This window comes from Salvelinus alpinus, chromosome 3 (genome assembly GCF_045679555.1).
Source record: "Salvelinus alpinus chromosome 3, SLU_Salpinus.1, whole genome shotgun sequence".
Lineage (NCBI taxonomy): Eukaryota > Metazoa > Chordata > Actinopteri > Salmoniformes > Salmonidae > Salvelinus > Salvelinus alpinus.
Window position 1 is genome coordinate 28481151 of NC_092088.1, and position 119975 is coordinate 28601125.

The 119975-nt window shown below is 42.2% G+C and overlaps 1 protein-coding gene across 1 annotated transcript; it reads left to right on the forward strand.

Moving 5' to 3' along the window:
- The first annotated feature begins 35090 nt into the window (after nucleotides 1-35090).
- gucy2g (guanylate cyclase 2g) lies at nucleotides 35091-119629 on the forward strand. The gene is made up of 22 exons (XM_071392434.1): nucleotides 35091-35391; nucleotides 60286-60634; nucleotides 75018-75142; nucleotides 78180-78362; nucleotides 81633-81777; nucleotides 82695-82830; nucleotides 82988-83091; nucleotides 84880-85046; nucleotides 85202-85345; nucleotides 85684-85767; nucleotides 88995-89099; nucleotides 90208-90279; nucleotides 90374-90542; nucleotides 91028-91183; nucleotides 91438-91615; nucleotides 98750-98890; nucleotides 99108-99300; nucleotides 104308-104482; nucleotides 109383-109481; nucleotides 109817-109908; nucleotides 113620-113727; nucleotides 118841-119629. Exons 1-22 carry the CDS (start codon nucleotides 35119-35121, stop codon nucleotides 118916-118918), a joined length of 3276 nt encoding a protein of 1091 aa, XP_071248535.1. The 5' UTR covers nucleotides 35091-35118; the 3' UTR covers nucleotides 118919-119629.
- Nucleotides 119630-119975: the final 346 nt, after the last annotated feature.

Here is a 119975-nt window from a genome sequence, read left to right on the forward strand (position 1 = left end):
GAATCTGAAAATGTCCCAGTTCTTCCATGGCCTGCATACTCACCAGATATGCCACCCATTGAGCATGTTTGGGATGCTCTGGATTGACGTGTACAACAGCGTGTTCCAGTTCCTGCCAATATCCAGTAACTTCGCACAGCCTTTGAAGAGGAGTGGGACAACATTAAACTGGCCACAATCAACAGCCTGATGAACTCTATGTGAAGGAGATATGTCGCGCTGCATGAGGCAAATGGTGGTCACACCAGATACTGACTGGTTTTCTGATACACACCTCTACCTTTTATTTTACATATCTGTGTGACCAACAGATGCACATCTGTATTCCAGGTCATGTGAAATCCATAGATTAGGGCCTAATGAATGTATTTATATTGACTGATTTCCTTATATGAATTGTAACTCAGTAAAATCTTTGAAATTGTTGCATGTTGTGTTCATATGTTTGTTCAGTATACATCATAACTGTACAGTGATGAATAAATAATTGTCCATTGGGTTGGAGGCTGAGTAAAGACTGTTCAGGGCAGAGCAAAGGCCAGCCCGGGGCCGTATGCGGCCTGCTACCTGATTCAATACGGCCCGCGGAATCATGCTCAGATCACATAAAGTATTTGTGATAATAAAGTTTAGAAAAACGTATTTGTTATTCAAATTAAAAGCCCAATGAATTCTCGCCTTTGTGTAATGATTTAACTCCCACCGCTTGTGCGACATTTATTTTGAAGGCACGTATAAATAAGAACTGCACGAGGACAGACAGTGACTGACAGGCTGACACACACGTCACAGTTACGAAAAGTAGCTAGCTCGAAATTGCGCAAAAATTAGTTTTCAAAGATTTCAAAGAAAAGGAAAATAGACAATGAAATGTAGGGTGTTCCAGCAAGAGTGGACATCAAAATATTTCTTTATTGAGGTATCAGGGAAAGCTGTGTGCTTAGTGTGCAAAGAGAACATCGCCGTCTTGAAAGACTACAACTTGTCCCGACACTTACAGATGAAGCATGTAGAGAAATATAGGAATATGTATTCTGAGCAGAGGGCAAGTGCATCGAAAGAGTTGCTTTCTCAGTTGCAAAAGCAGCAAGGACTTCTCACAAAACTGCATTCAGCAAACGACGGAATTGCGAGAGCTAGCTATGTACTGTCCCACATAATTGCTAAACATAGCAAGCCATTCGCTGAGGGAGAATTCATTAAATAATGTTTAATTGACTATGCAGCAATACTTTGCCCCGACAAGAAAGAGCTGTTTGAAAATGTTTCCCTGTCAAGACGAACAGTGACACGGCGTATTGAGGACATCGCAGAGAATATGGAACAACAGTTGAAAGACAAGGTAAAGGATTTCACCTATTTCTCCTTGGCCCTGGATGAGATTAGTGATGCACGTGACATGGCGCAGTTGATATTCTTACGAGACATAACCCCAGATTTTGAAATTACAGAGGAGCTTGAAGAGCACAACCACCGATTTATTGGAGGAGGTTACAGCGAAGCTGGGATTGAGTTTTGAAAGATTATCCAGTATACCCACTGATGGGTGCCCAAACTTGACAGGAAAACACATTGGTCTTTTGAAAAGGATACAAGATCAAGTAGCTGAGCTGAACCCAGATCAGAAAAGTATTTTCCTGCATTGCATTATGCATCAGGAGGTGCTCTGTAAATGTGTTCTGAAAATGAGCCATGTTGTGGATACAGTCACTAAAGTGGTAAACTTCATAAGAGCAAAATCTTTAAACCACAGGCAGTTTGTCTCACTGTTGGAAGAGACAGAGTGCAGATCTCCCCTACCACACAAACGTGAGATGTCTGAGTTTGGGGAAGGTGCTTAAAAGGGTGTGGGACCTGAAGTCGAAGAAGCTATGTTTTTGCAAATGAAAGGAAAATATGTGGATTTCCCTCAACTGCAAGATAAAGAATGGTTGGCTGATTTTGCCTTCACCGTGGACACCATGGTCCTCATGAATGAACTGAATTCCAAACTACAAGGGAAGGGCCTTTTTTCACATCAGATGTACAGCCTTGTCAAAGCCTTCAAGGGAAAATTACTCCTCCTGACCCGCCAAGTAGAAGGCAACAATCTCACCCACCTTCCCGCCACTACTAGTCTGTTCCCTATAAGATGACCAGCAGGAGAAGTATACATCGCTGCTGCGTGCTTTGAACTGTGAGGATTTCAAAGTGTTGGAAAATTACATGCTGTTGGTTTCCTCTCCTTTCACCTTCAATGTGGATTACAATCCCACTGACCTGCAACTTGAGTTTATCTATCTTCAGTCTGATGCAGTGATTGGAGAACTATTCAAAACAATGTCACTGACAAGGTTCTATGCATCTCTCGATGAACAAAACTTTCCAAAGTTTAGGAGTCATGCTCAGAAGGTGTTTGCACTGTTTGGGTCAACCTATGTATGTGAACAGACATTTTCAGTGATGAAATATAACAAGTCAAGGCACAGATCATCTCTTACTGACTCTCACCTCTCAGCAATCCTGCACATAGTTTCAGAAACTATACCTGACTTCACTGCTCTAGTCAATGCCCATCAGAGACTTCACTCCTCACACTGATTGAGTAGTTTAAATGTAATGTTGAGCTCTCTCTCTTTCTTGTGTTTTTGTGCGTACTCGTTAACAAGAGTGCCGAAAGGAGGACGGCCTTATACCTGTGTCAATATGCTTGTAGCAGTGATCGAGAGTAGAATTTCCTGGAGTTAGACAGTCGATGTGTTGGTAATAATTTGGGAGCACGGTTCTCAAATTACTTTTCTTAAAGTCCCCCGCAACAATGAATGCTGCCTCCAGGAATGCGGTCTCCAGTTTTTTCAGGATCCAATGGAGATCGTTGAGAGATTTTTGGTGTCGGCTTGGGGCGGGATGTGCACAACCATGGCGATAATCCCTGAGAACTCTCTCAGAAAATAAAATGGGTGACATTTAATGACCAAGTATTCCAAGTCGGGACAGAAGAAGCTCGCAAGTTCCTGTACGTTTCCTCTGTGTTGTAGGTCATAAAGCAGAGTCTACTACCTTTGCTCTTGCCAGAAAGAGCCCGCCTCCTATCCGCTCGAAAAACTGTAAAACCTGATGGTTGTATATAATCTGTTTGGATATTGGAGGAAAGCCAAGTCTCAGGAAAACTAAATATGTTGCAGAATCTGATGTCCCTCTGGAAGGAGATCCTCGCTCTGAGTTCGTTGACTTTGTTAATTAATGATTGAACATTGGCGAGTAGTATGCTCGGTAATGGAGGACGGGTCGCCAGCGTCTTAATCTCACTAAGACCCTGCCACGTCTGCCTCTGTCGGCGTCTTCGCTTCCTACTCTCTGGCAGGACTCCCAAGTAGATCGGCGCCTCACTGAAGAAACTATGTAGCAATGCACGGATGAAGAACATTTTAGAAAAACACTAGAAAACATGCTGAAAATTGTAGAATCCTGCAATGTTTTATCGGAGTGTGAGGCGCCCTCTGTCGGCGCCATCTTAACCATTTTACAATGTTCTGCATGATGTTACTTTGCGCACACACACATTTATTTTTACTTAGCTGCTGCTCCCCCTCCACCTCCCTTCACATTTATCACTTTATACTCACCCTCTTCCCACACCTTCCTATCAACGACATATGATCGTCATGACGTACCTCTATACGTCATATTTTTTAACAGCTGAAATAAAAACGGGGGTACCGTCCGACGATATAGAAGAAGCTCGCAAGTTCCTGTACGTTTCCTCTGTGTTGTTGTGTGTGTTGTTGTTAAAGTCACCAAAAATGTGAATATTATCTGCCATGACTACAAGGTCCGATAGGTATTCGGGGAACTGAATACGGCCCAGGAGGCATGTAAACAGTAGCTCTAAAAAGTGATTGAAGCTCAAAAGACGTGATTGAAGCTCAAAAGACAAAAACGCATTCATTTATTTTTTTGTAAATTGAAATTTGCTATCGTAAATGTTAGCAACACCTCCGCCTTTGCGGGATGCGCGGGGATATGGTCACTAGTGTAACCAGGAGGTGAGTCCTCATTTAACACACTAAATTCATCAGGCTTAAGCCATGTTCCAGTCAGGCCAATCACATCAAGATTATGATCAGTGATTCGTTCATTGACTATAATATAACTGCCTTGGAAGTGAGGGATCTAACATTAAGTAGCCCTAATTTGAGATGTGAGATATCACAATCTCTTTCAATAATGACAGGAATGGAGGTTGTCTTTATTCCAGTGAGATTGCTAAAGCGAACACGTCCATGTTTAGTTTAGCCCAACCTAGATTGAGGCACAGACACGGTCTCAATGGGGATTGAAGGGGGTTCACCTAGGGGTCATGATAGGGGCTGTAATGTTTGATGTATTATAATAATTGATTATGCTTATGTTTTATTAATAGAAAGGGAGGGGTTATAAGACCCCTCCCTCCTTACATGTATAGAGTCCTAGACTACAGATTAACAATATATATATACATTATGAGGTTTAATATTGTTTCACTGTACTTTTCTAGGCTCTCTGCCTCTTATGAAGAAACTGTCTGAGAAATGTGTGACTGAAGACAGAACTCTGCAGGGGAGTGTAAGAGATAAGAGATTAGTCAGACATTCCACTATAAATCAACTTGGACATTTACTGCTAAGCTTTTAGATAGCTATTTAAACAAGAGTTTTAGTGTTGAGTAGGCATGGTTTTGGTCTCAGGAGTAGAAGATAATGGCGTAGGCAGTGACATCACTAGGGCTGGACTTCGGGTTTAATAAAATAACTTGGGACCTTTTCTTTGATGCAGAATGTACTCGGAAACATGCGTGCTATGTTCCTGGTGTCAACTTCTGTCTGCAATTGCATTAATAAAGGTTTTTGAATGATTTAATTAAAGATATTGTCATAATGCTTATCCAGAGCGACTTACAGTAGAGTGCATACATTTTATTACATTTTTACATACTGAGACAAGGATAAATTTAGCAGACGCCATAAGAGCGTCTGCTAAATGACTAAAATGTAAATGTAAAATGTATATTACAAGTACAGCGACTGCAATTAGAAGGCATAATGTTAATGTTACTACTTAGCTTCGGCTGGTGGAGGTCCTGACGAACCATGTCCAGATAAAGCGTCCGAGGTGAAAAAGTTGAATTTAAAAAGTTGAGCGAGGAAAAAAATATAAATATTAAACAGCAATTTAAAAGTAAAACACGTAAAGTTGACAGGTAGCAAAGTAACGTTAGCAACAAACCGCACAGCAGCACGTAAACAAGTCCACAAGTTGTGACCGGATTACTTGGGCTGTAAACCATCAAACCCTGACGTTGGTGTGTTGTCGGTATGTTTTTTTTGTATTATTATATTATATATTTAACTTATTTTTTCATTAATAATGTAAAATTGACAGCCGTACAGAACTACTCATGTGAAGGCAAAATTACAGAGGAGGAACTTCTTGATGCAATTAAAGCCTTTAAGTTCAGGAAAACTCAAGGGCTGGATGTCATACCAGTGGAGGTATACTAAACCTTTTTTAATACAGTATATTCAGAGGACCGTTATTAACATGTTTAAAACCTTTTCTCAATAGGGGGTGCTGTTTACACTTTGAAGATTTTTCGTTCCCAGATTAAACTACCTCGTACTCAATTCTTGCTCGTACAATATGCATATTATTATTACTATTGGATAGAAAACACTCTCTAGTTTCTAAAACCGTTTGAATTATTTCTCTGAGTGAAACAGAACTCATTCTGCAGCTCACTTCCTGTCAAGAAGTGAAAAAAAAATTGAGGTCTCTGTTCCAGGGTCGGTTTATAAATTCCCTTATAAGCTATGGGGCTACATGCACTGCATACGCCTTCCCCTAGATGTCAGTAAGCGGTGAGACTTTGAATGGAGCGGATAGCACCATCTGGGGGAGTATAAAACCTCTTGGAACGGAAGTACCGACCTTTTCGACGAGGCGCCTGACGCAGGAGGGAAACCGGCATGGCGTCTTCAAAAGCTTTCGGTTTAGCAGTTCTTTATCTCCGGCTCTGATTTAATTTGTTTTTTGTCTTAAAAACTTCATAAGGTAGTTAATTTAAACCGACTTATAGCAGTTTATAGCAGTTTATTGCGATTTTCTGGAGTTTCTTTGTCAGGCGTTATCACGAGTTGGGCACCTCTCCGGTACATCGGCGTTAGCAGCTAATTTCTACAGGAGTAGAGGACATCTTTCAACCAAAAGACGATTGTTCTGGACAAAGGACCACTTGCCCAAGATTCTGATGGAAGATCATCCAAAAGTAAGAGCTATTTATGATGTTAATTCGTATATCTGTGGAAAGATGTAAAATTATTAGTTCGCCATTGATTTAGGCATGGTCTCGCTGTAACGCACGCTGAATGTCGAGTAACGTTAATTTTAAAAATCGAACACAGCGGTTGCATTAAGAACTAATGTGTCTTTCATTTGCTGTCCAACCTGTATTTTTTAGTCAAGTTTACGATTAGTTATCGATTAGATTAGGTGCCTCTCCAAGATGGCGCCGGCCAGATTGCCTGAAATGTTGCTACTAATCACATTGTATAACCACGATTTGTGCTGCTAAATATGCACATTTTCGAACAAAACCTATATGCATTGTGTAATATGATGTTACAGGACTGTCATCTGATGAAGTATATCAAGGTTAGTCAAAAATTATATATCTTTTGCTGGATTGTTACGATCGCTAACCTTTGCTACTGGTAAACGGCTGGTGTTTCCGGCTATTGTGGTAAGCTAATATAATGCTAAATTGTGTTTTCGCTTAAAAAATCTGAAATATTGGCTGGATTCACAAGTCTTTCATTTGCTGTACGCTGTGTATTTTTCAGAAATGTTTTATGATGAGTATTTCGGTATTTGACGTTGGTCTCTGTAATTATTCTGGCTGCTTCGGCACTATTTCAGATTGCAGCTGCAATGTAGAACTGTGATTTATACCTGAAATATGCACATTTTTCTAAAAAAACATATGCTATACAATAAATGACTGTCATCTGACGAAGTTGTTTCTTGGTTAGTGGCTATATATATCTTTATTTGGTCGAAATTGTGATAGCTACCTATGCAGGAAAAAAATGGTGGGGAAAAAAAGTTGTGTCTTTTGCTATCGTGGTTAGCTAATAGATTTACATATTCTGTCTTCCCTGTAAAACATTTAAAAAATCAGAAATGATGGCTGGATTCACAAGATGTGTATCTTTCATCTGGTGTCTTGGACTTGTGATTTAATGATATTTAGATGCTAGTATTTACTTGTGACGCTATGCTAGGCTATGCTAGTCAGCTTTTTTACTGTGGGGGGTGCTCCCGGATCCGGGATTGGGACCAATTAGAAGTTAACCTTTCTGGCGCAGGCGTTCCGCTAGCGACCCACCTCGACAACATCCGGGGAAATTGCAGAGCGCCAAATTCAAAATACAGAAATAGTCATAATGAACATTCATAAAAATACAAGTGTTATACATCGTCTTAAAGATTAACTTCTTGTTAATCCAGCTGCTTTGTCCGATTTCAAAAAGGCTTTACGGCGAAAGCATACCATGCGATTATCTGAGGACAGCGCCCCGCTTACAAAAGCATACAAACATTTTCCAACCAAGTAGAGGAGTCACGTAAGTCAGAAATAGCAATAAAATGTATCACTTACCTTTGAAGATCTTCATCTAGTTGCAGTCACAAGAGTCCCAGCTACACAATAAATGTTTGCTTTGTTCGATAAAGTCCCTCTTTATATCCCAAAAACTCTGTTTTGTTGGGTAATCCACTGGCTCAAAGGCGGTCAAAACATGCAGACAAATACATCCTAATAGTACCGGTAAAGTTCGTCGAAACATGTCAAACGTTGTTTATAATTAATCCTCAGGTTGTCAATTGCCTAAATAATCGATAATATTTCAACCGGACAATAGCGTATTCAATAGATAGGAAAAACAACAAAGGGCGCGCACTCGGTCATGCGCGCAAACCAGCACTGCATGATTCTACAGTCCACTGACAAAGTTCTAATTTTTCTAAATTGTTCAGAAAACAAGCCTGAAACAATGTCTAAAGACTGTTGACATCTAATGGAAGCCATAGGAACTGCAATCTGGGTCCTAACCCATTAGATACTCTATAAGCATTAAATTGAAAACTACCCATATAAAAAAATGACACTTCCTGGATGGATTTTCTACAGGTTTTCACCTGCCATATCAGTTATGTTATATCCACAGACATTATCTTAACAGTTTTGGAAACTTTAGTGTTTTCTCTCCAAATCTACCAATTATATGCATATCATAGCTTCTGGGCCTGAGCAACAGGCAGTTTACTTTGGGCACGCTTCTCATCCAGATGTCGAAATACTGCCCCCAAGCCATAAAAAGTTTTAAACCACTCCTATGTTTTTTATTTTATTTATTTAACCTTTATTTAACCAGGTAGGCAAATTGAGAACACGTTCTCATTTACAATTGCGACCTGGCCAAGATAAAGCAAAGCAGTTCGACACATACAACAACACATAGTTACACATGGAGTAAAACAAACATATAGTCAATAATACAGTGAAAAAAATAAGTCTATATACAATGTGAGCAAGTGAGGTGAGATAAGGGAGGTGAAGGCAAACAAATATATGTATAAATAAATAAAATATAAAAAGGCCATGGAGGCGAAGTGAGTACAACACAGCAAGTAAAATAAAAACTAAAAAACACTGGAATGGTTGGTTTGCAGTGGAAGAAAGTGCAAAGTAGAGACAGAAATAATGGGGTGCAAAGGAGCAAAATAAATTAATAAATAAATACAGTAGGTAAAGAGGTAGTTGTTTGGGCTAAATTGTAGATGGGTTATGTACAGGTGCAGTAATCTATGAGCTGCTCTGACAGCTGGTGCTTAAAGCTAGTGAGGGAGATAGGTGTTTCCAGTTTCAGAGATTTTTGTAGTTCGTTCCAGTCATTGGCAGCAGAGAACTGGAAGGAGAGGCGTCCAAAGGAAGAATTGGTTTTGGGGGTGACTAGAGAGATATACCTGCTGGAGCGCGTGCTACAGGTAGGTGCTGCTATGGTGACCAGCGAGCTGAGATAAGGGGGGACTTTACCTAGCAGGGTCTTGTAGATGACCTGGAACCAGTGGGTTTGGCGACGAGTATGAAGCGAGGGCCAGCCAACGAGAGTGTACAGGTCGCAGTGGTGGGTAGTATATGGGGCTTTGGTGACAAAACGGATGGCACTGTGATAGACTGCATCCAATTTATTGAGTAGGGTTTTGGAGGCTATTTTGTAAATGACATCACCGAAGTCGAGGATTGGTAGGATGGTCAGTTTTACAAGGGTATGTTTGGCAGCATGAGTAAAGGATGCTTTGTTGCGGAATAGGAAGCCAATTCTAGATTTGACTTTGGATTGGAGATGTTTGATGTGGGTCTGGAAGGAGAGTTTACAGTCTAACCAGACACCTAGGTATTTGTAGTTGTCCACATATTCTAAGTCAGAGCCGTCCAAAGTAGTGATGTTGGACAGGCGGGCAGGAGCAGGCAGCGATCGGTTGAAGAGCATGCATTTGGTTTTACTTGTATTTAAGAGCAGTTGGAGGCCACGGAAGGAGAGTTGTATGGCATTGAAGCTCGCCTGGAGGGTTGTTAACACAGTGTCAAAAGAAGGGCCAGAAGTATACAGAATAGTGTCGTCTGCGTAGAGGTGGATCAGAGAATCACCAGCAGCAAGAGCGACATCATTGATGTAAACAGAGAAGAGAGTCGGTCCAAGAATTGAACCCTGTGGCACCCCCATAGAGACTGCCAGAGGCCCGGACAACAGACCCTCCGATTTGACACACTGAACTCGATCAGAGAAGTAGTTGGTGAACCAGGCGAGGCAATCATTAGAGAAACCAAGGCTGTCGAGTCTGCCAATGAGGATGTGGTGATTGACAGAGTCAAAAGCCTTGGCCAGGTCAATGAATACGGCTGCACAGTATTGTTTCCTATCGATGGCGGTTACGATATCGTTTATGACCTTGAGCGTGGCTGAGGTGCACCCATGACCAGCTCTGAAACCAGATTGCATAGCGGAGATGTAAATGGTCACTCAACAAGGTCTGATTTCCTTATTACTGAAACAGGATACAAGTGGGAAATATAAAAGATCCAGTCCATTTAAAAAATTGGAGGCCGCTTACAATTCAGTGGTGTGATGCAAAAATTCTAGCAAAATGTATAGCGCAAAGAATTAAAAAGGTATTGTCGGGCATTTTTCAATCTAATCAGACAGGTTTTTTACATGGACGATACATTGGAGATAATATGTAACCGACTGGCTCAAATCGTGCAAAATGTGTGTTTTTTACATTGGATAAAAGTAGAGACTCAGAGCTACAAAACAGTATATCATACACTACAGTTGAGGAACAATGTGAAAGTAATTTTGCTTTGAAAGTTGACAAACTTGTAAACTCACTTTTGAGAAAATGGCCTTTGAATGTTTTGGTATTACTACTGGAGAGCTCTTCTACGTCTACACCCATTCAGCATCAATCACACCCTCTTAAGCCTTAGCCAGCTCTGCTAGGGCGAGTAATGTTCAGTGAGCTTTTCTCTCATTTGTGTTTGGAAGTAGCTAGCAAGTTTGCTTGGGTGCTTGACTGCTGTTGTTAGTATAGAATGCTCATTCTATACTAACAACAGCAGTCAAGCACCCAAGCAAACTTGCTAGCTACTTCCAAACACAAATGAGAGAAAAGCTCACTGAACATTACTCGCCCTAGCAGAGCTGGTTATCCAGATACGAATAATAAGATCGTACACGTAACGTTAGCTAGCGAGCCAACCAGCTAACTAGCTAACAGTAAACTTTAACTTGAAATTATAAGCTTTTTTTTTCTCTCCCCAATTTCATGGTATCCAATTGTTAGTAGTTACTGTCTTGTCTCATCGCTACAACTCCCGCACGGACTCGGGAGAGGCAAAGGTCGAGAGCCATGCATCCTCCGAAACACAACCCAACCAAGCCACACTGAATATTAACACAGCGCACATCCAACCCGGAAGCCAGCCGCACCAATGTGTCGGAGGAAACACTGTACACCTAGCAACCTGGTCAGCATGCACTGCACCCGGCCCGCCACAGGAGTCGCTAGTGCACGATGAGACAATGTCCCTGCCGGCCAATCCCTCCCTAACCCGGACGACGCTAGGCCAATTGTGCGCCGCCCCATGGGTCTCCCGGTCACGGCCGGCTGCGACAGAGCCTGGGCTCGAACCCAGAGTCTCTGATGGCACAGCTAGCACTGCGATGCAGTGCCTTAGACCACTGCGCCACCCGGGAGGCCATGATATTATAAGACTATGTCAAAATTAGAAACATGTAATATCTGAAAATGTAGTTAGCTAGACTATCTTACCCATGGTCTGAAATGGGAGTAGATATCCAGAGAGAATTTATCAGCTAGTAGGTCTATCAACAGTTGTTGCAGTGACATTCTATTGAAATGGATACTTGTATAGTGGAGTCTTTTGTTAAAACGTGTAGCTAGCTAAACATTACCACATTACCATAATCCCAACTCATGACGTTACTACCCAAATCAAATCAAATTTTATTTGTCACATACACATGGTTAGCAGATGTTAATGCGAGTGTAGCGAAATGCTTGTGCTTCTAGTTCCGACAATGCAGTAATAACCAACAAGTAATCTAACCTAACAATTCCACAACTACTACTGTAACGGCAGCCTTCCTCCTCTTCGTCTGAAGAGGAGGTGTAGCAGGGATCGGACCAAGACGCAGCGTATTCCGTGTTCAACATATTTAATGACAGACGAAAAGTGAACACTTACAAAACGACAAAATAACAAATGTGGCAAAACTGATACAGTCCTTTCTGGTGCAGGCAAAACACAGAGACAGGAACACAAAACAAGCCACCTATATATGATTCTCAATCAGGGACAACGATTGACAGCTGCCTCTGATTGAGAACCATATTAGGCCGAACACAGAAACAGACAAACTAGACACACAACATAGAATGCCCACCCAGCTCACGTCCTGACCAACACTAAAACAAGCAACACACATAAGAACTATGGTCAGGACGTGACAACTACCTTATACACACAAGTGTAAAGGGATAAAGAATATGTACATAAAGATATATGAATGAGTGATGGTACAGAACGGCATAGGCAAGATGCAGTAGATGGTATAGAGTACAGTATATACATATGAGATGAGTAATGTATGGTATATAAACATAAAGTGGCATAGTTTAAAGTGGCTAGTGATACATGTATTACATAAAGATGGCAAGATGCAGTAGATGATATAGAGTACAGTATATACATATACATATGAGATGAGTAATGTAGGGTATGTAAACATTATATTAAGTGGTATGTTTAAAGTGGCTAGTGATACATTTTTACATAATTTCCATCAATTCCCATTATTAAAGTGGCTGGAGTTGAGTCAGTATGTTGGCAGCGGCCACTAAATGTTAGTGGTGGCTGTTTAACAGTCTGATGGCCTTGAGATAGAAGCTGTTTTTCAGTCTCTCGGTCCCTGCTTTGATGCACCTGTACTGACCTCGCCTTCTGGATGATAGCGGGGTGAAAAGGCAGTGGCTCGGGTGGTTGTTGTCCTTGATGATCTTTATGGCCTTCCTGTGACATCGGGTGGTGTAGGTGTCCTGGAGGGCAGGTAGTTTGCCCCCCGTGATGCGTTGTGCAGACCTCACTACCCTCTGGAGAGCCTTACGGTTGTGGGCAGAGCAGTTGCCGTACCAGGCGGTGATACAGCCCGACAGGATGCTCTCGATTGTGCATCTGTAGAAGTTTGTGAGTGCTTTTGGTGACAAGCCGAATTTCTTCAGCCTCCTGAGGTTGAAGAGGCGCTGCTGCGCCTTCTTCACAACGCTGTTTGTGTGGGTGGACCAATTCAGTTTGTCCGTGATGTGTACACCGAGGAACTTAAAACTTTCCACCTTCTCCACTACTGTCCCGTCGATGTGGATAGGGGGGTGCTCCCTCTGCTGTTTCCTGAAGTCCACAATCATCTCCTTTGTTTTGTTGACGTTGAGTGTGAGGTTATTTTCCTGACACCACACTCTGAGGGCCCTCACCTCCTCCCTGTAGGCCGTCTCGTTGTTGTTGGTAATCAATTCTACCACTGTAGTGTCGTCCGCAAACTTGATGATTGAGTTGGAGGCGTGCATGGCCACGCAGTCGTGGGTGAACAGGGAGTACAGGAGAGGGCTCAGAACGCACCCTTGTGGGGCCCCAGTGTTGAGGATCAGCGGGGTGGAGATGTTGTTACCTACCCTCACCACCTGGGGGCGGCCCGTCAGGAAGTCCAGGACCCAGTTGCACAGGGCGGGGTCGAGACCCAGGGTCTCGAGCTTGATGACGAGTTTGGAGGGTACTATGGTGTTAAATGCTGAGCTGTAGTCGATGAACAGCATTCTCACATAGGTATTCCTCTTGTCCAGATGGGTTAGAGCAGTGTGCAGTGTGGTTGCATCGTCTGTGGACCTATTGGGTCGGTAAGCAAATTGGAGTGGGTCTAGGGTGTCAGGTAGGGTGGAGGTGATATGGTCCTTGACTAGTCTCTCAAAGCACTTCATGATGACGGAAGTGAGTGCTACGGGGCGGTAGTCGTTTAGCTCAGTTACCTTAGCTTTCTTGGGAACAGGAACAATGGTGGCCCTCTTGAAGCATGTGGGAACAGCAGACTGGGATAAGGATTGATTGAATATGTCCTTAAACACACCAGCCAGCTGGGCTGCGCATGCTCTGTGGACGTGGCTGGGAATGCTGTCTTGGCCTCCAGCCTTGCGAGGGTTAACACGTTTAAATGTTTTACTCACCTCGGCTGCAGTGAAGGAGAGCCCGCAGGTTTTGGTAGCGGGCCGTGTCAGTGGCACTGTATTGTCCTCAAAGCGAGCAAAAAAGTGATTTAGTCTGTCTGGGAGCAAGACATCCTGGTCCGCGACGGGGCTGGTTTTCTTTTTGTAATCCGTGATTGACTGTAAACCCTGCCACATACCTCTTGTGTCTGAGCTGTTGATTTGCGACTCTACTTTGTCTCTATACTGGCACTTAGCTTGTTTGATTGCCTTGCGGAGGGAATAGCTACACTGTTTGTATTCGGTCATGTTTCCGGTCACCTTGCCCTGGTTAAAAGCAGTGGTTCGCGCTTTCAGTTTCACGCGAATGCTGCCATCAATCCACGGTTTCTGGTTTGGGAATGTTTTAATCGTTGCTGTGGGTACCCTGCATGAATTTGCAGGTAGCTAACCAACCGGGTTCAATGTTAGCTAGCTAACATTAGGCTATAACTAGTCAAGTAAATGGCTCTGAGATACAAATAATAAGATCATACACATTACATTAGCTAGCGAGCCAGCCAGCAACGTTAGCTAGCTAACAGTACACTTTAACTTGACATTAGGATTACGCAGTTTTACTACGTGATACATTTAAAAAAAGCTGCTTTAGACAGGATTACCTAGACATACTGACCACCTCAAATAAACAGAAGAGTGCTATATGGCAGACCAATCCAAACTCATCTCTCGGCATGCCCAGCCCACTCATTATCTAAGCCAATCATGGCTAGCGGGAAGGTTGCCCCCACTTTTTCTGTGGCTAAACCAACTAGGCTCGTAATTGAACAATTTTATTAGTATTTACAGATGGCATACACGTTTGTTATTAAGCCATATTAAAGTTCACATGTTCGACCAAAAAACAGTGACCCGCGACATATGCCTAGTTTCCTGAAATGGGTCACAAATAAGGCAAGTACTGGAAACAATGGAACACAATGAAAAATCTGGGAAACCAGGCCTGCTATTCATAACTTACTTTGAAAAGGCTTTTGATGAAGTACGACTGGAGTTTATATATAAATGTTTGGAACATTTCAATTTTGGAGAATCTCTTATAAAATGGGTTAAAATCATGTATAGTAACCCTAGATGTAAAATAGTAAATAATGGCTACTTCTCAGAAAGATTTCAACTGTCAAGGGGAGTAAAACAAGGTTGTCCACTATCGGCATATTTTTTTATTATTTTTTATTTCACCTTTATTTAACCAGGTAGGCTAGTTGAGAACAAGTTCTCATTTGCAACTGCGACCTGGCCAAGATAAAGCAAATCAGTGTGACACAGACAACAACACAGAGTTACACATGGAGTAAACAATAAACAAGCCTATAACACAATAAACAAGTCAATGACACAGTAGAAAAAAAAAAGTCTATATACAGTGTGTGTCACGGTTTTCTAAAGTAGAACCCAGAAGCAGACCAGGACAAGGAGAGTAGGACGAAGGTGAGTATTTATTTACAAGTTTAAACGTAGAGGTAGAAAGATCCAGGTGGCGGAGCGGGCAGCGGAGGTGAGTTGATGGGAGTGAATAGGCAGATCCAAGGGAGTAACAGAAGCCACCGACGACCAGGCAGGGATGGGGTGAGTGTTCCGGGTGAATGACTGTAGACAGAACAAACGGAGGTAAGTTCAAGGCAAGCAAGACGTACAAAACAACAAAACAAACTCTATCAAACTGGAGGCTGATACGCTGGCACAACATACTGTTCATGGCTAACGATCCGGCAGGGAATGGATGGCAGGTCAGAGCTTATGAAGAGCTTATGAATTGGAGGGGTGATGATCAGGACCAGGTGTGCAAATAGCTGATGGGATACAGGTGCGGGTAATCAGAGATCTCCCAACTAGCTACGTTGCCCGGCAACCAGACAGGGTACGTTCCAGGACACCGGAAAAACACTCCAGGACAGAACACAGGCAAAAACAGACTCAGGAAACGGGATTCGTGACAGTGTGTGCAAAAGGCATGAGGAGGTAGGCAATAAATAGGCCATAGGAGCGAATAATTACAATTTAGCAGATTAACACTGGAGTGATAAATGAGCAGATGATGATGTGAAAGTAGAGATACTGGTGTGCAAAAGAGCAGAAAAGTAAATAAAATAAAAACAGTATGGGGGTGAGGTAGGTAGATTGGGTCTGCTATTTACAGATGGATTATGTACAGCTGCAGCGATCGGTTAGCTGCGCAGATAGATTTTTGCAATTCGTTCCAGTCACTGGCAGCAGAGAACTGGAAGGAAAGGCGGCCAAATTAGGTGTTGGCTTTGGGGATGATCAGTGAGATATACCTGCTGGAACGTGTGCTACGGGTGGGTGTTGTTATCGTGACCAGTGAACTGAGATAAGGCGGAGCTTTACCTAGCATAGACTTATAGATGACCTGGAGCCAGTGAGTCTGGCAATGAATATGTTGCGAGGGCCAGCCGATTTGGTAACAAAACGGATGGCACTGTGATAGACTGCATCCAGTTTGCTGAGTAGAGTATTGGAAGCTATTTTGTAGATGACATCGCCAAAGTCGAAGATCGGTAGGATAGTCAGTTTTACTAGGGTAAGTTTGGCGGCGTGAGTGAAGGAGGCTTTGTTGCGAAATAGAAAGCCGATTCTAGATTTGATTTTGGATTGGAGATGGTTAATATGAGTCTGGAAGGAGAGTTTACAGTCAGCCAGACACCTAGGTATTTATAGTTGTCCACATATTCTAGGTCGGAACCGTCCAGGGTGGTGATGCTAGTCAGGCGGGCGGGTGCAGGCAGCGAACGGTTGAAAAGCATGCATTTGGTTTTACTAGCGTTTAAGAGCAGTTGGAGGCCACGGAAGGAGTGTTGTATGGCATTGAAGCTCATTTGGAGGTTAGTTAGCACAGTGTCCAAGGACAGAATGGTGTCGTCTGCGTAGAGGTGGATCAGGGAATCGCCCACAGCAAGAGCGACATCATCATTGATATATACAGAGAAGAGAGTCGGCCCGAGAATTGAACCCTGTGGTACCCCCATAGAGACTGCCAGAGGTCCGGACAACATGCCCTCCGATTTGACACACTGAACTCTGTCTGCAAAGTAGTTGGTGAACCAGGCGAGGCAGTCATTAGAAAAACCAAGGCTATTGAGTCTGCCGATAAAAATTTGGTGATTGACAGAGTCGAAAGCCTTGGCCAGGTCGATGAAGACGGCTGCACAGTACTGTCTATTATCGATGGCGGTTATGATATCGTTTAGTACCTTGAGCGTGGCTGAGGTACACCCGTGACCGGTTCGGAAACCGGATTGCACAGCGGAGAAGTTACGGTGGGATTCGAAATGGTCAGTGATTTGTTTATTAACTTGGCTTTCAAAGACTTTAGATAGGCAGGGCAGGATGGATATAGGTCTGTAACAGTTTGGGTCTAGGGTGTCACCCTCTTTGAAGAGGGGGATGACCGCGGCAGATTTCCAATCTTTAGTGATCTTGGACGATACGAGAGGTTGAACAGGCTGGTAATAGGGGTTGCAACAATGGCGGCGGATAGTTTTAGAAAGAGAGGGTTCAGATTGTCTAGCCCAGCTGATTTGTACGGGTCCAGGTTTTGCAGCTCTTTCAGAACATCTGCTGTCTGGAATTGGGTGAAGGAGAAGCTGGGGAGGCTTGGGCGAGTAGCTGCGGGGGTGGGGGGGGGGGCGGAGCTGTTAGCCAGGGTTGGAGTAGCCATGAGGAAGGCATGGCCAGCCGTTGAGAAATGCTTATTGAAATGTTCGATTATCATGGATTTATCAGTGGTGACCGTGTTACATTTACATTTACATTTAAGTCATTTAGCAGACGCTCTTATCCAGAGCGACTTACAAATTGGTGCATTCACCTTATGATATCCAGTGGAACAACCACTTTACAATAGTGCATCTAACTCTTTTAAGGGGGGGGGGGTTAGAAGGATTACTTTATCCTATCCTAGGTATTCCTTAAAGAGGTGGGGTTTCAGGTGTCTCCGGAAGGTGGTGATTGACTCCGCTGACCTGGCGTCGTGAGGGAGTTTGTTCCACCATTGGGGTGCCAGAGCAGCGAACAGTTTTGACTGGGCTGAGCGGGAACTGTACTTCCTCAGAGGTAGGGAGGCGAGCAGGCCAGAGGTGGATGAACGCAGTGCCCTTGTTTGGGTGTAGGGCCTGATCAGAGCCTGAAGGTACGGAGGTGCCGTTCCCCTCACAGCTCCGTAGGCAAGCACCATGGTCTTGTAGCGGATGCGAGCTTCAACTGGAAGCCAGTGGAGAGAGCGGAGGAGCGGGGTGACGTGAGAGAACTTGGGAAAGTTGAACACCAGACGGGCTGCGGCGTTCTGGATGAGTTGTAGGGGTTTAATGGCACAGGCAGGGAGCCCAGCCAACAGCGAGTTGCAGTAATCCAGACGGGAGATGACAAGTGCCTGGATTAGGACCTGCGCCGCTTCCTGCGTGAGGCAGGGTCGTACTCTGCGAATGTTGTAGAGCATGAACCTACAGGAACGGGTCACCGCCTTGATGTTAGTTGAGAACGACAGGGTGTTGTCCAGAATCACGCCAAGGTTCTTAGCACTCTGGGAGGAGGACACAATGGAGTTGTCAACCGTGATGGCGAGATCATGGAACGGGCAGTCCTTCCCCGGGAGGAAGAGCAGCTCCGTCTTGCCGAGGTTCAGCTTGAGGTGCTGATCCGTCATCCACACTGATATGTTTGCCAGACATGCAGAGATGCGATTCACCACCTGGTTATCAGAGGGGGGAAAGGAGAAGATTAATTGTGTGTCGTCTGCATAGCAATGATAGGAGAGACCATGTGAGGATATGACAGAGCCAAGTGACTTGGTGTATAGCGAGAATAGGAGAGGGCCTAGAACAGAGCCCTGGGGGACACCAGTGGTGAGAGCACGTGGTGCGGAGACAGATTCTCGCCACGCCACCTGGTAGGAGCGACCTGTCAGGTAGGACGCAATCCAAGCGTGGGCCGCGCCGGAGATGCCCAGCTCGGAGAGGGTGGAGAGGAGGATCTGATGGTTCACAGTATCAAAGGCAGCCGATAGGTCTAGAAGGATGAGAGCAGAGGAGAGAGAGTTAGCTTTAGCAGTGCGGAGCGCCTCCGTGACACAGAGAAGAGCAGTCTCAGTTGAATGACTAGTCTTGAAACCTGACTGATTTGGATCAAGAAGGTCATTCTGAGAGAGATAGCAGGAGAGCTGGCCAAGGACGGCACGTTCAAGAGTTTTGGAGAGAAAAGAAAGAAGGGATACTGGTCTGTAGTTGTTGACATCGGAGGGATCGAGTGTAGGTTTTTTCAGAAGGGGTGCAACTCTCGCTCTCTTGAAGACGGAAGGGACGTAGCCAGCGGTCAAGGATGAGTTGATGAGCGAGGTGAGGTAAGGGAGAAGGTCTCCGGAAATGGTCTGGAGAAGAGAGGAGGGGATAGGGTCAAGCGGGCAGGTTGTTGGGCGGCCGGCCGTCACAAGACGCGAGATTTCATCTGGAGAGAGAGGGGAGAAAGAGGTCAAAGCACAGGGTAGGGCAGTGTGAGCAGAACCAGCGGTGTCGTTTGACTTAGCAAACGAGGATCGGATGTCGTCGACCTTCTTTTCAAAATGGTTGACGAAGTCATCAGCAGAGAGGGAGGAGGGGGGAGGAGGGGGAGGAGGATTCAGGAGGGAGGAGAAGGTGGCAAAGAGCTTCCTAGGGTTAGAGGCAGATGCTTGGAATTTAGAGTGGTAGAAATTGGCTTTAGCAGCAGAGACAGAAGAGGAGAATGTAGAGAGGAGGGAGTGAAAGGATGCCAGGTCCGCAGGGAGGCGAGTTTTCCTCCATTTCCGCTCGGCTGCCCGGAGCCCTGTTCTGTGAGCTCGCAATGAGTCGTCGAGCCACGGAGCAGGAGGGGAGGACCGAGCCGGCCTGGAGGATAGGGGACATAGGTTATAACATAGGTTACCTAGCCTCAGTGCAGTGGGCAGCTGGGAGGAGGTGCTCTTGTTCTCCATGGACTTTACAATGTCCCAAAACTTTTTGGAGTTAGAGCTACAGGATGCGAATATCTGCTTGAAAAAGCTAGCCTTTGCTTTTCTGACTTACTGCGTGTATTGGTTCCTGACTTCCCTGAACAGTTGCATATCGCGAGGACTATTCGATGCTATTGCAGTCCGCCACTGGATGTTTTTGTGCTGGTCAAGAGCAGTCAGGTCTGGAGTGAACCAAGGGCTATATCTGTTCTTAGTTCTGCATTTTTTGAACGGGGCATGCTTATCTAAGATGGTAAGGAAATTACTTTTAAAGAATGACCAGGCATCCTCGACTGACGGGATGAGGTCAATATCCTTCCAGGATACCCGGGCAAGGTCGATTAGAAAGGCCTGCTCGCAGAAGTGTTTTAGGGAGCATTTGACAGTGATGAGGGGTGGTCGTTTGACCGCGGACCCATAGCGGATACAGGCAATGAGGCAGTGATCGCTGAGATCCTGATTGAAAACAGCGGAGGTGTATTTGGAGGGCAAGTTGGTCAGGATAATGTCTATGAGGGTGCCCATGTTTATGGATTTAGGGTTGTACCTGGTGGGTTCCTTGATGATTTGTTTGAGATTGAGGGCATCTAGCTTAGATTGTAGGACTGCCGGGGTGTTAAGCATATCCCAGTTTAGGTCACCTAACAGAACAAACTCTGAAGCTAGATGGGGGGCGATCAATTCACAAATGGTGTCCAGGGCACAGCTGGGAGCGGAGGGGGTTGATAGCAGGTGGCAACAGTGAGAGACTTATTTCTGGAGAGGTAAATTTTTTTAATTAGAAGTTCAAACTGTTTGGGTATAGACCTGGAAAGTATGACAGAACTTTGCAGGCTATCTCTGCAGTAGATTGCAACTCCTCCCCCTTTGGCAGTTCTATCTTGATGGAAAATGTTGTAGTTGGGTATGGAAATCTCAGAATTGTTGGTGGCCTTCCTAAGCCAGGATTCAGACACGGCAAGGACATCAGGGTTGGCGGAGTGTGCTAAAGCAGTGAGTAAAACAAACTTAGGGAGGAGGCTTCTGATGTTGACATGCATGAAACCAAGGCATTTTCGATCACAGAATGAGGGTGCCTGGGGACACGCAGGGCCTGGGTTTACCTCCACATCACCCGAGGAACAGAGGAGGAGTAGGATGAGGGTACGGCTAAAGGCTATCAAAACTGGTCGCCTAGAGCGTTTGGGACAAAGAATAAAAGGAGCAGATTTCTGGGCGTGGTAGAATAGATTCAGGGCATAATGTGCAGACAGGGGTATGGTGGGGTGCGGGTACAGCGGAGGTAAGCCATGGCACTGAGTGATGATAAGAAAGGTTGTATCTCTGGATAAGCTGGTTATCCTCTTGACGCTATTTTTTTTTTTTTAAATAACGTTCCCAAGGTAAACAGAATAGTTCTCAGGTCCAGATCGTAGAATATGCATATAATTTACAGATTAGGATAGAAAACACTCCAAAGTTTCCAAAACTGTCAAAATATTGTCTGTGAGTATAACAAAACTGATTCTGCAGGCGAAAACCTGAGGAAATCTAACCCGGAAGTGATTTTTTAAAATTTAAATCTGTGTTTCCTGGCCCGTCTTTCTTCCATTTAAAGGGGTATCAACCAGATTCCTTTTCCAATGGCTTCCTCAGGCTGTGACCAGGCTTTAGACATAGTTTCAGGCTTTTATTTTGAAAAACGAGCGAGATTTTTAAAAACTAGTCAGGTGTCCTCTGATTAGTTCCTGCGCGCGAGAAGGGTAGCTCTCCATTTTCTTTCTCTTTTTTATTGAATAGGTTACCGTCCGGTTGAAATATTATCGATTATGTTTGTTAAAAACAACCTGAGGATTGATTATAAAAAACATTTGACATGTTTCTACGAACATTACGGATACTTTTTGGAATTTTCGTCGAACGGAACAAGGCTTTGGTTTTCTGAACATAACGCGCAACCCAAATGGCGTTTTTTTGTTATAAAAGTAATATTTATCGAACAAAAATAAAATTTGTTGTGTAACTGGGAGTCTCGTGAGTGCAAACATCCGAAGATTATCAAAGGTAAGCGATTAATTGTATTGCTTTTCTGACTTTCGTGACCATGCTAATTTGGGGCTAGCTGTTGTAGCATTGATTGATACACTCACAAAAGCTTGGATTGCTTTCGCTGCAAAGCATATTTTCAAAATCTGACACGATAGGTGGATTAACAACAAGCTAAGCTGTGTTTTGGTATATTTCACTTGTGATTGCATGATTATAAATATTTTTTGTAATATTTTTTGAATCTGATACGTTTGGGAATTTTCTTCTGCCTTTCAGGACCGGAACGAGGCTGTAGTTTTCTGAACATAACGCGCAACCCAAATGGCGTTTTTTTGTTATCAAAGTAATATTTATCGAACAAAAATAACATTTATTGTGTAACTGGGAGTCCCGTGAGTGCAAACATCCGAAGATTAGCATATTTTCAAAATTTGACACAATAGGTGGATTAACAACAAGCTAAGCTGTGTTTTGGTATATTTCACTTGTGATTGCATGATTATAAATATTGTTAGTAATATTTTGCGCCCTGCAATTCAGCGGTTGTTTAGGAAAATGATCCCGCTAAAGGGATCCGTAGCGCAGAGAAGTTATAATGGGTGAGGTCACCGCTTGTGTGGGAGGTGGGACAAAGGAGGTATCAGAGGTATAATGAATGGAACTAGGGGCTCCATTGTAAACTAAAACAATGATAACTAACCTAAACAACAGTATACAAGGCATATTGACATATGAGAGAGACATACAGCGAGGCATAAAGTAATCACAGGTGTTGATTTGGAGAGCTAGCTAAGACAACAACGGGTAAGACAACAACAGCTAATCAGCTAAAACAACAACAGGTAAAATGGCGATGAATGGGCAGAGAGGGTCGGTTAACTACACACAGGGCCTGAGTTCGCGGCTGGGGCCGACAGATAAAAAAACAAACAAAAAAAACAGAATGGAGTACCGTGATTAATGGACAGTCCAGCAGGCATCAGCTATGTAGCCAAGTGATCATAGGGTCCAGGGGGCAGCAATAGATGGAACAGGGAAGCCGCGGAGTAGTCGCTACTACGCTAGCACGCGGACGACACAGCGTTTAAAGTTAGTAGTAAAGTTAGTAGCTCTGGGCTAGTAGAAGCGTCTGCTCCGACGTCCGACGGAGGCCGGTTGAAGGCACAGCGGATGGAGTATTCGTCGGCAGACCAGTCGTGGTGGTGCGGCAGGGCGCCCTGTCGACAAAGGATCCAAGCCAGATGGCGAAAGAGGTATTGTAGTTGTAGTAATTTTGTTTTCTAGCCGGGAGATGAGCCTGGCTCACGGCTAACTGGTGCTAGCTTCGGGGCAGGGGCGTTAGCCACTATAGCCACTCGGTAGCAGCGGTGATCCGGTGCCAAGGTCCAGAGCTTACGGCAAGGATCCGGTGGAGTAGTGTGTTCTAGCCGTGTTTGGGTGGAGTCCGGTTGAACAACTGAGTAGGCCAGGAGATGGGCCTCAGGGATAGCTTCGGTACTGGGTAACTCGATGGGTGCTAGCTAGCTGTGAAGATCAGGAGTAATGGTCCAGGGATTATGGCAGGAATCCGGCGTTGTAGCGGAGAGACAGTCCGTTACTTGTAGGCTGGCGAGTATTATCCAGGCTAAAAAAAAGGGCTGGTACCTGTGCAGAAGGTGAAGGCCGCAAGCAGTGGCTAACGATGACTAAATAGCTTGTAGCTAATTAGCTGGTAAGCTTCTGATGGCTAGGTGGTTCTTGCTATAAGGTCTAAAAATGTAAAATAATAGCGGTTCCGTATCACATTGGGTGAGGCAGGTTATCGGAAGGTATAATTGAACTAAAATGGAGAAGAGATTGAAAATAAAATTGAAATATATACAAAAAAGACGAAAAAGTACACGAGAGAACAAACAAAACACGTCTGCACTGCTACGCCATCTTGGATTGAATATCTATTTATTATGGCCATCGAAATGTTAGCTATTAAAATCAGATCCCAAAATAATATCAAGGTGTTAGAAATCCAAGGCTTAAAAACAAAGGTGTCATTGTATGCTGATGATTCATGTTTTCTTTTAAATCCACAATTTGGATCCCTCCACAGCCTCATAGAGGATCTAGATACTTTTTCTAACCTCTCTGGATTACAACCAAATTATGATAAGTGTACTATATGTATTGGATCACAAAAAAAGACAACTTTTACATTACCATGTAGTTTACCAATACAATGGTCTGATGTGGATATACTCGATATACATATCCCGAAATAAATAAATGATCTCACTCAAATACATTTTAATAGAAAGTTGCTACCTGTCTATTTGTGGAAAAATACCCCTGATTAACTCTTTAGTCATATCCCAGTTTACCTATTTGCTTATGGTCTTGCCTACACCTAGGGAACAGTTTTTTAAATTATATGAGAAAAAAAAGATTCCATTTGATTTGGAACGGCAATCCAGACAAAACTGGATTTTCTAGAGAACACTGGTTCTCTAGAAAATTAGTAAGAATGTCTCACCCTATTTTTCAGAATGTCCGTTTTCCTTTTATTCAGATTACAACCTCTCACTTTCAGTTATTTGAAAAGGAAATCATCTCCCGAATAACACAATTTTTAAAACAAGACAGAATGTTGGTTGCAATTTAATCCAGCAGAAAAGACAGAACAAATAATACAACAAATATTGTGGTTGAACGATTTATTTTTATTTTTTTATGTTTAAAAAAGTTAGAATCTTCGTAAATTATGTCAGAAATAGGACTGGTGGAATTATGTCACACATCACATGCAGCTAACAAAAGCTTATGGAAATATCTGCTCCACACAAAATTACAACCAACTAAGTGCAGCATTACAGCAAAAAGGGAAGGAAAAGAGGAGGAAAGAGAAAAGCGGAAGGGGGAAAAAGTAAGGAACTTGTCTGTCGGACCTGCATTAAAGACCATAATTGGTTAAAGAAAATTGTGATGAATAAAAAAGTAGACCAGTTTAATTTAAGGACCAAAAAATTGACAGCCGTGCCACATAGATTGAAAAATAGTTAAGAAGAGATTTTTGACGTACCAATTCCATGGCACATGGTTTATGAACTGATACGCAAAACCACGGCAGATTCAAAACTTCACATTTTTCAATTTAAATTATTATACTAAATTCGTGCAACCAATAGAATGTTATGTACAGTTGAAGTCGGAAGTTTACAAACACCTTTTCCAAATACATTTAAACTCAGATTTTCACAATTCCTGACATTTAATCCAAGTAAAAATTCCCTGTTTTAGGTCAGTTAGGATCACCACTTTATTTTAAGAATTTGTAATGTCAGAATAATAGTAGAGAGAATGATTTATTTCAGCTTTTATTTATTTCATCACATTCCCAGGGGGTCAGAAGTTTACATACACTCAATTACTATTTGTTAGCATTGCCTTTAAATTGTTTAACTTGGGTCAAACATATCGGGTAGCCTTCCACAAGCTTCCCACAATAAGTTGGTTGAATTTTGGCCCATTCCTCCTGACAGAGCTTGTGTAACTGAGTCAGGTTTGTAGGCCTCCTTGCTTGCACATGCTTTTTCAGTTCTGCCCACAAATTGAGGTCAGGGCTTTGTGATGGCCACTCCAATACCTTGACTGTTGTCCTTAAGCCATTTTGCCACAACTTTGAAAGTATGCTTGGGGTCATTGTCCATTTGGAAGACCCATTTGCGACCAAGCTTTAACTTCCTGACTGATGTCTTGAGATCTTGCTTCAATATATCCACATAATTTTCCACTTTCATGATGCCATCTATTTTGTGAAGTGCACCAGTCCCTCCTGCAGCAAAGCATCCCTACAACATGATGCTGCCACCCCCGTGCTTCACGGATGGTGTTCTTCGGCTTGCAAGCCTCCCCATTTTTCCTCCAAACATAACGATAGTCAGTTCTATTTTTGTTTCATCAGACCAGAGGACATTTCTCCAAAAAGTACGATCTTTGTCTGTCCCCATGTGCAGTTGCAAACCGTAGTCTGGCTTTTTTATGGGGGTTTTGGAGCAGTGTGTTCTTCCTTGCTGAGCGGCCTTTCAGGTTATGTCGATATAGGACTCGTTTTAATGTGGATATAGACACTTTTGTACCTGTTTCCTCCAGCATCTTCACAAGGTCCTTTGCTGTTGTTCTGGGATTGATTTGCACTTTTTGCACCAAAATACGTTAATCTCTAGGAGACAGAACGCATCTCCTTCCTGAGCGGTATGATGGCTGCGTCGTCCCATGGTGTTTATACTTGCATACTATTGTTTGTACAGATGAACGTGGTACCTTCAGGCGTTTGGAAAGGTCTACAATTTATTTTCTGGGATCTTGGCTGATTTCTTTTGATTTTCCCATGATGTCAAGCAAAGAGGCACAGAGTTTGAAGGTAGGCCTTGAAATACATCCACAGGTACACCTCCAATTGACTCAAATGATGTCAATTAGCCTATCAGAAGCTTCTAAAGCCATAACATAATTTTCTGGAATTTTCCAAGCTGTTTAAAGGCACAGTCAACTTAGTGTATGTAAACTTTTGACCCACTGGAATTGTGATACAGTGAATTATAAGTGAAATAATCTGTCTGTAAATAATTGTTGGAAAAATTACTTGTGCCATGCACAAAGTAGATGTCCTAACTGACTTGCCAAAACTATAGTTTGTTAACCAGAAATTTGTGGAGTGGTTGAAAAATGAGTTTCAATAACTCCAACCTAAGTGTATTTAAACTTTTGACTTCAACTGTGTATGGGAGATACAACCTTCCCAGCTCTGCTGATTTTTCCTGCGAAGAGACAGAGTCATTAGATATTTTGTTTTGGTACTGTCCATATGTAAATTGTTTTTGGTCACAGGCCCAGGAATGGCTGAATTATTGCAATATTTACCTGTAGCTAACCCTGCAGATAGCACTACTGGATGATCTGAAAAGTCATAGTCAATCGATCAATAATACAGTATAATAATATTTTTAGCAAAACATTTTTTTTTCAATTTACAATCTGTAGAAGCAATGAGAATAGAAAGATTCAGAACTTTTGTGAAACATCACAGCACAGTTGAAAAATATTGGGACTAATAACAACTAATAACTACAAGATAACTAATGTAAAACATACTGTGTCCTTAAAACGTATATAGGTTAAGAACTTTTGTGAAAGAACATAGTTTGAAAGCTATGGCAAATAGAAATCAAACTTGATGCATATCAGAAATGGATGGGAGAGGTTGAGGGTAGAGAAAGGACAGGAGTAAAAACAAACAAAATAGAACTATTGTAAAATAGACTGTGTCCATAAAATGTATGTAGTATGTATAAGCTGGAAGTAGAGGCCAATGCGTTGTTGTTCACTAGTTTACTCCGAATTATGGGAGGGGTGGTTGGGTTAGAAAGTAATAAATGGAAAAAAAATATGTATATGTATTTATATGCATGTAGGTATGTGTATATGTATGTATGTGTACAGTACCATTCAAAAGTTTGGACACACCTACTTATTCCAAGGTTTTTCTTTATTTTTACTATTTTCTACATTGTAGAATAATCGTAAAGACGTTCAAACTATGAAATAACACATGTGGAATGTAGTAACCAGAAAAGTGTTAAACAAATATACAAAATCTCAAACAAATTTGAGATTCTTCAAAGTAGCCACCCTTTGCCTAGATGATAGCTTTGCACACTCTTGGCATTCTCTCAACCAGCTTCAGGAGGTATTCACCTGGAATGCATTTCAATTAACAGTTGTGCCTTATTAAAGTTAATTTGTTGAATTTCTTAATGCGTTTGACCAGTTGTGTTGTGACAAGGTAGGGGTGGTATACAGAAGATAGCCCTATTTGGTAAAAGACCAAGTCCATATTATGGCAAGAACAGCTCAAATAAGCAAAGAGAAATGACAGTCTATCACTACTTTAAGACATGAAGGTCAGTCATTGCAGAACATTTCAAGAACTTTGAACGTTTCTTTGAGTGCAGTCGCAAAAACCATCAAGCGCTATGAAGAAACTGGCTCTCATGAGGACCACCACAGAAAAGGAAGACCCAGAGTTACCTCTGCTGCAGAGGATAAGTTCATTAGATTTAACTGCACCTCACATTGCAGCCCAAACAAATGCTTCACAGAGTTCAAGTAACAGACACATCTCAACATCAACTGTTCAGAGGAGACTCCGTGAATCAGGCCTTCATGTTCGATTTGCTGCATAGAAACCACTACTAAAGTACACCAATAATAAGAAGACTTACTTGAGCCAAGAAACACGAGCAATGGACATTAGACCGGTGGAAATCTGTCCTTTGGTCTGATGAGTCCAAATTTGAGATTTTTGGATCCAACCACGGTGTCTTTGTGAGACGCAGAGTAGGTGAACGGATGATCTCATCATGTGTGGTTCCCACCGTGAAGCATGGAGGTGGAGGTGTGATGGTGTTGGGGTACTTTGCTGGTGACACTGCCTGTCATTTATTTAGAATTCAAGGCACACTTAACCAGCATGGCTACCACAGCATTCTGCAGCGATATGCGGGACTATCATTTGTTTTTCAACAGGACAATGACCCAACACACCTCCAGGCTGTGTAAGGGCAATTTGACCAATAAGGAGAGTGATGGAGTGCTGCATCAGATGACCTGGCCTCCACAATCACCTGATCTCAACCCAATTGAGATGGTTTGGGATGAGTTGGACCGCAGAGTGAAGGAAAAGCAGCCAACAAGTGCTCAGCAAATTTGAAACTGGGTTTTTTACATTGGATAAAAGTAGAGACTCAGAGCTAGAAAATGGTTTATCATGCAATGTATTTTTGAGGAACAATGGGAAAGTAATTCTCCTTTGAAAGTTGCTTAACTTGTAAACTCACTTTTAAGAAAAGGGCCTTTGAATGTTTTGGTACCTACTGGAGAGCTCTCCTTTGTCTACAGCCATTCAGCATTGTTCACACCCTCTTAAACCAGCCCCACCCACCTCTTTAAGGATTCACATGTGAGGTCTAAACAGTAAGTAGTGTAGTAAAGATTAAGACTAAATGTGGTAGTAGCCTACAATAAGTAAAAATTCCAGGTAAACAGAAAGTGTCCAGATAAAAATATTTTATAAATATTAGATGACGCTTACCCAGACACACTTGTCTAAATTGATGGGTCATGTGAAAGAAATGCTATAACCCCCAGCCACATCTAGTGGTGGAAAAAGTACTACATTGTCATACTTGAGTAAATGTATAGTTAATTTCAAAATCCTTATGTTAAACCAGACAATTTAATAGCCAGGGGCACACTCCAACACTCAGACATAATTTACAAACAAAGCATTTGTGTTTAGTGAATCTGCCAGATCAACTGCAGTTTGGTATGACTAGGGTTGTTCTCTTGATAAGTGTGTGAATTGGAAATTTTTCCTGTCAAAATGTAACAAGTACTTTTGGGTGTCAGGGAAAATGTAAAAAGTAGTAAAAGTAAAAGTTGCCAAACATATAAATAGTAAAGTAATGTACAGATACCTCCCAAAAATACGTAAGTGGTATTTTAAAGTATTTTTGCAAAAGTACTTTACACCACTGCCTACATGCCTTCACATCAGTACATTAGCATACTTTATATTGTGGTGTACAGCAGGTCAGCCACCAGGTGGAGACTCGCCGTGGCCTGGTGACAGACGGAGTCTACATCATGAGGCGATGGCACACGGGGGAGGGGACTGGGGGAAGAGGGTTACTCCCGTATCGTCGTGGTCAGTCCCAGGGATAACGGAGGGAGTTCAGTTTTGTTCCCCACAGGATACAGCAAGACCCGAAGCCCAGAAGATGGTCTCCCAGAAAAGGTCTCCTCCGTCTTTCACCCCCAGACAGATGGGCTCGTTGAGCGGTTCAATAAAATGCTCAAACAAATGCTGCGGAAGGTCATCGAGCAGGATGGGAAGAACTGGGACCAGCTACTACCCCACCAAATGTTCTTGATCCGAGAAGTACCCCAGTTCTCCACAGGTTTTTCCCCTTTCGAACTCCTCTATGGGAGGAGGCCACGCGGCCTACTGGACCTCGCCAAGGAGGTGTGGGAAGCCCAACCGACCCCCTTAAGCAGCGTGGTAGAACACGTGGAGACGATGAGGGAGTGGATGACAGCCATATAGCCAGTGGTACGGAAAATATGGAGAAGGCCCAATGCGCCCAGACTTACAATCAGGGAACCCAGCCCCGAGAATTCCAGGTGGGAGACAAGGTGTTAGTCTTAATCCCCATGGCCGAAAGTAAGTTCCTGGCAACATGGCACGGGTGTACGAGGTGATAGAGAAGCTGGGACCCGTCAATTACTTCGTACTGCAGCCGGGGAGACAGAAACCCCAACAGATTTACCACGTGAACCTGTTGAAGAAGTGGCACAAGAGGACAGCCTTGGCCGTGTTATGGTCGGGACCCAGGACACCAACGGTACCAGTGGTGGTCCCGAGCAATGCGGACCTCGAACCCAGCCCAGAAGCAAACGCTCAGGGAGCTTGTCGATCGGAACATGGCGGTGTTCTCTGAGAAGCTAGGCCGCACGACCCTCATTGAACACCACGTCCGCATCCGCCCCGGGAAATGGTACAAAAGTGGCCATATCAGATTCCTGAGGCCCGAAGGAAGGCTGTGAAGCAGGAAGTGGAGGCTATGCTGAGGATGTGTGTCGTTGAAGAGTCCCACAGCACATGGTGCAGCCCTATAGTGTTGGGGCCCAAACCGGACGGTAGCCTGCTGTCGTGTCTTTACAACCATTAAATTAAGACTTTTAGTTTTTATCAAAGATTCTCTGTAATTAGTATTACGCGATTAAACTGATTAATCATGTAACTGTAATTAACTAGGAAGTCGGGGCACCAAGGAAAATATTCAGATTACAAAGTTATAATTTTCCTAATATAACTTTTCAGATATTTTATATCTGATCAATTAGTCTTCGAATTAATGAATTATTTACTTTACCTCACGTTAGTCTCATTCCAAACGTTGTAAATTGTTAGTTATCTGCACGAACCCAGTCTTCACTATGAGTCATCCATACATCAATTGTCTTAAATCATTTATTTACTAAGTAATTCACAGAAATGCATAAACAAACAGTTGATAGTTACAAGGAAATGATAACGGAGTGGGCTAAGTGGGCTAAACCAGTATTGCGGCTTGGGGGTCAGATGAGAAGTCACTACAGAGTTGATAATTATAACAATTTAAATGCTAATCCTTTGCACATGGACGCTCACTCATTCGGGAACAATTGCAATCAATATATATATTTATGCTCAGTGTGTCGTCGGGATCTCTGCTGAAAAGTTAGTTTCTGTTGGAGAGTTTCCGTCCTCTCTCTCTCTCTCTCTCTCTGTCGTGGTTAGAGTGGATTGTTCAGAGTGACATTCATTCATGTCGTTATGGATAGGTGTTTCGGCGGTTGTCGTTCTACGCGTTCAATGATACCGAATTCCTAGCTGCAGACTAGTAATTAATATCAAAGACTTGTTCTTATTCTGTCGGTATCAATAGTCTAAGAGTTTAACCACGTGGGATGGTTAAAAGATTCAGCAGTCTGGTCTCAAACCTTGGCCCTCTCGTTATCGAGGTAAGCTGGTCTGCAACCTTTGTCCTCTCGTGATTGAGAGAAACATGGTCTGGTGATAGAAAACCCGAGTGGAGGTTTTATTCGAAAGGGCAGAAAAGGGCCTGTCCCAGGATGCCCGACCATAACTGTGCTCATGGGCGGTCCTCTGATTTAGTTAAACTCAAAAGGGAATTGGAGTTTCCTTCATTAAACAGTCCAAAATCACATTACACAATTTTACAAAGAGTATCATCCTCACTCATTCATCTTATACAACAATTAGATGTAAACCTCATATCTGAGGTTATTATATAAACAGCGTTATGGTAATGTGGTCCTATTGTCTCCCATGAGTTTCACCAAGTTGTAACAAACGGACCAGTTCGTAGCTGGATTCTTCACCGATCTTTTAAACCTTCTCTGGAACATAAATGTTGTTCGGACCTCAAGTTCTGTGAGGTGGAAGAAATTATTTTGTTCTCTAGGAAAATTCACTCTGACTCTATACTGTGTGGCTATGAGGCAGGATCTTCCCTAGGAATTTACGACCTCTCTGACCACAGCAGCCTGGTTGTAGGAGGCAGAGAGAGGGGGATGGTGCTCGCTGTACCCAAAGAGGGCAACGTCATGACACTGCGCTTCTGTAATGATTTCCGGGATGTGAACGACATCAGCTTGTTTCGACGCCTACCCAATGCCGAGGGTGGACCTCGACCGATTGGCAAAGGCCCGGTACATCAGCACCCTCGACCTGACAAAAGGATATTGGCAGGTACCGTTGGCAGCTTTTCTTCCGGGAGAAGACGTTTTTCACACCGGACGGATTAACCATAGAGTACTAGCAATACAAACTGATTGTCATAGCTAGTTAAAGTTAACGAAATAGGTTCAATGTTAGCTAGTTAGCTAGCTAACGTTAGCAATACGAAATGGCATTCTGAGAAAACATCACTAACGTTACACACAGTTCATACACATTGATCACTGTTTCTTCCCCATCACTGTCCTCAGAAGACTCTACAATGTTTTCGTTAATGAAAATGTTTTTACCTAAATCAGGGATTTCCTCATCGTCTGATTCATTTTTCAGAGTCAGAATGGCACGATTGTCCACCAGAAAGTAGTCCATCATAACTTTTTCCCACTGAAATTTGTCGATAGCGCCTGATAAATTCAGGGCAGCAATGTTATTGAGAGCAGTAGCAACATATTTGCAGTTCTCCATGGCTAACGTTATATCTTTAAAAAAATCTGCAGTAGAAAGGATTATGTATGAATAACGAGCAGCTCATTTTATAGACACAAGATGCTACACCGCAGACCAATCTGAAACTCATCTCTCGGCATGTCCAGCCCACTCATTATCTCAGTCAATCATGGCTAGCAGGAAGGTTCCTAACTTTTTCTTTGGCTAAACCAACTAGGCTCATAAATTAACAACTTTAGTCATATTTACAGATGGCATAAACGTTTGTTATTATGGCACATGAAAATAGTAAATATAAAGAAAATCCCTTGAATGAATAGGTGTGTCCAAACTTTTGACAGGTACTGTATGTACAGTATAGGTGTGTATCTATGTATGTGTATCTACTAAAACGGTTTCAAGTTTTGAGGGAGCGTGCAATTGGTATGCTGACTGGAGGAATGTCCACCAGATCTGCTGCCAGATAATTGTATGTTAATTTCTCTACCATAAGCTCCCTCCAAAGTCGTTTTAGAGAATTTGGCCGTACATCCAACCGGCCTCACAACTGCAGACCATGTGTAACCATGCGAGCCCAGGACCTCCACATCCAGCTTCTTCTGAGACCAACCAAAGTCAGAGAAGCTCATTTGTGTGCTCATCGTCCTCACCAAGGTCTTAACCTGACTGCAGTTCAGCGTCGTAACCAACTTCAGTGCGCAAATGCTCACCTTCGATGGCCACTTCACAGATGAATCACGGTTTCAACTGTATTGAGTAGATGGCAGACGTTGTGTGGGCGAGCGGTTTGCTGATGTCAACGTTGTGAACAGAGTGCCCCATGATGGCGGTTGGGCTATGGTATGGGCAGGCATAAGCTACAGACAACAAACACAATTGCATTTTATCGATGGTAATTGGAATTCACAGAGATACTGTGACAAGATCCTGAGGCCCATTGTTGTGCCCTTCATCCGCCGCCATCACCTAATTTTCAGCATGATATTGCATGGCCTCATGTTGCAAGGATCTGTACACAATTCCTGGAAGCTGAAAATGTCCCAGTTCTTCCATGGCCTGCACACTCACCAGACATGTCACCCATTGAGTGTGTTTGGGATGCTATTGATCAACGTCTACAACAGCGTGTTTCAGTTCCTGCCAATATCCAGCAACTTCGCACAGCCATTGAAGAGGAGTGGGACAACATGCCACAGGCCACAATTAACAGCCTGATCAACTCTATGCAAAGGAGATGTGTTGCGCTGCATGAGGCAAGTGGAGGTCACACCAGATACTGACTGGTTTTCTGATCCACACCCCTACCTTTTTTTAAAGGCACAGTATCTGTGACCAACAGATGCATATCTGTATTCCCAGTCATGTGAAATCCATAGATTAGGGCTTACACTCTTAGAAAAAAAGGTGCTATCTAGAACCTGAAAGGGTTCTTTGGCTGTCCCCATACAGTAGGAGAACTCTTTTGTTACTCAGTAAAATCTTTGAAATTGTTGCATGTTGCGTTTATATTTTTGTTCTGTGTATATTACCAGGGCCTGTATTCATAAAGCGTCTCAGAGTGTGCGTATAGGCAATCAATGTGAATGGGAAAGCAGTTTGTTATTTAAAAAGTTTGGTAACAACAATTCCTATGAATACCCTCCCCATAATGCATAATAAAAGCCTTTCTAAACCCTTATCTGCTTTCCATAATGAGTTATAATGCACAACAGGCTCTAAACGGAGTATTAATGTCTATAACTACATTATTAAGTCATTGGACTGTTGCATGCTGCATACAGTTGTAACAGTTACTATGTATGTAGCAATGTGGACTTACTGTAATTTCACCCTATACAGGTTTACACGATTCGTGCCTATGTAACTACCAGGTATTATAGGGATACTTATTGTAGTACAACCTGACATGACTGCAATGTGGTTTTGTGTGTAACCAACAATGGGAGAAAAATATAAAAAATGTAACCTACTGAGCAACCTCAGTTTTCCATCATTCACTGAAAGGTCAGGAAGGAAAGGAAATGGGGGGGGAAACAATTATGGCTAGGCTAGAGATGTTTCATTTATATGAAATAAAAATGACCTTTTGTGGATGCTCATTAGGGTATGAACAACAGGTCAAAACGTGTACCTTGAGTGCTAACCACTCCCTCTTCACAGGTACTCTGAGAGGGTTCGATCATTATTCCCCCTGTGAAGGTAGAGGAGCAATGTCAGGGGAGCAATGTCAGGGGTATTTAAACCTCTCGCCATACACAAGAGAGCATACTCTGCTTATCCTAGGACTAGGAGGATGACAGGGAGAATGCACACCCTGTTGCCTTTACCTCTCTGCAGCCTGAGCCATAGCTGCCTGTATTTTCCTCTGCTGCTGCTGCTCATAGCTGCTACCCCAGTTCTCTGCAATGGCATGAATGGGACCAACTCTTACCGGCTACTTATTGGCTTCCAGGCTCCCTGGAACGTGTCCTATCCCTTCAGTGCCCGCCGGTTAGGCTCCGCAATACAGATTGCTGTGGAAAAGGTCAATAGCAACCCATCATTTCTGGGGAACTACAGCCTGGATTTTGTTTACGTGGACTCGGAGTGCGACGCCAAGGTTTCCATCAGAGCCTTCATTCAGCAGGTGTGGAAAGAAAACGTGTCGGCGCTCTTTGGTCCGGCTTGTCCCGAGGAGGCGGAGGTACAATTCAATTCAGTTCAGTTTAATAAATGTTATTTAATTTCAATGTACATTTCTTTTCTTTTTTTTGTATTTTATGATTTTTAATGCATAGTTAGAGCTTACGTGTGCAAATTGGTAACACTTTGTTATTTCAGATTCATTTACAATTTACTATTATATAATATTTCTATGTAGTGGATATTATCAGTGAATACTTTAACATGCAGATATGATAAGATTGATCATTATGCTGGCCAAATAAAACAACAACAAAAAACACTGTTTAAAGGGACATTTAAATCAAAGTTTGTCTAAAATGTTCAGACCTCAATTATGTTTTTATATTGAGATAAGTCCACATCCTAGGTCATTGTGTATGTTGTGTATATATCCAGCTACCCTACATTAACGGAAAGGATAAGCACCACATCTCTTAGATCATATTTGGTGCTTTCTTCCCGCATTCATTTGAGGTTTTTCAACGAATCTACGGTGCAACTAATAATACCGTAGTCTTTTTACTAGCAAATACTCCCACAGCAATCTATTGTATGGTACTAACACTGTTACTGTACTCTATTGTACATACTAATACAGTTACTGTAATATATTATATGGTACAAACAGTTACTGTTATCTCTTGTACGGTACTAACACAGTTACTGTCATCTATTGTACGTTACCACTGCAGCGACTGTAGTCTATTTACAGTAACAGATCAATTACTTTGAGGAAAAGATACCTTGAGTCAATCACAGAAGACAAGAGTCCCAATCCTTTTTCAAAAGATGCATTTATTGTTCTCTGTACAAAGAACAAGAAGGGCTCCAGAGTGCGATCATTTAGTCCGGTCAAACAGTAGCCTAAAGTGCATTAATATCGTGATTCCTGCATGAAAGTGTCTGTCCTGCCCTGTGCCTGTTTCTCACTGAGCCCTCCGAGAGGGAGAGAGGGAGAGGGAGAGAAAAATGCACAACATTTCAAAATGCAATCGCGGGAAAGACACATTTTAGCCTATGTGATATTTGTACACAAAAATATGTATGCAAATGAATCTCCACTGAACAAAATACATATTTTGAGAGTAAAAAATATAGCACCGAGCCTCATTATCAACCCAAATTCATGACAATCACTGGTTTAGGTAGCACATCAAAATATCTTGATCATGCTTGGACATGTTGGATGAAACGTATTTATTGAAGCATACCATCTCAGTAGCACTGTGAATAACGATTAGTCTTTTTTTTTTAACTGAAAATGTTAAGTGCACCCAGGGGAAAAGTTAGTCTGGAGCCCTGAACAGGGGTCTGGACACTGATACCTGAAAATAAAAGTGAATGATAGCCATCAATCAAAATACAGAAAGAGAGAGAAACAAGAGTGTGTATGAGGGGGAGGTGTCTGTGTGCGAGTACGGTTGCAGAGAAAGGGTATATTACTTGAAACATTTCAAGTTTACCAGCAAACTACCAACTACTACTGTCTTTCAAGGATTTTATGTATCTATAACAAGACATCTAGTGGCCCTTTGGGTACTTTAGATTATCACAGGTGTCTGTAATCATCTCTCGCCCTCCGTGTGGTCTTAGCACATGTAAAATACACTGAGTACACCAAACATTAGGAACACAACTCAATATTGAGTTGCACGGCAGCCCCCCATTTTGCTCTCAGAATAGCCTCAATTTGCCGGGGCATGGACTCTACAAGGTATTGAAAGCCTTCCACAGGGATGCTGGCCCATGTAGACTCCAATGCTTCCCACAGTTGTGTCAAGTTGACTGTCCTTTGGGTGGTGGATCAATCTTGATACACACGGGAAATTGTTGCGTGTGAAAAACCCAGCAGCGTTGCAGTTCTTGACACAAGCCGTTACGCCTAGCACATACTACTATACCCCGTTCAAAGGCACTTAAATTTTTTGTTTAGCCCATTCACCCTTTGAATGGTACACATACACAATTTATGTTGTCTTAAGGCTTAAAAATCCTTATTTAACTTCTCTAGGATAGGGGGCAGCATTTTCACTTTGGATGAATAGCGTGCCCAGAGTGAACTGCCTCCTACTCTGTCCCAGATGCTAATATATGCATATTGTTACTACTATTGGATAGAAAACACTCTGAAGTTTCTAAAACTGTTTGAATGATGTCTGTGAGTATAACAGAACTCATATGGCAGGCAAAAACCTGAGAAAAATCCAAACAGGAAGTGAGAATTCTGAGGCATGTCGATTTTCAACTCATCGCCTATTCAAATCCCAGTAAGATATGGACCTGTCTGCAATTCCTACGCCTTCCACTAGATGTCAACAGTCTGTAGAACGTTAAATGAAGCCTCTACTGTGATGTGGGGCCGGATGGGAGGTGTTTCAGTCAGTGGTCTGGCAGAGAGCCAGTTCCTGGTCATGCGCATTCCACATGATATCGCCTTGCGTTCCATTACTTCTGTAGACACAAAGGAATTATCCGGTTGGAACGTTATTGAATATTTATGATAACAACATCCTGAAGATTGATTCTCTACTTAGTTTGACAAGTTTATTCGACCTGTAATATAACTTTTTGAAGTTTTCGTCCGACGTTCGCCTGGACCTGCGCGAGCGTTTGGACATGTGTACTAAACATGCTAGCAAAAGTAGCTACTTGGACATAATTAATGGACATTATCGAACAAAACAACAATTTATTGTGGAACTAGGATTCCTGGGAGTGCATTCTGATGAAGATCATCAAATGTAAGGGAATATTTATGATGTAATTTCGTATTTCTGTTGACTCCAACATGGCGGAGAAATGTTTTATTTATTGGATGATTTGCTTTTTCCGTAAATTTTTTGGGGAAATCTGACACAGCGGTTGCATTAAGAACAAGTGTATCTTTAATTCTATGTAAAACATGTATCTTTCATCAAAGTTTATGATGAGTATTTCTGTTATTTGACGTGGCTCTCTGCAATTTCTCCGGATATTTTGGAGGCATTTCTGAACATGGCGCCAATGTAAACCGAGATTTGTGGATCTAAATATGCACATTATCGAACAAAACATACATGTATTGTGTAACATGATGTCCTATGAGTGTCATCTGATGAAGATCATCAAAGGTTAGGGATTCATTTCTATTTCTATATTTATCTCTATTTCTGCTTTTTGTGACTCCTATCTTTGGCTGGGAAAATGGCTGTGTTTTTCTGTGGCTATGTACTGACCAAACATAATCGTTTTGTGTGCTTTCTCCGTAAATCCTTTTTGAAATCTGACATGTTGGCTGGATTCACAACATATGTAGCTTTAATTTGGTGTCTTTCATGTGTGATTTCATGAAATATTGATTTTTATAGTTATTTATTTGAATTTGGCGCGCTGCATTTTTACTGGCTTTTGGCCAAGTGGGACGTTAGCGTCCCACATACCCTAGAGAGGTTAACCTGTCTCCTCCCCTTCAGTGATTGAAGTGGATTTAACAAGTGACATCAATAAGGGATCATAGGGATATGTGAGACCAGGGATGGTGAGGGACAGGCAGAGGTTGAAAGAGACCAGCAGGAGCCTGCCGAGGAGTCTTGTTCTGCGCACAGATCGTGCAGGTGGCGACGAACACGGAGACGTCAGGGACCATGGCAGGTCACCAAACACCAGGGTCTGACGGGAGACCGGGTGGCAGGCAAGCCTGGAGGAGTGGGCCCACTCAAGCCCAAGGAGTGGACCGCATCAGGAACAAACATCCGATTATCTGGGCCCCCCCGGGGTTCGGCTGGGAATGCTGCGCCTCACAAACCTGCTTCCCTATTCCCCAGCTGAGTGCCGTCACCAGGCACGAGGTGGGAAGGATGGTCTCGGGTTCCGGGGTTGTGACCGTGGGGTTATAGCGGCGTGACAGCGCATCCGACTTGACATTGTTGGATCCAGGTAGGTATGAGAGGGAGAAGTTGAACCGGGTGAAAAGCAGGGCCCACCTAGCTTTCCGGATGGTTGGCGGGGTGGAGATATTCCAGGTTCTTGTGGTTGGTCCACACAATGAACAGATGTTTCGCCCCCTCCAGCCAGTGCCTCCACTCCTCCAACTCCATCTGCACCGCGAGAAGCTCAGGTGTTGAGGCGATGGGAGAAGAAGGCACAGGGATGTAACTTGAGGTCCAGGGCAGAACGCTGGGACAGGACAGCCCCCACTCCGACATCCGAAGCATCGGCCTCCACCACGAACTGGAGGGCCGGGATGGTGGAGCGATGAAATTCGCACTTCTCTGCTGTCACAAAAAGCTGGTTCTCCAGGAGGCATTGAAAACCTGTCGGATGTGGAGCACGTGTTCTTGGGCGGTACGGGAGAAGACGAGGATGTCATCAAGGTAGACGAAGACGAACCGGTACAACATGTCACAGAGAACATCATTAACCAGAGCCTGGAACACAGCTGGGGCGTTGGTAACGCCAAATGGCATGACCAGATACTTGTAGTGACCGCTGGCCGTGTTGAAGGCAGTCTTCCACTCGTTCCCTTCCCATATCCGTACCAGGTGGTAGGCGTTCTGTAGATCCAGCTTGGAGAAAACGGTGGCCCCCTGGAGCGGCTCGAAGGCTGAAGGAGATGAGTAGTAGCAGAACCCTGCACTGGCAGGGTAGGTAGAAGGACGGATGAACCCTGCAACTAGGGAGTACTCAATGTAGGTCTACATAGCCTTGGTCTCCGGACCCGACAGAGAGTACAGTCGTCCCCGGGGCGGAGTGGTGCCTGGGATACAGTCAATCCCGCAGTCATAGGTTTGGTGCGGTGGAAGCGAAGTGGCCCGGGCCTTACTGAACACCTCCCGAAGGTCCTGGTATTCCGCTGGAATAGCAGAGAGGTCCGGAGCAACTTCCGAGCCCCCAGGAAGACGTCCCGGGGCAGGCTGCGTCCCGGGGCAGGCTGCGTCCCGGGGCAGGCTGCGTCCCGGGGCAGGCTGCGTCCCGGGCTCCATCCCATGATGGCACCAGCAGTCCAGTCTATGATGGGATTGTGTCGCTGGAGCCAAGAGAATCCAAATACCATGGGAACCTGAGGAGACTTAATGAGCGGGAATTGGATCGTCTGTGTTTCTCTGACACACAAAGGGTGATGGGGGTGGTATTTTGGGTGACCCGGCCTATAGAGCGCCCGTCCAGTGCTCTAACGTCCATGGGAATGGAGAGGAGCCGAGTGGGGATGCCCAGCTCGGACACCAGGGTAGCGTCCATAAAGCTCTCATCGACCCGAGTCGATGAGTACCCAGAGAGATTTAGATTTTTTCCCCCACAGCAAAATGACATGAAAAGGGGTGTGAGTAAGGGGAGAGGAAAAGTTCACCATATGGCCCACCAGAGTACTCGCTCCTACCGGTGAGCCTGGTCTTTTAGTGGACAGGTGGAGACGAAATGACCAGTAGTCCTGCAATACAGGCAACTGTGAAGCCTGTATAGCCGTTCGGCTGGAGACAGCCAAGCTCTGCCTAGTTGCATTGGCTCGGGAAGAGGTGAATCGGCAGACTTCATAGACTCTCGGGGGAGCTTGGGTAGCCTCGGGTTCTTTCGGCAACAGAGCCGTCTGGGACTTCCAGGATGCCTCGGAGGCGAGGTGGAATCCTTGGGCGGGAGATCTCCTCTCCTTCCTTCGTTCCTGTAGACGCCCATCAATCCGAATGGTCAAGACGATGAGCGAGTCGAGATCCGTCGGTAGTTCCCGGGCTGCATCCTTTAATTCCTCCAAAACTCTGTGCAGGAACATGTAAAATAGCTCTTCCGGGTTCTAAGCACTCTCAGATGCCAACGTGCAGAAATCCACGGCATAGTCTGCCACACTGCGCGAGTCTTGCCGAAGGTAGAGTAACTTCCGGGCAGCCTCTCTTCCGGACAATGGAGCATCAAAAACTTTATTTATCTCCGCCACAAACTCCTCCAGACTGAGGCATATGGCCGACTGTTGTTCCCATACTGCCGTTGCCCAGGCGAGAGCCCTCCCCGACATTAGCGTGATGAGGTACGCTATCTTAGAGCGGTTCGAGGGGAAGGAGGAGGGCAACTGCTCGATGATGAGGGAACACTGAGAGAGAAACGACCAACAGGTGCCCGACTCTCCATCGAAGCGCTCCGGGGGAGATAAGCAGGGTGGCCGGGGAGGCGGTGTTGCTAACAGCAGGGTTACTGAGGGGTTTGGAGGTTACAGTCATGGTAGGCTGCCTAACAGACAACCACGGAATTGCTGTTCAACGCTCGGTCATGGAGTATGGTCAAGGTCTGGAACCCTTCCATAATACCACGAAGCAACTCCTCGTGCCTTCCAATGGTGGCTCCTTGGGAGGAGATGGCGTTGCGGAGCTGGTCCCAGTCTGCTGGGTCTGTCATGGCAAGTTCGTACTATCACGTTTTAGGGAAGTCCAAGATACAGACAGTATCGAAGTAACAAACGTTTATTACTAGAACAGGGGGCAGGCAAAACGACAGGTCAAGGGCAGGCAGAGGTTGGTAATCCAGTGTGATGTGACAAGGTACAGAATGGCAGGCAGGCTCAGGCTCAGGGTCAGGGCAGACAGAATGGTCAACACCGGGAAAACTAGAAAACAGGAACTAGAAACAGACAAGTGCAAGGGGAAAAACGCTGGTAGGCTTGACGAACAAAATGAACTGGCAACAGAAAAACAGAGAACACAGGAATAAATACACTGGGGGATAATGGGGAAGATGGGCGACATCTGGAGGGGGGTGGAAACAAGCACAAAGATCAGGGTGTGACAATATGTATTTGTTGTCAAATGTTTTTGCCTTCAAACTGGTGGCAGTTGTGAACACAGTCAATAGAAGAGTTGAATGATTGAATTGAATTGAAAATAATGCCATTGTTGGGTAGAAGTTTTTTCTCTTGAACCATATAGTCTATCTACTAGAAAGTCATAGACAATATGGACACAGATGTTATAAATGAATGCTACATATGAATACATTTAAAACATATTCAAGTATAAATTACTAAAATTACGATAGATTGTCGTAGATCTTCCGGTAATTACCAAAATTACTGACGATTTCGGTAACTTTGGTAAATTACCGGTAGCTTTGCAACTCTGTGTGAGTGAGAGAGACAGAGCGAGAAGGACATTGCTATTATGAATGTCAATCTTAGAACAGATTATATGAACAAGGTTGAGGTTTGTACTCACCAACAACAGAACAGAAAGAGTCCCCACTTAAGAAAACGTGAAAATAAAAGTAAATTATACTATTAACCTCAATCAAATTAGACAGAGAGGAAATGAAAGGAAGAGAGAGAGAAAGAGAGACATGTGTATTCATGTGTGTGTGTGTGTGTGAGAGAGAGAGATACACAGGGAGAGAGAAAGACATTGACATTCAGAATAGAAATCTTAGAACTGAAAGAGCCCCCTTTGAAGAAAAAAAGGGGTCTGGTCACTGAAACCTTAAAAAAATGTAAAGTATACAATTAGCCATCAATCAAATTAGAGAGAGAGGGAGAAAAAGGAAGAAAGCGAGAGAGACAGGAGATGTGTATGAGAGAGAAGTGTGTGTGAGTGAGTGAGTGACACAGGGAGATTAGAAGAAGATTATATGAACAAAATTGAGGATTATGCTCACCAACAACAGAACTGAAAGAGCCCCCGTTGTATTAAAAAGCAGAGTTGGAAAAAGGACCCAATTGTCATACTTGAGTAAAAGTAAAGATACCTTAATAGAAAATGACTCAAGTAAAAGTGAGTCACACAGTAAAATACTACTTGAGTAAAAGTATTTGTTTATAAATATACTTAAGTATCAAAAGTAAATGCAAAAGTACAAATCATTTCATATTCCTTATATTAAGCAAACCAGATGGCGCCATCCAACACATAGATGTAATTTACAGACAAAGCGTGTGTATTTAGTCAGTCCGTCAGATCAGAGGCAGTAGGGATGACCAGGGATGTTCTCTTGATAAGCGCGTGAATTGGTCCCTTTTCCTGTCCTGCTAAGCATTAAAAATGTAACGAGTACTTTTGTTTGTCAGGGAAAATGTATGGAGTAAAAATAAAAATATTTTCATTAGGTATGTAGTGAAGTAAAAGTTGCCATAATGACAAAGCAATTTTAATAAAAAACAAAAAACATGAAACCTTTTTTACATAAGTATTTAAACCCTTTGCTATGAGACTCAAAATTGAGCTCAGTTACATCCTGTTTCCATTGATCATCCTTGAGATGTTTTTACAACTTCATTGGAGTCCACCTGTGGTAAAATAAATTGATTGGACATGATTTGGATAGGCACACACCTGTCTATATAAGGTCACACAGTTGACAGTGCATGTCAGAGCAAAAACCAAGCCATGAGGTCGAAGGTATTGTCCCTGAAGCTCCAAGACAGGATTGTGTCGAAGGCACAGATCTGGGGAAGGGTACCAAAAATGTTCTGCAGCATTGAAGGTCCCGAAGAACACAGTGGCCTCCAGGATCGAGGCAAAGATAAACGGATCAAAGTACAGAGAGTTCCTTGATGAAAACCTGCTCCAAAGCGCTCAGGACCTCAGACTGGGGCGAAGGTTCACCTTCCAACAGGACAACGACCCTAAGCACACAGCCAAGACCATGCAGGAGTGGCTTTGGGACAAGTCTCTGGATGTCTTTGAGTGGCCCAGCCAGAGCCCGGACTTGAACCCGATCGAACATCTCTGGAGAAACCTGAAAATAGCGACGCTCCCCATCCAACCTGATAGAGCTTGAGAGGATCTGCAGAGAAGAATGGGAGAAACTCCCCAAATATCAGTGTGCCAAGCTTGTAGCGTCATACCCAAGAAAAGTCAAGGCTGTAATCGCTGCCAAAGGTGCTTCAACAAAGTACTGAGTAAAGGGTTTAAATATTTATGTAAATGTGATATTAATTTGTAATATGTAAATGTGATATTTTTTTGTAATAAATTTGCAAAAATGTATAAAAACCTGTTTTTGCATTGTCATTATGGGGTAATGTGTGTAGATTGACGAGGAAAAAAATTCATTCATAATTTTTTTAAATAAGGCTGTAACCTAACAAAATGTGGAAAAAGTCAAGGGGTCTGAATACTTTCCGAAGGCACTGTAAGTACTTTACACCACTGGAAAAAAGTAGGTCTGGTCACTGAAACCTGAAAAGAAAAGTATAGTATACAATTAGCCATCAATCAAATTAGAGAGAAAGAGCGAGAGAGGGAGAAAAATTGAGACAGAGTGGAAGGAAGAAAGATAGGGGAGAGCGAGGGGGGCACAATCGTAGGAGAGGGAGATAGAGGGGGTGCACAGAGAGAGGAACGCAGTGGGAGAGGGGGAAAGGCAGGGGAAGAGAGAAAAAGCAATGAAGCCTTACCTGCATTTATTCATTTGTCCAGACAAATCCCACAATCTTTTGCATCAATCAGAGCTCATGGGGTTGATGGCAGAACTCTTCCTCTGCACTAGCTTGCCGTTTCTGCCTCTCATCTATAAGGAATTTGCAAAGAAGTGAATCACATCAGGTTTTGCTGAATTTATTTTTCTTCAATTTGTCGCTGGTGAACTGGTCATGTAAAGGAACATCTTACATTTTATACACTATGCAAATGAGAGACAAGGCAAGTAGCCTTGTAAGTTTTGTAACTTTTGTAGGCTTTCTGAATGGTCTTCAATGTGCAAAAATGTAGAGCAATGGTCTTCAGCGCAAAAACTTAATGAAGGGCATCTGGCAGAAATAAATTACCCACAAACACGAATATGATTTTTAAAATATCTTATGTGATTGCGTTTTCATGAATTTGATGATGTAATCGTCAAGCCCATTCAAAAGACCAGGGACATGAACATGAAACTATGACGTAGGAACGCATCACTTGCACGGCATATTACAAATCTGTAAATATCCATAATGCATACACTTACCTTTGTATGAATTCCAAGGTGATGGAGGCTGACTATTGATGCTCTATGTTGAACACAAAGTAGGATGCAAAGATTGACAGCGATGCAGTACAGTCTGAAGGGAGGGCTCTTGGGTTAATGGAAATTGTCCCTTCAACAACCATTTTTTGGCAGTCAAAATGGAATCGCCTGAAAAACGTGCATTTACTGTCATTCTACAGTTATTTTTTTAATTACACATGTTAATATCACCACTCTAATAGCAACTTGATATGCCAAGCCGAATAAATATATATAATATAAATGAATAAAATGACAAATTCTGCCTCTGCTGGTGACCTGCAAAACACAAAAAATATCATACAAATTTCATATCAACAAGACTTAAAACATTTAATCTTTCTGTATCTCAATGTTATCACTACATAAATAAAGAAAACGACTTGCATCAAACAGAATAAATAGTTGTCCTTCATTCTCTTGGGAGTATTCCATCATTGCCAAGATAGTACCTACCCACTGTGCAAAAACTGGTTGAATCAACGTTGTTTCCACGTCATTTCAACCCAAAAAATCAATGTGATGACGTTGAATTAACGTGGAAAACTGATTTGGATTTGCAGTAAGTCCTCAACGTAAGTGCATTTCGTATTTTTTTCACCCAACTTTTAACCTAATTCCAATGACACTGAATTTTTTTGTTGATTTCACATTGAATTCACATTAGTTGAAAACTCAACCAAATGTAAATCAAAACTAGATGTTGAACTGACGTCTGTGCCCAGTGGGCATGCCCTGTCCCCGTCTCTACATTATTTTACAATTCCATCTTTACCCCCTTGCTTCATCGAAACCTTTCGATTTGTGAATTAATCTCTATCCTTGTGTGGATCTTGAAGTGGTGAACCAAAAACTTCTCAGTGAACAGAAAAGGCCATAGCTTTTTGAGTTCTTCTAAGCTCGGTGAAGGGCTTCCATTTATTGCGCAGTGCTGCTGTGCATACCTGCTGCTCAGACCACTGCACCACTGCGCCATTGCAGTTCACTCTGCTGTGCATACGTGATCTGCATGAGCTCCTCCACTCTTTGGTCCGCACCTTTGGGGCGCCTCTCGTGAAAAAATATTGACCATCTCCATCCTCTTCCATGGAGTCATGCGTCTCTTCATCTGGCAGATCTTCAGGCTGCCAGTTAATGCAGCCATACTGTAGCTGTCCGTTTAGGCACAATTTGAAGGTTTGGCCTAGATTTCTTTAGTGTTAGTGCGCTTTTTTCTTCGGAGACGGGCAACCGTATTAGTTCTGTTTTTGTTCTCTACTCATTTTTTTTGTTGTTGCATTAACAAAACCAATTCCCCCTCTTCTGTTTAGTCGAGAAAGCTGTCAGTGTGCTTTTGCATGATTGCCTTGGTAATTACTGCACATTGGTTGCGTGTAGGGTTCAAGCAAACCTTTTGGATTCCATTTACAATAACTCTAATCATGTGTAAGCTATCTTGCTTCTCTGGTCTTTACCCATCGTTATCCTGTCCCACGGGACATTGAAACTGTCCACCAACCAGACAGCAGGCCTTGGGGAGTAGATTGTGCCTGAGGCTGTCTGAGACAGCAGGGGATTACACACAGGGAGTTGGCTGCCGGCTTTCTTGAGCACCATTATCTAGAAAATAAGGGAAGTAGTAACAGGTCATAAAATATGAGGGAGCACAAACAGCAACTTCACAGGCTGTTTGTACCCCTCTGGTCTGGGCACAGAGTTCCATAGTATTACGTCCCAGACTATCAGGTTCAGAGTTCAGCCTATTCACACACATAGTAGCGCGCACAAATATTTGTGTACAACGGCAGTATTTGCTACTCTGACTTATTTATTTGACTTCTATCACAAGCCTTTTTCCCTTGAAGGCATGGATCATTTAACTACAGTGAATTGGTGAGATATTGTCTTTGATGTCCTCCTCTTAACCAAATACAGGCCTTGTGGCTCTTCCACTCCAACTTTAGTTAGTTCATTTAATAAAGTCTGCAGTGACTCCTCCAGTTTTGGCAGCACCCTCTGTATGGTCTTTTCAACAGTCTCCATTTCACCATGATATTTATGCGTCTAACTTTCTCACTCATCATTATTCACTCATCATACAAAACAAACATCAAACGCGTCCAACAAGTTTGTAGAGTCACAAGCTTGATGTAATCATTGGGTGCTAGGAATATGGGACCAAATACTACATTTTTGACTACTTTAACACACATTTTATCCCAATACTTTTGGTCCCCTAAAATGGGGAGACCATGTACAAAAAGTGCTGCAATTAAAAAATAAATAAATAATGATCCCCGTTATTCTGTTTCAGTAGATTCCCTTTTGATAAGCCATTCATGATTTGTCTGATATCATTGTCTGAAGTGTTCAGTTTTGTCAGTTGTTCATGAACTTTTTATAGTGCATGCCATACCATCATTATTTATCGGAACTCCTGTATTATTGTTTGACTGGTGGTGGCCGATAACAGCATTTTAGCTTTTATTCTAAGATAGAAAGGATTATTCAAATATTCCTCCCAAATATTCCTCCTCCTTGTCAACGGCAACAAATGTGTCTTTTATCTCTACACCTGCACCCTCACAACTGTGCTTAGGCATGGTCTCAGTGTGATGCGGATTACCACTACCTGTGGGCCTACCCCTATCCCCATAGTCAGGGTGCTCCACCAAGTATTTATGTTTTCTGTACAAATGTGATGTTTCGGACAACTGTGTCCGAAGTCAACTGTGATGACTTCGGAAGTTGGGAGATATGAAAGTACACCCATCAAGTTGACATGTCAGATTCACATCCTCCATTATTTCTCTATTTTGTGTTGTTATTGCTAGCTTGTGGTATCGACACACATGGGTTTTAAAGAGGCACAGTTTTTAAAAGTGCAGAGGCTCTCAGACACCCCACAGATAAATATATATGTGTTTCTTCACATGCTTTATAAATGCCGGGGTAGAGTCTGTAGAGAAACCACACTGTTTGCACATCTGCAAAATTGTGGAGAGGCCAGGAGGCTGAAGACGTACGTATTTTCCAGACGTTGAAATCAGGCACATTTTTGGTTCTGAATGAAAGTTCGGAAGTAGAGGTCTATGTTTGGGCCAAATCAAGGCTGGTCCAGACTGGACAAAATCTGAACCAAACATAGACAACTATGATTGGTTCAGATTTGGTCCGGACCAGACCAAAATAACACATATGTAGTAATGAAAAAAGTGTTAAACAAATCAAAATATATTTGAGATTTGAGATTCTTCAAAGTAGCCACCCTTTGCCTTGATGACAGCTTTGCACACTCTTGGCATTCTCTCAACCAGCTTCATGCTTCATGAGGTAGTCACCTGGAATGCATTTCAATTAACAGGTGTGCCTTGTTAAAATTTAATTTGTGGAATTTCTTTCCTTCTTAATGCGTTTGAGCCAATCAGTTGTGTTGTGACAAGGTAGGGATGGTAAACAGAAGTTAGCCGTATTTGGTAAAAGACCAAGTCCATATTATGGCAAGAACAGCTCAAATAAGCAAAGAGAGACAACAGTAGACCGGTGGAAATCTGTCCTTTGGTCTAATGAGTCCTAATTGGAGATTTCTGATTCCAACCACCGTGTTTTTGTGAGACGCAGAGTAGGTGAATGGATGATCTCCGCATGTGTGGGGATGCTTTGCTGTGACACTGTCAGTGATTTATTTCGAATTCAAGGCAGACCTGCATGGCTACCACAGCATTTTGCAGCGATACGCCATCCCATCTGGTTTGTGCTTAGTGGGACTATCATTTGTTTTTAAAAATGACAATGACCCAAAACATACCTCCAGGCTGTGTAAGGGTTATTTGACCAAGAAGGAGAGTGATGGAGTGCTGCATCAGATGACCTGGCCTCCACAATCACCCGACCTAAACCCAATTGAGATGGTTTGGGATGAGTTGGACCGCAGAGTGAAGGAAAAGCAGCCAACAAGTGCTCAGCATATGTGGGAACTCCTTCAAGACTGTTCGAAAAGCATCCCAGGTGAAGCTGAATGAGAGAATGCCAAGAGTGTTGAAAACTGTCATCAAGGCAAAGGGTGGCCACTTTGACAAATCTAAAATGTATTTTGATTTGTTTAACACTTTTTTGGATACTTCATGATTCCATATGTGTTATTTCATAGTTTTGATGTCTTCACTATTATTCTACAATGTAGAAAATAGTCAAAATTAATACAAACCCCTGAATGAGTAGGTGTGGCCAAACTTTTAACTGGTACTGTACTGTATATAGATAGATATGTGTCACATATCAGTTTACAAACAATGTTAAAAAATTTGAGTTAATGCCGCATACAAACATTGTCTCTTTTTTGCTTTCTTGAGTGAGGCAGCTCCAAAATGCAGGTGTTTCAGCCTAGCTCAGTGCTTTCTGTGCTGGAGTGGTGTCGAAAGAGCGCTGTCTCACCCGTTCCCAGATGAGGTTGTCAACCTGATTTCCAGCGTTTTCAGGGACTCGAGGTCCTCTCACAGTTCCCGAGTGGCCAGTTCATCTTTGACTGAGTTAGACAGACCCTGGTGGAAAGCGGTAACCAGTTCTTCCGTATTCCACCCACTTTCAGCGGCAAGGGTGCAGAACTCAATGGTGAAGTCAGCCACTGGTCTGGCCCCTTGGCGGAGGTTGAACAGTCGGCTGGCCGCTTCTCGTCCTCCGACTGGGTGGTCGAAGACGCATCGCAGCTCGGCAGTGAAGGCTACTATGGATCTGCAAGATGGTGGCTGCTGTTCCCACACCGCCGTTTCCCACACCAGGGCCTTACCCAAGAGTAGAGAGATGATGTAGGCGATCATGGCCTGATTGGTGTGAAACAAGGAGGACTGTAGCTCAAACACCAGAGAACACTGAGTGATGAACCACTTGCATCCTCCCGGGTGACCGTCATACCGCTTGGGGGCTGGGATCTTGGGTTCCCGGTGCAGGTTCCCTGCAGGAACCACAACAACGTCTGTAGCACTGGATGATGAGACTTGGGCATTGGCACCTCCTGGGTTGGAGGCGTGCCGTGGTTGGAGGGACTCGGCAAGTTCCTGAAGGGTCCCGGAGATTTGGGAGTGCTGTTCTTGCTGCCGTCCTAACAGTGGGCTACCACATTCTGGACCTGGGTGATCTCGTCTGGGTCCATGTTGTGGCAGAAGCTTGCTGTGACATGGTAAGGTTGGACCCAGGTGCAGAGAAGAGACCAGACGAGGAATCAGGGGTTAAGGATAAACATAATACTTTACTGAGATATGGTAGCTGCAGGATCACAGTATACTTGAAAAAACAGCAAACACTAAGTCTAGAAAACTCATTCAGGAAACGAATGCACACAGCTAACAATTCAAGCTTCTGCAAAGGACCAGAGAAAACACACCTCTTTTAACCTTTCACGAGCCTCTACCCCGGGTCCGGGATCACCCCCCACCCCCCCCACACACTGATTAGCATAGCTAGCATAGCTTCACAAGTAGATAGTAGCATCTAAATATCATTAAATCACAAGTCCAAGACACCAGATGAAAGATACAGATCTTGTGAATAAAGCCACCATTTCAGATTTTTAAAATGTTTTACAGGGAAGACACAATATGTAAATCTATTAGCTAAACACGTTAGCAAAATACACCACTTTTCTAACTCCATCAGTTTCTTACTCCTTCAGGTGCTATCACCAATTCGGCTAAACTAAGATATTGATAGCCAATAACCTATAAAAAACCTCTTCAGATGACAGTCTGATAACATATTTATGGTATAGGATAGGTGTTGTTAGAAAAAAGTGCATATTTCAGGTAGAAATCACAGTTTACAATTGCACCGACCATCACAAATCGACTAGAATTACTAGATAGAGCAACGTGTATGACCAATTTACTCATCATAAAACATTTCATAAAAATAGACAAAGCATAGCAATGGAAAGACCCAGTTCTTGTGATTTCAGACCATATTTCAGATTTTCTAAGCGTTTTTCAGCGAAAACACAATAAATCGATAAGTTAGCATACCACATGTGCAAACGTTACCAGAGCATCGATTCCAGCCAAAGAGCGCTATAACGTAATCACCGCCAAAATATATTAATTTTTTCACTAACCTTCTCAGAATTCTTCCGATGACACTCCTGTAACATCATTTTACAACATACATATACAGTTTGTTCGAAAAGGTGCATATTTAGCCATACAAAACCGTGGTTACACAATAAAAATACTAGGAAATCAAGCCTCAATATGTCTGACGTCATCTATCAGAGTGATCTAGTTTAATTGAAAGCTAATCATATACTTGACTAAAAAATACAGGGTTGACAGGAATCGAAAGACAAATTAGTTCTTAATGCAACCGCTGACTTACATTTTTAAAATTATCCTTACTTTTCAATACAGGGTTCGCCAAGTGACGCGATAACAAACAAAATGGCGAAATATGCGTTTAAAATATTTCGACAGAACAACGATTTATCATATTAAATATTGCTTACTTTGAGCTGTTCTTCCATCAGATTCTTGGGCAATGTATCCTTTCTATGTTGTAATCTTCTTTTGGTCGATAGATGTCCTCTGTCCTTGGAAATATCCACTAACGATCGAACGGGACCACAAAACGTGTCCAAAGTTTCAGAGTGCACAACAAAGAAATTCCTCAAAATCGCACTAAACGGATATAAATTGCTATAAAACGGTTCAAATTAACTACATTATGATGTTTTTAACAACTATAACGACTGAAAACATGACCGGAGAAATATTGCTGGTTAGACAACGATTTGGAATGAGGCAAGTCCGATGTCCTTCACGCTTCAGGCGCGCGACGAGAAAGGGAGGTCCCTATACATTTTGTGGTTTTATAATGGCTGTGATTGTGCAATCGATTCCATTCAAAACGTGATGACGTACAGACACCCAGAGGAAGACGTAGGCAGTGTCGGTTTCTTCATAGCATTCACTGTCGCCTTAAAAACAGACTCCAGATCAGGGGTAAAAATTTCTGAAATCTGACCCCTGTCATGAAAAGTGCTGTAGATATTGTTCTGTACCACTCAGAGACAAAATTCCAACTTCTATAGAAACTAGAAAGTGTTTTCTATCCAATAATAACAATAATATGCATATTGTACGATCAAGAATTTAGCACGAGGCAGTTTAATTTGGAGACCCAAATATGCTAATGCGGAACAGCACCCCCTATAGTTGCAAGAAGTTAACAGGGACACAATCATGAAATAAGACACACCCTGAGGTCTCTGCTGCCCTCTGGTGCCAGGAGGAACCATGACAAAAGTTCACGAGTAAAAAAAAAAAGTGGTTATCAAGTCACATAATAAGTTGCATCGACTCACTCTGTGTGAAATAGTGTTTAACATGATTTTTTAATGACTACCTCATCTCTGTATCCCCCACATACAATTATCTGTAAGTTCCCTCAGTCGAGCAGTACATTTAAAACACAGATTCAACCACAAAGACCAGGGACGTTTTCCAATGCCTCGCAAAGAAGGGCACCTAGTGGTAGTTGGGTAAAAATAATAAAAGCAGACATTGAATATCCCTTTGAGCATGGTGAAGTTATTAATTACACGTTGGATGGTGTATTAATACACCCAGTCTCTACAAAGATACAGGCGTCTTTCATAACTGAGTTGCTAGAGAGGAAGGATACTGCTCAGGGATTTCACTATGAGGCCAATGGTGACTTTAAAACTGTTACAGAGTTTAATGGCTGTGATAGGATTACAATTACTCCACAATACTAACCTAAGTGACCGAGTGAAAATAATGAAGCCGGTACAGAATACAAATATTCGAAAACATGCATCCTGTTCACAACAAGGCACTAAAGTATTACTGCAAAAAAGATGGCAAAGCAAATATGTTTTTGTCCTGAATACAAAGTGTTATGTTTGGGGCAAATCCAATACAACACATTACTGAGTACCACTCTCCATATTTTCAAGCTTAGTGGTGGCTGTATCATGTTATGGGTATGCTTTAATGGAATAATTAAGACGTTTTTCAGAATAAATAAAGAAAATGAATGGAGCTAAGCACAGGCAAAATCCTAGAGGAAACCATGGTTCAGTCTGATTTCCCACAGACCACTGGGAGATAAATTCACCTTGCAGCAGGACAATAACCTAGAACTTAAGGCCAAATCTACACTGGAGTTGCTTACCAAGAAGACAGTGATGTTCCTGAGTGGCCGAGTTACAGTTTTGACTTAAAATCTACTTGAAAATATATGTCAAGACCGGAAAATGATTGTTTAGCAATGATCAACAACAAATTTAACAGAGTTTGAGATGTTTGAAAATAAATAGTCACACCTTGCACAATCCAGGTGTGGAAAGCTCTTAGAGACTTACCCAGAAATACTCAGCTGTAATCGCTGCCAAAGGTGCTTCTACAAAGTGTTAACTCAGGGGGGAATACTTATGTAAATGAGATATTTCTGTCTAAAAACATGTTTTCACTTTGTCATTATGGGGTATTGTGTGTAGATGGGTGAGGAATTATTATTTTTTTATCAATTTTGTATTCAGGCTGTAACACAACAAAATGTGGAATAAGTCAGGGGTTATGAATAGTTTCTGAAGGCACTGTAGTTAGTATCTATCTACAGTCTGGAATAGGGAACCTTTGCTATGTAATTGGCCAGTTATTTACTTAAGCTCGCTAGCTAGCTAGCACATTATCTCTTTGAAGAGTGAAATTTAGCTGGCTAACGTTAGCTAGAGCTAGCTATTGTCCGAGAAATCAAGACGGATGGACACCATCATATCAAGCTGCTTTAACTTGTGATAGGAAGGTGAGAGCTTTCCAATTTCTGCCCTAGCTGTTGTTGTTGTTAGCTAGCCAGGACAATACCAGCAACAATTGCAGTAGCTATTCTTTTTTGCTCTAAAAAAATTGCTTGTCTTCTTTGCTTTCTTTACCCCTTTCTGCAAATGGTAGCTATTGTTCATCTTATTCAATGTCTACAAAGTCAATGATTTGCACTGCAGTTAGTCACTACAGTTAGTCACTACAGTTAGTCACTACAGTTAGTCACTACAGTAACTAGGTGGACAATGATGTAGCTATATCTAATGTAGCTATACTTGAACATCAAGCTGCCTGACGGTACAGAAATAGGAGATAGCCAAGTCCCCTTTCATGTCGTCCTGTCCAACAGCATGCCACTCACGGGTAGGTTTACACACGAGGAGGGGAATACAGTGAAGTATGGAAAGGTTTATGGAAACAAGGTGTTCCTCAAATAGTTCAAGAAGTAGTGGCAGAGGTGGTTTAGCTTAACAGCACCTACATGTATGCAAAAATTCCCTCTGTGTCAGCCCTGACACCCGCCATCCATCAGCAGCTGAAGCCACTGCAGGTGCCCGTGGCAATGCCTGCCGACTGGCATCGTGGTCTCTCTCTCTCATATACTGCAGGAGGCAGAGAAGATAAATAAGGTGGCATATCTTCCAGAACGGTGCTGTGGATGACGACAGACAACAAAAGATCTCAGTGACCCAAGCCAGCTGGCCGCCAATCACACACAACGCTGCACTCAAATGGTTCTAGACCCCCAGGGTGAGACAAATATAGGCCAGTCAGCACCGGATGTCTGTGGACATTGAAATGAAGGCCGGCCGGGCCCGGGTCAAATCTTAACCAAACATAGACGTCTATGTTTGGACAAATCAAGCCCTGTACTGACCAGACCAAATCTGAAACAATTATACATGTCTTTGTTTGGCCCAAATAGGCTGGTCCGGACCGGACGTCTGTGGACGTTGAAATCAAGACCGGACCAAATCTGAAACAAATATAGGCATCTATGATTGAATCAGAATTGGTCCGTTCCGGAGCGGCCTTGATGTGGCTAAAACACAGACGTCTATGATTGGTTCAGATTTGATCAGGTCCAGACAGTCCCGGAATCTGTTTTTTGGACCTAACTTGCTTACCACTTTTTCCATGTGGTTTCGTCCTTCACAGAGGAGAACAAAAATCGACCCCAAAATATCGCCGGTCTGGACAGGACTAAAGAAATACATTGAAAAGATGTTGCCTAATGGTAAATGGTTAGAGGGCAGGGCCTGGCCTATGTTAAAAGTGTTTTTAAAAAGTACAAAGTGTTTGTTAGGTGTTAACCCAGTGTTAAAAGATGCTTTAACCCTAGAGTCGATGTTCGCGCCCCCGTGGAAATCGATTTAGCATAATAAATAAATCCCCATCAAAATCCCTGTTTAACCTGTTTAAGCTATAGATACACTACATGACCAAAGGTATGTGGACACCTGCTTTTTGAATCATGGGCATTAATATGGATTTGGTCCCCCCTTTGCTGCTGTAACAGCCTCCACTCTTCTGGATAGGCTTCCCACTAGATGTTGGAATATTGCTGCGGGGATTTGCTTCCATTCAGCCACAAGCGCATTAGTGAGGTTGGGCACTGATGTTGGGCGATTAGGCCTGGCTCGCAGTCGGCGACAAACCATTTCTGCACGGACCTCGCATTGTGCACAGGGGCATTGACATGCTGAAACAGGAAAGGGCCTTCCCCAAACTGTTGCCACATAGTTGGAAGCATAGAACTGTCTATATTGTCATTGTATGCTGCAATGTTAAGATTTCCCTTCACTGCAACTAAGGGGCCTAGCCCGAACCACGAAAACAGCCCCAGACCATTATTCCTCCTCCACCAAACTTTACAGTTGACACTATGCATTCAGGCAGGTAGCGTTCTCCTGGCATCCGCAAAACCCAGATTAATCTGTCGGACTGCCAGATGGTGAAGCGTGATTAATCACTCCAGCGAACAAGTTTCCACTGTTCTAGAGTCCAATGGCAGCGAGCTTTACACCACTCCAGCCTAGGGTTGGCATTGTGCATGGTAATCCTAGGCTTGTGTGCGGCTGCGTGGCCATGGAAACCCATTTCATGAACAGTTCTTGTGCTGACGTTGATTCTTGAGGCAGTTTGGAACTCGGTATTGAGTGATACAACCGAGGACAGACGATTTGTACGCGCTTCAGCGGTCCTGTTCTGGGAGCTTGTGTGGCCTACCACTTCGTGGCTGAACCGTTGTTGCTCCTAGACGTTTACAGTTGACCGGGGCACCTCCAGCAAGGCAGACATTTGATGAACTCACTTGTTGGAAAGGTGGCATCCTATGGCGGTGCCAAGTTGAAAGTCACTGAGCTCTTCAGTACGGGCAATTCTACTGCCAATGTTTTTCTATGGAGTCTATGGCTGTCTATGGTTGTGTGCCCAATTTTATTCACCTGTCAGCAACGGGTGTGGCTGACATAGCCAAATCCACTAATTTGAAGTGGTCTTGTCACAAAGTCATGTGTAGTTTGGGCAACTCACTAATATGTATGTCTGTGAAAAGATGAGACTCTCACGAACACGATGGTGCTCTCCTCTTTGCTCTACGACCCCCACAAGTGTCACGGGACTCGTCTGAAGGTAACCCGGTACCGGCCGAAAAATGTATGGAAGTGATTAGGGCATTGCCACGTCAAAGGTAAACGGATAATTCCACAGTAAATAAATACAAAATATATATATTCTGAGCTTTCTCATATCTCTCAGATATAGGTAAAACACTTCAAAACATACTTCCTTTCAATTTATTTTTTGACTGTTTTTCCATGTATGAATCTGTCAACGTTTCATCAAATAATTTTTGTATTTAAAAAATTCTAAATTCTAAATAAAATAGCTAAATGATCCTTGGTATGACGACCGTAAAGCAATTCCATATGTTAGATTCGTAGAAACTCAGACCTGGGCCCTTAGACCTTAGGGAATAAAAGACAAAAAGCGATTGTGATTGGGAAATAAAAATAGACATGGTTTTTAAAAGGTAGTGGTAATCTTTGTTTTTGTAGGCAGCTCAACTTACCCCATACATGCCTCTTGTGCCAAGAGCCCACTTTTTATGGACAAGCTATGTTTTCAAAACTGTAATGTTTACATGAATTCTGATTATTTCCAGGTATACACAACATCCTGAAATACACTGAATATAGGAACACATTCCTAATATTGAGTTGCACTGCCCCTTTTGCCCTCAGAACAGCCTCAATTCGTCGGGGCATTGACTCTACAAGGTGTCGAAAGCGTTCCATAGGGACGCTGGCCCATGTTGACTCCAGTGCTTCCCACAGTTGTGACATGTTGACTGGATGTCCTTTGGGTGGTGGACCATTCTTGATACACACAGGAAACTGTTGAGGGTAAAAAAACAGCAGCGTTACAGTTCTTGACTTAAACTGGTGCACCTGGCACCTACTTCCCAAAGGCACTTCAATCTTTTGTCTTGCCCATTCACCCTCGGAATGGTACACATACACAATCCATGTCTCAATCGTCTCAAGGCTTCAACATCCTTCTTTAACCTGCCTCCTACCTTCATCTATACGGAGTGAAGTAGATTTAATAAGTGACATCCATAAGTAATCATAGCTTTCACCAGGATTCCCCTGGTCAGTCTATGTCATGGAAAGAGCAGTTATTCTTAATGGTTTGTATACTCAGTGTATACGTAGATATCTTTGTTAGAAATAATAATATATTTCCCTTGATGGAGGGTGCTGAATGTAAAAATTGTCTCAACTTACCCCACTCTCTCCCACAGTTTCTAATGAGGAAGCAAATTTCAAAATGTCAGATCAAATCTGAAAACTGTCCCATACACATCTAAATGTAATTTGACTATTTTCAGGAATTCATGCTACTGAGGCTGAATAAGAAATGTTGCACCGCACCAGGGGGACAGAGAAGGATGAAACCAAATGCCTTCAACTGAAATGTGTCTTCCGCATTTAACCCAACCCCTCTGAATCAGAGAGGTGCGGGGGGCTGCCTTAATAGACATCCACGTCTTCAGGCGCCCAGGGAACAGTGGGTTAAATACCTTGCTCAGGAGAAAAACAACCGATTTTTACCTTGTCAGCTCGGGGATTCGATCCAGCAACCTTACGGTTCCTGGCCCAACGCTCTAACTACTAGGCTACCTGCAAAACAGACACCTTTAGTCTACCACATTCCATGTTTGCTTCATGCACCATTATTATCCTGTAAAATAAAAGGAATTGGGTGCATACTCTCTGTTTTCTTTAATTATTTAGCATGTAAAGATACCCATAGTATAATGGATTAAATATATGACTCAATCATAATGTTATCAGCATTTTCTTCAGTCGTGCCAAGATATTGCATCGGGAGGGGATGGGGGGTGCGTTAATTCAGGCTAAGTGTCCTGCGTTTTACATGTAGCTCCTATGTGCTTGGTTTACTTTTAACAATGGAAATGATTAATTTGTATGATGTACAGTACCTGTTAGAGCCATTTCGTTATGGTACGGAAAATGTATAGAACTTATTTTGGTTGATATATGAAAGTTATAGAAACTGTTTAGAAAACGCTTATTGTGCACAGAACTGCAGACGGATATATCGGTCCACTAACACAGGACCATTAAAGGCTCGGTGCACTACTTATGTGAACAACAATTTTAATTGTTATTTTTTCATTCCGATTTTTCAGGGGGTGCTGCAACAACCCTTTCCGTGGCTATGCTCATAGATAGCACCTACCCATTCCATACAGTATATGCATCATATAATACAGTTCACAGTCAAAAAGGATTCCTGGAGTTTGTTTAATTTTGCAGTAGACTAAATATTTACCAAAGACATCCTAAATCTATGGGCTTTTATGTTTTTCTTCGTAATATGTATAACGGCAAAATCATGTTTTATCATTCTGGCATGGGCACATCAAATATTTTTCATGTAGGAAGGACTCCGGTAGGTTCAGGCTTGAATATTGGGTTTATGTATGTTTTGTAGTAATATCTACAAAGCTTTGAATTAATATGTGCATTAGAGATTGCTGTCCATTACAGTAAGTCTACCATAGATAGTTGCCTAATGTGATTTGTCCGCTGAACATTGTGTTGGTAACTTTTTTTTCTCATGCATTCCGGTACCTCTGAACCCCCAGGTCAACCCCGTCTTGTGCTCACTTTGTGTTCATGCACCTCCCAATTTACAAATGAAAGGCCCGGTACAGTAAAAAATATATTTACCTGTGTTTTATATATTTTTCCACACTATGAGGTTGGAATAATACTGTGAAATTGTGAAAATTATGATAATGCCCTTTTAGTGTAAGAGCTGTTTGAAAAGACAGCCTGAAATTTCAGCCTGTTTTGGTGGGATGGAGTTTTGGCCTGCCTGGTGACATCACTAGGTTCAAAACCTCTCTGCCAATAACAGCTAGTTTTCAGTTTTCCCCTCCCTACTCAGACCACTCCCAAAAAGTCCTCGCAAAATTCTTACTTCAGAAATTGTTCTTTGCTAAGAAGCTATTTTTGTTTCTCTTTGACCATTTTAATTGAAACAGTCACAGTAAGGTACTTAATTGTTACCCCAAAATGATTTGATTTTGCGATAAAACGGCTGCATTGGACTTGAATAGCACTGAATAGGCCTATAGTTTGGTCACTTATTTTGAGTAATTTTTCTAACTAATGTTTGAGGACAAGAAGTATTCTTGTTTGTTGAATCTTTGGCAATGAACTGGCGGGGAAGTTTGAATGGCCAGAGTGTGTAGCTGGTGGTGATGCATTGGTACAGTACATTGCAGTACTGATGCATTATAAATGTAGCCTACATGAGAAAAGAGAGAAATTCATTCATTCAACAACGGACCGGTCGGTGACAGAACACTTGTCCCAGAGAACACTTTCTAATGGTCAAACCAAGGTATATGGGTAAACTTGGCTAGGTTGGAATAAATTATATAGGAAAACCTGCAAAACTGTGAATTTTAAACCAGGGAAAAAATGCACATCCCTCCCCTGTGCCCAAAAGAAAAACACGCAACCCTCCCCAAATAAAAAAACATGTTGCACCCCCCTACACTATTTTGGCACGGGCAAACATGAACAATGTTTATGAATATAATAATAATTTTACTCTTTGTTTTACAGGTCACTGGTCTTATTGCATCTACTTGGAACATCCCGATGTTTGGCTTTGTCGGACAGTCCTCCAAGATGGACAATACTGCCGTTTACGATACTTACATCAAAGTTGTGCCCCCCCTTAAAAGAAGTGGAGAGGTCTTAGTTAGGACACTGCAATATTTTGGGTGGGACCATGTGGCTCTGATTGGAGGGGGGTTAGATTCAAACACTTGGGACAAAGTCGATGCTTTATGGAAGTCTGTCGAGGATCTGCTCAGAGCTCAACTCACCGTGACAGCAAGTGTTAAGTTTGACACCAGCAACATGGAACTTGTCCACAGGAATGTCAAGTACATCTCGACAGTGGCAAGAGGTAAGCAAACAAATGTTCCTCCTCTATTACTCAGTTATATAGTGCTGTAGTGCTGTATTGTCTTTTAATGTGGTAAGTGGGATTGTATTGCAGATGGCCTGATGAACTATGCTTGCATGATGAGTAACCTTGCCATAGACCTGAAGACTTGCATTATCTCCCTATTCTATTACATAGGCATTGATTGAAGCTCAATGTTAAATTCAGATCTCCCTACCATCATATCTAAGCCAATATGACACCAATCTCAATAAAAAACTAGCAAATCAATTTGCTTGGAGGTACACAATACACTCTCACCTCTCGTCATGAGCCATCCAGTCCATTACCAAGAACCATATACTGGATTTTTAACAGGGCCATTAGCATTACATGCTGACTACACTGCTCGCATCGCGTGCGCGAGCATTGCAAAATAAATGTACACATACATGTTATTCAATTATTGCACCCACACTGCTCGCGTGTGTCAGCGAGCGTCTGTGTAGCCGGGTGCTAAAATAGATATTGGTTCTATTGGTGATGCTCAACGCGCTGCAAGTCCTGCCTCTCAAATCTTCTCATTGGTTTTTAGGAGCATATACCCACATGGGTGATTGAAAGATGAACTGAGGTCCACTCTCCAGTTGGTTGTGGTAATGCACCGTAAAGTTGGTTGCCAACCGCCATATAAAGTCCAAAGAAGAAAAAGAAGCCTGAAGGAAGGAGGAGAGATGACGAGAAACGAATTTGGTTTACCATTTTATCTGTGGATTAATTGTCGAAGTAGAGGACCTTGTGCATTTCGGGTAAAATAACAAACCAATATTTATATCCCAGGACAAATGAGCTAGCAACAGCTAGCTAGCTAGCTAAATTGCCATAAATGCTTTTCGGCCTGTCCCCCAAATTAATATAATTGGTCCAGGGTTCATTTTGATATTTCAACCTGCGTGTCCTGATCGCGTCTGGTGTGGGGGGACAGAATCAACATACGCGCGAGCGGTGTGGTCAGCATGTTAGGGTTTTCAGACAACTTTTTGCCCAGAATTAATTCAATGTTTAGGCATTGGATGAGAACGAGACTACAGCGTCCATAAAGTGACAATTAGACTTGCGGACCTTTCGGACTGAATACGTTTGTAGGGGCAACAGATTTAATTAAACGTATAATTTATTGCTCTTACTTGCTCATTTCTGTCCATTAAGAACCAACGATGTGCTACCTTTTTGTAGCATTTCTGACAAAGCTAACATTTTTTTAGCCGACGCTCAGAGTTCTAACACCGGGTCGGTTGCTCGGCAACAACACAGCTGCTTTCACCAGGCTGCCAGTCATAAGAAGTGTATGCAAACAAACCTAGGCTACTGTAGATAGCTAACTATATGGTTGTATTCAAGCTGAGGTAAATCAATAAATGCAAACAGATATTTTGATTAGCTAGGGAGCTAGTTAACGTTAGCTAACATTAGCAAAGACTTGTATAGCTAAACCAGCTTGTCGTTTCCAATGGCAACAAATTAGTCATAGTGGCAGAACAAGCAAGGAGGTGGGCAGAGCCAAGCACGATAAAAAAATAAACTTTTGCAAAGGGTAAAGTCTACAAAACTTAGTCCACTCTGTTCATAAAAAAAAAAAATCCTCATCAATCTACACACAATATTCCATAATGACATTACAAAAACAGACATTTTTGCCAAAAACTACAAATTAAAAAATGAAATATCACATTTACATAAGTATTCAGACCCTTTACTCAGTACATTGTTGAAGCACCTTTGGCAGCGATTACAGCCTGGAGGCTTCTTGGGTATGACACTATAAGCTTGGCACACCTGTATTTGGGGAGTCTCAAGCTCTGTCAGGTTGGATGGGGAGTGTCGCTGGACAGCTATTTTCAGGTCTCTCCAGAGATGTTAGATCGGGTTCAAGTCTGGGCTCTGGCTGGGCCACTCAAGGACATTCAGAGACCCGAAGCCACTCCTGAGTTGTCTTGGCTGTGTGTGTAAGGTCGTTGTCCTGTTGGAAGGTGAACCTTCACCCCATTCTGAAGTCCTGAGTGCTCTGGAGCAGGTTTTCATCGAGGATCCCTCTGTACTTTACTCCGTTCATCTTTCCCTTGATCCTGACTAAATCAAATCAAATCAAATGTTATTTGTCACATACACATGGTTAGCAGATGTTAATGCGAGTGTAGCGAAATGCTTGTGCTTCTAGTTCCGACAATGCAGTAATAACCAACAAGTAATCTAACCTAACAATTCCACAACTACTACCTTATACACACACACAAGTGTAAAGGGATAAAGAATATGTACATAAAGATATATGAATGAGTGATGGTACAGAACGGCATAGGCAAGATGCAGTAGATGGTATAGAGTACAGTATATACATATGAGATGAGTAATGTAGGGTATGTAAACATAAAGTGGCATAGTTTAAAGTGGCTAGTGATACATGTATTACATAAAGATGGCAAGATGCAGTAGATGATATAGAGTACAGTATATACATATACATATGAGATGAGTAATGTAGGGTATGTAAACATTATATTAAGTGGCATTGTTTAAAGTGGCTAGTGGTACATTTTTATATAATTTCCATCAATTCCCATTATTAAAGTGGCTGGAGTTGAGTCAGTATGTTGGCAGCGGCCGCTAAATGTTAGTGGTGGCTGTTTAACAGTCTGATGGCCTTGAGATAGAAGCTGTTTTTCAGTCTCTCGGTCCCTGCTTTGATGCACCTGTACTGACCTCGCCTTCTGGATGATAGCGGGGTGAACAGGCAGTGGCTTGGGTGGTTGTTGTCCTTGATGATCTTTATGGCCTTCCTGTGACATCGGGTGGTGTAGGTGTCCTGGAGGGCAGGTAGTTTGCCCCCGGTGACTAGTCTCCCAGTCGCTGCCTCTGAAAAACATCCCCACAGGATGATGTTGCTTCCACCATGCTTCACTTTAGGGATGGTGCCAGGTTTCCTCCATACGCTTGGCATTCAGGCAAAAGAGTTCAATCTTGGTTCCATCAGACCAGAGAATCTTCTTTCTCATGTTCAGAGTCCTTTAGGTGCCTCTTTGCAAACTCCAAGCGGGCTGTCATGTGCATTTTACTGAGCAGTGGCTTCTGTCTGGCCACTCTACCGTAAAGGTCTGATTGGTGAAGTGCTGCAGAGATGGTTGTCCTTCTGAAAGTTTCTTCCATCTCCACAGTGGAACTCTGGAGCCATCCCTGACCAAGGCCCTTCTACCCCGATTGCTCAGTTTGGCCGGGCGGCCAGCTCTAGGAAGCGTCTTGGTGGTTCCAAACTTCTTCCAATTAAGAATGATGGAGGCCACTGTGGGGACCTTCAATGCTGTCTACATTTTTTGCTGTCTACAATCCTGTCTCGGAGCTCGAACAATTCCTTCGACCTCATGGCTTGATTTTTGCTCTGACATGCACTGACAACTGTGGGACCTTATATAGACAGGAGTGTGCCTTTCCAAATCATGTCCAAACAATTTAAATAACCATAGATGGACTCCAATAAAGAAACATCTCAGGATGGTCAATGGAAACAGGTCAATGGAAACGGTCTGAATACTTATGTAATAAGGTATTTCTGTTTTTGTTTTTAAATACATTTGCAAACATTTCTAAAAACCTGTTTTCGCTTAGTCATTAAAGAGTATTGTGTGTAAATTGACCAGGAAAACATTTTATTTAATCAATTTTAGAATAAGGCTGTAACATAACAAAATATGGAAAAAGTCAAGGGGTCTGAATACTCTCCGAATGCACTGTACATGTACTTATCTGGAGTGCCTGAGGGTGGCGCTGTTACCCTGCCTCAGTGTGCTAATATATTACGTGGTGTGATGTTAAAAAGTAATACAAAGGAAAGCTCAACATTACAAAACATGGAACAAATGAGACCACCAACTACTCTGAACCTAGAGGGAAATTGGAGTGTGGATGCAGAAATTCAACCTTTATATCATCGCCAGTGGCATCCTCAGAGAAATCCGAAAAAGTTAAATGTGCCACTTCTTTCACGTAGCCAAAGAAGATGCAATCAAGGTATTCAATTTTGACAATGATGTAGATTACTTGGATGTAAGAGCTTTTCCGAACATACTGTGAGCCAAGAAATAATTGGACATACCTGAGGCATATCTTTTTTACGAGAGTGCAAGGACAAACAGAGTCAATTGATGCTTATGTGGCTGATCTAAAAAATAAAGCAAAAGCCTAAGTTTCAACAACATACCGAGTCACTGATACAGGACAGAATTGTGTGCGGAATCACAAATGACCAAGTTCGAGGCAGATTACTCAGAGAACCAGATCTCCTGCTAGCTAGACCAATAGACATTTGCCGTGCTAGTGAAGTGAGCCAGAGCCATTTGATAATGCTTCATGAGTTAGACAAAGACAGTGCACAGCTAGTAAAATAAAGATCACAGGGAGAATGCTCACGTGGTGGGTACAAACACGAACCAAAAAAGTGTCCAGCATATGGTCAGTTAAGCAAAGTATGTTACAGAAAAAATTATTATGCCAAAAAGTGCTCCTCACGCACACACACGGGCAGAAAATCTGAGGATTCACAGCATAGACAGGGGATAACAGCAGGAAATGAGGACATGTTCGTTGAGACAATTGAAGTGAAACAGAGTGAAGTACAATGTGTAGCTCAGCTAGTGAATGTCAATGAGAAAAATACTGAGAAAGAGCAGTGGACAGAAACACTGAAAATTAACATCCAGAAACATACTGTTACGCTATATACAGGAGCTCACTGTAACGTCTTATCTTATCTGTGAGAGACTTGAAAACACTGAAAGTGAAATTCAGTGTCGATTCCATGCAAAAATCCAACTGTAAGCTTGTGACGTATTCTGGCAACCAGAGTCTCTGATACCGCAGGATCAGACTGCCAGGGAGAAACTGTGGCGGCTTATACAAAAGGCACGACAAGAGGGAAAGAAGGCTGGGTTCAAGGGCCCACACGTGTTCATCAAAAGAAGAAAGATTACTGGTTAACTCTGATGACATGAACCACACTTGAACTGTGAGTACTGCCAAGAGTACATTTACTGTGGTACCACGAGTAAATGTACTGTCCGAACTACAATTTAGGAACACTTGCCAACCAAAAAAATAAAGAGATTTGTTATACTGTTAACCACCTCAACTGAGCGTAGATTTCCGTCGAAGTAACGCTGTCAAGGTTTACTGTTTTGCTTTATTGTTCACATTACTACATCTGTTGTCTAGTTTGTGTCTCTTTCTTTTTTAATGCAGGAGTTTGTTTTCAACTCACTCAATATCGTTAGCCTGAATGCTTGGGGTTTGAGAGATCTTACAAAAAGGAAAGCCTTATTTTTATATTGTAAACACAATAACACAGATTTGATCCTTCTTCAGGAAACTCTTTCATGTGAAAGTGACTTGAAATTTTGGAAGTCACAATGGGGAGACATGGCCTATTTCAGTCATGGATCAAACCAATCTTCTGGTGTTTTGATGCTTATCCACAAGTTTAAAGGCGACATTCTAGAATCCACATCTTCACAGGATGGGAGATGGGTCACAGAAATGGTTAAACTTAAAAATTATATTTTCATCATCTGTAATGTGTATGGACATAAGTCACGTGCTCCAAATAAGACCCTTTTGGCCAAATTTAACAGAAAATTACAGGATTTGACGCAACAAATACTCAAAGGTTTTTCTGATTCTATCAGGGAATTTTAACGAAATGCTGATAGTTTTTCTCCTGGAATGAGTCAAAGCTCTCAAAATCATCATAACATTATGCAAGGATCTCTCTGTTATTTCAATCTGGATGCAAAGGGTTACAGTTGAAGTCAGAAGTTTACATACACCTTAGCCAAATACATTTCAACTCAGATTTTCACAATTCCTGACATTTAATCCTAGTAAAATTCCCTGTCTTAGGTCAGTTAGGATCCCCACTTTATTTTAAGAATGTGAAATGTCAGAATAATAGTAGAGAGAATGATTTATTTCAACTTGTATTTCTTTCATCACATTCCCAGTGGGTCAGATGTTTACATACACTCAATTAGTATTTGGTAGCATTGCCTTTAAATTGTTTAACTTGGGTCAAACGTTTCGGGTAGCCTTCCACAAGCTTCCCACAATAAGTTGGGTGAATTTTGGCCCATTCCTCCTGACAGAGCTGGTGTGACGGAGTCAGTTTTGTAGGCCTCCTTGCTCGCACACGCTTTTTCAGTTCTGTCCACACATTTTCTATGGCACTGAGGTTAGGGCTTTGTGATGGCCACTCCAATACCTTGACTTTGTTGTCCTTAAGCCATTTTGCCACAACTTTGGAAGTATGCTTGGGGTCATTGTCCATTTGGAAGACCCATTTGCGACCAAGCTTTAACTTCCTGACTGATGTCTTGAGATGTTGCTTCAATATATCCACATAATTTTACTGCCTCATGATGCCATCTATTGTGTGACGTGCACCAGTCCCTCCAGCAGAAAAGCACCCCCACAACATGATGCTGCCACCCCCGTGCTTCACGGTTGGGATGGTGTTCTTTGGCTTGCAAGCCTCCCCCTTTTTCCTCCAAACATAATGATGGTCATTATGGCCAAACAATTATATTTTTATTTCATCAGACCAGAGGACATTTCTCCAAAAAGTATGATCTTTGTCCCCATGTGCAGTTGCAAACCATGATCTGGCTTTTTTATGTGGGTTTTGGAGCAGCCTTTCGGGTTGTCGATATAGGACTTATTTTACTGTGGAAATACTTTTGTACCTGTTTCCTCCAGCATCTTCACAAGGTCCTATGCTGTTGTTCTGGGATTGATTTGCACTTTTCACACCAAAGTACGTTCATCTCTAGGAGACAGAACGTGTCTCCTTCCTGAGCGGTATAACGGCTGCGTGGTCCCATGGTGTTTATACTTGCGTACTATTGTTTGTACAGATGAACGTGGTACCTTCAGGCGTTTGGAAATTGCTCCCAAGGATGGACCAGACTTGTGGTGGTCAACAATTTCTTTTCTGAGGTTTTGGCTGATTTCTTTTGATTTTCCCATTTTCCCAATGAGGCACTGAGTTTGAAGGTAGGCCTTGAAATACATCCACAGGTACACCTCCAATTGACTCAAATGATGTCAATTAGCCTATCAGAAGCTTCTAAAGCCATGACATCATTTTCTGGAATTTTCCAAGCTGTTTAAAGGCACAGTCAACTTAGTGTATGTAAACTTCTGACCCACTGGAATTGTGATACAGTGAATTATAAGTGAAATAATCTGTCTGTAAACAATTGTTGGAAAAATTACGTGCCAAAACTATAGTTTTTAAACAAGAAATTTGTGGACTGGTTGAAAAACGAGTTTTAATCTCCAACCTAAGTGTATGTAAACTTCCGACTTCAACTGTATACCCGGACCAACAAAACTATGTAACAAAAAATGATTTCTAATTTCTACCTTTTTGTTACAATTTGTTATAGATGTAGATCATCAGTTGGCTCCCTTTTCTGATCATCACTTGATTTCCCTGAATTTACAAGCTACTAAAAAATTGAATGGTATTCAAGGATATTGAAATTCAACAACACACTTCATAAAGATCCTATTTTCATTGGAAACATAAAATTGTTAACCAAAGATATTTTTGCAAGAAAAGACTTGGGTCATGGAAGTAGATCGCAATTCTTCAAATATAAAGTCAGAGTTGTAGCCATTTGTCACGTTCCTGACCTGTTTTCTCTTGTTTTGTATGTGTTTAGTTGGTCAGGGCGTGAGTTGGGATGGGCAGTCTGTGTTGTTTGTTCTATGTGGGTGGTGATTGTTAATTAGCCTTATATGGTTCTCAATCAGGGACAGGTGTTATTCATTTCCTCTGATTGAGAATCATATATAGGTAGGCTGTTTTACACTGTTAGTTTGTGGGTGATTGTCTTCCGTGTCTGTGTTTGTCGCGCCACACGGGACTGTTTCGGTTTGTGTAGTCTGTACCTGTTCGTGCGTTCTTCGTGTGTCTGTAAGTTCTCATGTTTAGGTCAGTCTACGTCGTTTTGTTATTTTGTATCAATTCAAGTGTTCTTCGTGTTTTCGGTTTTGTTTAAATAAATTCATTATGACTGCATACCTCGATGCGTATTGGTCCGACCCATGCTTCTCCTCTTCAGACGAAGAGGAGGAGAGCAGCCGTTACACCATTAAACGTGCCAAAGAGCTGAAGCACCTGAAGTACCTTAGAGAAAAATATTTGCTGAGCAAGCTTGACAGTTTTCTAAAGAAAGATAATGTATCTCAAGAAGCAGAGTCTTTAAACCTATTCAACAAGAATTAGAATAGCTTCAGACGGATCTGGCAAAGTGTGCCTTTGTCAGATCAAGAGCAAAATGGATTGAAGAAACACCAGTTATTGTTTTGCACTTGAAAAGAGAAACTACAATAGAAAATCTATAACGGCAATCAAAATTATTAATGTATTATGCAAAAATCCCATTACAATATCAACATTTGTCAATTCCTTTTATGAAAACCTTTATAACTTAGAATTTCAGGAAGATGGTTGTGAAAGCTACATTTGCCACATTCAGAATTATCTTCCTGTTATTGAGAATGATATTTCCACTCAATTTGCGATTCACCTGTGTCAATTGAAGAAATTAGAGAGGTTCTGAATTCAATGATAAAAGGGAAGTCACCTGGCCCTGATGGCCTGTCAGTTGAATTCTATAGGCAGTTTTGGAAGTCAGTAGAAGACCCTATTTTTAGTATGTTTCAAGATTGCATTGAAAATTGTGAAATTGTCTCCGCTATGAAAAAGGGCCTTATTTCACTGATTCCGAAGCCTGAGAAAGACCCTTCTCTCATTGACAACTGGAGACCAATTACTTTATTAAATATTGATTACAAATTGATTGCTCTGGTTTATGCCAAAATATTAAAGAAAGCAGTAGATACCATTATAAATGAGACTCAGGATTTATGAAGGGCCGTCACATAAGCTCCAACATTCGTTTAGTTTAACAGAGAAATACAAATTTCCCAACTGGCTGATGATACTACTATTTTTTTTTAAGACAAAGACCAGGTCGTCCATGCCCTTAAAGCTATCACTGCATTCTCTATTGCATCTGGATTAAAACTGAACATTTCAAAATGCGAAATCTTATGTTTGTTTGACTCTGATAAAGAAATAGAAAATATTCCTGTAAAGGATTGTGTTAAATATTTAGGAATACATCTATCAAAAAATCCTGGGTCAGACAACATATGAATTTCTCTCCTAAAATTAAGAAAACCTATAATATATTTATTAATTGGCTACAAAGGGATATTTCTATACAAGGCAGAGGGACCATCTCACTTTGTGTACCCATCATTATCTGTATTTGTAAATCCCTCCACCTGTAAAGAGATCAACGAGACCTTTCTTGACTTCATCTGGAAAAATAAGTCTCACAAACTAAAAAAGTCAGTCCTTTCAAATGAAAGATGTGATGGAGGTCTAGAAGTGTTGGATTTTGTTGACATTAATAATACTTTCAAGATCAATTGGTTGAAAAGATGTTTGGTAAATACAGAGAACCCGTTAAATTGGCTAGGTTTCACCAACAGGCTTTAATGTCCTGAAAAAAATGTTTCCTGCCCAATTCTTCTCCACATAAAGCTCTTTTGTGGATTAATTCTGACATAATTGTAAGGTCATTGTTCTACCTTAGCTGGCATGAGATGAATATTGACTTTGTTCTTGATGTTTTTCGACAACAGGGTAATATTCTTTCATATGAACAATTCATAACATTGAATGAGTTTCCAATACCTTTCACAGAGTTTATTTCTGTGATCAAAGGCATTCCCAGTGGTCTAACTACACTAATGAAAACTCATCTTAGCTTTGGTGATGATAACAGAGGTTATCCAGAACTCAGTTTGGAAGGCGTGGGCTTACTTGAGAAATCTTGTTGTAACAAATACATAAGGACAAATTTTCCATTCAAGGAAACCAACTTATGCCTAGAGGAACATTTTTCTGGAACATGCTTATTCCTGATGTTGTCTGGAAAAAAGTTTGGTTGATGCCTTACAAATATTAAATACCAATCAAATTTAAGGAAGTGCACTTTAAGATTCCACATAAGATATATCCATGTAATTCATGTTGTCCAAATTAGTTGATATTAGTTGATGATATCTGTGTTTTCTGCAAAAAAGGTGAAAATCTGACTCACTTGTTCTATGAATGTAAATCTGTGATTGATTTTTGGAAAAACCTTGCAGAATACTTATTTATCTGTTTGAACAGTACCCATGTTTTTGACATAATGGATATAATATGTTACTATTGCAATAACAAGACCATTGAAATGATTGTGAATTATTTATTTTTTCTTGCCAAATACTTTATACACAAACAAAAATTCCAGAATTCTATACCAAATTTACAAATATTTTTGATTGAATTTAATCATCTTGTTAAGACACTATCCATAGTGAATCAGATTTTTCTGAGTGAATACAATTGCATTAGAATTGTCATATTTAGAAAAATATATATATAATATATATATATTATACATATATTTTGTATGTATTTAGTATTTTCTTGTTTATACCTGTGTTTTGTTTTGTTAGATATGTTAGATGTAAGTTGTTGATTATTTTGTATAATAATTAAAAAATATATACAGTGGGGCAAAAAAGTATTTAGTCAGCCACCAATTGTGCAAGTTCTCCCACTTAAAAAGATGAGAGAGGCCTGTAATTTTCATCATAGGTACACATCAACTATGACAGATAAAATGAGAAAAAATAAACCAGAAAATCATATTGTAAGATTTTTTATGAATTTATTTGCAAATTATGGTGGAAAATAAGTATTTGGTCAATAACCAAAGTTTATCTCAATACTTTGTTATATACCCTTTGTTGGCAATGACAGAGGTCAAACGTTTTCTGTAAGTCTTCACAAGGTTTTCACACACTGTTGCTGGTATTTTGGCCCATTCCTCCATGCAGATCTCCTCTAGAGCAGTGATGTTTTGGGGCTGTTGCTGGGCAACACAGACTTTCAACTCCCTCCAAAGATTTTCTATGGGGTTGAGATCTGGAGACTGGCTAGGCCACTCCAGGACCTTGAAATGCTTCTTACGAAGCCACTCCTTCGTTGCCCAGGCGGTGTGTTTGGGATCATTGTCATGCTGAAAGACCCAGCCACGTTTCATCTTCAATGCCCTTGCTGATGGAAGGAGGTTTTCACTCAAAATCTCACGATACATGGCCCCATTCATTCTTTCCTTTACACGGATCAGTCGTCCTGGTCCCTTTGCAGAAAAACAGCCCCAAAGCATGATGTTTCCACCCCCATGCTTCACAGTAGGTATGGTGTTCTTTGGATGCAACTCAGCATTCCTTGTCCTCCAAACACGACGAGTTGAGTTTTTACCAAAAAGTTATGTTTTGGTTTCATCTGACCATATGACATTCTCCCAATCTTCTTCTGGATCATCCAAATGCTCTCTAGCAAACTTCAGATGGGCCTGGACATGTACTGGCTTAAGCATGGGGACAAGTCTTGCACTGCAGGTTTTGAGTCCCTGGCGGTGTAGTGTGTTACTGATAGTAGGCTTTGTTACTTTGGTCCCAGCTCTCTGCAGGTCATTCACTAGGTCCCCCTGTGTGGTTCTGGGATTTTTGCTCACCGTTCTTGTGATCATTTTGACCCCACGGGGTGAGATCTTGCGTGGAGCCCCAGATCGAGGGAGATTATCAGTGGTCTTGTATGTCTTCCATTTCCTAATAATTGCTCCCACAGTTGATTTCTTCAAACCAAGCTACTTACCTATTGCAGATTCAGTCTTCCCAGCCTGGTGCAGGTCTACAATTTTGTTTCTGGTGTCCTTTGACAGCTCTTTGGTCTTGGCCATAGTGGAGTTTGGAGTGTGACTGTCTTTTATACTGATAACAAGTTCAAACAGGTGCCATTAATACAGGTAACGAGTGGAGGACAGAGGAGCCTCTTAAAGAAGAAGTTACAGGTCTGTGAGAGACAGAAATCTTGCTTGTTTGTAGGTGACCAAATACTTATTTTCCACCATAATTTGCAAATAAATTCATTAAAAATCCTACAATGTGATTTTCTGGATTTCTTTTTCTCATTTTGTCAGCCATAGTTGAAGTGTACCTATGATGAAAATTACAGGCCTCTCTCATCTTTTTAAGTGGGAGAACTTGCACAATTGGTGGCTGACTAAATACTTTTTTGCCCCACTGTATTACAAAAGAGAAACAAAATATATAATAATACAAGGATTCTGTTATTTCACATGCAAAAGTGATTCATTCTAATAAAAACTTTTTATATTTTGGGGACAGGGTTTGTAGTGTAGAGTTACCACCTGTGGATCTGAAGATTGTGGGTTCGCCTCCTGAAGGATACATTTTGACCATGATTCAGTTTATAGTTTTGTGAGCCCCCTGCCGACACGCACGCACGCACGCACACACGCACGCACACACACACACTTATTGAAATGTTGTAGTGGGCTCTTAAAATAACCTTTGGTTTTCTGGAGTGGCAGGCAAGTGGCAGTGAGTGTGGTGGTGTGTAGTACTGCGTCTGTCTTGCTAGAACTTCCGTAGAGACCGGCTCCGACTCTAAAGGAAGAAGTCTTGCCCTCATCCTTGAAATGAACAACATCCCAATGGTACTGCTCAGAGACAGAGTGCTTTATGGCAGAGTGGAGGATTGTGCGCATGAGTCTGTCACGGAGAAATGCAAGCTTTCCCATGTAGAGCTGAAAAACGATTTGTGCCAATTCAAATGGACACAGTACACACGCACACTAAAATGGTGACCTTAAAACAGTTACAGTTTAATTAATGGCTGTGATAGGAGAAAACTAAGGATGGATCAACAACATTGTAGTTACTCCACAATACTAACCTAATTGACAGAGTGAAAAGAAGGAAGCCTATACAGAACAAAACTTTTTCAAAACATGCATCCTGTTTACAACAAGGCACTAAAGTAATACTGCAAAGAAATGTGGCAAAGCAATTAACCTTTTGTCCTGAATACAAAGTGTTATGTTTGGGGCAAATCCAATACAACACATTACTGAGTATCACTCTCCATATTTTCGAGCATAGTGGTGGCTGCATCATGTTATGGATATGCTTTTAATCGTTAAGGTCTCTGGAGTTTTTCAGGATAAAAAGAAACGGAACGGAAAATCCTAGAGGAAAACCTGGTTCAGTCTGCTTTGCAACAGACACTGTGAGATTAATTCACCTTTCAGCAGGACAATAACCTAAAACACATGGCCAAATCTACACTGGAGCTGGTTAGAAAGAAGACAGTGAATGTTCCTGAGTGGCCGAGTGACAGTTTTAACTTAAATCTACTTGACAATCTATGGCAAGACTTGGTTGTCTAGCAATGATCAGAACCCAATTTGGCAGAACTCGAATAATGTTTTTAAAGAATAATGGGCAAATGTTGCACAATCCAGCTGTGGACAGTTCTTAGAGACTTACCCAGAAGACTCACAGCTGTAATCACTGCCAATGGTGTTTCAACAAAGTATTGATTCAGGGGTGTGAATAGTTATGTAAATTATATATTTCTTTATTTCATTTTCAATACATTTGTAAAAATGTCTTTTAAACATGTTTTCATTTTGTCATTATGGCGTATTGTGTATAAATGGGCGAATTCATGCTATAACACAACAAACGGTTAAATATTTCAAGGGGTATGAATACTTTCTGAATGCACTGTAAATAGTTAATGTGTACATGTTGATTATTTGTGTATTTTCCAGGAGCTTGCTCATTTGTCTTTACTCCATGTTGGTTTAAATTGGTTTCTGGTTTTTTGCTTCCCTCTGGAAAATCAGCTGTTAATATCAAAAAGGTTTGAATCTCAAGCAACCTGCCTACACATAGTTTGAAAGACAATACCAACATAGATACTTTAGTAGCCCAGAGCTGTCTGCTGGAAAACCTTGGTAGAGCATGGGTGGAATAGGCATTGCGTGAGTTTCCTTTATTTTTCGGCTTCAGACCAATGCTTACTTCACACAAAACGTTGTTTTTTGGTTTTAATTCGCTCTATGCACTGAACATAATCAAGCACAGCTAAAGCAATTGAAAGTATTGACCTGACATCATTTTACTCAGGTCTATTCATTTTGCGAGACTAAGCTCCTACCACCAACCAGCTGTACGTTATGGGCCGGTTTCCCAGAAACAGATTAATGTTAGTCCTGAACTAAAAAGCATTCTGAATGGATTCCATGAAAAGCACTATTGAGTCCAGGACTAGGTTTTATCTGTCAAGGAAACTGGCCAAAAATGCTTACTGAATCCTAAGTTACCGAAACCATAATTTCCCGTCTTCTCCTAGTGATTGTGGTGATGACCAACGCCGAGGATGCAATTAACCTTTTAATGGAGGCGGAGAGGCAAGACCTAATGGCTGGAGAGTATGTTTTCTTCCTTCTGCAGCATTTTGAGGTCAGTGGCAATTTGGTAAGTAAGCCTTTCTTAATTCAAGTTTCAAGTTGTTAATGTCACGTCCACAAATATAGTGCAATGCCTTTCTTGCAAGCTCCAAACCCAACAATGCAGTAATCAAAATCAATGTAGCATTAAAAATAACGTAAGGTAGAACAAAAACACACAATAAATAAAAAATAAGAAGAACACGAGAATGTTAGAAGCTATATACAGGGTCAGTTCCAACACCATATTTACAATGTGCATGGAGTGATAGAACTAGATATGTATAAGGGTAAGGTGACTATGTGTAACCGATGTGAAATGGCTAGCTAGTTAGCGGTGGTGCGTGCTAATAGCGTTTCAATCGGTGACGTCACTCGCTTTGAGACCTTGAAGTAGTGGTCCCCCTTGTTCTGCAAGGGCCGCGGCTTTTGTGGAGCGATGGGTAACGATGCTTCGTGGGTGACTGTTGTTGATGTGTGCAGAGGGTCCCTGGTTCGCGCGAGCGGACGGACTAAAGTTAAACTGTTACATTGGTGCTGTTGACCCGGATCACTGGTTGCTGCGGAAAAGGAGGAGGTCGAAAGGGGGTGAGTGTAACCGATGTGAAATGGCTAGCTAGTTAGCGGTGGTGCGCACTAATAGCGTTTCAATCGTTGACGTCACTCGCTTTGAGACCTTGAAGTAGGGGTTCCCCTTGCTCTGCAAGGGCCGTGGCTTTTGTGGAGCGATGGGTAACGATGCTTCGTGGGTGACTGTTGTTGATGTGTGCAGAGGGTCCCTGGTTCGCGCCCGGATTGGGGCTAGGGGACGGACTAAAGTTAAACTGTTACATATGCATCAGGATATATAATAAACAGAGTAGCAGCAGCGTAAATTATGATTGTATGTGAGTGTGTGTGCGTGTGTGTAGAGTCAGTATAAATGTGTGTGCATGTTATTATGTGTGTGTGTTGGAGTGTCATTGTGCGTGAGTGTGTAGCTTGATGCCACAGTTGGGGTTAGTTAAAGTTAGGGTTAATTAAAATATGAGTTCGTTTTGGCTGCTCAGATCATGTCATCAGAAGAAAAACTCCCGGACCTTGAGGCTGAGGATTTTCTGAAATGTACACTGTATTATTGTCAATGTTTACACCCTATCTATAGATTTAGGATCAGCAATCAGAATCTCCTCCCCCAAACCTAACCTTAATCAGCTTCTTGATATGCCACACCTGTCAGGTGGATGGATTATCTTGGCAAATGAGAAATGCTCACAAACAGGGATGTAAACACATCTGTGCACTACATTTGAGAGAAAAAAAAAAAATATATATACAGTTGAAGTCGGAAATTTACACATAGGTTGGAGTCATTAAAACTTGTTTTTCAACCACTCCACACATTTCTTGTTAACAAACTATAGTTTTGGCAAGTCGGTTAGGACATCTACTTTGTGCATGACACAAGTAATTTTTTCCAACAATTGTTGACAGAAAGATTATTTCACTTATAATTCACTGTATCACAATTCCAGTAGGTCAGAAGTTTACATACACTAAGTTGACTGTGCCTTTAAACAGCATGGAAAATTCCAGAAAATGATGACATGGCTTTAGAAGCTTCTGATAGGTTAATTGATGTAATTTGAGTCAATTGGAGGTGTACCTGTGGATGTATTTCAAGACCTACCTTCAAACTCAGTGACTCTTTGCTTGACATCATGGGGAAATCAAACAAAATCAGCCAAGTCTGGTCCATCCTTGGGAGCAATTTCCAAACACCTGAAGGTACCACGTTCATCTGTACAAACAATAGTACGCAAGTATAAACACCATGGGACCACGCAGCCGTCAAACCTCTCAGGAAGAAGACGCGTTCTGTCTCCTAGAGATGAACGTACTTTGGTGTGAAAAGTGCAAATCAATCCCAGAACAACAGCGAAGGACCTTGTGAAGATGCTGGAGGAAACAAGTACAAAAGTATCTATATCCACAGTAAAACGAGTCCTATATCGACATAACCTGAAAGGCCGCTCAACAAGGAAGAAGCCACTGCTCCAAAACCCCCATAAAAAGCCAGACTAACTGCACATGGGGACAAAGATCTTACTTTTTGGAGAAATGTCCTTTGGTCTGATGAAACAAAAATGGAACTGTTTATCCTCAATGACCATCGTTATGTTTGGAGGAAAAAAAGGGAGGCTTGCAAGCCGAAGAACACCATCCCAACCGTGAAGCACGGGGGTGGCAGCATCATGTAGTGGGGGTGTTTTGCTGCAGGAGGGACTGGTGCACTTCACAAAATAGATGGCATCATGAGGCAGTAAAATTATGTGGATATATTGAAGCAACATCTCAAGACATCAGTCAGGAAGTTAAAGCTTGGTCGCAAATGGGTCTTCCAAATGGACAATGACCCCAAGCATACTTCCAAAGATGTGGCAAAATGGCTTAAGGACAACAAAGTCAAGGTATTGGAGTGGCCATCACAATGCCCTGACCTCAAACCTAGAGAAAATGTGTGGAAAGAACTGAAAAAGCGTGTGCAAGCAAGGAGGCCTACAAACCTGACTCAGTTACACCAGCTCTGTCAGGAGGAATGGGCCAAAATTCACCGCACTTATTGAGGGAAGCTTGTGGAAGGCTACCTGAAAGTTAAACAATATCAAGGCAATACTACCAAATACTAATTGAGTGTATGTAAACTTCTGACCCACTGGGAATGTGATGAAAGCAATAAAAGCTGAAATAAATCATTCTCTCTACTATTATTCTGACATTTCACATTCTTAAAATAAAGTGGTGATCCTAACTGACCTAGACAGGGACTTTTTACTAGGATTAATTGTCAGGAATTGTGAAAAACAGAGTTTAAATGTATTTGGCTAAGGTGTATGTAAACTTCCGACTTCAACTGCATGTGTCGTTAGGTGTACGTCTCATACCGATACCAAGCTCAGTACTGGCTTTACTTTACTCAAATTTAAGAGGTACGATAAACAAGAGCAGAGGAGAGGGGAACAACTTTTTACACTGGAATGCAGTCATAAAAACCCATCTTTGTCCACCACTTTTGGTTTGAACAGGACAACCTGTGGAAATATGCCATGAACAACAGGACAGACCTGGCGACCATGAGGGCCTTCGAAATGGCCTTTGTCATTGGTCAGAAGTCCAACGAGGGTTACGACTACTACGACTTCTTTGAGCAAGTCTATGAGAGGCTGAAGACGCACCCTTTTCACACCAAACTTACATCAGAAAAAGAGGTGAGAGACAAGAGTTTCTCAATGTTACCAGTTTTTTTTGCATAATCCATCATAATTGGTGCATTTGAGCGGATTACTTTTGTCAAATCGTCTTTCAAAGTGTATTGCATTATGGAGCATTGGTGTCAGTTGGGTATGGCAGTCGTAATACTAATACCCTCGTAATACCCTAGCTCAACACCATTAATGTTAAAGTAGGCTACAAAAAAGTAGACTAAAATCATTCCAATCCCAAATCAAATGTAATGGCTGTTTTAGAGTTTTAATCGGCTGGCTTTAGGACCATGCGAAACATCGCTCGGAGAGAAACCTTTCTCTCGAGTTAAGAAAGCAGAGAGCAGAGACAGTGTCAGACAGTTTGCTTTGCCATTCAGCCGTTTAGGTAGTGCACCAATTGCTTTGAATTTGATGTCGGCATTTGAACGCGGCCTTGTAACCATCACGGCCAGTTGTTATAAAAATAATTGAAAAGATGATAACACGAGCAATAAATACACAATGAGTAACGATAGCTTGGCTATATACACGGGGTATCAGTACAGAATCAATGCAGCAGTACGAGGTAATTGAGGTAGATATGTACATATAGGTGGGGGTAAAGTGACTAGGCAACAGGATAGATAATGAGCAGTAGCAGCAGTGTATGTGATGAGTCAAATGGGGTCAATGCAGATAGACCGGATAGCTATTTGGTTAACTATTCAGCAGTTATTTATTTATTTCAAAGTTATTTAGCAGTTATTAACTATTTACAGTGCATTCAGACACTAATCAGACCCCTTAACCTTTTCCACACTTTTGTTACATTACAGCCTTATTCAAAAATGTATAGCATCTCTTTCTCCTTCATCTATCTACACACAATACCCCATAATGACAAAGCAAAAACAGGTTTGTAGAAAATTTAGCAAATTAATAAAAAAATACAAAACTGAAATATCACATTTACATAGGTATTCAGACCCATTACTCAGTACTTTGTGAAGCACCTTTGGCAGCGATTACAGCCTCAAGTCTTCTTGGGTATGACGCTACAACCTTGGCACACCTGTATTTGGAGAGTTTCTCCCATTCCTCTCTGCAGATCCTCTCAAGCTTTGTCAGGTTCGATGGGGAGCGTTGCAGCACAGCTATTTTCAGGTTTCTCCAGAATTGTTCAATCGGGTTCAAGTCCGGGCTCTAGCTGGGTCACTCAAGGATATTCAGAGATTTGTCAAGAAGCCACTCCTGCGAGTGCTTATGGTCGTTGTCCTGTTGGAAGGTGAACCTTCGCCCCAGTCTGATGTCCTGGGTGCTCTCGAGCAGGTTATCATCAAGGATCTCTCTGTAATCATCAAGGATCTCAAGGATCTCTCTCGTTCATCTTTCCCTCGATTGTGATTAGTCTCCCAGTCTCTGCCGCTGAGAAACACCCGACCGCATGATCCTGCCACCACCATGGTTCACTGTAGGAATGGTGCCAGGTTTCTTCCAGACGTGATGCTTGGCATTCGGGACAAAGAGTTCAATCTTGGTTTCATCAGACCAGAGAATCTTGTTTCTTATGGTCTGAGAGTCCTTTAGGTCCCTTTTGGCAAACTCCAAGCGGGCTGTCATGTGCCTTTTACTGAGGCCAGCTCTAGGAAGAGTCTTAGTGGTTCCAAACTTCTTCCATTAAGAATGATGGAGGCCACTGTGTTCTTGGGGACTTTCAATGCTGTAGAAATGTTTTGGCACCCTTCCCCTGATCTGTGCCTCGACAGAATCCTGTCTCAGAGCTCTACTTACAATTCCTTTGTTCTCATTTTGCTCTGACATGCACTGTCAACTGTGGGACCTTATATAGACAGGTGTGTGCCTTTCCAAGTCATGTCCAATCAATTGAATGTTATTATAAAGGTGACATTTCATGGTGAAAAATAGCTTTAAACTGACACACCGCTTATGGATGTCAGCATTTGAAGTCGCCCTTGTTGTGACTTGCATATATTATGCATCTATTTCACATTGCCCCGCATGCACCGTTCAAGAGTAAATTAGAGAGAGTCAATTTATATGAGGTTCAGTAGTTGTTAACATTGTATATGCCGTTCCACATATATTTAAACCTTTTATTTTTGGTGATAATTAATGGCTGGGGTCAATTTTTTCGATATTTTTTTTTCTGTTCTCCAAATAGCATTTGAGAGTTTTTAAACTGTGTAAAAATGCAGTAAATGAGCTTCAACTTCCAACTCCCACACACCCCACTTTGCCATACCCTAGGTTTAGCTGAGCTGAACTGACGCCACTGTTATGGGGATAAAAATGGTCCCAAAAAAAGTCAACTGCGTGAACTTTACAAAAGTCATGTGATCAAAGGTCATGACGTTTTGACTACAGTCGACTGCAAGTTTCTGCAGTTGCTCTTCGCCAACTTCATCCTGCAGCCATCACCTGCATTGTGGGAGGCTCTATTGTAAACCAATCATTAGGGAGTTTTTGTTTGACTCACGGGAACATGACAGAAGACATGACTGGAACAGGAACCACCTTTGCCATGATTTATAGCAGGCTACAATGGATATACAAATGAAAGTGATATTTTTGTCTCTCTCTCACTAATTGATTGTACAATGTACACACACATATATTTCAGTTTGTGTGATATGGGGTTGAAAACATTTTATTTCAACATTATAAGGAAAACTTAATAAATAAACAATGGAAACATTGCCATGTTGATCTGAGCCTTGCTGTTGGAAAACCACATTAGTGTCTGACTTCACTCCTCGACTTTCGTTTACAGTCGGTTGCATTAGTGTTACCACTCAAATGCACCCGATATCTTTAAGGAAACACTTTACTTGATGAGTACCTACATAAGGACTTCGTAACACATTCATACCTCATACGTATCACATACATGAGCATTTTAACCATATTCATTAGCAGTTTTTCAACTTAAGTTGATATTTTGTTATGTCTTGCAGATGTTGACAATAAGCATTGTATCACATCTCTCAACTAGTAAAAAATGACAGCTTAAGACAGGGGTTTTTACTAAAAACTTCAGATCAACATTACATTCACATGTGTGGTAAGATCACTTTTAGAACAGTCTCAACTTTGACGTCCAAAATCATGCCCCCGTTAACCCCTTATAGCTTGGCAGAAAGTAACTCAATACACAACACATTGTTTATGTATTGCTTATGAATGCTTTATGAAATCCCTTCAAGCAAGTCTTACCCTTTTCATTGAGATCTAGTAAACGCATGAGATTCTGCTGTGGGTGATGTTGTGTTCCAGGTTAGCCCTTACTCTGCCTACTTGCACGATGCAGTCCTGCTTTACGCCATGGGACTGAAGGAAGTCCTCAAAGATGGCAAAGACCCCCATGACGGCGGTGAATTGCTCCAGAGACTGAGGAACAAGAACAACATCCACTTCTATGGTAGCTTCAATTCAGCTTCTATTCATTCATGACTAGACAAAAAAAAACTCCAGCACATTTACGTCTGAACTCTGGAATGTTCATTGTCCCTGTCAAATAAATTAAACCTTTAATTTATTTGGTCCCATTACAATGCAGTGACATTCAGAAATCCAAGCCCTGAGCACCTGTCTACACGCAAGTCTATGGGACAGCATAATAATGGTGGCCAGGTAGCCTAGCAGTTAAGCGCGTTTCGGTTTCTGGTTTGAATCCCTGAACTGACAAGGGGATATATCTTTCAATGTGCCCTTGAGCAAGGCACTTAAGCCTAATTACTCCTGTAAGTCACTCTGGAGAAGAGCATATGCTAAATTGTATTATTTCATCTAATCATTTAAATGAATTTACCTGTTTACAGATTTTTCCGTTGAGAAGCAGCTGCCATTGTCAATAAGAACCTGTTGCACCAAACTGAACAGGGTTGGCTTAGATTGTTGACGGCATGTAACGATATTTCGGCTCTAATGTTTATTGAAAACATACATTTGCACAATGAGCACTTGTTGTCTCTCAAATACATCTTTACAGTTGTTGGTAAGCTAGCTAGCTAAATGTTTTTCCATGTTAGCATAGACATGACATCAGTCAAAAAACCTCGAAACAAGACATGGCATCAAGAACAAGATAAAACTAGCTGAAACGAGCCACCTACAACTCCCCACAATGCAGCTGCTTGTCATTATTGCTAGCTGGCCATCCAGAATCATATCAACACACTGCCTTTTGCCCCATTGAAGAGTGCGCATAGTTTTTTGTGACGTTGTCAGCTAACCCATCTATAGAGTATTAATAATTGATGTTGCACTGCTATGGAGGATTTATAAATGAGCGTAATGTAAGCATAATCATTGTATGTGGTGACCTGTGTATTACAGGAGCCTCTGGACTGGTCCACTTTGATGAGGAGGGCGAGAGGAACTTGGACTACTCCATTTTTGATCTGCAGCATACTGATGACAGCACCACATTTGTGCCCATCCTTCATTTTGACAGCCACACAAAATCTATCAGGTGACACAATGTACAAGTTAATTTCAATTAAATTGCCATTTTACCTTGTAATTTCTTTGTAAATACCTGGCCATTTCTGTATCATACAATTAATTGTGACCGCCATGAATATTGGATAGTAGGTTTGTAGAATACATGTCACGTTGTTCCTTTGCAGACCGACCCCAAAGTTTGTATCTGTGATCTGGCCAAAGGGAACGCCTCCGACTGATAATCCTGACTGTGGCTTTGACAACAAGCTTTGTCAATGGCTCTCCAATGGTAATTCCCAATATCACCATCCAACAATAATCTACACTAATGGCATCCCACCCTACAGGCGGTAAATCATTGGATCTGATTATTAAAATTCTATGCAATTCACTCTTTGAGGACTGCAACCATAGAAATACTATTTATACATTGTCAATTTGCTGTCTATGGTTATTTTGCTCATTGCTCACTTTTCACATTATGTATACAGAAAAAGTATTTGTTTGCAAATGCAACTTGGGACCTGTAAATAATTATTAAGCTACTCATTTTGAATCCACCAGTGGCATCTTGTGTGACAATAAGAAGTTTTGTTTCCAAAAATGACTGGCCCTTTACTATAGAAATAGGATGACTATTGTGATGCACAGTAAAATCAGTTACTGGCCTGCCCTACGTCATAGAAGGCCCTTCACCATATAAATATAATTGCTCTTGTGATACAAAATTGCCATCGTAATTTGGAATGTTCAGTCAATGAGCATTGTGGGTAATGTAGTCATTCTACGGTTTCCAAATTGTCCTACAAATGCATACATCTTATGCATTGTGACAGCACTGTTACCCATGGCAACCGTGGCATTCCAAAAGCAAAAACTGGAAAAATAAACAAAAATCCAAAAGACAGCAGAATATAGAGTGGCCAGTGACATGTAACAGGATGACACTTTTTTTTGTTGCCTAAAATTAAGAATATCTGTGCAAAAATTGTAGGAGAAGATCACATAGATCGTATTAAAAAATGTAATGTCATGAACCTTCAAAGTTCCAAAATGGGGTGCAAATGGCAGCCATATTGGTCAGGGGGAAATCCAAATCAGTCTAATTGGAATGAATGGCAGTAAGACATATCAGAAATTGTGTAATATAATTATTATCAAGCTAAAATATTATCATATAATTATAAATACAGTTTATACAGGTTTTATAAAAAAATCTGTATAACTAGCCTCTAAAATAAATGTAAAATACATGTCTCAAATTATTTATTTATTATCCTCTAAAATGTAAATATTATAATTACCAACATAGAAACTAATCGTACACAGTTTCTTACCTTAATGTTGTCGTCCTGATCTCAACAGCGGAGCTGTCAAAGTTGTGAGAAACCTTTCAGGTCCAGTGGAGGCGAGGCGCTTCCTGGTGGCAGCATTCACTTTCAGTCACGGTGCTAAAAATCACAATTTGGTCAAGCCCACCAATGACACATTGGCATCAGTCGTTATTATGTAAATTCAAGATGGTGCTACCCATACCTCTAATAAACCATTGTTCAAGCTCAAAATCTTAAAAATAGAGAAGTTTCTATGTAAAATGCACGTTTAATATTCGTGGATTGAATACATCTACTTTCTTAGCCTTACCTCCTAAAGTCTTTCCATGCCCCTATAACAGTATTATACTATAGATATACTTATATCAGTGTATATATCCATAGCTGTACATTGTGGTCTTGCTGTTAAAGGGAAATTACACTCCATAATCAAAGATGATCAAATGTTTTTAAATCTCAAAAATATTCTAATGTCAAAATGAATCCACGTCCCATGTCTTTGATTCTGTGTATAGATCCAGCTATATGCCTCAACCTGAAATTAATGGAAAAGATCAGCGCAGAATAAAATCAGGAAATTATATGGTGCTTATGTTTTACATGTATTTAAGATAGAAACATAAGTATGTCTACACACCAGATGACCTGGGACGTGGTAATGTCTGAAAATATCTGTAAACCTTTTATGTTGAATTGTCCCTTAAATGGTCACTTTAAAGCTAAACCTGGGCTTTTTTAAACAGATATATCCCTGGTGATCTTGCTGGTGGTGTCCCCTCTCATTGGTGTGTCAGCCCTGGTCTTCATTGGCTTCCTTTTGCTGCAGAAGTTCCGGCTGCAGAACAGGCTGGCCGGCTCCTGCTGGTGTATCATCAGCTACAATGAGATCACTATTATCAAAGAGCCTAAAGTATGAGCCAATTCAAAAATGGATATGTCTGAGATTCCTCTCATCTGAAACATGGTGTAAATGGAAACCAAAGGGAAAGGGGATACCTAGTCAGTTGTCTAACTGAATGTATTCAACGTATGTATGTAACTAACAAAAATATGGTTAACGTCTAGGGAGTGCCGGCCCTATCTCTGAGCACGACCGCCAGTAAGACTGGAAGTGGAGGCTCCTATCAGACCATCCTCTCCTCCACTAGCTACGGACTGAGAGACAACGCAGGGAAAGAGTACATCTACTCCACTATAGGTCTTTTTCAGGTATACATTGACAGAATACAATCTATTCACTCTACAGCAGGATGACTCTGCTGGTTAAATTAACATACTGTTCCACAGCCATGTCATAAATGACATAGATGTTAGCATGAAAGCCATTATGAATATTGAAGCAAAACTCATGTGTTTTGAACTGTTTATCATGTCAGGTGTTATGAATGCATAATGTATAACCCTTTCAAATGTTCAAGTGTTATCCATAAAGGCCTCTACCTGCAACTGATACAATCTAATAGATTAGAATAGATGTTTTAACTTCCACTGTGTGCCTGCCAATGTGTTACTGCCACTGTGTTACTACCTACCTCTATTGTGTTCAGGGAAATCAAGTGGCCATCAAATACATGGAGAATCAATCTGTCAGCGATATCAGGAAGCCATCCATCATCGCAGAGTTCAACATGGTAAGTTGGGTTTCACTAGACTGAAGCCCTTTTATGGCATTTTCAAACGGCACGACAATTAGTACAATGCCCTTGTAACTTCTAACCATTTCTAGAGTATAAATCCAACAAACACATAGTTAGTACATTTAGAAAGGTAAGAACTGAGCTTTGGAAAGGTAGGCCTATGTAAAATAAATATATAAATATACTTTATATTTTGTGGCAGACCAGGGGGTTTGGTCAAGACGTACACAGATCAGACATGGACAGAGTTGGATTAGCTCGGTTTCAAGGGTGTTTATTTAAAAAACAAATGCAAACAAAATAATCTCCCTCGGGGAGGGGGCTGTCGTCAGTGCGACGTATGTCTCCCTTCTCGATAGGGCATCCGCATTCCCATGCTTAGCCCCTGACCTGTGCACCACAGAAAAAGAGAATCGTTGAAGGGACAAGAACCACCTGGTGACCCAATCGTTTGTGTCCCTTCCCCTGGCCCAAACCAGGGGAGCGTGGTTGGTGACCAGGGTGAAGTGAGTACCCAACACGTAGTACTTGAGAGTGTCTAGCTTCACCGCTAGGCACTGTTTCTCAACAATAGAGTACTTTATCTCTCTGGGTATCAGCTTTTGGCTTATGTACATGATGGGGTGCTCCTCTCCATCGTGTACCTGGGCAGGATGGCCCCTAGTCCCGTGTCGCATGTGTCCATCTGGACCAACATTGGCACCTGGAAATCGGGCATTATGAGAATCGAATGGGAGCACAGCGCTTCCTTCAGGCGCCTGAACGCCACTTCGGTCTCGCTCCGTCTATTTCACGGTTTTCGGGAGGCGGGCCCTGGTTAGATCTGTAAGGGGGAGGCTATAGCCGTAAAGTTGGGGATAAAGCGGCTGTAGTAGGAAGGACTTGACCTGTGTCTTGGTGCGTGGAACGGGCCAGTCACGTTCCGCGTGGACCTTCCTCTCCTGGGGCTTGACGTTCCCCCGTCCGATCAAATACCCCATGTACTCCACCTCCTCGAACCCTAGTTTGCATTTCTTGGGGTTCGCTGTCAATCCGCCTTGCCTGAGCGCATCCAGCACCGCATGTGGATGATGATATCATCCAAATAGGCCGCTGCATACTGTTGGTGGGGTCGAAGTACTTTGTCCATCAGGTGCTGGAATGTGGGTGGGGCTCCGTGGAGACCGAATGGGAGCACCCGGTACTGATATAATCCATCCAGTGTCGAAAACGTTGTCTTCTCCCTGGAGGAGGCTGCCAATGGTACCTGCCAATATTTTTTGGTCAGGTCGAAGAGCTCGTCCACCCTCTGCATGGGGTATGTGTCGAACAATCTGATGTCGTTCTATTAAGTTCTCATGTTCTTTAACCAATTCAATTATTACAGAAGCGCATGCTACCACGATGGGGCTGCACCATGCGCTGTGGAACTCTTCGACGACCCCAATTCTCAGCATAGCCTCCACTTCCTGCTTCATGGCCTTCCTTCGGGCCTCAGGAATCCGATATGGTTTCTTTTGTACCGTTTCCCCGGGCCAGCCGATATGGCCTCTTTTGTACCGTTTCCCCGGGCCAGATGCGGATGTGGTGTTCAATGAGGGTCGTGCGGCATGGCTTCTCGAAGAACCCCGCCATGTTCTGATCGACAAGCTCCCTGAGCACTTGCTTTTGAGCCGGGTCGAGGTCCTCATTGCTCGGAACCACCACTGGTATCGTTGGAGTCTTGGGTCCCGACCATAACACGGCCAAGGCTGTCCTCTGGTACCACTTCTTCAACAGGTTCACGTGGTAAATCTGTTGGGGTTTCCGTCTCCCCGGCTGCCGTGTGCGGTAATTGACGGGTCCCAGCTTCTCTATCACCTCGTACGGCCCGCGCCATGTTGCCAGGAACTTACTTTCGGCCGTGGGGATTAAGACCAACACCTTGTCTCCCACCTGGAATTCTCGGGGCTGGGTTCCCCCGATTGTAGACCTGGGCTTGGGCGTGTTGGGCCTTCTCCATATGTTCCCTTACCACTGGCCATAGGGCTGTCATCCGCTCCTTCAACGTTTCCACATGTTCTACCATGCTACGTAAAGGGGTCGGTTGGGCTTCCCACATCTCCTTGGTGAGGTCCAGTAGGCCGCATGTCCTTCTCCCATAGATGAGTTTGAAAGGGGAAAAACCGGTGGAGGACTGGGGTACTTCTCGGATCGATAACATTACGTGGGGTCGTAGCTGGTCCCAGTTCTTCCCGTCCTGCTCGATGACCTTCTACAGCATTTGTTTGAGCATTTTATTGAACCGCTCGACGAGCCCATCCGTCTGTGGGTGAAAGACGGAGTTCCGGATCTGCTTAATCTGCAGGAGAGCACACACATCTTTCATTAGACGAGACATAATCTCAGTACCTTGGTCTGTCAGGATCTCGTTCGGGATGCCCACCTGGCTAAAGAGGTTGAACAGCTCCTGGGCGATTCCCTTGGATACTGCCACCCATAGGGGAATGGCCTCGGGATACCGGATGGCATAATCTACTAATACCATGATGTACCGGTGTCCTCATGCTGTTTTTACCAGGGGTCCCACTATGTCCATGGTGATGCGTTCAAGGGGGACTCCGATCATCAGTAGGGGGGACCAGCGGGTTTTGGAAGTGTGCTATTGGGGCAGTGATTTGACACTCCGGGCAGCTGCGACAATTGTCTTCCACGGTCCTCCTCATACAATGGAACCGGGCAGCGATCCGTTCCCGGGTCTTCTCCATTCCCAGGTGCGCCCCCAACAGGTGGGTGTGGGCCAGCTGAAGAACGGTTCCCACGTACCGTCGGGGCAGCAACAGCAACAGAACGGTTATTCTTAATTTGGAAATGGGGGTATCGCCTGTCACTCACCTCTGAAAGTTTTTTCTATCCACTGCTATCACTTGGACTGCAGCGACTTTCAAGTTCGGATCCTCCCACTGGGCAGTCCCAAATTGTCCGCTCAGTTGACCCCCATATATATATATATATATATATATATATATATATATATATATATATATATATATATATATATATATATATATATATATATTGAGTCCAAAGCAACCGCTGGGAGTTGAAGTTTGTATGCTTATGATTATTCCGATTTTTAAAATCGCACAATGAATTCAATAAAAAAAATGTAATCTTAATATTTATTAATAATGAATTATTCTTGAAAAAAACCATTTGTATGTATTTCTGTAAATAATGCTCTGTACTCCTTTATAAAACAGTTGAGAGAGATGAAGCATGAAAACTTGGTGCAGTTCTTTGGGGTTTGCATTGACCCTCCAAAGGTCTGTATGGTCATGCAGTACTGCAAGAAAGGCAGCCTGAAGGTAACAGCATAGGACTGTGATGGTCCGGATTGAAATGACAACAAATGTAATTAATGAGATCGCCATAAACTATTTATAAGTCCTTCGTAGATGCTTCACAACTGATTTGTAAGCAAATTAATACTATATAAACTCTGTTACAACAATGTATACAGAATGCTATTTGTCAAACATCTGTGAATGCCATATAAACAGTTCATAAAGGCTTCATAAAGTTTTTAACCCATCCCTTATGTTCCGGGTCAATTTGACCCATTTAAAAAAAAAAAAATCACTAACATACTTAATCTACTCTCCTAAGTATGAATCTCAAACTTGTAAAACGCGTCATTTACACACAATAAAACACCCTACCCGGTACAAGAAAAGTGACATCCATGATGTTCTGTGTCAGTTTGACCCGGAATTTGACCGTGAACTTATCTATATATCTATATATCTATATATCTCTTGAACGTTATGTCCTAGAAATTAAGCTGCTTTCTGCATAGGAATGGTGCAGCCATGCTGATCACAGTATTATTTCCCTATGATGCTCAAAGGCTGAGCAACACAGGTCTGAAGTCAATTTGACACGCAATTTGACCCTTGAACTTGATCATTTTCTTACTCTTGAAGCTGAGCAACACTGATCTGAAGTTGAGCTAAAACTGAGTTTTGACAAATTATGATTATACGATCTTACGGATTTATGACTTTTTACATGCATCAAACATTTGGGTCTAAGTTTAGAAAGGTCTGAAAAAAACAAAATCTGAAAGGTGACATTCTCAGCAACATTTAGATAAGGGGAACTGTACTCACCGTACCTTTTATGTTCACTGTACCCGAATCAAATTGACCCAGAACATAACTTGTGTATAGCCGAATCGAAAGTGGTACTAAGTTCAGGTTGTACTTTTCTTCTGCTGCTTTTCTTGTACCACTCTATATGAGGGATCATATTATGTGGTGCGTTGTGTTTAGTAAAAAATGAAAGTTCAGATTGTACTTTCTCATTTATCTCTGTTTCCCCAAAAACCCTCCCTAATGGACACGACTCAGATGTCAAGCATTGGGTTGTAAGGATTGCTACAAAATGTATCCTTTCTGTTGTTTGTGACTGCAGGATGTTCTGAAATGCACTGACATTGAGCTGGATTGGATGTTTAAACTGTCCTTTGCATACGATATTGTTAATGTGAGTAAAAAGCCCTTTAGACTGGTACGTCCTTTATGTGAACAGGGCTAGACTTTTTTCCCGGTTTAGTTTGACACTGTTGATTTACTTGCAGGGGATGGAGTACATCCACAAGAGTAGCCTGAAGTCCCATGGCAACTTGAAACCCAGCACGTGTCTGGTGGACAGCAGACTTCAGGTCAAACTCTCTGGCTTTGGACTGTGGGAGTTCAAACACGGCAGTAAACACAAAGTCCTCCCTCTGGAAAATCCCAAATTTGAAGGTTAATAGTTCAATTGATCACGGGAGTAGAACTGAGTAGTTTGATGTAATCACTATTCAGACCAGTGTTTGGAGATGTTTATGAGGCCTTCCTTTATAAGACCTTTATAGATGCTTCAGAAATCATTCATAAGCAAATATCATGCTATATAAAGTAGGGCAAAAGAGTTATGCCACATTTGGCAAAGCAACAGATGTAGTGACCTTTTATATTAACCATTATGTAGTATTACTTTGCTTAAAATAATTTGTGAAGCATCTATGTAGGGCTTATGAAGACTTAATGAATGCCCTATGACGCCTTTATCAATTGTCGTTTGTGGGACCTTAAATGGACATGAATTATATCAATGTTATATTAAACGTCATGAAATCAATTATGAATTTTGAGACAGAGCTTATGAATGTGTTTATCAATGTATGCCCCTCTCAAGTAAAGTCTTACCACAAGTCGAATTAACCATAATTTGATGCCACTTTGTCCAGAGATGTACTGGACGGCTCCAGAACTTCTGAGGCAAGACCAGCTCCCGTTCAATGGCACACCCAAGGGGGACATCTACAGCTTTGCAATGATTATGCGTGAGCTGATCTATAGCTCAGAGTTGGGTCCATACCACGATATCCAGCTGGAGCCAAAAGGTGTGTTATTAATTGTTTCTAGAAGGTCCTCGAAAACACCACAAATAATAATCCGTCCTTTGTGGGGAAAATAATTATGTAAAGTGGTAAAACGTTGGATTTTGAGCAACCTGAAGTAGATCTAAGAATGTGTGAAATCTGTCTGCATTGTTCTGTATCAAGTCCATTAGAAACTGGGACTGGGACATGGTAGTTTTGTTGTACTTGGTATCACGTTGTGTAGAAAGTGTTTGTGTCTCATTGGTTTTCTCCAGAGATTATCAAGCAATTGCGGGTCCCTCTCTTAGGGGAGCCCCTCAGGCCGACCTTGTGCCCCAAGATGTGCAACGAGGGGCTGGTCGACCTTCTGAAGGCCTGCTGGAGTGAGAACCCTGACTACAGACCTCCTTTTGGCGCCATCAGAAGACAGCTGAAGGAGACCAGCCCAGAAAGGTCTGTCGTGGAGAGACCAGCCCAGACAGGGACAGACTTGCACAGACAGGGACAGACTTACCCAGACAGGAAGAGACCAACATGTTGAATGCACCGAGCTGTCTGTCTAAACTACTGGCACACAGCTCGGACACCCATGCATACCCCACAAGACATGCCACAAGAGGTCTCTTCACAGTCCCGAAGTCCAGAACAGACTATGGGAGGCACACAGTACTACATAGAGCCATGACTACATGGAACTCTACTCCACATCAAGTAACTGACGCAAGCAGTAAAATTTGATTTAAAAAACAGATAAAAAAATACCTTATGGAACAGTGGGGCCTGTGAAGCAACACAAACATCACAGACACATGCATACACACGCGCGCATACACACACACACACACACACACACACACACACACACACACACACACACACACACACACACACACACACACACACACACACACACACACACACACACACACACACACACACACACACACACACACACGCACTATACATACACATGGATTTAGTACTGTAGATATGTGGTAGTGGTGGAGTAGAGGCCTGAAGGCACACAGAGTGTTGTGAATGTATTGTAATGTTTTTAAAATTGTATAAACTGCTTTAATTTCGCTGGACCCCAGGAAGAGTAGCTGCTGCTTTGGCAGCAGCTAATGGGGATCCATGATAAATAAAAATACAAACACAAACCTAGACAGGGAGAGACCTGCCAGCCCAGGCAGGTAGAGACCAACCTAGACAGGAACTAACCAGCTCAGGCAACCCAGAAATGTCTTATACGGCGCGCTGGTATGTACAAAACAATCTTCTTGAGTTCCAGAAGGTTCCATGTTGTAGCGGAAAGGTTTGTCTGCCTGGTTGAGTGATTATCCTGTAAGGGCCAGACAAATTGGTTTTCAGCTTATGTCCTCTCAGTGATCTCTTTACCCAGACACAATCTCCAACTTGAAGTGAGGGATCCTCCTTGACATTGTTCCTTTTGTTGTAGTACTTATTTTGAGCATCCTGATGTTTCTGTACTTCTGTCGTTAGCTTTTCGTCATCAGGTGGTTTGTCAGCCACGAAGGGTGGACGGACTGTATCCAGCGGCACTCTCCAGGTTCTTTCAATCATGAGCTCGACGGGTGTTTTTCCCGTCATTGAACAGTTTTCCTTCTTGGAGCTGGGCACGAAGACAATACTTCAGGACTTTGTTAAACCTCTCTACACCTGTGTTGGCTAATGGATAGTATAACAGGGTCTTCTGGTGCACCATTCCATCTTTTTTTTGTAGGACGGGAAGTCAGCTTGGAATTGCGGGGCATTATCAGTCACTAGAACTTGAGGCATTTTTGTGTGAACAGATCTTAAAGTCAATTGATCACAGTTGCTGTGGTCACATTGCTTGTGGCTATGACTTCAGGCCTTTTACTGTACAGGTCTGTCACAACAATCAGGTACTTCTGGTGAGCGAGAGCTGCTTGTAGTTCTCCGAAGATATCCACTTGAATCTTTTACCAAGTTTCTTCAGGTCATGGTATTGGTTGTAGTGGTGGTTTCTCTGGTCTGAGCAATTCTTCACTCAGTGCGCATGGCACACAGTTTTTCAAAAAGTTGGTGACGTCGTCCATCTTTGGCCAACATACTTTGCTGCAAAGGAACTGCTTCATCTTTCTTGTTGCTGGGTGTCCTTCATGTGCTCCGGTGAGCACATTCTCTTCGTGGACCTTTCCATCCTTTTTCCATCTAGGGTAGCACTTCACTTAGTACTGGATCTTGTAGCGTCTATTGAGTGCTTTTCAGGTGTGATGGCTGCTTGTAACTTCTCAATGAAGGTATGTTGACAGTACTCACCTGGGTGAGCCTGACAAGCCGGCCGAGGCATAGAAGCCCGACGAGCTGGCTGAGACGTGGGAGCCTGACGAGCCGGCTGAGGCATGATGTGGGATGTGAGCCTGATGAGCCGGCTGAGGCGTGGGAGCCTGACGATCCGGCTGAAGCGTGAAACCTGACGATTCCTCTGAGGCGTGGGAGCCTGATGAGCCAGCTGAGGTGTGGGAGCCTGACGAGCCGGCTGAGGCGTGGGAGCCCGATGAGCCGGCTGAGGGATGACGTGGGATGGGAGCCTGCCGAGCAAACCGAGGCAAGGAAACCTCACGAGCCAGCTAAGGCGTGGAAGCCTGACGAGTCAGCTGAGGCACCCCCGGTTCCATCGGCGGCGGCATCCGGACCCAACGTCACCACCAAAACCAAAAAACACGAACTCCCTGATGCTTCAAATAGGGGTGTCAGCATTCTGTAACAGCAGACGCTGGAGACGAGAAGCAAGTACAGGGAGTGAACATTTAATGAAACAAGAACAGCGTCTGGACAGGGGGAACAAAACGACATTATGACAATAATGCTGACACAGGGAACCAACCCGAGGAACAGACAGATATAGGGACAATCAACAAAGTGAAGGAGTCCAGGTGAGTCCAATGAGCGCTGATGCGTGTAATGATGGTGACAGGTGTGCGTAATGATGTGCAGCCTGGCCTCCTCGAGCGCCAGAGAGGGTGAGCGGGAGCAGGCGTGACACATGGGCTACTGAAGCGTTGCAGGTAATGAACATAATTCGACCTGGGTGGAAGTAAGCCAGAACAGGCGGTTCTGCTATTGTAGGCACCTTGTCATACACCCCTCCCCTTAAGTCTCAGCTTCTTTAGTAGCTGAGCACAGGACTTGGGTAGCAAGGCTCAGACAGCCTGTGAACCAGGGCCCAGCCTTGATTGCCAATGGGGTTGTAGATTGTTTGTTCAGGGGTGGAAATGGGCACACTGTTTGTAGAGTAGATGGGGAGCAAGAGGCAATCCATGGTCAGAGAAGGGCTTGCCCCTCTGCCTAACAGCAGGAACCAGGATAGGTGAACCAGAGCTCACCTGTGATGACATGGGGATTTTAGCACAAGGCTCCACCAGGACACAGAGAGAGGAACTTGGGGAATCACCAGTCAGCACTGGCGACTCAGCGGAGATGGAAACATCCACCTCTAAGACAGGACGGCCTTCTTTAACTTCTCTGGGGCAGGTGGGACGTAAACGTCCCACCGGCCAATAGCCAGGGAAAATACAGCTCGCCATATTCAAATAACATGATATAAAAATCTAACTTTCATTAAATCACACATGTAAGATACCAAATTAAAGCTACACTCGTTGTGAATCCAGCCAACATGTCAGATTTCAAAAAAGCTTTTCGGCGAAAGCATAAGATGCTATTATCTGACGATAGCACAAAAGTAAACAAAGAGAGAAGCATATTTCATCACTGCAAGCACGACACAAGACGCAGAAATAAAATATAAATCATGCCTTACCTTTGACGAAATTATTTTGTTGGCACTCCAATATGTCCCATAAACATCACAAATGGTCCTTTTGTTCGATTAATTCCGTCGATATATATCCAAAATGTCAATTTATTTGGACCGTTTCATCCAGAAAAACACAGCTTCCAACTTTCGCCAAGTCACTACAAAATATATCAAAAGTTACATGTAAACTTTACCAAAACATTTCAAACTACTTTGGTAATACAACGTTAGATATTTTTAAACGTTAATAATCGATCAATTTGAAGACGGGATGATCTGTGTTCAATACAAAAAGAAAACAATCTGACGCAACTTTTTTCGTAACGTGACTCTCTCAAAATATTTACTTCATGTGACCCTCATTTACGATAGCCCTACTTCTTCACTACACAAAGGAATAACCTCAACCGATTTCCAAGGACTGGTGACATCCAGTGGAAGCGGTAGGAACTTCAAGCAAGTCCATTAGAAATCTGTTGTCTCTAAAAAAATCTAATTGAAAAGACAGTGACATCAAAAAAATACAAATTCTGAATGGTTTGTCCTCAGGGTTTTGCCTGCTACATAAGTTCTGTTATTCTCACAGACATGATTCAAACAGTTTTAGAAACTTCAGAGTGTTTTCTATCCAAATCTAATAATATGCATATCTTATATTCTGGGGATGAGTAGCAAGCAGTTGAATTTTGGCATGATATTTTTCCCGAAAGTGAAAATGCTGTCCCCTGCCCTCAAGAAGTTAAGACCCAGCAGTACAGTAGGACCCTCCAGTGGGCCCTGTGCATCGGAAAGTAGGCACTCCTCTTTTGGGACAGGAACAGTCACAGGAGTAGGGCTGTTACAGTGACCGTATTATCGCCACACTGGCGGTCACGAGTCATGACGGCAGTCAAACTCTACGTGACCGTTTAGTCACGGTAACTAGGCTTCTCCCAGCTCTGATGTTGCTGATGGTCATTAGTAGCCTACCAATCTTGCTAACTTCCTTGTACTGCCTGGTACTCAGCACTCTATTCTCCCTCTAATCACTCTGAAACAAATGCAAATGTAATCGAAAATCTAATAAAACAGGAGGATCCCCATCAGCTTTCTATAGGCTAGGCCTACTATAATTATTTCTCAACTTTCCTAATATTAAGCACATTGCTTTTCTTTACAACAGGAGTATACCCTATCTGGCTAGCATGAAAATGAACCACGGGAAAAGTGTCCTCCATTCACTATTTAAGTGCATACTGTAGATGACATGTCTTTTTTCCCACTACCTTGTTTCGAGACAGGTGCATGATATTGGTCCCTTCTAAATCAAAACAAATTTCACACATATATTATTTAGTATGTATAAAGACAAGATTAAATCAAGAACAGTCTGATGGGTGAAAATATTAGCCTATCACTAATTGTGAATGATGCCAAACTTGTGTGCAATAAGGCAAGAAACAGAGCATGCCTTTTTTGGCGACATTTTCAAATCAGTCTCACCTCATGTAGCCTTGCCCATAGGCCTATATGTTTTGATAAGGTTTGTATCAATAACTTCTAAAAAATTATTAAGCACATTAATCCAGTTTACAACGGGTGTAGAGCCTAATTGGCATACATATGCAGCGTGTAAGTTTCAACTTTGTGGAAACTACAAAGTTTTTTTCCACAAAGCTTTTTTCCACAAAGTTCATTTTTTCATCATAAAAATGTAGATTGATATTTAGCCTGACAAAAAGTACATCTGAGAGAGCCATGTGAGTGAGAGGTGCTTCGGAGAAATCAGCCTGGAGAAGGGAATTATAATTATTTTATTCAGCCCAAGGGCACTGGCCGCAAAAGGGATGGATTCTTTTAAGGGGCATTGCGGCCACACAAGGGGGATGCTGTCGGGATATTCAAGGCATTATCAAGTGCGTGTCAAATTGTGAATGAGAGATGAAATGATGTGCAGCCTGTGCAAATAACAAAGCAGAGCTCATGCCTTTCATAGGACTTTTTTCAAATCATTATTAGAGTCGCACACTTATATTGCTTTAAAAATACAAACGTTGGGCTATATGTTTTGATCACAAATAAAGTTGAATAAATAACTCTATATTAAGCATATATTTTAAGACCTATTTCTTTGTTAACCGCTCAACACAGAATAGCCGCATGTGCACTCACACTCAGAAATCTTTTGGAGAAAACATCCTTTCTACAGTATTTTATTCAGCTATGTTCAATTGTATTCTTCATACTACAAAATAATATAAAATAATGCCACGGAATTCTAAGCAAATCTTGTCTGCTAAATGAACTAGTGTAGCCCACAGACATATGGCGTAGCCAGACCAGGGCCTAACATCAGGACAAAGAGTATGCTATTCTGTTCTTCTGAAATAGACTACATTTTCTTCATATCATGTTTCTTCAGACCTATCTAAAATACCTAATGGATTGATTGTGATGGTGTAGGATATGGATTTATTATACTTTTTAAAATGTAGATATTCCAAAGGTCTGCGTCAGTGGCTTGTAGGCTATGTGTGGAAGCCAGGAGACACTAAATGTGTTTATGTTAATTAACGATCAATTACCGTGAGACCAGCAGTTATTTGCTTGACAATCTGACTACATTTAATGACTGCCACAGCCCTAGACAAAAGGAAGTAGTTGAAGCTCCTCCTCAGCTGGAAGAGTAGGGGACACCACTCCCTCAAGAGAAGGTGTCTCCTCGATGGTGTTAGTTCTAATTATCAGAGTAAGAACTCAACAGACACTATGAAAGCTTAAACCAAATTTATTCGCCCATATGGTCAAAACAGATGCATCAGACAAAATACATATTCACACAAGCGCTGATAATAACCCTTTCTCCGCATGCTGAGTCTCCTCCTACACATCTCAACAGCCAATGCATCTCTGTTGCTAGACAGAACCTGCACTTCCTCACTTCATCTGACCTGACCTCTCCCCCAAAGTGCTCACTCCTCCCCAACTCGCGGCTGTCATGTTGACTCGTACCAGACGGTGTCTTTCCTTCTCCCATAGGATCCCTGATGGCCAACAATAACATATCCTGACATAATGTAAATGTTATAAATCATCCTCTCTCCCTCAGTGAAAGGAATAAAGTATATTTCATGATTTCATAAGTCAAGAAATCAGAACCCAACAATGGAAACCAGAGCCTCGGACGGCTCCAGCCTCAGGTCTGAAACGCCAGGAACTGGGGTGGCCCACTCACAATCCGATGTGCAAGCAGGTGGCGCCACCTCCTGAAAACTCCAGGAGAAACAACTGCACTTGGTGGTTCTCCTCGCGTGGCAAATCAGTAGGGTAGGACACCAACCCGGCCGTGATGAATGGCAGGACTGGCTGAGTAACTCAATGATGACAGCTGTAGCGTCAATGGTGTCTTCCTCCCCTCGCAGCCACTTCCATCAGGCCTCAGCCAATTCACATTACAATGGCCATACTTAACTCATTAATGCAAACAAAGGTATAATTAGCAAAAACATTAACATTCAGTTAGTCACTACTAAACTCAGGCAAATGTCAGAAGGGCTGGTCCATTTTTTGCTTAGTGGGCCTGTCTGACTTGTTGTTTTTTTGCGCAAAATTATAATTATCTGGCTAATAATGGGGCCTCAATGAATAAAATGGGCTGGTGTGTTAGCAATGCAAGAGACGGTTTTTGGTCCCAGGCATCCCTTGCCTAAGCTAATGATGTTTTCACTATGATTATTGTTTTCCTCACCTCACGCAATATCAGTCTATACCGTTTATCGACTCATCTATTTTATGCTTCTCAGTCATGCGAATATCCTTGACAACATGGTGAACAAGTTGGAGAGCTATGCCATTCACCTGGAGGAGGTGGTTGAAGAGAGAACCAAACAGCTTACAGCAGAGAAGACCCGGTCGGACAAGCTTCTCTCCAGCATGTTACCAAGGTAACACAGGCTTTGTACCTACAAGCATTTTGGATTATGTAAAAAATAAACGTTCCAAGATAATTACGCTACAAATATTGAGATGTTTACGATATTATTTTTGCAGAATTCAGTGCTGTTTTGTGGACAGAAACTTTTGTGGACAGAACATTGGTGTTACATACCCTTTATATATATATTTAACCCACTCCATTGACTTCCCTGGCTTGACTGACAGGTACATAGCGGACCATCTGATGGCTGGGAAGTCGGTGGAGCCTCAGGGTTATGACATGGTGACAATCTTTTTCTCGGACATCGTGGGCTTCACCTCCATGTGCTCCATTAGCTCCGCCTTGGAGGTGGTCACCGTCCTCAATGACCTCTACAGTCTCTTTGATGAGATCATCAAGCTCTACGATGTCTACAAGGTACATTATACCTGTACAATAATTTTAAAGTGTCAGACAGACCCCAGTTTTTTGGGGTACCACTTCACCTCAAGTGACACCATTAACTTACATAGTTATTAGGGCATGGTAAGACTTTACTGAAGGTTACCTACATAAGGAATTCATAACCCCTACATAATGCATAAGCAGTAAATACGCATTTAAATAAATAACTTATGAAATGCTGATGTAGGCTACTGTTTGTGAATACATTATGGGTTCTGTATGTGCCTACTGCATGTGCCTACACCCCTTGACTTTTCCCCCCCAAAATTGTGTTACAGTCTGAATTTAAAATTGATTACATTTAGATGTCTGTCACTGGTCTACACACAATACCACCTAGTGTCAAAGTGGAATAATGTCTTGAGTCAATAAGTGGTCAACCCCATTGTTATAGCAAGCCTAAATTAGTTCAGTAGTAAAAATGTGCTAAACAAGTTGCATAATACGTTGCCTGGACTCACTCTGTGTGCAAAAATAGTGTTTAACATGATTTTTGAATGACTACCTCATCTCTTTACCCCACACATACAATTATCTGTAATTTAACTAGGCAAGTCAGTTAAAGAACAAATTCTTATTTACAATGACGGCCTACCCCACCAAACCCTAACGACACTGGGCCAATTGTGCGCCACCCTATGGGTCTCCCAATTATGGCTGGTTGTGATGCAGCCTGGTATCGAACCAGGGTCTGTAGTGACGCCTCTAGCACTGAGATGCAGTGCCTTATACCGCTGCACCACTCAGGAGCCCCCAGTAAGGTGTGGTGGAAATTCCAAGTGAGAGAGACTTTGTTATTATTATTATTGTTACTTTACAATCTTTATTATCGATTAAAAATTGCAATAATGAAGCTGGTCAACGACCACCCATCGGTAATCGTTGAGAGCCCAACGAGAATATTTGGGTTACAGCTCTTTATAGCAAAGTGCATCCTTCTGAATGTTCATGACAAACAACAGATGTTTAGACAAAGGTACATTATGCTATCAAGCAACAGATAGTGAGATTTACATTGCGCCAGGTTTCTGTCTCTAGGTCATTTACTGCTCGTTTATACAGGGTTATCTTCTCCTTAACACACAGATACAAATCATTCAATGGAATGCAGGCTGTAGGTTCTACTGAGAAGTACTGAGAAACCTTATTCGATGCATAAACAGAATTAAACATAATCTTGTAAAATACATTTTAAAAAACGTCATTAACAAAAAAAATTGTCTCATAATTTCATAATTATGTTTTTGGATCAAATATTAAGCATTTTACAAACTTTTTTACAAAATGTAAAGTTCAACAAATTAATAAACAAATCAATATTTCCAATATTTTTTTTTACATTGCTCCCCTAATAAAAATGTCGGAGTTAAACATAACACTGAAAATATGAATATTTCAAATGAAATTATACAAAAATATCATAAAATTAAATCAGACTTTTTCCCAATTTGAGCTCTTTAGCTGTTTCAGTAATGAGAAGGCCAAGTGAGGTAAAGGGGGTGTTTGAGAATAAGAACCTCATTCTGAAGGCATATAAGTGAATAAATTGACTTAATTTGTGCTCATCTAAGGAATATCCCTCTAGATAATTGGCTGGGGTAGGCCGTCACTGTAAAATAAGAATTTGCTCTTAATTGACTTGCATAGTTAAATAAAGGTTAAATAAATAATAATAATGCATAATATTGTGTTTTATTCAAATATGTTTGTTTTTTCTAATGATTTTGAAATAAAATGACCCAAGAATTTAATCCAGATGCATTTCGGTAAAATTCTGGTGAAATTTTCAAATGGATTTAAAATAAGACGTTTTCCCAAAAACGAAAGATCTTAGTCCTCAGAATGACAGTTGATTTTTGCAGATGCACCATTGTTTTATATCACAATTTGCTACAGACATTGTCACGTCCTGACCATAGTGCTTATGTGTTTTGCTTGTTTTAGTGTTGGTCAGGACGTGAGCTGGGTGGGCATTCTATGTTGTGTGTCTAGTTCGTCTGTTTCTGTGTTCGGCCTAATATGGTTCTCAATCAGAGGCAGCTGTCAATCGTTGTCCCTGATTGAGAATCATATATAGGTGGCTTGTTTTGTGTTGGGGATTTGTGGGTGGTTGTTTCCTGTCTCTGTGTTTTATCTGCACCAGCTAGGACTGTGACGGTTAGTTCGTTTGTTATTTTGTATAGTGTCTTGTCTTCGTGTATATTAAATCATGGAAACTTACCACGCTGCACATTGGTCCTCCGATCCTTCTCGCCTCTCCTCATCCGAGGAGGAGGAAAAGCTAGACTGCCGTTACAGAACCACCCACCAATCTCAGACCAAGCAGCGTGGCTACGGGCAGCAGCAGCAGCAGCGACCCACTACACAGGACTCCTGGACATGGGAGGAAATTCTGGAGGGAAAAGGACACTGGGCTCACATTGGAGAATATCGCCGCTCTCGTGAAGAGATGGAGGCAGCTAAAGCCCAGGAGCGGTGGTATGAGGAGGCAGCACGGAAGCGTGGCTGGAAGCCCGAGAAGAAATCCCAAAAATTTATTGGGGGGGGGGGGGGGCGGCTAAAGGGTAGTGTGGCGAAGTCAGGTAGGAAACCTGCGCCCACTTCCCATGCTTACCGTGGAGAGCGGGAGTACGGGCAGACACCGTGTTATGCGGAAGAGCGCACGGTGTCTCCTGTACGTGTGTTTAGCCCGGGGCGGGTTATTCCACCTCCCCGCACTGGCCGGGCTAGATTGAGCATTGAGCCAGGTGCCATGAAGCCGGCTCAACGCGTCTGGTCTCCAGTGCGTCTCCTCGGGCCGGTGTACATGGCACCAGCCTTACGCATGGTGTCCCCGGTTCGCCAACACAGCCCAGTGCGGGTTATTCCACCTCCCCGCACTGGTCGGGCTACGGGGAGCATTCAACCAGGTAAGGTTGGGCAGGCTTGGTGCTCAAGGGAGCCAGTACGCCTGCACGGTCCGGTATATCCGGCGCCACCTTCCCGCCCCAGCCCAGTACCACCAGTACCTACACCACGCACCAGGCTTCCAGTGCGTCTCCAGAGCCCTGTTCCTCCTCCACGCACTCTCCCTGTGGTGCGTGTCTCCAGCCCAGTACCTCCAGTTCCGGCACCACGCACCAAGCCTCCTGTGCGTCTCCAGAGCCCTGTGCGCACTGTTCCTTCTCCGCGCACTCGCCCTGAGGTGCGTGCCCTCAGCCCGGTACCACCAGTGCCGGTACCACGCACCAGGCCTATAGTGCGCCTCGAGAGTCCAGTGTGCCCTGTTCCTGCTCCCCGCACTAGCTTTGAGGTGCGTGTCTCCAGTCCGGTACCAGCAGTTCCGGCACCACGCACCAGGCCTACTGTGCGCCTCAGCAGGTCAGAGTCGGCCGTCTGCCAAACGCCGCCTGAGCCATCCGTCTGCCCAGCGCCGTCTGAGCCATCCGTCTGCCCAGCGCCGTCTGAGCCATCCGTCTGCCCAGCGCTGTCTGAGCCATCCGTCTGCCCAGCGCCGTCCGAGCCGCCCGTCTGTCCCGAGCCGCCCGTCTGTCCCGAGCCGTCAGAGCCGCCCGTCTGTCCCGAGCCGTTAGAGCCGCCCGTCTGTCCCGAGCCGTTAGAGCCGCCCGCCAGTCAGGAGCTGCCAGAGCCGCCCGCCAGTCAGGAGCTGCCAGAGCCGCCCGCCAGTCAGGAGCTGCCAGAGCCGCCCGCCAGTCAGGAGCTGCCAGAGCCGCCCGCCAGTCAGGAGCTGCCAGAGCCGCCCGCCAGTCAGGAGCCGCCCGCCAGTCAGGAGCCGCCCGCCAGTCATGAGCCGCCCTCCAGTCATGAGCTGCCCTCCAGTCATGAGCTGCCCTCCAGTCATGAGCTGCCCTCCAGTCATGAGCTGCCCTCCAGTCATGAGCTGCCCCTCAGCCCGGAGCTGTCCCTCAGTTCGGAGCTGTCCCTCAGTCTGGAGCTGTCCCTCAGTCCGGAGCTGTCTCTCTGTCCGGAGCTGCCTCTCTGTCCGGAGCTGCCTCTCTGTCCTGAGCTACCTCTCTGTCCTGAGCTACCTCTCTGTCCTGAGCTATCTCTCTGTCCTGAGCTACCTCTCTGTCCTGAGCTGTCTCCTAAATTTAGTGGGGACCTTGGTGAGGATTCCTAGGCCAAGGTCGGGGGCGAGGGTTGCCACTCAAAGGACGCTAAGGAGGGGGACAAAGACAATGGTGGAGTGGTGGCCTCGTCCTGCGCCGGAGCCGCCACCGCGGACAGATGCCCACCCAGACCCTCCCCTTGAGTTTTAGGGGTGCGTTCGGAGTCCTCACCTCAGGAGGGGGGTACTGTCACGTCCTGACCATAGTGCTTATGTGTTTTGCTTGTTTTAGTGTTGGTCAGGACGTGAGCTGGGTGGGCATTCTATGTTGTGTGTCTAGTTCGTCTGTTTCTGTGTTCGGCCTAATATGGTTCTCAATCAGAGGCAGCTGTCAATCGTTGTCCCTGATTGAGAATCATATATAGGTGGCTTGTTTTGTGTTGGGGATTTGTGGGTGGTTGTTTCCTGTCTCTGAGTTTTGTCTGCACCAGCTAGGACTGTGATGGTTAGTTCGTTTGTTATTTTGTATAGTGTCTTGTCTTCGTGTATATTAAATCATGGAAACTTACCACGCTGCACATTGGTCCTCCGATCCTTCTCGCCTCTCCTCATCCGAGGACGAGGAAGAGCTAGACTGCCGTTACAGACATTTTAAAACTAGTTTCATGAGAATCACCCAATCGCTGCCAAAAGTGATTCTAACATGTATTTCTTCCACTTTGACATTACAAAGTATTTCTTGTAGATCATTGACAGAAACAGACAATTAAATACATTATAATCCCACTTTGTACACAACAAAATGTGTAAAACGTCAAGGGGTGTGAATACTTTCTGAAGGCACTGTACAGTAGGTAGCCTTGTAAAATTTACAGTGTATATTGTAAAGTTTATGGTGTATATTGTGGGCATTTATGTGTATGGTGTATCAGGTGGAGACTATAGGGGATGCGTACATGGTAGCTAGCGGGCTACCCATCAGTAACGGCATGAAGCACGCATCTGAGATTTCTACTATGGCTCTTCACTTCCTGTGTGCCATCAAGCTCTTCAAGATTCGCCACTTGCCCAATCAGAGCTTGTCTCTCCGCATCGGGATCAACTCAGGTCAGTATGTACGAACAACCTGTCAAATCGATTACCCAGACAGCGGCTGTCAGCCATGAAGTAACGAATCCTAACTCGAGATCTGTGTGTATAATTTAAAGGGTGACTGCATTTCCTGATTTGGCACAAAAACAGTGTCTACATATGTGAAAACAGCGCGTTTCTAAGGTCAAAAGAATTGGTCAAATGGTCAAGGTCAAATGGTCATAAGGTCAAATGACATTAAAATGAATAAACTGTGATTTTCAAAACCTGCAATGAGTTTCTAGCCCAAGGAAAGGTCTTTTCTTGCTCCCCACATCACCTTGAATCTCATAGTGTTTAAAAAATCACAGTTTTTAACTCAATGATTTTTCTACGAAACATAGAAATGCACCATTTTCACATATTTTTACACTGGTTTGTGCTGGAGATAATGAAAATGATGTTGAAAAGTGATGGAGTTGCCCATGAAGAAATGCTAGCAGCCATGACGGAAGGCAAACGAGAGTTGTCTTGGGGGTGTGGTATAATGTGGGAGTTTCTTGGGTGTGTTTTTGCCATTCGATCACATAAAAAAGAAAGCCAGTAGTGAGTACGGCGAGGTAAGCTGAGCTAGCTTTGCTATGGAGAGAACAAAGTTTTGAAGTTGAGGACTTCTCCCCTCCTGATTGACTCATCATCGCAAGATGGTCAGCTAATTCCGTTCTATGTGTAGGCTAAAGCCTGCGCTGACCCTAAAACCTGCGCTGATCTTGTGTTTAGCCAAGCTGACAACAGCTAGCTAGCATAGCTTGGTGACAGCTGCAGCTGGCTATTCTATCTAGCTGATATTTCACTGCCAAATCAGTTATGGCAAGATAACAAGAGCCAGTGTTGAATGTGTTTTATAAGACACTCGTTCTATAACACCTTGCTTCAAAAGTAGCTTGCACCTTAGTTTCAGCGTTTCATCATATCATGTAAATACATGTTACTGTGGAAACGGTATCAACTGTGAGTTGTATGCCTGGTCTTGAGTCAAATCAGTTGTCCTACAACACAATATGCTATAACTGGCTAGTTTTGTCTATTGTCATCTCTCCTTATGTCTGCTGTAAGGTCTTTCCCAGGGGACATATCTCAGAACTACTGATATCCCTACAACAGGTGTAGGCTACATGTGGACATTGCTCAAACGTCACCCAGCTTGAGTGTAGATACATTTATTAACAACAACAAAAATCGATGAGTGTGTTTATGATACAAAGACAAAACATTCTGTGCTGTAAATATCATATAGATATGCTTATAAAGACAGTATGCCTACACCTACCTAGCAAATACAAATAAGTTGTGTGTATGAAGTACAACTTCAGCTGTCTAACCAGAACTAGAATTTGGCAGTCTAACCACACACTGACATGCACCCCACTGGGCACAGACGTCAGTTCAACGTCTAGATTTGATTTACATTTGGATGAGTTGTCAACTAACATGAATTCAATGTGAAATCAACCAAAAATGTCACACTGTCATTTGATTTAGGTTAAAAGTTGTGTGAAAAAAAGACGTCATGATACGCCATTCTAGATAAGACAGAGTTCGCCTCAACCCATGGATCCAGCAGGCAGAATTAAATAAGAGGATGGCACTCTTCTCATACCACTCTGTAGGCTACTGGCCAATTCAGCATCGGTCAGTAGCCTACAGAGTAATATCAAAAGAGTGCAGTTGCTAACTTATGAAGAAATTCTAAACTAAGGTCTCTATTTCATTCCGTATCGCGGAAATTCACCGTTACAGCGTGATTGAAATTTAAAGGCAACGATCCCGTATTAGCAGAGACTGTATTCACGGTAAATGCTGCATATGTCCCCTCAATCGTAAATGACCTATACTTTGTAGCGCGCAATCTGTAATGCTTCAGCGATACAGATTGACTAGAGTGTGTTCATAACTTTCAAGTGTAACTTTCAAGTGTAACAGTTCCATGTAGAATAACCCATACTTCACATTATACTGTAGAAGCGTGTGCTCTGCTAATATAACAAAGTGAAAATATCATACCTTCATGTATGGTGTCCCGTATAAGACAGGATTTCCCTGACATGTTTGACAATGGTGGTTAGGTGACTTCCAGGACAGATAGTATTTTGACCATTGACCAGATCAAATGCCAATGGGTTACAGTTAGCTGTTGTTAGCGAGGTAGCTAACTAACGTGAGCTATGCACATCTTCCTCTGACATGCTACATCACATTACATGTTAGCTTGATGCATTTAGCTAGCTACAGTATCATTCCCCTTTCATCTGTGGTATCATAGCTAGCTAGCCTGGCTCGCTAGCATTGTCAAATAATGTTGCATAATCATAAGTAGCTACTAGCTAGCTAGTACCACCTATTTACTTACCTAATGTACTCACCAACACCAGTGGTTTGACGGTTGACAGGCAGCAGAAGGGACCGTGTTGTATGTAATCCATTCCTGGCCATCTGTCAATATTGTTGACATGCATTGGAAGTTTGCACCAACTTTATGGAAGTCCATTTTCACTCCGATTGCTTGAGCGAAATGTGCGTGTGTTGCACCCATATTCGGGAATTGACAACAAATGTCCACATGGCAGCTGGGGATGGACCACAACGTGTTGTCTCTGGGCAATCGCACATCATTGGCAAAAGTGGGCATGCAAATAATCCATACCCAGCCAGTAAGTCGTGACAAACTCACTTGCAAAAATCAGTTTCGGGCGAGAATTACTTTATGACCAAAATCACCCTATTTACACTTTTTAGTCCATTTGACACTATAATTAATGTTTCGGACTCATATCAATGTCACATAGGCCGTTTAAAACCAGAGAAGTTGGTTCTAAGGGGCAGTTAACTTTTACTTGGTACTCATCCCGGATCCAGGAGCACCCCCCACAGTAAAAAAGCTGACTAGCATAGCCTAGCATAGCGTCACAAGTAAATACTAGCATCTAAATATCATTAAATCACAAGTCCAAGACACCAGATGAAAGATACAGATCTTGTGAATCCAGCCATCATTTCTGATTTTTAAAATGTTTTACAGGGAAGACACAATATGTAAATCTATTAGCTAACCACGTTAGCAAAAGACACCACTTTTTTTACTCCACCAGTTTTTTACTCCATCAGTAGCTATCACTAATTCGACTAAATAAAGATATATATAGCCACTAACCAAGAAACAACTTCATAAGATGACAGTCTGATAACATATTTATGGTATAGCATATGTTTTTTTAGAAAAATGTGCATTTTTCAGGTATAAATCACAGTTTACCATTGCAGCCACTATCACAAAACTCACCCAAAGCGACTAGAATAACTACAGAGAGCAACGTGTATTACCTAATTACTCATCTTAAAACATTTCTGAAAAATACACAGCGTACAGCAAATGAAAGCCCAACATCTTGTGAATCCAGACAATATTTCAGATTTTCTAAGTGTTTTACAGCGAAAACACAATATATCGTTATATTAGCATACCACATGAGCTAACATCACCCCAGCATTGATTCCAGGCAAAAAGCGCGATAACGTTATCACCACCAAAATATATTACTTTTTTCACTAACCTTCTCATAATTCTTCAGATGACAGTCCTGTAACATCATATTACACAATGCATATAGAGTTTGTTCGAAAATGTGCATATTTAGCATCACAAATCGTGGTTATGCTATGTAATCAGTCAAAACATGGCATGCATTCTGGACGGCGCCATCTTGGAAGGGCACCTAAGTTTACGATTATTTATCGATTAGATTGACTAAAAAAATACAGGTTGGACAGCTAATGAAAGATGCATTGGTTATTAATGCAACCGCTGATTTAGATTTAAAAAATTAACGTTACTAGACAAACAGTGTGCGTTACAGCCAGACTAGTGCCGCAATAATGGCCGAAAAATGCGTTTACATTTTTCCACATAAATACGGAATAAAATCATAAATAGCTCTTACTTTTGGACGAGCTTCCATCAGAATCTTGGGCAAGGTGTCCTTTTGTCCAAAAGAATCGTTGCTTTGTTGTAAAACGTCCACTTCAACTTCGGAACTAGCAGCTAACAGTAGCTACGTGGCACACACATGTCCAAATCCTCAAACGCAATACTACGAAAATTCCGAAAATAGCAATATACTCGCATAAACTGATATAAATCGGTTTCAAATAACTTCGTTATGATGTTTCTAACACCTATACCGAATTAAATTACAGACGGACATATCTAAGGCCGATAACTGAGCGTTTCAAAATGCTATCCTGGGGTCTTGCGTTGCGTAATGGCGGAAGTCGAAAAGAGAGCACACCTCGTTCCTTGCCCTTTTATAAGCTCTGAGAAATACATAGAAACACCATTCCACTTCTCATTGGTTACTGACATCCAGGGGAAGGCGGGTGCAGTTCATTTCGATCCATAGGGCACACACAGAGTTTTAAACTGATCCGAGATCAGAGCCTAGTTTTCAGACCTTCGCATGTCCTGTCATGATTTTCGCTTTAGAAAGAGTTCTGGTTCACACACAGACATAATTCAAACGGTTTTAGAAACTAGAGATTGTTTTCTATCCAATAGTAATAATAATATGCATATTGTACGAGCAAGAATTGAGTATGAGGCAGTTTAATTTGGAGATTATATTTTCCAAAGTGGAAACAGCACCCCCTGTATTGAGAAAAGGTTAACCTTTAACTTGGACTGTTGCAGGAATCACACATTGATGTCAATGGGACATTTGTGCCAAAAATCTGCAAGTTTCTGATGGTGTGTGTGTGTGTGTGTGTGTGTGTGTGTGTGTGTGTGTGTGTGTGTGTGTGTGTGTGTGTGTGTGTGTGTGTGTGTGTGTGTGATGTTTGTGTGTGTGTGTGTGTGCCTGTGTGTGTACGTGCACGTGTGCAGGTCCAGTAGTTGCTGGAGTGGTGGGCACAACCATGCCTCGCTACTGTCTGTTTGGTGACACAGTGAACACTGCTTCCAGGATGGAGAGCAACAGCCTGCGTGAGTTCCATACACCTGCTCCTGAAACCCAATGGAGAGCTATTGATGTCAATTCAAATGACACTACATCGTCTTAACCACATTATATAGAGTTTCATTTTGGTGGCTCTGGACTATGTTCAAATTCATAGTTGCCCAACAGGGATCGATAAAGTTGTATCAAATTGAATTGAATGTAATTGAATTTCCTCAAACATGGTTTGTGTGTGTGAATAGTGTTGTGTCATCCCAACTCCACTTAGCTGTAGCTCCAGTTTATACTATTGTGCATTCCCCATCCCATACATAGCAATAGTTTTTCCCTCCTATTGATTTGATCTGTTAATATTCCACAGCCCTGAAAATCCACATATCCCAGAGCACAGCTGAGATCCTCACTCAGATAGGATCCTTTGAGCTGGAGGAGAGAGGAGACATTGAGATAAAGGTGAACATTTGACCGTTCTGTTTTGTCTCGTGGGTTTCATAACCAGGTCTTTGTAACAATTCAATAATGATAAACAGGAGACGGGAATAAGTTCAACCATTTATCTGAACGTGCTCATCTCAACACATATTACCCATGATGCTCTGCTTATACAACTATGGTAAGTATGGAGGTGCAAATGGTACAACCTTAATACACAACAACTCCTCCCCTCCTACATGAACTGTAGAGAGAATCTGTTCTAAAAGTCCAAGCTTCTAGGTTCCCGCCACTCGTAGGGTAACAGTGGTCAAACTGACTCCCAACAACAATGTAACACACTGGTGTGGGTGCGGTTGAGTCAGTGTCCTGAGAACGTGACAGTGAGCTCCTAGGTATTCAACCAATGATTGGAAGAATGCACATTTGTTCTTAACGAACTCCCAGTCCATAGTCATTCAATCTCTGTGAGGTCACATCCAAGTTCTGGAGATGGTCATTTTCGTCCTTTCCAGTCACGAGGATGTCATCCAGGTAGCACCGTACTCCTGGCAATCCACTGAAGAGCTGGTCCGTCGCCCTTTGAAACAACGCTGCACACTTGTGATTCCAAATGGTAAACGACAGTACCTGAAGAGCCTCTTGTGTGTTACGGCGGTCAGCAGCTCCTTTCACTTTTCATCCACGTGCATCTGCAAGTAGGCTTGGCTGAAGTAGATTTTGCTGAAATTTTGAGCCCCAGCTAAACCCTTAAAAAGGTTGTTGATGTGTTATAGTGGATACTGCTCAGTGGACAACACAAGGTTAACTGTAACTTTAAAATCTCCACATATCCTGATTCTACCATCCTTCTTAAGGACTGGTATTATGGGTGTCGCCAATTCACTCATGCTGACTGGCATCGACTTTTGGTCTGATAGCATAAGGTATGGGTCGTGCTTTCAGAATTTTTTGTTTACTGTCTGGCTTAATGCTAAGCTTCACTGTAATGTCTTTCATGTTACCCAGCTCTCCATTAAATACTCATCCATGTTTCTATAAGATGGAGGGTAGGCTTGTGTCTCCGTGTGTCATTGTACGCCAGTCCAGTGTGATTTTCTCCAGCCACGAACATCCCAGAAGTGATGGATTGTCTCTTTTCACGATGTAGTGGCAGCTTTTCAGTATGTCCGTTTAACTGACGTGTGACCCCAGTGATGCTTATCACGGCGACAGATTCACCTGTGTAGGTCTTTAACACGATGTGTGCTGGCTGAAGTGTAACGTATTTCAGTGTCTTTTTGTAGACTGTGCCTGACACAAGAGATACAGCTGCCCCTGTGTCAATCTCCATACGCACCGGCTGCCCCTCTAGCAAGGGAGAGACATAGTAGCCGTGTGGCCCCCCAGCAACGGTCAGTATATTCAGTGGGACTTCCTTGTCTGATGAGCGACTCACCTCAGTGTTCTCCAGATCAATAGCGTGAATTTATCTCTTTCTTTTGTTGGAATGTCTCTTTCTTGTATTCAGTCTTTGATGTTTTCTCTGAGTTCTTCTTGTTGCCCTTTTTTACCACAAGCTCGGCAATCCATGTCGTTACACCAGCATGTAGACGCCTGATCTCCCGCTTTGCCACAGCGGAAGCATGTACCTTGATTTCCCTGTCTCTGATTTTTAGTTGAAACTCTGTGCACTTTTCCCAATGAACTCAACTGCTGAGCCTATTTAGCAGCTAGTTCCCTGGACACACTGACTTCAATAGCCTTTGCCAAGGTCAGGTTACTTTCAATCAATAGCCTCTTATGTGTAGCTTCACGGTGTATCCCACATACTAGTCTGTCTCTAATGGTGTCATTTAGAACATAATTAAACTCACAGATAGGTTTAGGCACCACAGAAGAAATCAGGGACAATGTTTGCTGCTGCATTGAATAGACTTTCAGCAATAACTAATGGTTTTATGGAAAGGGTCCTTTCAGTATTTCCACGATATCCCAATATGTCTTATTACCTGGCCTGTCTGGCTGTAGCAGGCTGCGTATTAAATGAAATTGGCCCATTACACCAAAAAATGTAGGTACAATTTTGTCCTCATCAGTAGCTAGGTTCCCATCCAAATGGCGACAGATTTTTACGCGAATATTCTAGAATATGCATAAAGAAAATATGTGCATTTTCCCACCAGTGGTACTCTATGTTTCCACCAAATGGACTTGTTGCAGATAAACATTTTTGAGTGATGACGTTTCCATGTACCGAATAAAAATCAAAAGTTTTGCCACAAACTTTTGCGCTCGATAGCAAATGTGCCTACTCTGGTCTTGGCACCTGCGCTCTAGCCAACAGCTCGCAGATTCAGTGCGGGTAAGCTGTGCTGGTTGTGTAGTTGTGTAGTCGCCAGAATAAGACCCTCGACATTTATTGGAAAGCAGCATCAAGCTCATCACCTTGCACTTTCACCACCAATTAAGTTCATCATAACTTATTTCATCTGTAGCCTAATAAACTGTATGGTTTCCTGAGTCATAGTGGGAGGACCACACACCATATCATCGCGAGACTCCAAATTTACTTCGATATGATGGTTATTATATTATTATTTGCAGAAAGGCATTTCCACTGACATTTCCCGCTTTATTAATTTTATAGACATAAAAAGATCCCACCATGTCAAACAAACAAATGATCTGCCGGCATTTATAAACTTACACCGAAACATCACAGCTGTCATGATTTTTTTTCATATGATATGACTTTACTCACATAATAACTATGGATGAAAACGTGGTTAGTGTCATTTGCAAGAACAAAATATTTAAACCGTTCTGCACATGAGTTCCACTGCTCAATACTTTCATCAAACTGTCCAATGTAACCAACAATTCCAGACATTTTTCTTTCCTCATTAGCCTCTTGATTGTCACTCACTTCAATATTGTCCTCAACCCCGGCAATATTTTCCTCACTCACATGATCTTCATTCACTTCACTCACTGATGTTATATCATCAAGTTCCTTCATTTAGCAGTTTTTATTTCCAAAGTTCGTCTTCACAGTTTAATAAATGTCCTTTCCTTTACTAACTGTATATTTATTCCTCCTTTTTTAATCACGTTGTTTTCCCACTCCGACGTTCTTCCTGAATCCTTTTCTGCTGGCAATGACGATGCTAACTCTATTTCTAGGTAGCTCGACTAGGCACTTGCCTCTGCTAGCAATACACTGTGCTAACATTAGCCGAGACTTTACCACAGAAAATAACAGTTTTAAAATTGTAAAACCAACTTCTTCCAGACAGAATAGTTACCGTAGGTTTCAAACTAACTCTTCGCCAATCTTTTGTTATGTCTCGTGGGTTTCATAACCAGGTCTTTGTAACAATTCAGTAATGATAAACAGGAGACGGGAATAAGTTCAACCATTTATCTGAACGTGCTCATCTCAACACATATTACCCATGATGCTCTGCGTATACAACTACAGTAAGTATGGAGGTGCAAATGGTACAACCCTAATACACAACACCTTAATTTGTTGTTATCTATATCAACAAATTTTATAGGAAGACATGACGCAAATATTAGCTTGTGGTTGTTGACATAAGTTGGCATAGTATAATTAATGCTTATTTGGCTTATGGATTGATTATAAATGTGTTATGTCCTTATGTAGGTACCCTTCAAATACAGTGTTACCTCAACGTAATGTGTGTGAGTGACACAAACTCTGTGTGTATCCATCCATGCCATAAGGGAAAGGGCTGTCAGAAGACCTTCTGGCTGTTGGGTAAAGAAGGCTTCAACCCTCCTCTACCAGTCCACACCTCTCCCCCAGCTTCATGTCTCAAACCACCAACTGAGGTACTTACAAGTTGATTCCTCTGCTTGCTTTTCAACAGAATACATGCCTCTGCAGGTCTCTAAAGTGAACCAATTTATTTTGCACCTGGAGTTTTAATTTGGGAAATTTTGTGAAAATCCAATATTTTAGTTTTTGTTGATAATTGTTGTAACGATAAGGCTTCGCTGTACTATTGTTACCCAAGCACAGATTTGTTCGCGTCATACTTGCACCATTAATACAATGAAAACCACTTGTTGCTAACCCAAACAGTTCAAAAGATCTGACACATATTATCGGCACAATTATTTAAAAAATAATTTTGTCACTGATTGGAGGGGGGCACATTTTACATTCATAAATCATGTTCTAAAACTACTTGCAGTCCTCATTTGTTTTACACCTTGTTCAGTCATGTTTGTTACCTAATTAGCTAGCTAGTTAACAACCTGACAACTTTACCAGTATATCCAAAAATTTGGGGGCACAGAATGAAAGGAAAAGGGATAGCTTCTTCAGGAGATCAATGATCATAGCAATGAATGAATGACTGATATCTTGTGTAGTCATCACAAACTTGACACTCTTGAAAATTGTACACTGCATCTTTAATGTAATGCATTGCAATTGGAAAATTGTGCATTTACATAATCTACAACCTAATACTCCACATATGACTTAATTTCAATGACAGGTACTGCACCCCCCCCCCCCCCCCCCCCCCGCTCTTTAATCATTTGTTATTCTTATCTGTTACTTTTAGGGTGGGGGGGTGGGTATTTTCTTAAAACTGCATTGTTTGTTAAGGGCTTTTAAGTAAGCATTTCACTGTAAGGTCTACACCTGTTGTATTCGGCGCATGTGACAAATAACATTTGATTTGATTTGATTTACATAGTAGTGCTTCAGAAGTAGTTATAATTCATAGAGCCTAAATCTCAGTCAATTTAAAATATCGTATTTTCTGGTACTCCTAAATGTTATTTTGTGCTCCTAACTTTTACAATTTGGGAGCACTAGTGCTACCAATAAAAAAAAAAATTTTTAGAGCCCTGTGTGTAGCGGATGTCTAATGGTAAGACATTAACATTGGTTTTCCGAGCGGGAGACTGGGGTTCAGATCCCATCCATGACATATGTTTCTCTTAGAGCCCGATTCAGACTTGAGATAAGTAGACTTAACATGGACCTAAGTTGTTAACCCTTTGACGCATACAAGCACACGGGTGCGATCATTCTACAATGGTCTCTGCAGCATAAGCTCAAATCGGTGTGATTAGAACACTTCATTAGAACGTCTAGTTACGATTGACGTTTGCGCTGACCACACTGTTTTTTTCACAGACATTTTGCACAATCTTTTCAACTTTATGTCCTCAATGTGAGCAATTTATTTTTGGATGCAGATGTTCAGACATTCACAGAAGTAGCAACAGCATAAGACAATTCTCATCCAAATCAGAAAATGTAGGCTACATTAGTTCTAGTGCTAACTTAGGAAAGAGTGATCTAACACAAGCAGTCATACTAACTCTCGGCTGACATAAACCATAATATGAATTAGCTAATAGCAATTACTATTTACAATTTATCACATGACGGGTGAGCCCACCAGTGATCTAAATAATTGCGTAAAACACATTCTAAAAGTCGAAAGTAATCCGACAGTGGGTGGAGTTATGATACTGATGAATTGTCGCCACAGATGGTTTGTTTACGGCCCTTTTGTTGTGGGTAAATGGAGTAGCTAGGCCTACAACAGCTCTATCTAGTGGGACAATAGTTGTTGACAACTGTAGAATTGTAGCTAAGCCTAATCCTTTTCCTAACCTTAACCTCATTCTCTTAACCTCCTATGTTAATTCACCACCCTGCTGTGTTAGTTCTACTAACCTGTCACGTTAATTCACCTAACCTGCCACAATAATGAGCCTAACCTGCCACATAAATTATCCTAACCTGCTATGTAAACAAACCATCTGTGGAGGCAAATCATCAGTATCATCACACCGGCAGCCAATCACGTCAACCCTGACACTCACTTAGAGCCATTCAGTTTTGTTGTTTATGTCTTTCAAAAGGAGACAACTCACAATTGCAGAAATTCTGGAGATTTTTGTAAATTCTGACAAGTTTAAGTATGAAAGTGAGGAGCTGTCCCCCAAATTTGTGGCCATTGAGAACCATGAATCTGAGGACCCCTTGCCCAGCGACGAAATCCCTCTGAAGATGCTGGTGGTGACGGAGGCAGGCCAACAGTGGGTGAAGTAGAGGAGGTCTGTGGTAGCTGGAAGGCGGCCAGCCATTTCACCCCTCCTGGCCCTGCTGTTGGCTATAATGAGTCCCAGTCTGGAGTGCAAAGCCTCTTGCCATCTCCCTCTGAGGCGGAGTGCTTCAAGCTGTTTCTGACAGAGGAGCTGGTGAGACATGGTGGAGGAGAGCAAACACTATGCCTTGGAGCTACAGGAGAAGAGAGAGCCACAGTGAAGGTGGGCCACCTGATGGCAGAGAGAAAGATCCAACCAAACGGTGTGCTTGACTATAATTGTAAAATGGGGGCAGTGGATAAGGTTGACATTATATACAGTTTGGTGGCATGCGCTTAGAAGTGGTATAAGAACATATTTTTACATCTGATCGACACTGCTGTCCTCAATGGCCAAATAGTTCACCACCAGCTAACAAGTGAGATGATTACTGATCAAGGTTTTTTGTAATTGGACATACAGTTCACATACAAATCAAATACAGTTCCATTATACAATTACACTGAGTATACCAAACATTTGGAACACTTTCCTAATATTGAGTTGCACCCCCACCCCCCATTTTTCCCTCAGAACAGCCTCAATTCATTGGGGGCATGGACTTTATAACGTGTCGAAAGCATTCCACAGGGATGCTGGCCCTTGTTGACTCCAATGCTTCCCTCAGTTGTGTCAAGTTGGCTGGATGTCCTTTTTGTGGTGGACCTTGAAAAACCCAGCAGTGTTGCAGTTCTTGACACAATCGGTGAGCCTGGCACCTACTACCATACCCCTTTCAAAGGCACTTAAATATTTTGTCTTGCCCAGTCACATACATAATCCATTTCTCAATCATCTCAAGTTTAAAACATCTCTCTTTAACCTGTCTCCTTCCCTTCATCTACACTGATTGATGTGACATCAATCAGGGATCATAGCTTTCACCTGGATTCGTCTGGTCAGTCTATTTCATGGAAAGTGCAGGTGTTTCTAATGTTTTGTACACTCAGTGAAAGTTCAGGAGTAAAATTGTTTTGAACAAGTCACATAATAAGTTGCATGGACTCTCTCTGTGTCCAAAAATAGTGTTTTACCAATAGGTGCCCTTTGCGAGGCACTGGAAAACCTCCCTCGTCTTTGTGGTTGAATCTGTGTTTGAGATTCGTTGCTCAACTGATGGGCCTTACAGATAACTATATGTGTGAGGTACAGAGATGAGGTAGTCATTCAAAAATATATTAAAAAAGCAGACATTGAATGTCCCTTTGAGCATGGTGAAGTTATTAATTACACTTTGGCTGGTGTATCAAATGCACCCAGTCACTACAAAGATACAGGCGTCCTTTCTAACTCAGTTGCCGGAAAGAAGGAAACCATTCAGGAATTTCACCGAGACCAATGGTGACTTTAAAACAATTTCAGAGTTTAATGGCTGTGGTAGGAGAAAACTGAGGATGAATCAACATTTTAGTTAATCTACAATATTAACCTAAATGACAGAGTGAAAGAAGGAAGCCTGTACAGAATAAAAATATTGTAAAACATGCACCCTGTTTGCAATAAGGCACTAAAGTAAAACTGCAAAAAATGTGTCAAAGAAATTAACTTTTGTCCTGAATACAAAGCGTTATGTTTGGGGCAAGTCCAACACAACACATCACTGAGTACCACACTTCATGTTTTCAAGCATGGTGGTGGCTGCATCATGTTATGGGTATACTTCTCATCGGCAAGGACTAGGGAGTTTTTTTAGGTTACAAATAAAAGGAATAGAGCTAAGCACAGGCAAAGTCCTATTAGGAAATCCTGGTTAATTAATTCACCTTTAAGCAGGTTAATAACCTAAAACACACGGCCAAATATACACTGGAGTTGCTTACCAAGATGACATTGAATTGTCCTGGCCTACTTACAGTTTTGACTTAAATCGACTTGAAAATCTATTTCAAGACTTGAAAATGACTGTCTAGCAATGATCAACAACCAACTTGACAGAGCCTGAAGAATATTTAAAAGAATAATGTGCAAATGTTGTACAATTCAGGTTTTCATAGCTCTTACAGACTTACCCAGAAAGACACACAGCTGTAATCGATGCCAAAGGTGATTCTAACATGTATTCACTCAGGGTGTTGAATACTTACGTAATCAAGAGATGAGTGTTTTATTTTTCATGATTTGTGTCACACATTTTTCACCCACTTTAACAGCAGAGTATGTTGTGTAGATCATTGACCAAAAAAATTGACAATTAAATACATTTTATCTGACCTTGTAACAAAACAAAATGTGGAAAAAGTCAAGGGGTGTGAATCCTTTCTGAAGGCAGTGTAGCTGTTATTGGCAGAGAGGTTTGGAACTCTCTTTGTTATTTACCGCATGTTGATGTCACCATGGAAAGCCAAAACTCCCGTCCTGCAAACCTGCCGATTAGAAGGTCCTGTGTAGATTGTATTTTAACCAGCAACTATCAGGAAATAACACTGATCAAATTTCCTCACACTTTTACAGTATTAGTTTCATCAGCTGTTGTACAATATGATACAAAACACAGGAAAAACATAATTCTTACTGCATTGGGCCTTTAAGTCCGTGTTAAGGCAACTTATCTCCGGTCTGAAAAGGACCCTAGTGACCACATGTGATGATTATATGAAATGTTATGGTCACACCTTTCTTGAGTAAATGTAGATGTTTGATGTGAACCAAATTAAATAAGTGCATGGTGATAATCCTGGGGTGTATTCAATGATGTGAGTTTGAAATGTAATGAATAGAGCTAACATGATTTCCGATAAAGATGTTCTGCACAATACAGTTCTATGATATCGAAATGCTTTGTAACATTTCATCCTTCTAAACAGAGCCCTGGTCATTTCTTTGTTAGGTCAAACCAGCAACATCCAAAGACCAAGAGAGCAAAGCGAGGGGAAGAGGACAGAGAACTCTGACCACAGTCATATGACCAAGGCACTCACGCTGACCGCAGGAAGAGGATGACCTACAGGCGAACTCAGGCCACACTGAAAGTCTTTCTTTTTTTTGCCAACATGGTTGTTAATGGCAGCTATTTTTCTAGTAATGATCTTGTTTAGTACATTAATACAAAGATGAATTAGTCAACACATTACTGGTTTCTGGATTTGTTCACACAAAAACTGGTACTTTCTCAGCAGAATAATTTATTTGCAGAAAGGGCTTTTTACATGTTTTCAGACATGTTTCTGATCTTTGTTGTCACATGCCTTTGTTATACGAGGTTTGAATGGAATGTAGTTACATGTAAATTACTGTATGTGGAGATGTGTACTTTTTGTCAACAAGTTTAGAATTCATTTAATATATAAAAGAGACTAATGGGGAACAATTATTGTACTTTTTTATTATTTTGAAACAGAATATTTGTACTGTAGGTTACATTAAACATGAATATTGTTAGAATTGTAAAAGTATGTACTGATAACTAGAAGCGATGAGAACATGGGTGGATGTTACTGTAATGCCACTGTGAATGTACTGCACAGTTTGTAAAGCTTAATACAGTATGAATAAAGAGGAATGTGTACATACACTCCCTGAAACCTGATGAGCATGTGTGCATGTATGTTTCTTTGTTTCCACGTGTGATAGCACGTAAATACACTACCGGTCAAAAGTTTTAGAACACCTACTCATTCAAGGGTTTTTCTTTATTTTTACTATTTTCTACATTGTAGAACGAGAGTGAAGACATCAACACCATGAAATAACACATATGGAATCAAGTAGTAACCAAAATAGTGTTAAAACAAATCAAAATCTATTTCATATTTGAGATTCTTCAAAAAGACACCCTTTAACTTGATGACAGCTTTGCACACTCTTGGCATTCTCTCAACCAGATTCATGAGGTAGTCACCTGGAATGCATTTCAGTTAACAGATGTGCCTTAAAAGTTAATTTGTGGAATTTCTTTCCTTAATGCGTTTGAGCCAATCAGTTGCGTTGTGACAAGGTAGGGGGGTATACAGAAGATTGCCCTA

What these genes read in the sequence shown, in the direction of transcription:
- gucy2g (XM_071392434.1), top strand. Translation starts at nt 35,119, where the DNA reads ATGAATGGGACCAACTCTTACCGGCTACTTATTGGCTTCCAGGCTCCC. An exon ending in CTTGTCCCGAGGAGGCGGAG is followed by an intron (nt 35,392 to 60,285) that starts GTACAATTCAAT and finishes TTTGTTTTACAG; the next exon opens with GTCACTGGTCTTATTGCATC. An exon ending in CCGCATCGGGATCAACTCAG is followed by an intron (nt 104,483 to 109,382) that starts GTCAGTATGTAC and finishes GCACGTGTGCAG; the next exon opens with GTCCAGTAGTTGCTGGAGTG.